The sequence below is a fragment of the Neopelma chrysocephalum genome, unplaced genomic scaffold (genome assembly GCF_003984885.1).
Source record: "Neopelma chrysocephalum unplaced genomic scaffold, ASM398488v2 Primary Assembly neopelma1_97116, whole genome shotgun sequence".
Taxonomy (NCBI): Eukaryota; Metazoa; Chordata; class Aves; order Passeriformes; family Pipridae; genus Neopelma; species Neopelma chrysocephalum.
Genome location: NW_020925758.1, coordinates 2,054,160 through 2,194,404, shown reverse-complemented (window position 1 = coordinate 2,194,404; position 140,245 = coordinate 2,054,160). Strand labels below are relative to the sequence as shown.

The window sequence follows — 140,245 nt, the reverse complement described above, 5'->3', positions numbered from 1 at the left end:
CATCTGCTATTACTAAAGAGCTCAGGAACTCTCTTTGAATTATTAAAAGAGAGTGGGTAGTTGCTGAATTTCTTTATTTTTTGCAAGTTTCGCAATATTAGGCGTGATTTGTCTGGTTTTTTAAAACCTTGTCTTCTGGAAGGAGGTGGGCATATCACCTTCCATTTAAACCAAGGATTTGAAATTTACTAGTTCTTGCGCTTCTAGAATAAAAATTAGGAAATAGGTCTCAGATGTATGCATAAAGTTCAGACTGAAAGCCAGCTGATTTCTTATCTTTTTAAAACATTTCATATTTTTAAGTTGGTCACACCCCAGTTTTTGAATGTTTGGTTTGAAATCCTGAAACTCTTTTTCCCTCTCTCTGCTAGTATTTCAGTGCGGATGGTTTTTAATCAGATGTTCGTGTTTTGGATGTTAAAAATGAGGCTTTATCTGTGCATAAAAAAGAACTAGTTTGTTTTAAAGTTAAATCACTTTTGGGGGCAAAATACCATTTGAAACTGCAGATTTTTTTAAGATGTTTATCAGCCCCCAGTACAGGAAAACACTTAAAAGATGGATATTGAGTTTCCTAAAGTGGGCATATTTTGCTAAGTCCTGATTATCCTATTGATTATTCCCCCCCAAAGCAGCATGAATATGCAGGATGCATGAATATTTTCAGTAAGGTTAGAATTTCTTCAGGACATACACAAGAACTTTGCATGTCTTAGAGCGAGTAATTAATTTCAAATACAGAGGGAGCCTCTGGAGCTCTGAAAGTCTGCTGGTTCACATCTGCCTATATTTTTTAAATGGATATATATATATATGTATATATATTTCTATCCAGAAGATATCAACAACTTACTGCTGTGGTCTTTATGTCTGCAGACAGTGCTTTCCAGCTGAAAGTACTGGTGGATGTTTAAGTTGTGATAGACCATCGATGCCACGGGCTTAACAGCGTTAGGAGTGAGGTGAAGACCTTTTGTCAGATAAGGTGTGCTCTGTGATGCACAGTTACTGTCCAGGAGTAACAAGGATGATGCAGAGACACGGGCAAATGGATGATTTTGGATGATGGGATCTGACAGTGCAGATGTAGTGAGAATTGTAGAGGACGCCAGCTGGGTGCAAGGCGCAGAGTCAGGAGAATGGGGTTATTTTCCTGGACCATCAGAACTCTGTGCTGGACAGTTCAGCCGCCCATTGAGACAGCGGAGTTGTCTGGGACAGCGTGGAATTTTTCTAGCTGCTGTTTGAAGAGCGCTCCGAGAGCTTCCTGGGGAAGGATTGCGGGATATCCGCTATTATGGGCGGCACGGCACGAAGAGGTAACCTGGCCGTGTCTGGTTTGGGTTTTTTTTACAACGAGGTCAAAGTGCACTTCTTTTTGAGGAGAATAAATTTGGAAACGTTAAAAACCCAAACGTTTAAAAATTCAAAACGTTTCAAAAATTCAAAATTCAAGCTCGTAAAGTGGCGGCACCGTGAGAGCCGACGTTGTGCCGGTGCACGGACTGGGGCCTCTGTTTGCCACAGCTCTGATTTTTGAGTCGTTTTGAGGTGTGTCTGATCACACACATCATCTCTGCTGTATCCCCCTTCCCCCCCGCCCTCCGTGGGTGGATGCTCACATCCCAGGTTAGGAAAGCCATAACAGTGTCTGTGCACCCGAGCTCATCGGGAAGAGCAGAGAGGCACCAGAGGATTTCGCTGGGGCGGCTGCAAACCAGCTGCAAACACTCCATCTCCTTTTCCAGCAGATGGATGAGGTAGTTTGATTTTTTCCGAGTAAACTTAAATAAATCTCTCTTAAAAAGAAAGCCTTTGTGTCCACTCCAGGGGCTGCCCAGCTTTCAGTGCTGTTCTAAACCCTGCTACAAGTTTGTGTGTAGACAAGGCCCAGGAGAGTTATGGTGGAGCTATTAGGAGGGGGAAGTGATTTTTTCCTTAGACTGATTAAAATTCTTTGGGCTTTCTGTTTGTTTGTTTTTAAACACCTATTTAGCTTTTAATTAACATTTAAGAGAAAGGAAGCTGGTTAAATATTCAATACCTCCTCCCTTTCAATTAAGGTAGAGCAGCACACAAGGCATGATGAGGCCTCTGGGAAGTACGGAAAAACGGAGAAGAGCAGGCTCCTGATTATCATTTTCAGGGGGACTGGAAAGGTGAAACCCATCTGATTATTGTTGCCATTAACAACAACAATGTTGAGACTATTTTTTTAACATCAGAAAGCCGTTTAAAAATGCCATTATTCTGCAAAACCATATATAACTGGGTTTTGCCTTTAAATACCTTCATGTTTCCAGTCCCATTCTTTACTTATCTCAGGAGTAAGGATGGAGGATTTTCTAATAAGCCTGTTTGTCAGCTTAGTAGGGAGGCTGCAGATGCTGGAGTAGTTGTTCTTCATGCTACATGCCCTTATTTTCATTTTGATGCAGCTTCTTCTGTCTCAGCGAGTCAGCAGCCTCAAATCATATGGCCCTGAAAGCTCAAACGAGCCAGTGGGAAGGACCTGTGTTGTCACCATGCTCTAGTGTCTTCCCCTTTTTCTTCCTCCCCCTTGAAAAATCCAGTTACCTTCTGTCTGTGAGCCTGTTATCCCTCAAAATTGCACATAAAACTTTCAGAAAAGAAAGCCTCGGCGGAAGAAATGGGTTGGAAACATACTGGTATTTATAATTCAGTAAATACCCTTCCTAAACTTAAATTCCTCCCTTTTGATGGTAGTGTACCCTAATTTATTTAATAAAATATTTATTTTGTTAGCAATCCAGTTTAAAACAGAATTGTGTTAGCTAAAAAAAAAAAAGACCCTTTTACATTGTGGAAGCTCCTCAAACCACTGCCCAAAGAGTGATATATTTTTAAGCTTGCTATTTCTTTTACTGCGGTGAGACAACTCTAGAAAATACTTCGTTTTTATTAAAAAAAAATTAAAAATTATTTTTTTTTATCACTATGTTACATAAACAGGTTTTTAAAATGGAATTGTTGGCACCAGATACCAGTTGTGTAAATGTAAATGCCTGAATGAGTGGTTGCTTTTTGGCTTTTTTTTTTAAGGAATGAAGAGAAAGCAAATGATAAAATGCATAGGTATTGGACAGGTTTCATATACTAAGACTTCAAGGTTTACTGGATATAAGATTGCATCGATTTTTAAAAACAGAAATAAATGTTTTGCAGAAAGATTTCTGACTGCATATATAACAGGACATTCCAATTCAACTTTGAAATTAGCCTATTGTGATGACACAATTATTTCTAAAGTGACTGTTGTCTGTTGTGTGGTGACCTCTTCAGTGCTATGGATTTTTATTTAAAAAATCCAAACAAACAAAACAACAAAAAACCAAGATGTTTTCTCCATGATTCTCTCTTCCAAATACATAAACACATGAGTAGCTTTATATAAATGTCTCTTGTGATTACTTATCAGTAGAGTTAATGATGTGTATTTACTGGCTGGACTAAAACAAGAATTAATCCAATTACTTCAATAATTGGTTATTTACCAAATATTCTCTTAATTATCGGGAGTCCATTTCTATTTCAGCTGTAAATAACAGAAAATCTCCCATCAATTTCAGCTAAAGTGGTATTTTCAATTTTAAAAGCAGTTTTTCATAGCTTTTTGTTCAAAACCCAGTTCATAGAAATCAGAGGAAAATTTCACAGTTCCAGAGGATAATGAAAATAACACCTTTTGTCAGAAGGTTTGATTTTTAAGTCAAACTGTCACCCAGGTGAACTCAACAGCAGGTGAAGATTTTTTTTTTATTTTAAATTTATTTTTTAAAGGAAAAAAAGCTGAAGGAAGTGGCGTGCATGTGTCTGGAAACAGTCAGATTCTCTTATCTAGAAAATTCTGTGCTACAATATGATCAAAAGTTAACTTGAGCAACCTAAGAGTGAAGTCCCTGAATTGGTTGACCTCAGAGCTGTATCTTTTAGATGCAAATACCACTAATGTCAATTTTATCTCAGCTGGATATAAATTATATCCAGTTACAGCATGCCCGTGCCACGGAGCTCTGGGAGATGATAAAGCTGAAGAGCTGACGAAGGCAAAAAAGGCAGGTGCAAAAAAAGGGATTCTGCCTGTGGATTTTGGAGCCGGGTCCTGCCCAGATGGACAGCACAGACTTCCCGTGGTGAGGAGGAGAGATGAGGCTGTGGAGAAGGCTCTTCCCTTTCTCAGCTTGCTCCTGGTTGTTCTCTGATAAAGAGCATCTTCCAAGAGGGGTTAGAGGGAAAGCAGGGACCAGTTTGGCAAGAAGAGCTGTCCTAGATGCTGAGGAGATACTGTCTGCAAGAGCCTGTGCTGTAGGCAGATACTTCAGTAAACGAGAAGAAAGCATGAGTTTGCAAAATACTTGTGCTACGCACACAGAGATAATGTAGATAAAGCTCAATCTTACTCTTTCTTTGTGTTCCCCCCCCCCCTTTTTTTTCCTCTGGATTCTCTGAAGCGGCTGCATAGTAAGGACAACACTGACAAAAAAAAAAAGGCACTATCAGTAAATCAATAACTTCTTTTCTTTCTCTGTTTTTTTAAGGAGAACACACACAAGAAACCAATTCACCTCATTCGCTGAAGAAGGATGTGGAAAACATGGGGAAAGGTAAAATAAATAAGGGCCTCTTACATTATAAAACTGCTCTTTGTTTTAATAGAATATGAGGGTAATAGGGAGCACTTTTGTTCTGCACCATATTTTAAGCTTGTCAAGTAACATATGAATAATATATGGACCTTTGGGTGGATATAATTGAGATTAATGCATATATATCAATCAATACATGACACTGTAATATAATACTTTAAAATAATATATTACATTGATTTATATTCATGGCTTTCTGCACAAAATCTATTGTAGGTCTATGCAACACTTTTTTTTTTCCTAATAAGCGCTAAAATATTTTGTCTTATAGTAATGAATTGCTCTGCAACTGTTCCTTCAAGAATTATTTACACAGACTATCAAACCCACTTTTCTTTTCTCTTTGTTAGAGGAGCTCCAGAAGGTTTTGTTTGAGCAGATCGACTTACGAAGGAGACTGGAACAGGAATTCCAGGTGTTGAAAGGAAACGCGTCTTTCCCAGTCTTCAGTAAGACACATCTCTGTGGTTTTGGTGTTGTGTGTGCGTGGCTGGTTGTTGTCAGGTCGATAAGATGGGAGAGGTATGTTCTCAGTTGTGTTGCCAGGATCTTTGGCTTAGTTCTGCTGAGGCAGGTTGGACGGGGCTCGGAGCAACCTGGTCTGGTGGAAGGTGTCCCTGCCTGGGCAGGGGGTTGGAATTAGATGGTCTTTGAGGTCCTTTCCAGCACAAACCACTCCCATGATTCTATGGTGGCACTTCTGGTGTGGTTTTGCAGGCTCCCCAGGCAGTCTTATAAAGCTGGGTGTCTGTTCTGGTGTATATTTTACTGGTTTTGGTAACACTGAATACAGGAAGGAGAAACACATCTTGGGTCTCTCGGGGTACAGTGATACTGGTCTTAACCAGCATCTTAGGGGCTTTTGAAGACAAGGTGCTTCATACCCATTTTCAGGTGGTTGTAGCTGATGCTGGAGAATTCATCTGGCCTGTGTTTAAGCATGAGAGATGCCTGTTTAGATTGTTCCCCCTGAGATGGGCTATTTGACATGGCCCTTGCACCGCAGCTGATGAGCGCAGTGCTGCTATCCCGGGGTGACAGAATGCACTGAGCACGTGTTAAATGAGACTAAATGGACACCTAGCAGGGTTCATGTGTTTAAAGTTTGAAGAAACTATGTTTTTCCCCTTCTTGTAGCATCAGATAGGCAAGTTCAGGGAAGCAAGGAAGTGCAAAGACTCTGGGAATGACTCTGTCTTCAGCCCAAATATTGACATATGTAGACAGCTCCATAAATAAAGAAGAGTCGCCTGACGTGATACAGATATTAATGAAAGGAGTATAACCTCATCCTTCAGAATAAATACAGTCATTACTTGGGTTTGGGAGTGAGGTAATTTTCAAATAATTTGTGTAGATCAAAACACTGCTGTGTGGTATTGGCGAAGTGGCACCTTGGAGTTCTGCCATTCAGGTCTCTTATTTATCCTTTTGTTCTTCTGCAGTAAAATTAATGCTCTGTCATTGCCATGTAAATAAACACTGCAATTAAACCACATGAAATACAATTCAAATAAAAGAAAAGAACACGTACGGCCGACCAAGGAAGTGGTGACTGCTGTATGCTGGCTTGAAAAATATGTGGTTTCAACGTACCACAAAGTAGTGGTCAATTTTCTTCAGGATTAAAATAGAAAACAGATAATGTGCTATAAACAATACCTACAAGTGACCGTAAAACCTATTTACAGATTTAGATTTACCAAAAAAACCCGCCCCTCCTCCACACGTAATAGAACAAGAAAAACGGTCTTTGTAAAGCAAATTAGTGTAAATCCATGGTAAGGGTGGTTTGCCCTCTACAGCAGTATGTGTTCTTGCGAAAGAGAGGGGTTCTGTTCCAGGCTCTTGATGCTGAACAGGGCTGTTGCTATAGGTCAAGTATTTAGAAACTACTTTGCCAGGTTTCCCAAGTTAGAAACTGCCTCTGGTGGTCTTGGGTAAAGAGGAGCTAGGGAGAGAAGGGTTTGGAGATCCAACTAAATGGAAGTTGAGGTAAAATTAAAATTGTATTGATGGATTTATCATGGCTTGGAAATTCCTGAGGCTGCAGGAGGGAGCGAAGAGCAGGCAGGTTACAGGTTTTTATATCCCAGTCTGGCTCCGTGCAGCACCAGGGTGAGCAGTCATGGAGACTGGAATTCTGTCCCATCCCTAAAGCCGCCAGGGACAGGAACACACTGCCAGGGTAATTCGCACTCCGATGGTTGTTGGTGGATCTCCCTGTGCTTTGAACTGTTCAGATGCATAAGAAGCCTTTGAATTTCAAGTCTTCTTGGTGTTTTTTTATATAGGGGAAAACTCATCCCTGTTTCAGCAGGGAGGAAACACATGAGATGTGAAAGGTAACACTATGTCTCTCTAGAAAGTGCTTCTGTCAGGTTACCTGGAGTTAACTCCAAAGTCACCTTTTGTTGGGTCTTGCACTTGGAACAGAGCACATTCAGGGTATTACACGTTAATGGTCATAAACCACTATCCACAGCAGGGCTGTGCATTCTTGTGTGTAAGTGGTGTTTGGTTTCAGAGTTTTCCTCATGGAAATCACTCTTAAATGAGAACTGAGCTCATTTGCAAGCTCTTGTAGCAGTGCTATGCTCCAAGCTTCTCTGTGGCTTCTTGTACCTGCTTGAAACGTGGACTGTGGTGTTTTATAAAACAGCAGACCTTGTCTTCTGCTGCTTGCACCTCTATGTTTCATGTTGCTGGTGTACCTGAGAGCCGCAGGTGAGGTTTTCCGTTGGCTGTAAGATCTCTCAAAGCAGAGATCACCTGAAGAAAATAATTAAAAAAAAACCCCAAAGATCAGATCACTTGTAGAAAAGCAGAGTGTTTGCTGTCCTGATAGAAATACAAGCACCTGTGCCTGGTGACAGGTTCTCCTGGAACCCTCCGCTGGTTTGTGCCGCTGGTGTCGGCTGCTCCGCATTTCATCCGTCTGCATTTAACAACCGTGGCAATAAAATGGTGGAGAAGTAGTCTGGGTACTTAAAGTATTTAATTTTGTGTTAAGAAAGCTATTTAAATATTCATATCTTTTCTCTGGGGTATTGCTTATGGCTTTGTCTGTAAGCATTCGGAGTCGGATTAATGCTGCCGGAAAAAAAAAATACACTATCCCTGCCATTAACACCCATTTCCACTGTGAGCTTGGACATTTGCCGTGCAGGACTGAGAAAGATTTCTGAGCTATTTGTTCTGAGAGGTGATGAGCCCGTAAAGAGGCAGTCAGGAGGAAAGCGTTGAGGAAAGATGGAAAATTTCTCCTTAAAGCCTACCCAGAGTGAAGCTGGAGGACCTCAATAGGAATTAGCACAGATTTATCAGCCTTCAGTGACCAGGGCAGGAGGGAATCACCTTTTTATACAACATGACTTTTCTGGGGGTAGGAAAAGAGGAATTGTAAACCTGCTTTATTTCTGTTGGCTTATTTTTATTATCAAGCTGGAGTAGTAGAGGGAATAAGCTGAAAAGTTCTGTGGGAATTTACTTGAAATATGAAGAACTGCATTTGGATGTTATCTTGTCCCTTTCTATGTGACAGTGCTGGACTCCTGATGGCTTCAGCCCACCAAAATTTCTCTTTCTTTGTTTCACCGCTCTTTTCCTGCCTCCTTGCCTTTTAACTAGCAACTTGACTCATCATTCAGAGAGGGCAAAATTCATGTGTGAGAGAGGAGGACAGAGCTCTGCCCACTTGTACTTTCTTCCAGCCTTGCTATGCCCACTCTTGATGGTGACAAATCCCCTTTTCCCTGCAGATGAGGGACATCCTTCCCCTCCACTGAGTCGTGCCACGGCTGCTCTCCTGCCTTCCTGCTCCTGTTTTTTTGGGGTTGGGAAGTGGTGCAGAGGCTGCACGGCCAGTCTGAGAGCGGGTGAGTTCCCAGCGTTGCAGCAGCACAGGTTATTTATAGGAGATGCACATTCTCACCTGGGCCCAGATCTTTCCATTGCAATTTAGGCAGTTCTGCCACTCACACTGCTGTGCTATCAAAGCATCCCAGTCCTTTAATCCATTAATCCTCCCAACCCACTTGGCAGGTGAAGCAGGGCTGTTATTCCTGCTTTGCTTGTAGTGAAAGGAGACATGGAGACACACACAGGAGTCCAGCAGAGCCAAGGCTTCCTGACTCCCAGGCTAGTGTCCCAGCAGCCAGCATGACTCTGTGACTCTTTTAATTGGTTAGCTGTAAATAAACCATTTTAGCCACCTTGGCCTTGCAGTTCCCTTCTCCAGGCTCTCCATGATGTTTTCCAGTGTCATTCACCTCACTGGTTCCGTGCTCCAGGACAGGCTTGTTTCCCGGATCGAAATGATACTGGTTGGAATGGGTTTTCTTTCCCCTTCCATTTAACAGTCCATCACTGCACCTCCAGATCTCCACCAAGGCAGCTCTTCAAGTTACTTGGTTCTTGTCAATAGTTTTGTTTATGTTTTTCTTTTTCCCACGCTCCAACAGCAAAGTTATTGAACACAGACCAGCAGTTAATCTTCCACCGAATGAAGTTTTGTCTGAAATGGTTACTTAGGAGGAAAATAAGGGAAGGAGGATCTACTGGAGCAGGAAGGCAGGACTGTGCTGTAACCCAGCTGTTCAAGGGTCTTTCTTTCAAAGACTTTTTCCCTTCTGAGTTCTGCGTCATTGTTTGTGGAGCTTTAGTCTGAGTTTTTTTCAAAGCCATAAGCACAGTGTTACACGCTACAAATCAAACTCTGCATCCTTGAACGCTTTCTCCTCTCACATGTTGGACATTGCTGTTGATGTCCAACAGATTTATGCCAAAGCAAGTTTTTGCTCCTCTCTTCAGTGTTGGTAGAAGTTTGAGTAATGACTGCAGAGTCTCTCCCATCAACAAAAATAACTGGGAATAAATGGTAGCAACAGAAACTTAGCAGCCTTGATTTGCTGATTGGGGAAGTGGCCAAATCTGATTTTTTCACAGTTTTTCTGTTGTCTGTAGTGTCTTCTAATACTTAAGTTTTTTTTTAGGCACACATTTTTATTGGCTGAAAGGCTTTGTGTAGTGCTTCGTGGTTCATCAGTGGTGACTGGGTTTGATATAATTTGATTTATATGAATTCTGCTGTGTGGTCTCTGTTTTAATTATTTCATCTGCTTTTTTTTGTCCCCCCTCACACAGATAATTTTCAAGATCAGATGAAGCGGGAACTGGCGTACAGAGAAGAAATGGTACAGCAGCTACAAATTGTAAGTCTGCCTTCTCCACTGAAAATGCTATGAGCTGCTGCTTTATGTTCTTTAAATGCACACCTCAAACTTTTCCTTTGTGAGCCATGCAGATGCACTATCACCGAACTCCTATTACCTTGTAGTTAGCAAGACCTAAGTGTGCAGTTCTCAGCTGGTTTAGAGCCTAATTACCTGGAGATTTACTTTCATACAGTAACCAGATGGGTCTTCATGTTTCAACTAAATGAAATGTGTTGACTCGACACCGAGAGGTGCTTCAGCAGGGAGGAATGGGAGCATTGAATCAGTAAACAGTTAAATGTTTCTACCTCATGTGAGCTGCCAAGGGGTGCATTTCAGCCCTCGGTAGGGAATATGTGTGAGCCCAGCTTCTCACCAGCAAATAAACCTTAGGATGTGTCTTTTTCACGTTTCAGACACTAGAAGAAGTGCTTAACTCAGCAGTAAAGGATCGAGTTGCCAAAACACAATTCAGTGCAGGCACACTTTACTGTTGGGTCTCTTGCTTGTTATTTTAAAACCAAGAGGGATTTTGCCTGTGTGTTAGTGCAACTCTAGATCATCGCATGCAACTGTGCTGTTTTGAAAACTTGACATACTTAATCCAGTGCCAGGAAGGCGGCTGGAGCATGGGAAGATGTTTCACGCTCAAACACTGATTAGTGGTTTTAAGAGCAGGGCATGGTAACAAACAGGAGGCTGTCAGCTAATACTTGCTTTGCTAGTGCTTTCTCCGTGATCAGTCTGACATTATTTAACAGCCCTTCGTTTCGAGGCAGCTCTGCCAAATATCCCCACTTCCCTGAATCAACCCTGTGCTCCAGCACCTTAAATTTTCCTTCTGCTTGTCGTGGGCCATGGTGCAGAGAAGGCATTGTCCAGCCTCCTGGTACTGTCATTTTCTAATTGATGGGTTAGGACATAAAAACAAAGCTGAAGGCCAGGATTGTCAAACCTGTGTGCCGGTGTTTGGACGCATTTAGGACTGGCCTTATTTTTAGAGCTGCCGAACATTCACGCGCCCTGTTCCTGCTGACTTGGGAGATTTCAATGAGAGATAGAGGGTGTTTGAAAGAGGTTGGTAATGGAGGAAACTCAAGTCCAGAACATCTCTGGATATTTTTTTTTTTTTTTTTGCTGCTGGTCTCCACTCTTTTCCTTTAATGTGTCCAACTCTTACCACGTCCCTCTTTGTCTGTCGATGCCAGGCAGGGAGTTTGGCTTGATCTGTGAATTTCACTGTCACAGAAGATGCCACCCTGAAAAGCACCCCTACTGCTTTGTATTTGAGGCAGGTGACCTGCCCAATTCCTGCTGTGAAGCACAGAGTTTACGGGGCCACCTCAGCCTTTATCTCTTGTGTCAGCTGAGCTTGGAGCCAACAAGCCTCCCCTTCCCAAAGAGAGAATGGCTCACCCCTGCCATTCACTTTGTGTCCCAAATGTGAAGTTGCTTCTGAAACTGGATATCCCAGACTTCCAGTGAGCCAGCTGTGGTCGGTTTTTTTCTGATTTTCTTGGGCAGGAAAAGAAATATGATCATGTAATTCACACCCTTTCCACTTACTGACGCACACTACGGAAAGACTAATAGTCATTTAATCATTAAGCAGAGCTGTCTGAATTTACTTAGAGGGAATAGTTTCAACATTTAATGCACTGCCCCAGCAATTCAGGACCTCTTCCCTCACTGTCCCTGCCTGAGTTTAATTATTACTAATAGGAATGTTGTCAAATCATCAGTAAGTCCTTATGCTCGTATTTGTGAGGCAGGTTGTGACACTGAGACAGATAAAATGATATTTGCATATGCAGAAGTGAGAGACTGCTGCAAATAACGAGTGTGTCTGTTTAAGACTGGTAAAGAAATCTTCAGCGATGTCTTGGTTGATAACTGAGATGGAGTCAGCACTTTCGAGGTGATAATCCCTGCAGTTACTTTAATTCATTCATGTGAATATATCTTGTATGTTTACGTCTAGAATTAAGATTAATGAACTGAATGTGGTAACGATAGAACTACTTTGGCCTTCTTGGGTTATGGCATGGATGAATTAAAGCTTTTGGTGCAGAATACAGGAGAAGCATGGCTACTTTTGATTTCTTCCTTTTTCTTTTTGTTTTGTTTATTGCTGTTATTTTTTTTTTAACCAGCGGCAGGTTGTTTTCTTTTGTACCTGAGATGCTGTACTGTTGCTTTAACAGAGCTTTAGCCTAATTTTCTTGTTAACATAGAAGTGCAAAGAGAAAAGCAGAAGTATTTAATGCATACTTAAATCCTAATTTTACTTAGACTTTCATGGATGTATACCTTTGCAGTATTGAACTCCAAATTTACTGGTATAATTAGCCACAGAACTTGGCTTAATTGCTTTTTAAAAATTATTTTACAAACAATGTAAATGCCCAGAGTCAGGGGGTTTTTTTGGCTCTTCTCACAGCTGAAGGATTATACAACTTAAATTAGTCCTTCCTGGATATCCCTGGAGGGATTTAACAGCTGTGTGGATGTGGCACTTGGGGCCATGGGTTAGTGGTGGCCTTGGCAGTGCTGGGGAAATGGTTGGACTTGATGACCTTATAGGGCTTTTCCAACCTAAACAATTCTGTGATTCCCTGATCCCTTGTAACTGTGATCACCAGAGGCAGGTTTTGCCAGAACGATGGTTTCACTGCCCCTGAACTGTAACCCCTCAAGCTGCCTAAACCACCTTTGCCGTGTTTGCTGCGTCAAAAACGTCTGGAACACAAGAGGCAGGAAAAAAAAATTAAGCAAATATAATCGCATCTGACAGCTTTCCAGCGCCAGCTCCCGCTGTAGCCTGAGTGTCGCACGGGAAGCGCTGGGTGAAGGTGGTGCCCCGTGCCCGGACGGTGCCGAACAGTGGCCGGTGATGCTTTTTCTCCCGGTTTTTTTTTGGGGGGGAATCCATCGCGGAGCCGCGGGGATGGATCGGAGGGGTCGGGCGCCCTCTGCCGCCCCCCGCCCGACACTGCACCCGCCGGCGGCCGCGCTCCCCGATCCTCGTCAAAAGCCTCGCTTAAAGCAGGGCTTAATCAGCGGGGGGTTATTTTAGTGCTCTGCCCTCTCCGGGGTTAAAGAATAGTAATATTTTGTGTCCTCCTGGAAGTTGGAAGTAAGGCTCAGATCATTGGGAAAGCGGGGTGGGTCCTGTCCTGGTACGTGTCCGGTGATGGGTGTTGAGTTCTTTGGGCACAGCCTGGCTTGGCAGGGTGCTGGGGCAGCAGGACGTTGTGTGGTCACCAGTTTTGCTGAGAAGCATAAAATGTTTCAGGTTGGAAGGGACCTGGATGTCTGGAGGTCGTCTAGTCCAACCTCCCTGCTCAAGCAGGATCCTCCCAGAGCACGTTACTCAGAATTGTTCTTGTTCACAGGCACACACACACACGTATAATAACAGGTAAAAGAGCGTTTCCAGGCAGCTTTTGAATATCTCCAGTGAGGAAGACTCCACTTCCAGTGCTCAGTCACCCTCATAGTGAAGAATTTCTTCCTGATGTGGAGGTGGAACTCCCTGTGTTTCAGAGAAAAGGATTTGATCAGAGTGTCTGGAGCAGCTACCAGAAAGTTTTGCAACCTGTTTGTGCCAAGCTCTCAGCACATCGGTGCCAGGGAACAACTGATTTCCGCTCATATTTAACTGGAAAATGGATCTCAGATCACTGAATTAATTTTTCTCTGCCTGCTCTTTCAAAGTGCTGTCTCCCAGGTTGGCTGAGCACAGTGCAGGCACTCAGAGGCCATGTATAAAATATGGGGTTTGCATATGAATCCTGTTGTGCCAGGGGAGGTTTAGAGTGGATATTAGGGAAAATTTCTTCACTGAAGGTGTTGTCAAGCCCTGGCACAAGTGGCCCGGGGCAGTGTTGGAGTCCCCATCCCTGGAGGGATTTAAAAGCCCTGTGGAAGTGGCACTTGGGGACATGGGTTAGTGATGGCCTTGGCAGTGCTGGGGAAATGGTTGGACTCGATGATCTTAGAGGGCTTTTCAGCCTAAAAGATTCTGTGATTTGGTGGATCATCTGGCTGTTGTCACTAAGCTGTACAAAAAGGGCCAGTGAGAAGGAATTGCTGCCAGTTCCAGGCAGGTAAATTCTCTCAGGTAAATTCTCTCATGACACACATTGTATGACCTTAGAAGAGCCTCGCCTGCCTTTAGAGTTGTCAGTTTCTGTCCAGTGTTTAGCAGAATTCATCTGCCAGGACAGCGCAGCACCTGAAGAAAGTACCGAGTCAGCTCCTACTTGAGACTCTGTATCTCTGTGATACTGTTTTCTGAGCAACTGTGTTAGTGGATCAAATTTTAAAGGCATGAACTTTCTTCCAAGCTGCCTGGTGAGAGAAGAAGATCAGAAGCAGCATTCCCAGCATGATGGTTTTTATCCTTTCATGTTTTCTTGAACCCTTCTCAAATGTTACCACAGAGAAGTAGAACACCAAGGAACAAATTTATGTCTCCTGAAAACAGAGTAGCTTTTCTTAATTTCCTATCAGAGGTCCCTTACAAGTAGTTTCTGGGTTCCCAGGAAGTGCTGACCTCAGTGGTGACCTGTCCATCAGGAAAAGCTCAGTTCATCACCCACTGTGGTTCAGAACATCAGGTAGTGACCAATACCACTAATTTTACATAGGGGTGAAAGATGGCAGTTTTTTGAGATTAGCTAGAAAATGTGAAATACTCAGGCAGTCCTTTGTCTTTCCAGATTAAATGGGAACTGTTGGTTTGGTTTTGTTTGGGGTATTTTAATTCCTTAACTGACTTGCTCCTTAGTAGCCTAACTTTGAGCTGATAATAATGTCAGAGCTCAGAACTGGATCCATCTGGAACTCTTCTATGTTTTATGGCTTTCTGCTCTAAGTGCTGCGTTGAATCAACTCTGTTCTTCAGAGTCAGGCAATAAAATAAATCAAGAACTATCCACCTGCAAAACTGATTTCCATCTCTGCACCATCTTTAAAGAATCACAGGGAATGTTTAAAAGAAGAAAAAATCCACCATTTGGTAATACTGGTAAATCTTCAGAGGTATGAGATCATGTTCCTCTGGGTGCCACTGTAATTAAAAAAAAAAAAACAAAAACAAACCACCAGAAAGTTTAATTCCTATTTTAAGTTGTACATGGAAAGTTGCTGCTTTGTACAACTAATTTATTCATTATACAGACAAGGAGTATCCCTATTTTTGCAGGCAGAGGCCTCGGTCTCTGCACAGCTGTCACTCCAGTTTCAAGAAGAGGAAATGTGAAATTGCAGTGCTTTATGGGCATTTCTGCTTTTTGTCCTCTCCTTGAAGGGGTCCAGCTGGAATGACTGACCTTGACAAGAGTGTCAGAGGCAAAGAGTTGTTCAGCAGAACGGCTCCTGGATTTCTTGAGCTGCATCTTGCGCTCGAGTGCCTGTTCACAGGCACACACATATAATGACAGGTAAAAGAGCATTTCTGGAACCGTGTGTCCTGCAGACTCTGAGGGAGATTTCATCACCTTGCTCTCCCAAACCAGAAATTCTAATTAACTTCTTCTTCTGTGCTTTAGCAGTTGGGATGATACTGCTGGTCTGTTTCTGTATGTTCTGTTATCCTCATTTGATTTTTGGTGGAGTTCTCTCCGGGTTTAGTGTTACGAATTGGAAATATGTCCTTTTGAAGGTAGAATACACATCCCTGAATGGGCACACAAAAGTGAGCTGACAAGTGCTATTTTCACCAGAATTCTATTTTATTTGCTACTGTTGCCCTTTTTTTTTTTTTTTTTTTAAGACAAGAGAGCAAAACTTTTGTCTTGACAATCCATTTGTGTATGCCTTGGTAGGACAGAGCTGGGCCTCCTTCTCCTGTAAATTCAAATGTTAGACAAAAGAAACGCCTTGCAGGGATATTAAAAATAGAAGCAATAGCTTCCTTTCCCTTAGAATCTGCAGAAAGTCTGATCAAAAATGGATGTGGACGTACAGAGAACCACAAGCACATCCTCTGCTATTGCCTGTGTGCAAAATCTTTTTTCTAAGCAAGAGAAGTCAGGGTAATGTGTCTTTGTGTACCTCACTTAAGATGGGGTGAAAAAGTGAGGGCTCCGAAAGAGGATGGTGTGCCAAAGCTCCTTTGGTGTCCAAGTGTCTGTAGCAGGGGTCAGACCTGCACTTTAGAAATGAATCAATCCCCAATCCCACCCAATTTCCTGCGCTTTCGTTCATGTTGTGGAGCAGACCCAGAGCTTGGGTCTGGATTCCTTCCATGGGAAACAGATGAGGATGTGTTCAAGGAATGCACATAGGAGTGTGCTCTACCTCCTAACAGGTGATCAGTACTCAGGACTAAACTGGAGTTGGCCTGTAGGAAGAAGGACCTAGTGTCCGTATTGCAGTTCCCTTGGGGTTGCTCTTCGGATCTGCCCTCATTGTGTCGTATCTCCTGTCAATGTGGGCTTAGTCATAAGAAACTGATTTCTTGCTGCTTGAATCCAAACTGCCTGCAATTTTGTTATTGCTGTGGGCCCCTTTGTTAAGGGCCACCCATTGGATCTCCATGCCCGTTTGAGTGCTGATCCCATCTTCATCACAACAGTCACCCTGTACGCACTGAAGGGGAGTAAATACTATTCCACCGCAGCACCAGAGCTGCCAAATGCTCTTACAATGACAAAAGTAGAAGATGACGCTGTAGGTGATTTAACTCACGAAGAAAGTAGTCATTTCCCTGTTGAACACCCACCTCTCCCAGTGACATTTATTTCCAGGAGAGCGGATAAACCAACGCACGTTAAAAAGGCGCCGATGCGCCAAATATAGCGGGGAAGTGGATTAAGAACAGTTAATTTCTGACAGAATGTACCCCGTTGTATTATCTAGGTCAGTACAGCCTGGGAGATGTCCTACATAACCGGCGGCCAAGCAAACCCAAGTTGCCTGTTGGCCGTGGTGAGTGGGAAAGAGGCAGAAAGCAGCGGGTGAGGCATCACAGGTCCCAGCTGGAATGTGCTGGTTATTTTTGTCGGTGGCTCCTTTTTGAATCTAAACCCTGGCCAGGGGTGATCAGGTAAACAGCTTCTTTGCACCGTCCTCCCTGCTGCAGTCTGGGGAGGAGCTTTCTGGCCTTTACAAGCACTGGGAGGCAGCTCTGTTAGCGGAGGGGAGGGCTCTGGTTTTTTGAGGAGATCTGGCTGCAAGCTTCCTGGTGGCTTTTAGCTTCTGCCAAGGGTAGGGGCTATAAGAGTAGTCAGCCAAAACGCCTGGATCCTTAGTCTTTTCCAGCCGTCAGTGGCTTGTGCACACACATTTCCCTTTTTCCAGGGCTGCATGGTGGAGGAAGCAGTGTGCCCCCCAGGAAAGGCTTCTGCTTTCATTCAGCCACAGGCACTCCTGCTTCCTTGTGCTGCTGCTTTCAATCAGATTGACCTCCTTCCCTGAGAAATGAAAGGGTTAGTTCTTGAGCTGCAGATGCTCCGTTCTTTCCCCTCATCCTGATCCTTCCCTGCTCTTTTCCTTATTGAGGTAGTCGGGGATGGATGTGTCTCTCACTGTCATTGCAGACACAATGTTTTACACCAACCCAGACACATGCTGAGCACAATTCACACAAACATCCTCACACACTGTGGGCATAATGCATTTAAAATCAAAACCAGGGATGTTCAAGAACGTATGGGATCAGTGGATATGGATGAAAATTCATGTGCTCTACCATGTCCTTAGGTGTGTGGGGCAGGTTGCTTGAACTCTGTGCTTTTGCCTCTGTTGCTTCTGCTGTTTGTGCAGGAGTAAGGCCTTACTCCTGACTTCAGGTGACATATTTGTCAGCTTGCAGTAACATATTTGACATTATTTGTGAGGGTATCCTGGAGATCCTGGCAGCAGAAGCAGGTCACCTCAGCGTGCAGCAGCACCTACGAGCGTAGGGACACTGATATTTTTTTATCCCAGCCTGAATTCCTCCAAAGGTCCTTCCAAAAGACATCATCAAAGAATTTGTAGTCACTTGGATTCCCAGCTATGGAGAAATCTCAGAGCAAATTAGTTTTGTTGCATTCTAAAGGCAAGGCATTGAAGAAGAGCAGCCCCGCACTGTATTCCCAGTGGCCAGTGAGCACATCATCCCACTTTGTTTCTAAATATAACTATGTTCCCTAGTATGCCTATGTTCTCTGTTTTTCTTTAATTATTTGTTCCACTTCAGTGGCTTCCCCTCAGATTGGTGCAAGTCAGAGATAACTATTATGAACTTCCTAATTATGGTGATATAAATACATGAAGTCTCATACTCCCAACCTGCTGTATCTTGGCTGTGCAGGGATCAGTGTGCATTGCCTGCTCTGTCACAGACAGCTGATTTTTTGTGATCTCTCAGGTGACTTTGCTCTTTGTCAGCAACTGAATAGAAACAAAGCATCAGAAGACATCTTTTACATTGAATTTTAAGATCTATCTGTTGTTTTATTTCAGGCCATTTTTTAGTTTCCTGAAGACTTCAAACTTTTTATTTAAGGCCTTGTTTCCTAAAATTCCTCACTGTTTCCAGGAAGGCAAATAAACCCTTTCATTTACAGGAGTCTCCAGGTTGGATATTGCATTAACCAAACCTTGGCTTAAAGCAGAATCTTTGTTTCTGTGTCTTTCCAGATTCCCTATGCAGCAAGTTTGATCAGGAAAGAAAAGCTCGGTGCACACCTCAGCAAAAGCTAAAGGTGAGCTTGTGCAAGAAGAAACTTTGTTCCACCTGACCTGGTTTTTGTTTGCAGCCATTGCCAGAATTAATGGGATCGTTCTGTTGTTTGATGTTACTGATTCTGGTGTCAGAGCCTTGTCTGTGGAGGTTTTTCGATACAAGCTGAAGCTGATAACTGACGTGGTGTGAGCTACGAGGCTTCACTGGAGTGGGAGATAGTGCTGAGAGTTGATCATTGGGTCCTGCAGTGACAGGACGAGGGGGAATGGCTTCAAACTGATGGAGAGTAGGTTTAGAGTAGATATTAGGAAGAAATTCTGTACTGTGAGGGTGGTGAGGCCCTGGCACAGGTTGCCCAGGGAAGCTGTGGCTGTCTCAACCCTGGAAGTGTCCAAGGCCAGGTTGGACGGGGCTTGGAGCAACCTGGGATATGGAAGGTGTCCCTGCCCATGGTGGGGGGTGGAATGAGATGGACATTAAGGTCCCTTCCAACCCAAAGCATTCAGTGATTCTATGGTTCTGATCACCTGAGCATGTGCTTTTCCTGACACTGGAAGTGTCATCAAGGTCATTTTACTTCCAGTGGAAGGAGGGAAATACCTTGGCATTCACAGTGTAGAAAAACGTTCACACGTGAACAGGTGGGAATGGGTTTTTCTACCCTTAATGGAACTCCTTTAGCTCCAGGAAAGAGCAGCATATTAGGATATTTTTGGATTTTTACAGGACCCCACTGACTATTGATCTGTAGTTCGGTGTGCTGCAGAAGGAAATTATCCTGCTGCTCATGTGCAGGGCCTTCCTAAACCCAACACTGCATTTTTCAGAACTGCTTATTAGAAGAATTCAGTTAGTAGAAACACCATCTCCATCAACAGTGGCCTGGGAGAGTCCAGTTTTGAGTGCTAAAGTCTTGACATTTAAATAAAGTCCCCCTTTTTCCTTTTTTTGAAAAAAAAAAAAAAACAACAAACCAAACCAAAACAAGAGGATTAGGGATTGGAGACAGAGGCAAAAAGCTGGTAGCCCTGCTACTGTGTTATGTCACAAAATCTGGCTTGTGGATTCACTGAAAAAATCCCCGAAGTAGTGGGATTAGAAAAAAAAAAGAGCTATTCAAACATAGAGATCTCAGCAATGCACAAAGCAGAGGTATTCAAGAGAAAGTCTGGGACATCTGAGAAGGGTTTGATAGTACAGATGAAGGAGGTTTGCCTGAGCTATGGAAGAAGCAGATACTTAAAAATAAAAACATTAGGGGTAAGTACAGAGTAACCAGATAACCAGTATCTGTGGCCTTGAGCTCTGCCTGCTGAGATAAGGAGATTAATCTAAGCATGGAGTTGGTCTGTTTTGGCCTCTTGTGCAGACTTTCTTATTGACTGCCAGCACTTTCTGGTTGAGCGTAGATTAATCTGAGTGCTGATTTAAAACAAATTCAGTGATATTAATACCCTGAATAAAACAGCACGCCTCCCCAGATGAGAAGCAGCAGGCCCTGCTCTCAGAGCCTTGTCCACAGCACTGGCTGTACAATAAAAGCCTGCCTGAGGATGGCAGCACCAGAGGAAAAGGCACCGTTTGTTCCCAGCATCAGGTTTCCATCAGCTGACAATCCCTGCAAGGAAAGAGGTGCTGGCACCACAGCAACGAGCATTTCCTGCCTGTCTGCCGAGAGTGTGAAGGATGGATGAGCTCCTCACGCTGCTTTTGTTTCCAGAGGCACACCATCCCTGCAGACAACAGGGATTTCTACAAGCAGGCCCCGGTGCTTTTGAAAGATTAGTTGTTACTTAACTGCTAAGCTAAATCAGCCAAGCAGAGAATCACAACTGTGTTGTTCAGGAGCGATTTCAGGCCCTCAAATGTGCCAAGCAGAAGAAAAGAGTCTCCTCAAGAAGAGACACATGAGCACATCCTTACCCACACAGTACACCCAGGGGGTGAAGATCCTCAGCCACTCAGTTCGTGCTCTGTGTTCCTCAGCTGCCCTTGCTGGGCCTTGTGCTCCTTTCCACAGCAGGTCTTGTTGTGTTTATTCACACTGCAGTCAGCTAAAACTTGCACTTCATCATTAATGTGGATATTTCCACAAGACCCTGCAGATACTCACTAGCAAACTCTCAAAGGATGCTCCTAGAGCAGGTGACCTATGTGTGTTGCTTTTTCAAGGGTTGCAAATAATTGTCATAATTCTGTGAGTATCTCAAGCTTGGACTTAATGTTAGTAACACTTTTTCTCTCTCTCTCTCTTTCTCTCTCTCTCTTTTTTTTTTTTTTTTAATTCCCAGAGGCACAAGAGTTTTTGCAGCTGTTACCTTATAAGTTATAACCCAGTCAGAAACCTGACTTGTATATAGACTGTGAAATGGAAGTGTTTGGGGATCTAAATAACAAAAAAAATCAGGTTCCTCTGAACCTAAGGACAAGTGACCTCATAGTATCATGGACAACCATGTCAAATAGAATGTAGCAGCCATTTATTAGTAAACACAAAACCACAAAAAAAAAAAATGCCTGTCCTTGATCTTTTTTTTTTTTTTTTTTGGGTGGTACCAAAGTTTAAGTCTTTGTGTTTTTAGAAGGACTGTTGAAGTTGATAGAGAAAATGCTTTTGACGAATCGTGCAGATAAGCTGTGAAAGGAACTGCTGGTCCTTTCAGCGCCACAGACACTTGACAACATCTGCCAGTTCATCTCTTGCTTTGGGATAGTGGTTGTTTTATGGAAAGAAGTGAACGTCTCACCAGATGGGCCAGAGCCAGATTTGGGTGGACGGATGGATGGATGGATGGATGGATAGAGCAGCGTTAGCCATACACAGTGCTTTTTAAAAGCAAACTGGAGATTCTCACACCCCTCTCCCTCGTCCCTTCCCTCCCCTGGTATTTTGCCTGCTGTACGAATTACGATTGTACTCCTCTGGAAATATTTTACAATTTAATATTGAGTGTAATTAAGAATATAATCACTGTTATCAAAAAAGGTATTTAACTCTGTTGTAGTTTCTTTATCATTCATGTGGATAAAAAGTCTATAATAAAAAAAAGAAAACTATGAGATAATAGTTGCGCTTCCCTGTAATTTAATGCTATGCTTACTCCACTAAAGCAAACAACTGGGAAATTTATCCCCAAGAATATCCTTGTATAAGTATTTTAATTCACAAATAATATGTTGAAGTATTTCATGATGGAAATTCTCTGCCTCTGGTTGTTTGGAAGTAGATTTAGTAGCATTTCAGGAAGTGCCTTGTGGATCCACAGAAATAAAGGGAGACGTGCCAAAGTTGACTTTTTAGACTGTGGGCATAGTCCTCCAGGTCTTTTCCTGGTGATGTGCAACACCCTGATTGCCAGGGCTTTCCTGAGTGAATTCATCTCCGTGCTAAAGGTCTCAGTCCCAGACACCAATCATCCCTGATCCAGAAGATCTCCCACACCACTACAGCTCCACCAGCATCCCAAAGTGGTTTTGGCCATCCTCAGCACCTGGATGTGTTGCAGAGTCGCTCTTTCAATATTCCCCTCGTTCCCAGCGAAGGCCTGGGAGATTAAACCATCAGGCTTTACAGCTCCTCGGTGCAGCCAGAAGATCTGGAAGCCAGGGGAGGAAGGGCAAAGCCTGTTTTTGTGCCCTTTCCCTGCATAGGCTCTGGTAGTAGGTGGGCTGACAGGACTCACTGAAGTGGCAGCATTATGGCCTTTGTAGGGTGGGAATAAAGCAACAAAAGCACCAGAAAAGCTGGACCAGGTCAGACCCAAAGTTCCATCCGTGCCAGTGCCCTGTTCCCAGTTACAGATGAAAGCAGACACTTTGTGAAAGCACACGAGCTGTGAGAGATATGTTCCCAGAATATTGTTTTAGTTACTCGTGATTTACTGCTCGTGGGTTTTTTGACCTAGACATGATGTCTTGTTTTTAATAACCTTCAATGGATTTTTTTCTTCCATGAACACGACCAGTGACTTTTTAAAACCTAGGCACACTTTTAGCAGCTTAGAGCATCCTGTGGCAATAAACTCCACAGCTTAAATACAGGTTGTGGGGGAAAAGAAAACCAGCTTCTGATGTTTTGAGCAGCCAAATTTAGCCTCATTTTGTGCCCTGGGCTCCTTGTACTGGATGAGACCAGTTGCCTGTTGACTGCTGGCAATCCCTGTCCACCTTTTGCATATCAGTCATGATTTCATAGGCATCTATGAAACTTTCAGGTTGTCTTTTTTCCAGGTTGAGTTGTAGTCATCCCTCCAACACTAGCAGTCCCACAGCTTTGTAGCCTTCACGAACCTTTTCCCAGTCACCTGCATCCTTTATGAGATGGAGAACCAGCTGCACAGAATATTCAGGATGCAGGATACTGTATAGATTATTGTACAGAGTTGACACAGTGCTGTTTTCCGTGATGAATGAGCCTGGCTGCAGTGTGGTGGTAAAATCTCTTACCACTGTAGATCAAAAATTTTGCCCAGACATAAAGCAATCCCGCTGCTCAATAAGAAATTACCGCCCTAATGGCTTCTGAGTGCCAGAGCTCCTGGATGTGGTCAGGCCTGCAGAGTAACCTGTTGTCCCTCACCATTGGAGAACCAGCCTGTTCAGGCCCAGGAGCAGACACAAAGCATCCCCAGCAGATTTATTTGTTTTCTGCTCCCAGCTCAGCAGTGTTCAGGCCATCATGTTCCCCAGAGACTTCCCACAGCAAGTAAGCAGCCTCTATACATGTTGTTGGAGTTGTGAAACTGTGTCTAATGCTCAGTTCACACACATGACAGATTGAATAAGCAACAAATACACTTCAAATTGAACATTCAAGCTTGAAATGTCCAATTTCCACTTGGTTATTTGCTCTCAGCTCCCCACTCAGGAAATGGAAACACCGCTTGCCTGGGTTGTAACTGATTCACAGGGCACAAACTGCAAATGCTGCAATGGAACGTGTATCTCAGAATCAAGCATGAATGAGATGTTTTGAGTTAAAAAAAATCATTCCTCACACTAATAATGTGATCCTAGAAAACAAACAAAGAGCAGATACCACCTAAACAAATCTACGTCGACAAATATCCAGGAAAGCTTTCTTATCACCAGTTGCTTTCTGTTTGCTTTCCTCTTGTGCCAAAGTTTGTGCACATTAAGGTGACAAGGATCCCATTAAACACTAGTGTTTCAGGGACTCAACCCTCAATGTTTCCACCAGCTGGCATCATAAAGAAAAGGGGAAAAAAAAGGATGCTGGAAGCTTTACCCAGTAGTTGGTATGGTTCTATATGCAGTACACACCCCCTAAGGGGGTGTTCCCCTGTATTTGAACTCGGCTATATCACTGCTATGGCCCTGGCAGGGTTGTGTTTGAGCCCACTGGAGTCCTGGGGAGCACTTCCCAGCATGGATGGGGAGTCAGCCCAGCCCTGCAGCTTCTCCCGAGGTGGTTTGGATGTGGCCACCCCGAGCTAAAAGGTGATGAATGTCTCGTTGGGTGGATGAAGCTCTTCAGTGCCACGTGGGAACGGCCCCAGCCACAGTTAATTTACTCACATGGAACAGCACACACTGTTGCTGCCCTTAACATAAAATGAGTGACATGTTAGCGTGGAAAATAAACATTCGGCTTCTCCGACGCATGACGTGCAGCTTGTCAACACCTTAAAGAAACCTACGTAGGTGACCAAACATCACTTCCACGGCTATTATCACATGAGAGGCAAAAGGTAATAGCTGTCTAACAGACCTTAGGTTTAGCCTTTTGTTCATCAAAATCCCCTGAGAACGGCAAAAACCCCAGCACAGGCCACACGCTGAGCTGTGATCTGAATTTTGGATTGGTGGGATTACTTTTTACCCCACAGAGTTGTTTCCATGAACTGCTCACAACATTTCCAAACTGGGCTCTGTCCCTGAGGTGTGGTGGTGCTTCTCCAGGACGTAGGACACACATTCTTTGCTTCTGAGACCCTTTAGCACAGTTATTTATGTTGGTGAAGAAGTGCACCAAGCAGCAGCATGAGGGTGTGTGCTCTCCTTTATTCCAGGGCATGGGAACACACCTTCTCTCAGGACCATAATTTTGGGTACCTTCAAGCCATCTCCCTCAATGACCTTGTCTACCTTTTCTTGACCTTATTCTGAAATGGCAGATGCGATCCACAGAATCCTAGAACAGTTTGGGTTGGAAGGGGCCTTAAAGCCCATCTCATTCCACCCCCTGCCATGCTCAGGGACACCTTCCACTAGACCAGGTTGCTCCAAGACCCATCCAACCTGACCTTGTGAGTCATGAACAAGCCATTGGAAGCAGACTGAGCATTTACTGCTCTTGAGATCGATCACACTGATGAATAAATGCCTTAATGATTAAAAAAAAAAGTTGGCTCTGCCAAAATAGGCCAATTAAAAGTAAAGATATAGAAGTTTTGTCTGAACTGTGTATGGTAAGCAGGTTAAGGCCCTGATAATTAATAGTAAAGAAAAAATGTGTAATTTTTTTTTTTATTACCGATGAATTCAATTCCTGAAGCCTTTTGTCTTCTGTGACAGATTAAAGCTCAGATTTCTTTAAGTTATTTTTCCTTTTCCACAACTTTCATGTAAAACCTCAAGGCAACTGTGCCAAAAGTTTTGTATAAATTCTGCAGTGTACAAAAGATAGCACCTCCTCATCAAACCTGTATTTTTTTAGGCCATATCAACAAGGAATTAACAAAAACAAAGTGTAGCATTTGCTGACCCTCTTGGATAACCAGTTTTACCCCACTGGCTTTTAGGGATGAATCACTCTGCTCAGCAAAACTGTTGGGAGAGCTCCTGTAGGACATCTTACTGTTTTCCTGTTATGTCCTGTAACTTTTTTCTTCCTCTGAAGGGTTTATCTATGGAGTTTATGCCTAGATGAGCATGGCAGGGGACTGAAACTAGATGATATTTAAGGTCCCCCTCCAACCCAAGTCATTCTGTGATTCTATGATCCTAAATGTACTTCAACACAATTTTATTTAACTGTCTTGGATTATTCAGTACAATTTTGAGAGGGCTTTTTATTTTGTTATATTAAGATTATGCTTGATACATACCCTCATCTATGAAATGTTTTATTTCCAAGCTCCTAGCCAAGAATTCACTAATAAATCCCAGAGCAGGTAAATAACCTACCATGGTACTAAAGCTCTGGCCTTGCATACAGCTTGTGCCTTGTGGTGTGCACCTCTGTGGCCTTGGACACACTTGGCTGGTTCCCCTGGTCTCAATGGGGCTGTTTTTATCTCTGCTGGCAGTTTGCAGTAGTGGACTGCACCCAATCCACGTGAGATAAGATGTTTCTGCAGGAAAAAGATGCCTCCTCCACCACAGCTCCCCGCTCTCTGATCTCAAGCTTCTCCAGAAAACCGAGTTTGAAGTGAGGTGGATATTGGGATTTAAAAAAAAAATTAATACGTATTAAATAAAAAAAAAATAAGAATATTCCCCTTCAGGAATATTCAGAGTATCCATTGCTTATTCCTTAATGTCTTTGAAACTTCAGTGAAAGTGAATTTCCATTTATACCAGAAATTTGTGGAGAAGAACACGTCCCAGTTTCTTCCATCACATCTTCACACTGGGCACATACAAGGGATGGAGATCTAACATATGGATGTTCAGTAGCTTGCAGGAGTGAGGCCTGCTCTGTATTTAGCAGCTTTTTCCCTTGGGACACGATCTGAATACCAGAGAAATCAGTAAAGAGATTCCCATTAACTCTGGTGACCTTTGGATCAGACTCAAAAATCACAAATGGTTTCCACGAAGCAATCTCAGTTTTGATTTGAACTTTCTCTTAGTTTGATAAAGAAGGAAAGCACCAGCACTTGTCAGAATACAAAGTCCTCCCTTCTCAGGAAGTCTTTTGTGGCATCTACAACACAGAAACTACTTTAACAGCACGCTTGTTCTGTCTTAAAGCCAAACAAAAGGCCATGATGCCCTGGAGGATGGAAGAAAAGGTACCTGCACACCAAGTGTTCTCCTCTGTGGGTGGCACAGAATGGATAGTTGATGTGTGGCTTAACAAAAAATATATCTGCAGGCCTGCTCTCTGCTGTTTGTCTCTGTGAAATCTGTTTAATGTAGTTAATTTGCTGTTTCCTTAAGCCACAGTCAAAAATTCACAGCTGTGGTCGTGCTCAGCGACTTGGACTGTGGACACCTTCCAAACAATCTCCAGGGGACTTGGAGAGGTGCTTTGGTCCTGTTTGGTCCTGTGACGTAAGAGGCGCTGAAGTTGTTGTGCAGTTATTTATCTAAGCACAGCAGAAAAACCTGTCAATCTCTATTGTTTTGAAACACCTGCCGATGTGGGGTTTATTAATGTTTTCTTAGTGCCTGTATTAACAAAAAAGGAGCCTCCACCCTAGAGCACCACTCCCTCTTTGAGCACAAAGCTTTGACCACAGCTTTTCACGAGAAAAGTTGGTGCAGTTGCCAGCTCAGCTTCGGTCTGGCGTAGGGAATGGGGGCTTTTGCAGAGCAAAACAAGGTTCAGACCTGTGGAGATGTGACTCCCCCATACTGAGGCATGGGAAAAGGTGGGTGCTGCAGGGGTAGATTGATGCTACCCTCCTGCCCGTGTTGCAGTGAAGCCAGGCTGCAAGAAACACCACGATGAACCACGCTTGAAACTCTGAACTGACTCTTTCCACTGGACAGCTCAACAACATCTCCTTAAATTCCCGCCTTGTTGCTTTTAGTGCAAAGAACCAGGTCAGGCTGTGCAACACCCAGAGAGCAAGGATGGGGCTCAGACTTGCCATAGTCAAAGATGATGGGGTTTCCTTGCCTGGAGAGCACCCAAATCCTGCCTTCTCCACCCAGCTTTCTGAAGGAGAAAGGGCCCAAAGGCACCCCTCCTGGGACATGGCATGTTCCTCCAGTGACTCCTGAGCACAAGCTACAGAGGCAGTTTTCCTGCAGGAGTTTATGCACATCAGAGGGTCCCGTGCCCAGCGGAAGCCCTGGCAGGCTCCTGGGTGGAGTCCAACTGTGCCTCCTGCTCCACCAGAAAGATTGTGAAAGGAATTGCTTAACAAAGGGATGGTGAGTAAACCCTCTGTTTGATCCACCTCCACACTTTATTGATTGTCCACACACGGAAGAGATTATCCTGCCCTAATAAAAACCTCGGAGAGAAGGAAGCAATCAACAGAGGCAAATGAAGTGAGCAATTAGCCTGAAACCCTTCAGAGCAGCTTTGCTTTCAGGCAAGGTCTGAGCAGCAGGATGCTGACACAGGGATCTCCAGCAGTCGCAAGGTAATCCAGAAATTTGTGATCTTATTCTAGTCTGTATTTTAATTACTGTAGTGTATTTCCTTGACTTTTTTCAAGCTCAAGGTTCTCCTTAGGACATCTTACTGATGTGACAAAAAGAGGTGGTATCTTGGGAGGCTGGAGGACTCTCTAGCAATCAAGTTGGTTTTCCATTCTCAGTATCCCTCTGCCCATTTTTCCCTGTGCCAGGGGAAATTTCACAAGATCCTGACACAGACGCTGGGCCAACATTTCAGTTTATTCACATGCATTAATGGGCAAGATGCAAAGCCTGGACCATTGGTATTTGCAGCCTGTAGCAACCTGGGGGCATTTCACAAAATTATGCTGCCTGGTTTTACCATCCAAGCTTTAGAAAAAGTAGGAGCTGCAGGTCACTCTGGCTCATGTTGATAGGCTGTAGTGATAGGATAAGTGGTGGTGGTTTTAAACTAAAATAGGGGAAAATCAGACTAGATAGAAGGAAGAAATAGTTTAGGATAAGAGTGGTGAGGCACTAGCACAGGTTGCCCAGGAAACTTGTGGATGCCTGGAGACATTCAAGGTCAGGTTGGATGGGGCTGGAGCAAGCTCCAGATTGGTCTAGTGGAAGATATCCCTGCAGGGGGGTTGGAACTAGATGACCTTTGGAGGTCTCATTCTGTGTGGAACTTTTAGACCTCAGAGCATATTGCCAGACAATTTATTCTTATATTTATTGACTGGATACATCCTGTGATTCCACATTTTCTTTCTATTCCAGAAAAGGAGCTAGAATAGAATATAATAATGTTTGGAAATATGTGTGTGCTTATGTGTATGTCTGTGATTGTGTGCCAGTATTCATACAGGGAATCTGACCTGAACACTTGCTTTTTACACATTATACTTTCCAATAATAAGGCATTAAGTTTTAAATGGAATATTAATCATAAAATCAAGAGTCAGGAGAGGTTCTTGAGACTCCCATACATGAAGAAGACTCTCTGACACATGTAAGACTCATAGTTAGCCTCAGTTTCACTTGAAATTCGGTTAATGATACACCTGTGCCCAAAGAAAGATTTACTCATCATTTTGAGAAACTTGGTGCTTGGATGAGGGTTTTGGTATTGCTGTGGTAAGGTAATGTTCTTTGCCACAAAGCAAGACATTGTTTTTTGGGTCCCTGTTATCTTTTCCATCTACTTGTTGACCATTCCTAGTTATTATATGGTGGCTGAGATTTTTTACAGCAGTTAAGCTGTCCCCTTCTGGAAGCAGTAAAAGACAAGGTGCAACCTCTGCTCCGTGTCCTGAGGCAAACTGGCTGGGAGTAGATAAAAGTGTCTGCTAGATATGCTGGAGTGTGATGCCAGCATTCTTGTCCATGCCAAGATTCCACCCCTGGAAATGTTCAATGCCAGGTTGGACGGAGCTTGGAGCAGCCTGGTCTAGTGGAGGTGTCCCTGCCCATGGCAGGGGGGTTGGAAATACGTGGGCTTTAAGATTCCAACCCAAACCATTTTAGGATTCTGTGATTCTATAAAGACTAGATGCCGTAGACAAACATCAAGTCAAGCTCATTGCCTTAAAAGAAAGATCCAGGTTTTTTGGGTCAGATTAACTTCTGCCTTTTGGATCTGTCCCTTAACCCACGCTGCTTTAATCTCCAGTCTGCAGTGATAGCAAAATCTGTCTTGTAAGTCAGTTGTAAAGATAATACCTGTTAAATATAGTGAAATGGTCAGATGTCCTAAAGGAATCTAAAATGAATGTGCTGGGTTTGAACATTAAACAGCATTCTGAATGTCTGTCTGCTTAATTTTTCAGGACGGCCTGTGCTGGTGGCGAAGGTTTCCACAACATGATGGTTTTTGAGGAAGAAGGTATTTTACTCTCCTGTCTGTTTCCATTGGAATCTTAAATAAGTTTGGCAATATTTTATTTGTGTGGTGACACTGCTGAGAGTGTTATCAAGTATGTAAGGCAGATACAGAGTGTTGAACGGGCTCAAAAGGAAAAGATGAATCAGCCATGGTAGAGCCATTTCTGTTGGGTTTTTAGGGTGGGAAGAATGGTGCAAATAAAAGGAGGTGTTGCAGCAGACAAGAGGAGGACAAGAGGAGGCAAAGCTAGATGGAAGATGTGAGAAAAATTTCACTCCTTTATGTTTGGAATTAAATCCAAGAGGAAAATTGGATGAAAGCAGATTGAAAAGGGTGAAAGTCGATGGAAAGTGCTGGCTAGAGAGGCAGTAAGATCCTGCTATGGCTTTACTGTGAACAGGTGGATAATATGTGGAATGACTTTGTGGTCTAACAGTGCAGGGCAGACTCTTCCACCCTGAGATCCATAGGGCTGCATTTCAGTGCCAGCCCTGAAAAGCAGCTTTGCTTTGTTCTTTGGTAGGTAAATACCCACAAGTTAGTAACTGAACTGGGAGACTTTTTTAACAAAAAGTAGTTCCCAGGAACACCCTCCTAACACAGAGCTGGCTACTCCATGGTTTGCAGCAGAAGGACCGTCAGCATTTGCAGCCTGTAACAACCTGGGGTCATTTCACAAAACGCTGCATTTCTTAAAGCTCTTTTTTGGCAAAACTAACCTCTGATTTCCATGTTCTTTCCAAGGTTCACCACCCTCCACTTATGCAATTGTCATGGTGTCTCTCAGTGGGAGCCTCTTGCTGCTGGTTGCCATCAGTGTAGCAATAAATGTTCTCCGGAGGTGAGTGTCAGGGAAGCAGGAGAGGACCCAGAGTCACCAAGGGAATGTGTGCAGGGATGAATTCCTGCATGAGCCAGGAGTGATCAGGGAGCCCATGGGAAGAGTCTGCCAAGCCCTAGTGCTTCCTGGGGTCTTCCCAGGCTCCTTCATCAGCAATAACAGTGGCTGGAGAATCACTGGGGTGGGTGCTTGCATGATATCAATTTATATCTGGTCCAAATTTTTCTCCTCATTCCCAGATTTTGCATATATTATATATATATATGTATATGTGTATGTGTGTGTGTATGTATTAGAATTCAATTAAGGCAAATTAAGAGACCCAAGCCCCTAATTCTCTCTACTGCCCACATTTTAATTTTTGTCAGTGAACCTGAAGCCACAAAAAGAGGGACATTCCTTGTGATTGTTGTTTCTCTAAGGAGAAAGTAAATTGTACGTTTTGAGAAGTCTCTTCAAAGCAAAATTTTGTTTAGTTTTAGTTTGAATGCATCTAGCCAAATTAAGGAGGGCAATGAGGTCATAAGATGTGTTTTTTTGAAGGGCAGAAGATTGAGGGGAGAGAAAAAAGGCCACCTCCATAATTAAATAAATCTGCTCTATCCCAGCTATCAGTTCTGTACTGTCATTAGTTACATCCTGTTATTAATTGGATTGGGTTCAAAATACCAGCAGCTCCTCATGCTGATAGGACACCCAACAGATTGTTTTTTCTCCATTTCTGTTGTGCCAGGCACTGCACATCAAATTATTCCTCAAAAAACCTCAGGACACCTGTGGTGGTGGAAGACGTTACCGTGACAAAGAACAGCTCTGAAAAGATCTCCACAGTGGATTTGGCTGGCCCAGTGCATGTAAATTACCTTCCTGACAAGCAAAATGCACCCCCAGCCAGAGTCTACCATCTCTGAAGAGACAATTTCCATTTTTGAGCTGCTGTTCTTCTTTGCTTCTCCTGCTAAAACACCCCCCGATTGCAGTGTCAGAGCAACGATGGTCCACAATTTCTCCAGTCTGCAGCTTTCTTCCGGAGAGAAAAGGGGATAAAGGGCTCAGGGATATGTGCTAGTGAGTGGATGGACTGACATGGTGCACTTCGTTTTCTCCACCATAGCGCTGGACTGTGAACTTGTACCACAAAAGTATTAGAAAATGCAGGAAAATGACATTTTTTTTGTAATGGAAGTGGAGAAAAAGCGTGGATACATGTACCTTATCTCTGTGATGTGTTGTGTTAAAAATTTACTGTAGAGATTTACAACTGCCCTTATTGTCTCTTCCTGTGGGATGAGTCATGGGAATAAAATACAGGGGGGGATTCCTGGTTATTTTTACAAAGATTTCCCAATCCCTCTGACTCACTGTGAATCCCATATGCTGCACAGGTGCCTAACCTTTTGCACATGGTTTCTGACTAACTGCAGGACTCTGTGGCTCTGCTAACATTATTGGACAGGCCGCAGTCTCTAAAGTCGAGGGAATGGCCTGAGGTTGTGTCAGAGCAGGGTCAGGTTGGATCTTAGGAAAAGGTTCTTCCCCTAGAGGCTGTTTGGGCACTGCCCAGGCTCCCCAGGGCAGTAGGCACAGCACCAAGGCTGACAGAGCTCCAGGAGCGTTTGGATGATCCTCTGGGGCACAGGGTGTGACCCTTAGGGATGGTCCTGTGCAGGGCTGAGGGTTGGACTCGATGATCCTTGTGGGTCCCTTCCAGCTCAGCATATTCTGTGATTCCCTGAAGTCACCAGGTCTGTGATTTGGTTTTTTACCCACCCACTTTTACAGCCTGATGGAGGATACCATCTATTAATCTTTAGTTAGTGCTGCAACTTCCCCATCACTGACGACCTCTGCCTCTGGCATGGCACCAGCTTGCTGGGAACAAGCCTGACTGTTCTCCCCATTCAGGTGGCAGATACAGGGATCAGGTTAGTCTGGGATCTGGCACCAAGAGGGATCAGTGTGCTCCCTGCGTCTGACCAGCCTTTTCCAACTTCATGCCCTTTGCTAACTGCTGTAACAGCCTATGAATTTCCTCCTCTTCCCAGCTTAGATGGGGCCAGTGGCTCATTGGGAAAGCTGCTGGTGGAGAGTTTGGCCCCAGCAGGACACACTGGGACACCAACACACTCATATCAGCTCCTGCATATGGTACTTGTCAAAAGAGGGACTTGGAGCAGGCACAGGAAGATGAGGCTGCCCTGCACAGAGCCACATGGGCATTTCACAGAACCTGAATGAAAATCTGTGCCACAGAGGCGGGTGGACTTTGATCACCACTGAAACTCCTCCGAGTTTGTCCTAAAAGGGCAATTTCAGTAATTTTTCTATTAGTAGAGGTGGAAGCCAGACCTGATTCCGAAGCTGCAGGCACATGTCGACCATCCCTGGTGGATGCTCAGCCACAGCAGGATCCTTTGAGATTACATGATCCTTTAGCCATGTTCCCATTCAAAACACTGCTACTGACACCGTTTCCCATTGTCCAATAGAAACACAAGTTTGGCAAACACCAACTCTGTGCCTGTGGGAATTTGAGCCATTTGGGTTTCCCTCTTTCCATACCTGTGTTGAGTGAGCCGCTCCTGCTGTCTGCTGCTGTAACACCAACCTCAGACATCCTGTCCCTTTGCTGTCTGTAATATCCCTGCTCCTTCTTCAAAAGGACAAAATCCAACCCCTATCAAAATTCAGGGAGCTGATTCCCCATCTTCTAAATCCCTCCCTAACACCTGCTGCTGCCTCAGCACCTACAAATCCTACCCGTCTGTCAGCAAGGAGGCTGGGCTAAGCACAGACTTCTAACTCTCTGACAAAGTCTATTTGTTTCCTTGCTGCCCTGCTGTCCATGCCCTGTCTGCTTTTGATATCCACTGTCTTCCAGCTGAGACATGGACTGGAAAATTCCTACACCTGTCACCTCTGTAAAATATCTGGTGCTCAGCATAATAGGATTTGGTTCTGGACTGGTGTATTCCAGCAAAAACACAACACAAACGGTGCCAATAATCATAGAACAAGGTAATGTCACAGAGTGGATCTTCAAGGGTCCCTTCCAACTCAAATCATTCCATGATTCTATGACAATACTGGAATAGTGATGATACCAAGATGAACAACAGCATGTGTGTGCGTTTGTGTGTCAGCACTAGGCAACAACTGACTTTTAAAGACTGTTACGGTTACAGAGTCAAGTACGATAAACTTAGGAAACAGCATCGATAAATTTGGGTGCAAATTCAAAATTTTGTATTTGTTTTCATTTTGTTCATCAATCCCCAGGCAGACCTTTTGTGTATGACGCTGTATAAATGTTCTCTCAAGGTACAAACCTTAGCAAAGCTGGCAGGCTGTGTTTTTGGAGGGGGCGGCTCCTCACTTCCCAAACAAGCAAGGGCAGAGATGATCCATAAGTCATGGACAAGACAAGGACCTTTCCTGTACATAGCTGCTGAAGGGTAAGAACCAGATGTAGGTTCTCTCAAATGTACAAAATCTTGTTGCATTCCCAGCTTTGGTGATCAAAACAATCATCTGGACATTAAATCAGCTACTCAATTTGTGCTTCCAAGAGGTGTGTTACATCAGTCGGGTACATCATTAACCTTTACAGCAGTTTGACAGTGCTGTGGGTGTGATGAGGAAGGGTTGACAAAGGCTTTAGTTTCACTGTAAAATGTAGCAATGGGATTTATTTATAGCACCTGACTGAGCCACAGAACCTAAATTTTTTCACATGCACAGGTTTTCTCGGTTAATGGAGTTACTCGCGGTAGAAGTTGGTAAGAAAGTTGCTGCCAACAAAACACATATCTTCACTTTCAGCTTGGGATGGTTTAGGCTGATTTCCAGCCTTTCCTGTGTCTCAAAAACACTCTTACTGAATATGTCTGGGTATGTAAAATATCTAAAGAAGGAAATCACTAAAGCTATTTCAGAAAATAAACTCAGAAGATGGTGGTAGCAAGGGTTGAAGTCTTCCTCTGGCCTGGTATTTGCTCACCAGGAACAAACCAGTGTAATCCTGAAAACTCACAAGGAACAAGTCCAGTTCTCTGCAGTGGACAGGGAGACCCGGTGAGATGTGCTCTGTCTGACAATACTGAATGATAAACTGAGAATAAAAAACACCAAGGTCTCCACAATACTTCACCAGACTGAAGTTCAATCCTTTGGCATCTGTAAGGTGGTTTAAAAATCTCCTTTATGGTGATTGACTGCACCCTGCAGATGACACCGCAGGAATTTACTGCACTGAAATGTAACACCTTAATGAAGGGGGGGGGGGAAACTCTTTCCTTTTAATGCAAGCAACTTTGTCTGGTTTTCCCTTCAACCACGTAACATGATGATTCAGAGATAAGACTCTGTGGTTGTTAAGTTGCCATGATGGATTTTACAAAGGGGAAAATCATGTCAAGTTTATGTAAGCTTGATAGCAGCTGCTCTTTGGAAATACATCTTAATTATGGGTAAAAATACTAAGCCATAACTTGTACAGTTATTGTAAAAACCTCATTATTTTTTTTTTCAGTGCCATAATTCTAAGCATTAGCTCTTCACTGAGGTTAGCATTTATTTATAGGTTGGATACTGCAAGGAGGTAGCCCAGGAAATGCTACTTGATGATAGTGGTTATTAGACAAGCCTGTTAGTGACCCCTCCCTATTTATCTGTATTTAATTATAGAATTACTGCCATAATGCCCTGAGTTGTATCTGGGAACAAAAGACAGCTTTATTTGTGAGACCATTATATGCCACCACTCACAACTTCTTAAAAAATGGTAATGGCCTTTGGGATGAAATCTTTTCAGCCCAATATTGACTTTCTCTGCATGTATGGAGTTTGGTAAAATTCAGCTTTTTTTTTTAATTATTTATGGATGGAAAAAGATGACTTGAATGATAAAAAACTGAACTTTTGGTTGAATTTTGGGGGGCCCTGGGCACCTAGAAATGGCACCATTAAAAACATTAAATGGACAGTTTTTAGGAGTTTTGCAGTTATACCAAATTTAAAAACCTAGATGAGAAATAAAGAAGTTAGGTTGGAACTTTTGAGCTTGCAAGTGCCAGTACACTCGGGTGTCCCCACTAGCTGCTGACATATGTGAAGTTAATCTGATGGATATGTTTGATTTTTGTTCTCTGTTCTATCTCTCTTATTTCATAGTAGTTAATTTTGGGGGTAAATTAAGTAACAAAATATGCTACAGCTCTGATGATGGGGTGCTTTCTCTTGCCTCCGGTTCCAGTTATTAAATTGTGATGTTATTTATTAGTGATGATTACTAAGATGCATAATATTATGCCACTAACTGTATACCAAAGTGAGTATTTCGGAAAAGAAAGATGAAGATAAGAAGCAGCTGAAGTGTGGGTTTGTTCAGGAGGTGTCTGAGCATCTATTGATTATATGCTTCCAACACTTAACTAATTGCTGAAGTATCAGATCATCTCATGTTTGCTGGTGAGTGGGTCTTAACGTGGAGATGTAATATTGATAAATGGTGAATAATTTGCCCAGATCAGAAATCTGTGGCAGAGCAAACAGTCGAGGTTGGGGTCTCTCCAGTCCACCACACTAAGCACAAAGTTATGATTTCTGTCGCAGTGAATGGGTCTAATAACTATCAAAGCATGGTGATTATGCAAATCATTGTACCCTGATTGAGTAATAAAAGCTATCAACCATCCGGAGTTAAGGGGTTTGTGTATTGTATGATTACTGAGAAATAAAATCAGAGTGATTATGCAAATCACCCCCTTCAGCCAATAGGACTGAGGGATGCAAGGGGGAAAAAAATGCCTATTTGTGCCTCAATAACAATATCCCTCAATACAGTATCCCTGAGCTCCAGTTGCTATTATTTTTGTTATTTGACTGCAGAACCGCCCAGAAGCCCCGATCAATCCAACATAAAAGATAATTGTTTTCTTCTGGATTTTGCATCATTTACACGTTGGACAAACGACATTTGGGATCTGGGCTGAGTTCCTGGTAGAACCCTTAGTCGGGGATTTAACGAAAATCAATATATATTGAGGAAATACAGGGGTGGGAGTGGAAGGGGAAATGCTGTCCGTAAGATTATATAAAAATATAAACCCACGTATTTTTGCATATGTTTTTGATTAATTCCACTGATACCAGCTTGAGGGGTGGCCACAGGGGCTGCCCCGCGCCGGGCAATGTCTCCCTGCCGGCTCCCACCGCCGGGAGACGCCACGTTACTGCGTTACTGGAGGAGGAGGAAAAGGAGAAGGAAGAGGAGGATGCGCCTTCCTCCCGCACCGAGACCGATGGCACTCGGTACGCGGAGAGCGGAGCTTCCCGCGGGTCACCGCCTGTGCCGGGATCCAGGGGCTTCGAGGGACCCAGGGGGTCCGAGGGATCCACGGATCCGAGGGATTCAAGAGCTCCAAGAGATCCACGGATCCGAGGGATTCAGGGGGCTCCGAGAGATCCATGGATCCGAGGGATTCAGGGAGCTCCGAGGGTTCCACGAGGCTCCAAGGGATCCATGGATCTGAGGGATTCAGGGGGTTCCGAGAGATCCACGGATCTGAGGGATTCAGGGAGCTCCGAGGGTTCCACGAGGCTCCAAGGGATCCATGGATCTGAGGGATCCACAGACCCGAAGGATCCACGGGGCTCCAAGGGGTCCACGGATCCGATGGACACCAAGGGCTCCAAAGGGATCCATGGGGCTCCGAGAGACCCACAGACTTGAGGGCCCCACGAGGCTCCAAGGGATCCATGGATCTGAGGGATCCGTGGACCCGAGGGACCCACAGACCTGAGTGTCCCAAGGACACGAGGGATCCACGGGGCTCTGAGGAATCCAGGGGGCTCCACGGGATTTACAGACCCGAGGCATTCAGGGGATTCCGAGGGACCCACGGGGTTCCGAAGGATCCACAGACTCAAGGGATCGACAGACCCAAGCGACCCATGGACATGAGGGACCCCCGGGGCTCTAAGGGATCCACAGATCCGAGTGATCCACAGGCCTGAGGAATCCACAGCTCTAAGGGATCCACAGGCCCGAGGAATCCACAGATCTGAGGGATCCACAGGGCTCCGAGGGACCCACAGGCCTGAGGGATCCACGAGGCTCCAAGGGGTCCATGGATCTGAGAAATCCATGGACCTAAGGGATCCACGGATCTGAGGGATCCAGGGGGCTCCCAGGGATTTACAGACCCAAAGGATTCAGAGGGTTCCAAGGGACCCAGGGGACTCCGAGGGATCCATGGATCCAAGGGACCCACAGAGCTCCGAGGTATCCACAGGGCTCCAAGAGACCCACAGACCCGAGGACCCACGAGGCTCCAAGGGATCCACGGATCCGAGGGATCCACAGGGCTGTGAAGGACCCAGAGAGCTCCGAGGGATCCACGCGGGTTCGAGAGACCCACAGACCCGAGGGACCCACGGGGCTCCAAGGGATCCACGGATCTGAGGAATAAACGGACGCGCGGGATCCAAGGGGCTTAAGGGGGGATTCCAGGGAGCTCCAAGGGGATTTACAGACCCGAGGGATTCAGGGGGCTCCGAGGAATCCACGGATCCAGGGGACGCTCCCAGGGATCCCCGGGGCGGTCCCAGCGCCCGGACGCGGCCGCCGTGAGGGGGAAGCCCCGCCCCCCCCGCCCTCGTGGGGCGAACCCCGCGCGCTGCCCGAGGCCACGCCCCTACACCACTCGGTGTGCGCAAGGCCACGCCCCCTTACAAAAGCCCCGCCCCCTCCGCTCGCGGGTGCCCTGAACGACGGCCCCCAAGCCCCGCCCCTCCCTAAGCCCCGCCCCCTCCCTAAGCCCCGCCTCCCGCCACGTCCCGCTCGGGCTTCGCTCCCGATCCCGATCCTAATCCCGGTCCCGCTCCGGCCCCGCCCCGCCGGGCAATGGCGTTCACGCTGTACTCGCTGCTGCAGGCCTCGCTGCTCATCGTGAACGCCGTGGCCGTGCTGCACGAGGAGCGCTTCCTGCGGCACGGTGAGCCGGGAGGGCCGCGCGGCCCGGGGGAGGGATCTGGGAATTCGTCCGGGATCTGGGGATGGGTTCCCGGCCGCTCCCGTCGTAGCTTTGTCTCTCTCTCTCTCTCTCTCTCTCTTTCTCTTTCTCTTTCTTTCTCTCTCTCTCTTTTATTTTTTTTTAATTTTTTTTCCTGTGATTGTGTGTTTTCCCTGCCCTTTCCCGCTGTTCCACGCCCGTCGGGATGTTTGGTGTCGTGCAAAGGTTTTCCTTCCTCTCACCGCGCCTGTTTTTTTGATGAGATGGCGCTTTTCGGCCCTCGGGGTCCTCAGGGTTGGGCATCCTTGTCCTTCAGCAGGAACCAAAGCTCTGCAAAACAGAGAAAATCCATCACAGATCTGCAAAGCCATGGAAAAAAAAAATCGATAATCTAATTCCCTGATCTGGAGAATCCTGACTTTTCTCCACGTCTTTTCTCCACGTTAGGCTGAGCTGGGATTTTTGGCAGGAGTGCAAAGGGTGATCTCCCGTTCCCCGGTTGGAATCACTACAAGGGATCTGCTCGGTGTGGGTTTGGGGTTTCCTTTTGCTTTCCTGATGAGCAGCAGCTGCGGGAAAAGGGGGATGTGGGGGCTAACGGGATGGGTGAAGTCACTTGTCGGCCTCGGGAGACTTGGGAATAGCTCCAAGCTCATCCAAGTGGGAAACAGCACCGGGCGAGGCAGGTGAGGGAGAAGACGCACCACCCTCGTCCTGGTGCCAGCGAGGGAGACAAGAAGGGGGGGGAGGAATCCCGCAAAAGTTGTCCCTGGAGAACAGGAACTCACAGGTTGGGCATTGGAACTGGAATACTGAGAGCTGCTCCGTGCTCCACTCATCCCCCGAATGGTAAGGGCTGTGCCCGGCAGGTCTCAGAAATCCCTGGACACATCCCTGATCCCGTAGCTGTGCCTCCCTGCGCAGGGTCGGGACTCCCTTGGAGGGCTTTGTAAACCTTCAGGACTTCGGTCCTGCTCGGAAAAGTTCCCAATTTTTTCCCAAAAGTTCTCTTTTTTTTTTTTTTTAATAGCAGTTACAAAGTCATCATCCTGACTTTGGAAGTTGTGCTGGCTGTTTTTCTGTCGTGTAGCTTCTTTCTCAGCGCTGAGGCTTCATCTCTTCACCCCCCTATGCAATGATTTGCTGTTTTATTTTCGGGCCTGTGAACAGACTGTGGTTGGTTTGAGTTAATTTTGGCAGGTGTCTTTTTGAAGCCCAAATGAATTCTGGTGTTTCTCTGGGCACTTGGGGAATAGTAGTGTGTTAAAAAGTTGAGGGTTTCCTTTACAGGAGCATGGATCTGCCATTGCTTAACATCAGGTTTAACAGTTTCCAGCCTATTCTATGAAAAGCTGATCATGAAATAAAGCTAATTGGTGGTTTGCCTTTCGGTGTTAGTGTAAACCGTATTCAGGATGGATTGTTCATTAAAATTACAGCATTTGTTTCATGGTTTTGGGCTTTTTTTCCTGAAGTGCTTATCTGTTTTTACGTGACACAGTTGGCTGGGGAACTGACCAAGGGATTGGAGGATTTGGAGAGGAACCAGGAATTAAAGCACAGCTAATGAACCTTATTCGATCAATACGAACTGTCATGAGAGGTAAGGGGACATTATTATTATTATTATTATTATTATTATTGTTGTTGTTGTTGTTGTTGTTGTTGTTATATTGTATTTGTTTGTTTGTTGTTACCATTCTGAGTTTTGTCTTCCCTTGGAGTTTGGGAGCTGGGGGGAAGCTCAGTGGTCAATCAAAGTGTGCAATTAGCTTCACCTTCTCTAAGTTCAGTTTTATGGCAAGTAACTGGAGAGGGAAATGTAATTTCAGGGATCCTGAAGTAAGCCAGGCTTTTGTGCCTCAGAAGATGGGAGGAAAATATGCTTTATTTGTAAGTTACTGATAGCTTTTTATTATAAAGCACAGCAAAAATTCCTTTTTTATGTGGTGATAGAGAAGAAGTAGCAAATCTTACCTCTCAGGCCCACCACTGAGGGAAAAACATTTATTCTAAATCATAGTAAAGCCAAGGACAGAAACTGACTTTGAGACGGTTTAATTTCATTTGGAGAAAGAGATATCTGGGTTAAAGTTAAAACAGAACTCAAGTCTCTGGATTAAAGTTAAAACAGGCCATAAAAAATATTTCTGCTCTTGCTTCCTACTAATTTTTAGTATCTTAGGCTTTAAGCCTGGCTCCTTCCACTAGTCCCGATTTTGTGTAGGAAAGTTTAAGTGTATTTTTTAATTTTTTGGTTGATTCTGCTCTTTCTCCCAAGGTATTCTCTGAAGATAATATGAAGTTCGGTCGTCTTGTGATGTGGAAAGGAAAGCTTTCACTATTAATGTTCTTTTCTTTTTCCTTCTGCAGTGCCATTAATAGCACTGAACTCCATTACAATCGTTCTCCTCCTTTTGTTTGGCTGAAGACACCTCGTGAAAATCCTCTGGACATCCAAAGAAGCCAGCTGCTGACCATCACTGCTCTGAGTTTTCTGGGATCCAGCACGGTTTAGCTCTCAATTCGACATCCAACTTAAAAATAATAAAGACACTATTTCTGTTCGTCGTATTTCCCAATGTTCCCTTTCAGTTTCATTAACCAAGATCACAGGGATCAATGCAACAATGCTGCAAATATGTTGGACTGTGACAAGTTCTGTTGCTGCCTGTTCGTAGTGTTGGTGTCATAGAATGTTGCAGTGACTGTTAATATAAGATGCAGTTTTTAAGTGTCTCGTTACTCAGGGATGAATTTCCTTCAGTACGCTTTCCAATTTGTTTTTAAATTGAGGAAAACAGCAACGTTTTGGTGTGGTTTTTTTTTTTTTCTTTTTTTTAATTTCAGTTACTACCACAGCACTATTTCATAGAATATGAACACGTTATCAAGAATTCAAGTTCACGTTATAGGGGATTGAAGTCCAGTTGTGATGTGGAGATAAAACCAGCTGGGTAAAGTTCTCATTCTGGCTCACATTGAAAGTTGAATTTTCCTGGTTTGATTGAGAACAGGATTTTTCTCTTCAGATCTCTTCAGTAGTTCATGCTGATGGTAAAGTCAGCATGTTGAAAATAGGTGCAATTGTTGTGCAAAATCAAAAAAAAAAAAAAAAAGAAAAAAACCCACCTGTATCTGAAGCTGGGCAACTCTGTATTAATTTAGCCCAGCAGGGGATATTAGTGATTAGCATTTGTTACTTTTCTGTCAAGAGTTATTATACTTTTTTAAATGTGTGTTAAACTTCCTCGTGGTGATTAGTGTGGTCGAAGTGGGGAAGCATTTGTATTCTGAGATTCCTGGGAAATGTGGGAGGAGGGGAATACCATGGGAGAGGGGAAATATGCTGCCCTTTTCAAATGTTTAATAATGGCCCATCTTCGCGAACGAAGATTTGGGGAAAGGTCTTTTTACCATTCCAGCCTGCGCAATGGATTTTTTAGGTGAGACACAGCCTGCGCTGAACTGAGCCCACCCTTTAATCCTAAGGTTCATCATTTTCAAATGTAGTTCCTAGTTAAAAACCCACGAATTTGCAGCCTCTTCTGTTACTGCTCCTTCCCCCACCCTCCATCTTCATTTGTTAAATTAACATCTTTGAAAGTGAAACTGTGGAAATGACTTTGCAGTTCTGTCTCAGAGAATATTGATAATTGCTTTGCTACAGGTTTCAGTTAGGCTGCTGAGTTAGGTCCGATTGAAGAAGCTCATTCTCATGTACCTTTTCAGAAAAGTTAGAATTCTTGTGTCTGTTTCTCTGCTAAAGTGTTTTACCTTAATTTTGATGAGGGGATGCCGAGGGAAACCTGGCAGTTTCATTACTTTAAAACAGCTTAGTTTATAATCTCTTCTCCTGACGCCTTGGTGACTAAAGCATACACTGTTGTATATGAAAATGAATCTGTAAAATGTGTAAATGCATTTAATGATCAGTTGCAGTGTTTTGGCAGAGTAAAATATATCCAGGAGGAGAGTTTTGTGTTGTTTCTCTTTTTTTTTTTAAAGTAATTTTTGTAAATAAATTCTGAATTTCTAAGTTAAGCACTCTCTTTCCTAACTCACTCTCCACCTGTGTACAGTGGGATTATCTCAAAACTCATCTTCATCCTGTTGCAGATATCAGAGTTACTGTTCTTACAGGAAATACTTATTTTTTTCCCTCATCCTTGTGAGAGAAGCATCTCTTCACTGTGAAGCTGTATTTTGGCATCATATCTTTGCTGTGAAGCTGTGTTTTGGTTTATGTAGCAAACCTAATGAGCCGCAGCAACATTGTCCTGAGGCAGAGTAGGATCTTTAAGTTCTGAAGTAGGTGGATCTGTTAGAAAGCATTTATTTAATATAATCTTTGTGTAATTCAGAGGTGAAGAGGGTACAGCCTATCTCAGCTTTTTCATATATCTGTCTTTCATGGAAAACGGGCAGCACGTATGTGGAACTGATAAAAAGTGGATCGAAATGATAAACCACTTTGTGTTGCTGTAAAATTTTGGGAAAGAAAAGCACTGGTTGATGTTCCCACTGTTGTTTCATTGGAGTGCTGAGTGATTTCAAGCACAGCTTGTGTATCATTTAATTTTTATATCTATTGACTTTTAAAATACTAAAATAAAAAAGCCAATACTAAATATTAGTAAACGGGTAAAAGCTGATTTCCCCCATCTTCTTGTCCTTCCAGGAGGGGTGAAGTTCCAGTGTGTGGCTCACAGCACGTGGGCAGATCCCTTCCAAGTTGGTGAGGCACGTGCAGGGAGAAGGAGCAGCGGATTCACGCAGCAGGAAATCCTGCATTCGAGGCAAAACTGGGACAAGTTTTACCTGAGAGATGCAAGATTGGAAGTGGGGCAGCTGAAGATCAGGTGTCCCAGGTAATGAGCAGGGGAGAGGACAAGGGAGTGCAGAAACAGCAAGGGAATAACCACACTGCTGTCTCCTGGCGTGGCTTCGAGCAGTTCTGGAACAGCTCTGCTGTGACTAAACAACCCTGGCCGGGGCTCGGGTTCTGTAAGGACCGGGAATATGCGAAATGAAGTTTCCCCCTGGCAAAAAGCTCCAAGGCCGCGCTCCAGGGGTCACCTCAAACCATGCAGAGCATCGTCGCTTGTACCTGGCATGGAAATCACTGGGTGCTTCGGGTGGGAAGGGACCTTAAAATCACCTGGTTCCATCCTCTTGCCAAGACAGGGTCACCTGGACCAGGTGACACAGGAACAGGTCCAGCTGGGTTTGGAATGTCCCCTCCGAGGGAGACTCCACAACATCCCTGGGCAGCCTGGAATGTCGATATAATCTTATCCGTGTACGAATATAATAAGTGGATTCGTTATTATGGATATAGTATGGATATAATTATATATATAATATTATATATATGTAATTAGAAGAATTTTTTCCTAATTTCCTATCTATCTATCTTAAAATGGTTATATTACGGATATAATGTATGTATATATGGATAGAATGTGTTATATATAATCATAATATCCATCTAAGGATATAATAAGTGGATTAGTTACTATGGATATAACTATATATAATATCTATAATTATATAATATATATGCTTAGAAGAATTTCTTCCATATATATGGAATATATAAAATATATAACAGCATATATATAAGTATATATAAAGCTTTTATTTATATATAAAACATAGAGTATCATATATGTGTTATTATGGTTATATTATAGATATATCCATGTATAAGCATAATAATATATTATTTTATATATTATATGCAATTGTATATAGTCATAATATCCATACATGGGTACATTATTATATGTAATATCCATATAGGATGAAATATATCCATAATATATGGGTTATAAAATATCCAAAACATATGGATTATGGATATATTAATAATATATGAATTATGGATGTCCATAGTGTATGGATATGGGTATAATTGTATCCATGTATGAGATAATGGATATAATTTATATAATTCATTATCACACCCATAGATATAATTTATATAATTTACTGTCATATCCACATATGATATGATTATAAACAGGACATCAGATAAAAAAGATAAGCATTGGATATAATAATACGGGTGTAATGGCCACAATTGATGTAATTAATGCAATTTATATAATTTATAAAAACATCCATATTGTGAGGCGGCCCGGGCCCTCAGGGCCCCGCGGGCTGCCCGCCGCGCTGCCTGTCGCGACTGCCAGGCGCCGACCGGCGACCCCACTCCCTGAGGGCCGAGGTCGGTGTTTATTTACAACAATAATAATCACATTATAATTTTTACACGCCGTGCCGGCGGCGGGCGGCCCCGGCGCTGGGCAGGGCGGCCGCGGCACCCGAGGGCCCCGCGGCGCGTCGGGCCGAGCGCGGCGGCGGCGGCGGGAGCAGGTCAGTGCGGCGGAGGGGGGGGGCAGGGACCGCGGCGCTCCCCCCCCTCCTCAGAGTGGGCGCGCCCGCCGCCCTCGGCCGCCAAAGCGCGGGAGGAACCATCCGCGGCAGGAAGAGGGGAGCCCGCCGCGCTCGGGACTCCCCCGGTGGCGAGTGGGCCGTCCCGTCTGCCCGTTGTGCGCTGGCGGGGAGAGGCGGTACCATCTCTTCGGGGGGGGGATGCGCAGGGGGGGTTGTGTGGAGCGGGAGGGCACGGCGGGGGCACACCTGTGCCGTCAGCATCCTCCCCACGTATATAATCAAATATATAATTATATAATATACCCCTCTTTCCCTTAGGTCGTGCCTTGTGTCCCTCGTGTCCTTGTCCCAGAGCTGGGCTGGGGGGTCCCTTTGTCCTGACCAGGTGAGTTTTCGTTGAGATGAGATTGTGAAAAACGAGGTTCTGGGGTGTTTTAAGACTTCCTTGGCCGGCCATGAGCGTTATCCTTGAAATTAGGCTGTGCTGAAAACTGGCTCTCCAGGTAACTTGCCTATTTTCTGGATAAATACCCTGGAGAACCCAATGGAGATCTAGGGTAAAAGATAGTAAAATAACAGTAATTAAAAATAAGGTCGCCATAAAAATTAATAAATATATTAATATTAATAATAATAATAATAATAGAAGAACAACAACAGAAATTATTTGTTCTTGAGGTGCCCCCTTTCCCCATGGAGCTGATGAGGCTCCTTTAGGCTTTCTTTTGCCAACTTTGTATCATAAATGTTTAACTTTGGCCCTTTGTAGCAACAGAGAATACTGTAAAATAGGCATTTTTATTTATTTTCTTACTGCAGAGAATCAGCAGGAAAAATGAACGTAGGGGCTCAAAGTTTTCTCTGTGTGTGTGTGTGTTGTAGCTGGGACATCAACTTCACACAATCATTGATTAAACTGTCTGCAAAGATGAAACTGAGGGAACTTTAAATTTATTGAGGCAGGTTCTAACCTGTGTGTGTTTTAGAAGTACAAACACGTCACATGTTGTCCGTAACCAAAACAGCTCAACATAAAAATCGTGATCCCTTGCTGGTGGTGACAGACCACAGATTCACGGAATGGTTTGGGTTGGAAGGGACCTTAAAACTCATCCAGTTCCAACCCCCTGCCATGGGCAGGGACATGTTCCACTATCCCAGGTTGCTCCAAGCCCCGTCCAACCTGCCCTTGGACACTTCCAGGGATCCAGGGGCAGCCACAGCTTCTCTGGGCAACCTGTGCCAGGGCCTCATCACCTTCACAGCCAGGAATTTCTTCCCAATATCCCATCTAACCCTGCCCTCTGTCAGTGGGAAGCCATTCCCCCTTGTCCTGTCCCTCCAGGCCCTTGTAAATAGTCTCTCTCCATGTTTCTTGTTGGTTCCCTCCAGGCACTGGAAGGGGCCACAGTTAGGTCATGCTGAAGCTCCTCTTCTCCAGGCTGAACAATCCCAGTTCCCTCAGCCTTTCCAATAGTTGTTATTGTCTAATGAACAGGAGTGTGTGTGTCTGCATTGGACATTTTCTAAGAAAATAGCTCAGCAGGACTTGCTTTTGGAGCAAAAGGCAGCACTTGCAGCTCACGTGAGGAGAAAGAGTTTTTTCTGAAGACTGGATTTTATCCAGGTGACTTGCTGTTTCCTTCCACAGTGCCTGTACCCTTCAAATGCTGGCTCTTATTATGGGCTGGGTCTCCTGTACCTTTTTTGTGTGACCCAGAAGCTCACTGTAAAAAAACCTGCCTGGCTGTCCCATCTGAGAGAACAGGGACCAGCCCTTTGGGGTGCTGGGTATCCATGAGCCCTGAGACCAGGTGGGAGCTGGGCTGGGGGGTCCCTTTGTCCTGACCAGGTGAATTTTCGTGGGGCTGTGATTATGAAAACTGAGGACCTGGAGTGGTTTTTATGGGACTTCCTTGCCAGGCCATGAGTGACATCCTTAAAATTAGGCTGTGCTGAAAACTGGCTCTACAGGCAACGTGCATATTTTCTAGATGAATACCCTTTGAATAGGAGAACCCATGGAGATCTAGGGTAAAAGATAATAAAATAACTGTAAATTGAAAATATAATAAAATAATAACTATGACTAATAATATTATTAATAATAATTGAAGGTAAAAGATAAAATAATAGTAGGTGATATTATATAATGATAATGATAAGAATAATAATAATAATAATAATAGAAGAAGAAGAAATAATTCTGGGGTGTCCTGTTCAGGGCCAGGAGTTGGACTCGATCATGCTGATGGGTGTAACAACCTGCAAGTTCCATCCTGTCACCACCAAACAGCCTCAAAGTCAGGGCTCCTGAGCCCTTGATCTTGCTGACAAAAATAAAAATTAACAGTATCCACTTCGGCGGAGCGTTTTGAGCTTTACAACCAGAGCAGTATGTATTTATTTTCACTTCAGCAGCGCTGTCGGGTGTAGGTGGGACTTGCTGAAATGTGCTTGCTGAGGCCTTGAACCAGCAATACCAGACCTAATGATCCTCTTCCCAACACTCTTGAGCTGCTCAGAGAATTTTTATTTTTTTTTTCCTTTTGACGCGCAAATAAAGGCACTTAAAAAAAAACAAACAGCACCTGATTTCCATATATAGAGTCTTTGGGAGAAAAAACCACCACTCCATCAATTATGTTGGCGGTTTTTTGTTTGGTTTTTTTTTTTGAACGCTGCCTCTTATTTCCCCCCAGTCTAGAGGGGCCCATTTAGTGCTGGGAGTAATGTTGTGAGTAATACCGGGCTTGGCACAAACGAGGCGCTTAACTGAGCTCCTTGTTTTTATTGCCCATTGTCTCTCAGCCAGTTTGTGGTTTCATTTGTTTTCCCGTGTCCCAGGGGAGGGGCGATGGCAGCGCGGCGGGCGCTCAAAGCCGTCCTGGTGGATCTCAATGGAACACTTCACGTGGAGGACTCGGCTGTGCCAGGCGCCCAGGAGGCTCTCAAAAGGCAAGTTTTACCTCTTTGTTTTTCTGTTTTGTTGTTTGGTTTTTTTTTTTAATTTCCTCTGGCAGGTTGTGTCAGTGCTGTTTGCACAATGTCTCTTCTCTAGGTGAGCCTGGAGCCTCTGCCTTTTTCACGCTGTTGTGGTGAGTGAAGACTTGGCCAAATTCTGCTTTTATTTACACCTGCATTAACACCAAGACAACTCAGAAAATTCAGCTTTCCTGAGTGGCTCTCTGTGTGTTTTCTAAGCCTTTTCCATGCAGAAAAAACTCAATATTCAAGGTGTTTCCACTGATTCACATAAGAGTACAGTCTTAGCCAAAGTGGAGAGTAGTTGTGTTCACCTGAATTACCACACTTACACTTCAGCTGAAGCTGTTCCTCGAGGCTTTGTGAAACTGCAGGAGCCTGATCCCGTGTCAGAGCCCTTAGATCTGTGCTAAGCTAAAATGGAATAGCAGAAAAGCTTGGCCTAGTGAGCAAAGCAAGTTCTGCAGAATTCTCATTCAGACAAGACTTTTCTGTATTATTATTATTTTTAAAGTTTCTTTCTTCTAGGTAAACAACCTGGTAATTTTTTGGTTTGAGAAACGTTTGATAATGCAGCTGATCATCTTTTGTAGGAATTTCAATATATTAATAAGGAAGAGAATTAAATACCTCTTGCTCTCGTGCTGAAAGGGTGCCTAAAGAAACTGAGGCATAGCAAAATGATTTATTCTGACCAAGTCAGTGGTGAAGTAGGATACACAATCCCAGGAGTATTTGTACTGTGATATGACACTGTTTTCCTGGAGAAGACATCCTGCAATGGATGAGGAAAAGCCACAAAGTGATGTATGCTGTTGTGGTGAATGAGGGAGGACACCTAAGATTCAGGTCTTTTTCCTTAAAGATTTGAAAAAAAAAAAAATTTCTCATACTCTTTTCTGCTAATCCATGTCACTGTCCTTCCTGAAGAGGAGCTGGAATGACTGGGATTGGAACAAATGGAGAGACGCCATTTTTAGGGTTTCTTCTCAGTATTGAGGTCCACAGGAAAAAATAGTATCAATTTTTATTTTAGTACCAGCCAGAGGACTGTTTTACCAGTTCATGCCTGTGCAGGGTCAGTGTATCTGACAGAAGAGAAGAAAGTGGCAGGTGCAAGCAAAGTCTCCAGCACTGACCAACTTTATTCTGATGTTCTCCATGGAGTCCTGATTCCAGTGTTTGTTCCTATAGCAACAGAGAAAGTGATGGTGGGGGAATAATTAAAGGGAATGCTGTTGAAACTGTTACTTAAAATTATTTGATTGTTTGGTAGCACGTACTGTCAGCGCAGGGCAATAACGTGGGTTTATGTGATCCTGGTGTTCCTCAGGAAGGGGAGAAATGGCTGCAAAAGCTGACATAAAACCACCATCAAGGTAACAGGCTCCTGGAGCATCCTACACCTCAGAGTGAGCCACAGCTGCTGGGAATTCGCCCACCACGTGGAGTTCAGTGTATTAATTTAGCAGCAAGCTTCTTCGGTTTGTTTGTTTCTGGTTCAGGGTGCCGTTGATAAAAAATGTGGGGCTGGTTTATTTGTTATCTAGTTTGAATTAAAAGGCTTTTCAAACTAGTTGTTGATCACAGATGTGTTTGCTACTGCTGTGAAGGTGGAGCTTGGAATCACCACTTTCTTCTGGAATTTTCGTGGGAGAAGGGGAACAGGAGTTGGGGGAAGACTTGGTTTTGCCCTGGTAGCTGTAATTCTTGCTCTCTGTTTCACGCTCCCCTCCAACCCACAGAAGTTCTCGTGTGGCACCAGCGCTCTGGTGTTTTCCTCTGCAGCCACAGATGGTACTTTTTTAGCCCCACAGAGAAGTACAAGTGTGCAAACAAAAGGATTGCTGGCCACTCTGGGTGTGCTGTTCCCCCACAGGCTGCGCAGTGCCCCCGTCACCATCCGGTTCGTGACCAACACGACCAAGGAGAGCAAGAGGGACCTGCTGGACAGGCTGACGAGGCTGGGCTTTGACATTGCAGAGAACGAGATCTTCACGTCCCTGACAGCAGCCAGGAACCTCCTGGAGCAGAAACACGTGCGGCCTCTGCTCCTGGTGGACGACAAGGCCCTGCCTGACTTCACAGGTGAGGGGATCACCGAACTGAAGGGGGGGAAATTAGGGAACAACTAAGGAAGCATAGTGCTCTCTGTCATGCACAGACCTGTCTTCTTTCTAAATTAAACAGCCTGAAGTGGTAGCTTCTTGAAGGAGCAGTGGAAATGGCAGCCGAGGCCTCCAAATAGAATCACAGAATATTCTGAGTTGGACCCTCAAAGATCATCAAGTCCAACCATTAAGTGAATGGCCCATACAGGAATCAGACCGACAACCTTGGTGGTGTTAGCACCATGCTCTAAACAACTGAGCTTATCTCAGAGTCATTTGGGTAAAACTCAGTACTTTCCATTAATTTCCAGTATAAAAAAATACTAGTAATAGTTAGCAGTAGGTTATTGGAGATTTATTACACCTACCAGTGCTGGTTTTTTTTATAGCGAGGATGTGTCAGGTTGTGCAATACCTGATTTCCAACAGAGGCTTTTCCTGTAAAGACATGAAAAAAGAGTGTGTAGGCCATGCAGGAGGCTGTTTCTCTCTTCACAGATTATTATTAAATGCGAAATCTCCATGTAGTTATTGTTGCTTATCTTGTATTGAACATCTGGGTCTCACCCCATGTACTTGGATACCTTCATTGGTGGCAGGAGGTTCGCCACCCTTACATCTCTAGATTATCGTTTCTAAAGACGTGGTTGAAACCTGCTTTGCTTTCAGATGTTCCCATTTCCCTCCCTCAGCAGTAAGGGAAGTAGAAGATGGTATGTTTTCATATGTCTGGCAGAGGCCTGAAGTTAGACCCACGTCATTGTTTCAAGAGTAGTGAAGATAAACGTGTTTTTAACACACTCAGAATTGAAAAAATGTATATTCAATTTTTCATTTAAAGTCTAGGCAGCAGAAATGTGGGTGGCTTATCACTGCTCCTTGCCCCTTGTCTTACAAAACTGAAATCCCTCTGGCTGCTTAATTTCAGTAGGTTCTAATCTTGCTAGGATCTGGAAATTTCCTGTTAAATTTTAGTGCCGTAGCCAGTAATCTCCGGATACATCAGTGTTAAGGGGAAGAGGCTGTGCGGGCCATGAGAGCAGTGAAACTCGATAATCTGCTCTGCCTAACATTGTATCCAGAGAAGTATGCCCCCAGCAATACTCTGTGTTTGTGTTCTCAGGAAGGCTTTCTTGGGTCAGAAACAGCAGAGACAGCAGCTCTGTCGCTGAAAGTGTTTAAATCAGTTTAATCTCTGTGGTTTTGGAGACCTTTCCATCAGTTTTGCAGTCATTGACGCTAATTTTGTAAAAGATGGCACAGACAGAGATGTCACTTGGGTACATTGGTGTTGCCTGGGTCTGGAGTGAATTGTTTTGTTTCTTTTTGCTACAAGGGGTTTGGCTCAAGTTCAGTGCTGCTCTTGAAACATTTAAGCACAGTGCAGAATGCTTCAAATTCCTGTTGTTGGCTGCTATTCCTGGCCAATCTCTCTACAAAGTTGGTCACGGATGAGTGTGATCCACTCTTGGTTAAAGGACCCAGATGCTTCTGGGTGGTGTCACAGATCCACAGGGCAACTCTGGTATGTTTGAAGGTGGAATAAAACCCACAGCAAGTGCAGGATGCAGCTGATGATGTGTCATTAATAAAACTATTTCTCCTGTTGATGCTGCTCTGCTTCCATTGCTGGCTCTGTTCAGAGGTGGCACTGACCTGCAAAAACAGTCCTGCTCCTCAGGAGCAGTGGAGGACAAAGGGGCTGTTCTCTAGGGGACTAAATCCACATTAAAAAAAAAGACCTTCCAGAAGAGCCCACACTAATCTTGAGTAACAACTTCTAGGCCATGCTGCAGTACCATGTTTGCTGTCATAACCAGACAGCAAATAAATAATTTGATAATGGAACAAGAGACAGATTTTAGACCCTCAGTGAAGTTTTCTGGGACAAAAGGGAATAGAAAAACTGGGTGAAATGTACTAGCCTTCCTGCTTTGCTTGTCTTACAAAGCAGATAAAAATATTTAGAGAGGGACTCTCAAATAACAGACTCAAATAACATTGTTCAGTTAAAAGAGGGATTTGTGTGGTCTGCTGCATTTCAGGGGAGGCAGTGAGACAATCATTCAACAGTTGTTTTTAAGACTGTTCAGCTCCAGAGCTGTGTTGATCGTGGAGGATTGCAGAGTCTGGATAGACCAACACCTTTTCCACAATGCTTTCTTCATTCTTAAAAAGCATAAAAACTAGTCTCTTAGATACTCTGCGTCTGAAAACACTCATTTTTGCTGTAAAGTGATTAAATGCACTTGCTGACTGTGTACTGCTAAGTGTGAATTAAACTCTGCTCGCTCAGGGTCATGTTCTGGTTTTCCAGGGATAGGCACTGATGACCCCAATGCAGTGGTGGTGGGACTGGCTCCTGAGCACTTCCACTACGAGATGATGAACAAGGCATTTCGGTAAGGCAGCCCCTCGTGGGTTTTTGGGTGGTGGTTGTCTTGTGCTGGACTCTAAACCTCTGCATGTGTGAGGAATTCCTTCTCCTGTGGGAAGAAGAGGGTGGTAGGAATATCACTGTTGTGCAGGGTGTGAGAGAGCCACTCATCTTGGTGGATTTGGGGCCGTCACCATGAGCTTCAGGCAGCCCAGAACCTCATTTTTACAGCTTTCAGTCTGTAAATAAACTGCAGAAGTACAGTCACCACTGTGACTGGGAGGGAGCAAAGTTAGCAATGCCTCAACAGGAAATACACAAAAGCAAGGATGTGGGGAAGCAAGCACAGAATCACAGAATCAGATAGGATAGAAAAGCCCTCCAAGACCATCAAGTTCCCTCTGTGCCCGATCCCCACCTTGTCCCCCAGCCCAGAGCACTGACTGCCACAGCCAGTCCTTCCTTGGACACCTCCAGGGATGGGGATCCACCACCTCTCTGGGCAGCCCCTTCCAAGGCCTGACCACCATTTCCAGGGAGAAATTCCTCCTCATGTCCAACCCGAACGTCCCCTGGCACAGCTTGAGGCCGTTTCCTCTTGTCCAAGAGGAGAGATAGCTTCCATGTTCAAAGCCCAGCCTTCAGATCCCAAATATTATAGGGAACAAAATCCAGTGTTAAGGGCAGATTATTCCTTACCTACATAATGCAGGATATCCAGCAATATCTTCTGAATCATCTTCTGTTCAGGAGTGGCCAGCACAACATGGGTGAGGAGAGATGAACTATGGAGCTGATCCATATCTTATTTTTAAAACTCTTTGTTTTGTCTGTAGGCTAAAGGGTAAATCAGACTAAATTTGCTTGTCATCATCCATGAGCCAGGCCTGCAGTAGTGTGTGCAGAGCCTTGTTTCCCTCTCTCTGGTTCTAGCTTGACACCACACCCTTGATTTTTAACTCCAAAAACCTTCAGCTTGAAGAGGCTTGAGTGTGAGCCTGTTGCTGAGTGTAGCCTGGGTGATGGATGTGATGGGTCCTTTCCACTCTTTGCTCAATGGGACGGTGGCTACCACACAGTTTTGCACCTTGAAATCTGGTAAAAACCCTGATCTCAAGCACTTTAATCTGTCCTTATAACCACAAAATCCGAAAAGGGAGTATGAATTACTGCTGACCAGTATCTTCCTTGGGGTAGGAGGCCAGTGCTGTGCTTATCTGCTGCCAATTATGTGTCATAACAACACATACTGACCCAAACTGCCTCTGCCTCAGTGCATGTTGCCAAAGGCATTGATTTTGGAGTTTTACAGTGCAGTCATGAGTGGACTCCAATTTCACAACTGCATGAGCTTAACCCATGGTGTGTCCCGGGGCTTACATCATTTCATTTATTGATACTCCTATCCTGAGTGTATTAGCTGTTGAATCATATCCATTTGCTGCCTGGGGACAGAGATCAGGGCATTTAAAACAAGAAACCAGTGATGGCATGGAGAGTCTCTTGAGGGTTCCAGGCTCCCAGGTTATGTGGGAATCCCCGTGGAACTGGCCCTGTGTGGGTGGGCGAGGTTGTCCCAGGCTGGATTTGGGATTTATGCATTAAGCATAGAATTGGATGCTGGCTCTGGTGACGGAAGGAAAGTGCTGAGGGCCAAATCCAGCCCCCTGCAGAGGGCACTGGGTGCAGCATGGCCTTGGTGCTCATGGGAGAGGTATGGGTGGGTGTGCTGCCTGAGCACCCCGTACCCAGCACTGCCTGGGTGGTGTGGCTGAGAGCTGGGCAAGGCTGAGTCCTTCAGCAGCTCTTGCCTTGTGCAGACACATTCCCAGCCACTCCTGGCTTGTCTGCCTGGAGGAAGATTTCATCCTCTGTGAGCCTGTCCTGGCTCTGCCTGGTGTTTTCCTGTGTTTCAGCTTTGCAGAGGCCCTAGGACTGGCTTTGTCTGATCTGTAACACCTCACTGACTTGTTCTGGGTGTTTTCCCCAGTCTTCTATTGAGGGTAAACTTTTGCTGGTGTCAGTTCTGTTTGGCCTGATGGTCACATTCTCTTCTTATTGAGTCTTATGCCATGTCTATATTCCTTCTCCTTTACTGCTCAGGTGATTGAGTCAGTTGGGATTTGCACTGCAAGTGGAATTGCACTGGGATTGCAAAACTTTGAAGGGAATCTGATTAAATGCAGGTATCTACAGTGCAGGTGCCTGGGCTCAGGAGGGAGGAGGAGGCACTTGTAAGGCATTTTTCCCCTAGTAGTGCTTAAAATAGGACAGTTGAACTGTGCTCTAGAAGTGCATTTTCCTCTGCACTGGCTGTGAAGAGCCCATGCTGACTAAATTACCTGGTAGGCAGCTATTCCACTGACACCCAACATTAGGTAAATCTAACCCAACATGAGTCCCCAAACGAGGTGCACAGAGTAAGGCCGTTCTCCAGGCACCATTTGAAATGACTGAGACTAAATTTCTCTTTTTGTGTACATGGGATTTTGATGCCACGCTTAAAAGAATTCTCTCAGGTGAGATCTTCCCTGCAAACTGCTGGATGTAGTGGTTGTGGTGCTGCTGTCAAATTAAATTTTTCTGTGTCCTAGAGGCATCCTCCCATCGTGAACAGTGTCTGGCTGCTCACAGATACACACACCAGCTCTCTTCTGTTTGAGCTTGCTTTGGAATGCATTGATTTAACAGAGGTGTTTTGTGATAATGAAGTGAAATGAAGTATTTTCATTTACCTACTGCTCAGAGTAGCCAGGCTGCTCTGCAAGCAGGCAGGAAGGAGCAGACCTCCTCCAGGGAGCATCCAGCTCATGTCAGCCAGCCTCAAGCAACAGGAGCACAGCAGGATTTTGTTTGTTTTCTTAAAGGCTTTTTTGTTTTGTTTTGTAAATCATGTGGGGTTAAGAGGGAAAGGAGGATAACAGCCCTGAGGATAACAGCCAGTGTTTCTCCTCTATCCCCCAGCTTTGCTCCTTACTCCTACCTGTTGTGATAAAGACTGGAATGACCTGCAGTACCTGGAGAAGGTGTAGCGTGGAAGGGGAAGCATTTGGCACTCTTTATATCAGCTTTTACAGATGCTGTCTGGAGGGCTCTTGTTGCACTGAAACGTGTGGAGGGGAGAACTGCAGTAACATGGCTGTGCTTGGTGGTCCAGGAGGGTTCCTGCAGTGCAGCAGCTACACAGGCTGCCCTTCCCTGCAGGACTGGGAGCTGCTGTGTCTGATGTGAGGAAAAGGAAGGAGCTCCAATCCAGCTTTGTTCCTGACAGGCTCAGTAATAGCACTGTTAACTGGGGAATTCAGTGGGACATGAATGCATCAAATAGCTTTGTGGGTTATGTAACTTGTTACTGTAATTCCTTCCATGTTACAATACAAAGTTAAGGTCAAATGATTTATCGTGTACCTGTAAGAAATTCTTCCCTGTGAGGGTGGTGAGGCCCTGGCACGGGTTACCCAGAGAAGCTGTGGCTGCCCCTGGATCCCTGGAAGTGGCCAAGGCTGGGTTGAATGGGGCTTGGAGCAACCTGGGATAGTGGAACATGTCTCTGCCCATGGCAAGGGGTGGAACTGGATGGGCTTAAGGTCCCTTCCCACCCAAACCTTTCTGTGAAAGCCATTGAGGCCTTCAGCTGTAAATATAACTTCTTTAATATTTTGTACTTTCTTCTTCATTCATTCTTTAGGTTGATTTTGGACGGGGCTCCTCTTATAGCAATCCATAAAGCCAGGTATTTCAAGAAGAAAGATGGGTTGTCTCTGGGACCTGGGCCTTTTGTGACAGGGCTGGAATACGCGACGGACACCAAAGCGACTGTGGTGGGGAAGCCAGAGAAAACCTTCTTCCTGGAAGCCCTGAGGGGAACTGGCTGTGCCCCAGAGGAGGCCGTCATGATTGGAGATGTACGTGGGGACCAACACCCTCATCACCCGCTCACTGACACAGTGCTCATCTCCACTGTGCACACTGCTTGCAAAGGGATGGTTCCACCCTTTGGAATCACCCCTTTGTGTGTCCAGAGAAGGGAATGGAGCTGGGGAAGGGTCTGGAGCAGCAGGAGCATCTGAGGGAGCTGGGGGGGCTCATCCTGGAGAAAAAGAGGGCTCAGGGGGGACCTTCTGGCTCTGCAACTCCCTGACAGGAGGGGGGAGCTGGGGAGGGGGTGTGTGTGTCAGGCTCTGCTGCCAGGGAACAAGGGACAGGAGAAGAGGAAACGGTCTCAAGTTGTGTCAGGGGAATTTTAGATTGGATATTGGGAAAATTTGCTCATGGAAAGGGTTGTCCGTCCCTGGCACAGCTGTCCAGGGCAGTGGTGGAGTCCCATCCCTGGAGGGATTTAAAAGCTGTGTGGATGTGGCACTTGGGGTTAGTGGTGGCCTTGGCAGTGCGGGGGGAATGGTTGGACTTGACAATCTTTGAGGTCATTCCCAGCCTAAACATTTCCATGAAAACTTACAGGACTTAATGGGTAATACCTGGGGTGAGTTCCCTTATTTCAGTCACTGTTTGACGGGGCAAAAAGCACTCAGCAAACCACTCCTGTGACAGTTTCACTGACACGCAGCTAAAAGATTTCAATTCCGCGTCGCTGCTTTTAAGTGATGTGCAAAGCAGAAATTGTTCTGGAAGTGTCTGTGCCCACCAACCAGTTGCTCTCTGTTCTGCCCCAGGACTGCAGGGATGATGTTGGTGGTGCCCAGGACGCGGGCATGCGTGGGATTTTGGTGAGGACGGGTAAGTAGTCCACGTATCAGTCATTTTGGGAGATGGTGGTGCTTTCAGTGATCTCACTCTGGATACTTGCAGCCCCTGGGCCCAGAGTGAAGGCACCCTGTGGCCAGCCCAGGTGCTTTGTAACAGCCCACCTAGGAATTACAGTGGTCACTACAAGCATAATTTTGCTTTGGATAAGAGAGGAACCTGAAGGGACTGACGGTGTTACTGATGGTACCGTGGACTGGGTGAGGCCTTTCTGAGGTGGTTGCTGCTCAAGCTACACTGTTATGTTGAACATGAAAGGAAGTAATCCTCCTGTTCCTCAGAAGAGTCTTCAGAGAGGCACTTTTCATCAGGAACTGTGGTGATAGAACAAGGAGTAACAGGTTCAAACTGAAAAAGATGAAATTCAGGTTAGAGATATGGGGAAGAAATTCTTGGCTGGGAGGGTGGAGAGGCCCTGGCACAGGTTGCCCACAGAAGCTGTGGCTGCCCCATCCCTGGAAGTGTTCAAGGCCAGGTTGGATAGGGTTTGGAGCGACCTGGGATAGTGGAAGGTGTCCCTGCCCATGGCAGGGGGTGGAACAAGATGAACATTAAGGTCCCTTCCAACCCAAACCGTTCTGGGATTCTGGGATTGTATAAAAGTGGAAATAACATTAATATTTCAAGAACCTTCAACATGGACGTATGAACAGTCAGTGAGAGAACAGTGCCAGTACTGCATTGTGAACCAGTGCATAAGTAACTGTAATTCAGAGCCAGAGCTGCCCCTGGAGGAATCTTCAGTGTATGTTTAGGGAAGCCTTGTGGGGTGTTTGTTGCAGGAGAACCTCAGATGGGCACTCCTCCTACCTGATTGGTACTGATTTGAGGAGGCTCTAATTTTCAGGGGGAAAAAAAAATAAAAAAGGATGCTCAGAGAAGCCTGGTAAATGGATCATTTTGTTAATCTGTTACAGGTAAATATCGACCGGCAGATGAAGACAAAATCAATCCGGCTCCCTACTTAACCTGTGAGAGTTTCCCAGAGGCAGTGGAACACATCCTAAAGAGTATGCTGTGAGAAAGGGAGTAGTTGGTTTGGAGAACCATCTGCTTCACATAATTTCCTTCATTCTTGCTTCAAAAATTAAGGTCCCAAGATCCGTCATTGCATGTGTGGCATCAGAAACCTGCCTGCGGTGTGAGGGGCAAAGGGTCCGAGTGGGGCCCAGCACAGTCACCACACACAGGGAGCGTGGCAGAGTTCTGCTCATCTTCAGTTTTCAGGAAATATCTGATGAAAAGCCCTGTCTGGGAAGTGTCACTTTCTGCAGAGTAAGTGAGACTTATTCTGAAAACATGCACTGAAAATACCAACAGTAACAGAGCCTTAGTTGGCCTGTAGTGATTTCACTGAGCTCTTACTTAAAGGTAGAGATTATGCACATTTAGAAGTGACTTTTAAATTAAAGTACCACTATTGCTTAATAATAACTACTGTGGCTGTCTTTCCTCTCAGTACAGCAGATCCTGTTCTTTGTTTTTCAAATTTTACATAAAATTAAAAACTGTCAGCATTTTACAGATGTTTTAATTAGATGCTGTTATTAAAAAGAATGATACAGAAACAAAACTCTGGTATTAAATGCCTCAGAGACTGTGACTTTTTAAAATTAGGCTTCAGCAGGGTCCTATTAGTGCTACAGTTGCAAAATTTCACTGTTGTTGGGGATTTTTTTGTTTCTTTTTAATGTTATGGGGAAAATCCTTCACGAGCCATGGGGACACATTCCAGTTTTTACAGTTGGTTAGCAGAGCTGTAAAATGAAATTTAATTCTGTATCATGCAATGCTTTTCCTATGCTCTACATCCCCCAATATGAACCAACTTTGTAATGATGGTAAATGGCTTTTCTGGTCCATTTGCAAACTGTAATAATCAAAGTCCTTTACAGTTGTTTTACAGTGCTCCTGAGTGTTAAATTATTAGATTGTAATTATGCATTACTGGAGTATTAACCTTATTGAAAATACAGTTTTGTGTTAATGAGCCATGCTCGTTCTTGTTAAACAAAATCATCGTGATGAATGAATTTCCTGACATGTGACAGCATCTCTCTGCAGCCTCACTTGGTGGGTGGCTACTACATTCAGATTTAATCTCTGTCACAGACAGAACATGTGGATGGATTTTGTAGATTTTGCAGTAGAAACCTAGAATCATTTAGGTTTGAAAAGCCCTTTTAAGATCATCAAGTCCAACCATTCCCCAGGACTGCCAAGGCCACGACTAACCCATGTCCCCTAGTGCCACATCCACATGGCTTTTAAATCCCTCCAGGGATGGGGATTCCACCACTGCCCTGGGCAGCCTGTGCAGAGCTGGACAGCCCTTTCAGTGAAGAAATTATTCCAAATATCCAACCTCAACCTCCCCTGGCACAACTTGAGGCTGTTTCCTCTCATGGTGTCACTTGTTACCTGGGAGCAGAGACCCCTCAGGAACAGAAGCCGCCTTTAGATACTGTCTGTGTGTCCTCACACACTGTCATGTACAGTTTGGGATAAATTCAGACATCTAGTTTTTGTGCCAGCAATTCTGAGCCTGTTTCTGCTTTGAGGATATAAGGGAGGTCTGTGGCCCACGGTCAGGGTCAGGTTCAGGAGGTGGGAGAGCTATAAGCAAAATCCTGTGAAGACATTTCCCATGGAGACTTTTGACATGTGACTGATGCTGGAACTAAAAGGGACTGTCAGTGCCTCAGAGGTCCTGGGATGTGCTGGAAAGCACTCACAACCCTGGTACTGGGAATGCAGATGCACACAAGAACAAGGAAAACACTGGGAGAACTGCAAAGAGGGAAAGTGTCTTGGCGAGGAAGAAGAGAAGGGCAGCGGTGAGACCTGAAAGAGTGACTTCTCAGAATTGCTGCTGCAAAGAGTGCAGGACACGTGGCAGTGCTGACTGCTCACCTGGCTGTGTGTGCAAGAACAGTGGCTGGTATTTAACACTGCACTGCAAAGACTCTGGAAAACTCCACTGGGTCCAGTGGAGGGTGACACAGGTGATAAAGGGAGTGGAGCATCTCGCTGAGGAGGAAAGGCTGTGAGGGAGCTGGGGCTGTTGAGCCTCGAGAAGAGACTCTGAGAGGGAACCTCACTAATGTCTGTCAGTGTCTGCAGGGTCAGAGGATGGACCAGGCTCTGCTCCGTGTGGCCCAGCAATAGGACGAGAGGAACAGGCACAATCTGACGCCCAGGAAATTCCACCTGAACATGAGGAAGAACTTTGCTGTGCAGTGATTGAGCACTGAACAGGTTGCCCAGAGAGGGTGGGATATCCCAGAACCATCTGGACACAATCCTGTGCCATGTGCTCTGGGATGGCCCTGCTGGAACAGGGAGGTGGGACCAGGTGACCCACTGTGGTCCCTTCCAACCTGAGCCATTTGGGATTCTGTGATTCTGTTTTATGGCTGGCTATGAACCAGTGGGTAACCACTAGTACAGTTTCTAGTTAATTAGTCTAAACCTGCTGATTTTCTACAGTCTCCCTCTTAATTCCTTGCCTTTTCCATCTTGGAAATGCTCCAAACCAACAAGAAAGTAACACACTTGACACATCAGCTGAAAACGAAGACAAACTAACCTCATCTACAAAGCCTTGCTAAGGCCCTGAGTTTCACTGAAAACCCCTGTTTCATGTTTCATTAAGAAGGGTGCAAGTCTCTGCTGGTACAGCTACACTGACTGTGATGCTCTAGTGAGTCTTGGGAATGGAGAATTACACTAATTGTCTAACTGTTCTTAAGCTTTCTGCTTCAGTTCTACCTCCAAACTGTATACAGTTGTCATGAATAAAGACTGAGAAGCAATCAATCTTTTAAGACTTCATGCATAAAATTAAGGCTGGAGGCCTTGTTGCATAGGAGCTGCCATTACATTCATTCCATGAAGAATGTTTTTTGAATGGTCATTAAAATGGTTAATAAAGAATAACCACGACTCTTTTACCCACCCTTAAATTTTGGAAGTAAAGATTTCCCTCTGACACTTGTCACTGCTTTCTCTTCCCTGAGACAACAGCATTTCCTTCCCCATCACCATCTGATCCTTTGGAGCAAGGACATGCCACTTTGGAAGTCTTGGGTGTGTTTTCCGTCAAACTGACTCAAATTCCCTCTGCCAAGCCATGTACTTCCGGCTTAGATTCTTTGCTGATGGCTTGGTGTGGGTGATCACATCCAGGAAATCAGCTGTTGTGATCGTGTCCAGTTGGATCACGGGCAGCTTACTGTTACCTAAAGAGAAGAGAACTGAATAAATACTGTTATCATTACCAAAAGACATTCTTTTATGTCCCTGCCTAATGCAACACTTAATATAGGGAAACAACAGAGTAAGTGCAGTGAGATGAAGAAAAAGTTGTATTTATGCAGAGAGCACAGATACTGACAGATTTAAAAGAAGGCCTGATTTTCAGAAATGTAAATGTTTTAGATTTGAAGAGTTTAGAACTTTTTCAGGCAGATATCAGAGCTCCACCTGCTGGGGTTAACATGATCGTTCCTAGAGTTACAGCAGGAGATCAGCATTTGCCAGTTGACATGCTCTGCTCAGAGCTGAGGTACCTGGCTGATGATTTTCAAGAGCATCAAATATTTTCCTCACTGGTCTCATGGCAGCTTCCTTGCACACGAGTTTTATGTCTGAGCCGGAGTATCCATCTGTTTCCTGTGATGGGATCAGAACAATGCATTACAGCTCACAAATCGGACAGGAATAGCATTTACAGGCATATATATTGTATATGTATTTACAGAAAATATTTGTGAAGTCTACTGCTGTCTGAAATACCTGTTTGTGTATGTATACCCACAGACACACACACACATATCTATTTTGCTGTGTATAATTTCCTCCTGAAGTTATGTTGCTTGTTCTTCTTTTGAATGCCCACAATACCTTGTAGGAGCAAGGAAAATACTGTGTGTTTTCTCTTTAAACCCCAATTTTCTGTAGGTCAAATAAAACCCACCTTTCTGTGTCCATCCCCGTCTTTCCTGTTAAAAAATAACTGTGTTTCCTTATTAGGATTTATAAACCCAAAACTGAGCAGTATTTCTCCATGAACACATGTAAAAGTCAACTGGGTAAACTGTAAAATATTTAGGCGTTGAGTCCTTGAGCAAACTGGTCTAAGTGAGTGGCATCTCTGCCCATGGCAGGGAGTTGGACCTAGATGATCTTTAAGGTCCCTTCCAACACAGAGCATTCCAGGATTCTGTGATTCTGTTTCCAAAGAGTTCAGGATGTGACAAAGGGCTAAATGAAGAGAGCCTGGGTATCCAGTGAATCTTTTCACTGTCAAATGCTCTTTTCTCCTGCAGCAGTGGAGCGGTGACAAACCTTCCCTACACAATTAACTGTTCATTACCCCGGTGAATTGGAAGTGCTCCCAGCTTGGTGAGAACAGTGATAAAATGTGCTGTTGCTGGAAGTCTCCCTGTATTTAAGGCTGAAAAGTTGGCCCAACAGAGAGGACCAGAATACACCATTTTGCAGGCAGAGCTGTGTGAAACCAGTGATTTCCACGTGCCTGTGAAACGCTCAGCGCCGTGTCCTGCCAGTCTCCCTTTGCAGCCTCAGACTGAGCTGAGGTCCTTCCCCAGCTCTGTGTGTCACAGCTGCCACACCAAAGTGCTGTCCCAACCCTTGTTCACAGTTCTGGCCCAGAAATGCCTCCAGCACCACGTAGGCACTGTCCCTGTCACAGTGCTTCCCACCTGGCTCAGCAGGCTGTAATCCAGATCCGTCCTCAGCTTCACACCCCCGCTGTTGCTCAGAGGGGGCAGCCAGTGCTGGATCATCACCTGCCGTGCCTCTTTACTGGGCAGGTCCACCAGAATCCTCTTCTCCAGCCTCCGCAGCATGGCAGAGTCCAACTCCCTGCAAGCAAAGGCGGAGAGGGATCATCTCAGTGTGTCTTGTTGTGGAGACCTGGCTTTGACAGCAAGGTCCTCGCTGCAGGGACTGGCATTTTTCAACCCCACCTGTAACTGTGCCAAAATGAAAAAAAAAGGGTTAATTATCCAGTGTATTCCTGTTCAGCATGTCAGTGATGCGCTGGCTTGTGACACTGAGGATTAGCAATAGCAATGAGAAGTTGCAGTTTCCATCCCTGGCTCTGGTGCTCATCTGCTGCGTGTCTCATCAGTAACAACCTCTCCCTTTCTCCCTCTGCTATTAAGGAGACAGTACAAATTGTCTGTCTGGGGCACTGTCAGGACTAATTAATTGCTACTTAGTAAGGGATGCTCAGTAGGTATAAAATCCAGACTGAAGGTCTTGGATGTGAGGCCATGTATTACGGCAGAACAAGACGCCGATCTGGGACTGCTCCTGCAATACAAATTATAAATAATACAGTCACAAAGCATATTGTCCTTATAAAAAGGATCTTGTAAAGGGTGGACAGGCTGGATAAATGTGTCAGTGAGCCAAAAACCATGGTTCTGTGAACATCAAAACTGATAAAAATGGTTTCCCTAAAAAAAAAAAAGATAAGAAAAAGCTTCTGCACCAGTCTTTCTCTACTGGCCCCATTCAGTCACAGACTCATTAGTCCAGTTTAAAATATAATTCAGTCCTCATACCTGCCAAGAAACTTTCATCTAGGGGAAACTCACTTCAACGTGCCTTGTGCAGACAGAAGAACAGGAGCCACAAGCACCATTTCCATCTGTGCTGGCTGAGCAGAAGGAACCAGCTGTTGGAAGGTTGTACCTGCAACCTGGGACTGTAGATACACTTAAATTAAACCTGCCCCTACCTTTCCCGATTCCCTGGGTGAAATATTTTTGCCAGAAAAGTCAACATTCAGGCGATGAATGGGGTTTCTTGTATGAAACTCCCTTTAATTTACAGGGAGCTCAAAGCCAGCTCAAGAGGGATCTGTAGCACACTTGACAGAGCTTGTTTCTGTCACATTCGGTGACTTGTCCTTCTTTTTTAAGAGCTAATGTTTTCTGTGGCATAGAACATGATAAAGGAACCCAAAAAGGGGCTCTCAAAACTCCATATAGGGGCTGGCTCTCATCTCAGCAGGAGCAGCAACGTCCCCCTCCCCAGAAAGGACACCTTGGTTTGGGAGATCTCGTTCCATGTGCACTGAACTAAGGGCAATGAACACAAAGATCAGAAAACCAGATCAATAGGAACCCAGAGGACAACAGGAGTTTGCTCAGATCCACCTCAGTACTTCTAATCAAGACCACAGGAGTAAATACCAGAATTTGTTAATCAATGGCTGTCAGTATATTGATATTATTATTGATATTTTTAGGCTGTTTCAGATGCTGTCCAACATCCAGTGCAATAGTACGGGGTCCCACCCAGAGAAGATAAAGAACCACACTCACCTGCTCACCTTCCAAGTGTATTTTTCAGCCCAACTTATCAAAATTGCTTTGCTTCGCTGGAAATTTGCTTATTTGGCTGGAAATAATTGCTCTGGCTGACCAACCCCTTTGCTGTTATTTACCCATATTAACATCCTCAGGCAAAAGTTCTCAGGGTTTACAGAGGGCAAAAGTTCTCAGGGTTTTGGAGGTGCCCACAGAGGTACCCTAAAAAGCACGTGTAGGCAAAGGACAACCACAGCCAGTCTCTGCAAATACCCTGAAAATCCTCCAAATGATGAAGTTTTCCATGACTCCTCCTGCTTCAGGTCCCCTCAAGATCACAGTTTCACGAGCTCTCTATCCATGTTCTGTAAACATGAAGTTGCTCTGTTTTGAGAAGCTGTGGCTGCCTCCGGATCCCTGGAATGTTCAAGGCCAGGTTGGATGGGGCTTGGAGCAACCTGGGATAGTGGAAGGTGTCCCAGCCCATGGCAGGGGGGTGAAATAAGATGAGCTTTAAGGTCCCTTCCAACCCACACCATTCTGTGATTCTATTTATCCAGAAAGGTTACAATGACCTGGCTTGTTGGCTAAAGAGCAAAAAAAAGAAATAATATTTTTGTTATCTTAAGTGTTTAGGTGGTTTGCTAAATTGTTTTTTTAGGCAAGGTTAAGTGACATTAACCAGAGTAGAATAACAAGCACTGAGCCAACCAAAATATTCTCTGCAACAACAGCCAATGAAAGTACTGAGAGGTGCTCATGAAAAGATACACAAAGTTCTACAGGACCCATAAGAGTCAGTGACTTTTCAGAACTCCCCCAGGTTAACATTAGGAGGCATCACAGGATCACAGAATGGTTTGTGTTGGAAGGGAAGAGTCTATCAGCCCAACCCAAAACTTCACCCACCCTGAGGGTGGGGAGGGAGGAGAAAGCAGCACTGCAATGGAAGTCGAATTAAAGGTGCTAATTTATTAGGAAACATTCACTCCGTGATTAAGGATCATTTTATCCCTTCACTAATGAGGCCTTTATTTTATTTAATTACATTGAATCATTTCAGCAAGTAATTTGTCAACAGAAATGCTTTGCTGATGAGTAGCCGAAAGCAGGGCCGGGCAGCAAGGACAGGCTAAAGAGGAAGATCAATAGCTGCAGTGCAGCTTAGGACAGCATAAAGAGCTTTGTTTAGGCTTCTTTTCATTCATCTAAAAGCAGCTTGGTACCAATTTTTTTCCATGATCAATAAACATCCAAGTTAAACAAATCTCCTGAAATCCAGCTTAACACCAAATGTTTGCAAGAGCACACCGCTGAGCTGTGAAGCCACAACCTCCTACGGTGGCACCAGGTATTTTGAAAGTTTGTTATTAAATATTCTGGTGGAGCTGAAGTCTGGGTCTGACAGTGGGACTAAATGTCACCTATTACTCACAAATTCAATCTGTAAATATACAGTTGAGATCTTAAGAGAGGTTCAATCCCTGCTGACCTCTCTGGAGGCAGATACTCCCAAATTCCTTGAGGCTAGTGAGCCCTATGATGGTGTAAGATGCTCATGACTTTCACTAGCTTTCCACCTCCCCTAAAACACCTTTCTAAGCACACATTCAGCAACTTCTTAAAGCATTTTCTCTGTGGTAGGGACATTTCTGCCAGACAACCTCATCAGTACGTTCATAAGTTGGATTTGCTCAAGAAAGAGCAAAATCCAACCTGCCCAAAAGAGAGAAAAGTCCAAAAGGAAGTTCTAAGCTCTCAGGTAAAACTTTCAGAAGTGAGAGCTGGCTTATCATAACATCTCAGCTGCCACCCACATATCAACACAGACTGCCTGCTTCCTTTTGGGGCAGTTCCCCCAAAATAGAAGTCTTGTAATTTTGGATCGACATTAAAAAAAATGCTGTGTCATTTTAGATGTTTCAGAGAAGCAATTTTGCAGAAATTAGCACTTCAGTATTATAAAATGATCCAAAATCAAATGTGTAAAACACTCAAAACTGAATTCTGTAATTTTTGCATGACTTCCCAGGAAGAGTTTATTGCTTGTGTAAGGCAGACACAGGTTAACAAGCCACATGCAGGAATCGCTCTGCATGGATAATTATCTCACAGGATTAATTTCAGTCCATGGAAAGGTGCACTGCACTGCTCAGAGCTTCTCCTTCTAAAAGGGCAATGATGCTGCGGTAACATAAACATTTGCAGTGTACTAGTAACAAACCATAAAGATACAAATTGATTACTAATGCATTAATTCTCTTTCAAACTTAACTGTACAGTTATTTCTTTTTTTGCATTTTCCTACATCACTGGAACATAATTAGAATTCCGCTCCGTTCCTTTCACGTAGATACTGAAACACAAAATGGGGTGGATTTTGTACTGATTTAAATTCATGAGTTTGTCCAAGGCATAAATCCCCCAAACCAACACACAGACTCAGCTATTGTGGCTATAAAAGCCTGCGATGGATCTGTACTCACACTGTTGGGTAGGAACCAGCCTAACTTGTACATCTAATTTCTACACAAATTTTAGGTGTCCACACAGCCATTCTCCTACTTAAAGAGCCCTAATGCTCTGGGCAAACCACAGACAGAGGGGCAGACGAAAGCCTCTGAATATGCTGCCATTTTGGCACTTGAATTGGGATCCACATCCTCCTGCTTCTCTGAAGGGCTGAGGCTTCTCAGCACCAACAGGCCAGGCTCACAGGCCACATGGGACTGATGGAAAATACCACCTCTGAGCCTCAGTTCTCAGGCACCAACATCACTTCTGTGGTTTAACTCACTTTTCCTGCTCCCTGGGCCTTTCAGCCAGGCCTGGCAAAAAGGGGACCAGCTGAGGAGAGGAATAAAACATTACCACAGACATTGTGAGAGAACATCAGGTGGTGTGCCATGACTGAGAGGTGCAATTGTGTGTTAAAAAAAATAAAATAAAATTTTTTAAAAAAAGAAAACAACAATGAAATGCACTAGGAGTCGAAGTACTCAAAAGCAAGATGGGGATACACACTCTTCGTCACTCAGACTCAGACACACCCAGCTCTGATCACAGCCCAGAGCTCTCCAGTCACAAAGAGAGGCTTTTCCAGCATTTCTCCTTATGGCAACCCCATAAAAATGAGACAAAAATCACTAATCATGAAAAACAATTTATGAATGAAGCCTGTGGTTTGTGAGTGCAGTGCCTCCTCTGGCTCCCAGCTGGTTTTGCGTGCCCTGCTCTGTGGCTGTCACATGGCAGAGCTGGGTGAGTGTCACCTCAACGAACAAAGTGCCTTTAATGTCAAATTTCAAGTATTGCCACCTGAAATGCTGCTGATCCACTGTTCACACAGGTCATTCCTGGGAACACCTTCCATTGGGCTACACCAAACGTTTCCCAGACTACGGCTTGAAGTTCCCTGGAAACAGGACTGCTACCTTCCCCTTTTCTGGCTCCTAGCTCATGCTCCTCTGCATTGGAGACGGGCATAGGCCCATTTAGGTCTGTGTGCCTTTAGGGATATGGGCACCCAGAAACACCTCAGTGCTGTGAGAATCAGCAGCTGCAAAAACATTGGCCAAGTTGGCCTCTCCCGAGCATCCAGAGCTGTTACAGCACAAATTTTATCTCCCTCCCTCACCCTCTCCTGCCTGCCTTGCTCCCAACACATATCCTGTCCAGTTTGAGAACCAACGTGATGAAATGCTCTAGTTCCAGTCTTAAATTGTTTATTCTTCTATACTAAATTATGTTAAGAAAACTAGGAATTGTGCCCCTCAACTTTTCAAAGGCCCATTTCATACCAATAAAATCCAACATTCCTATTTATGGAGTATCCTTCTAAGCACCAGATGTTTTAAGCACCTTAAAGTTCCAGGCTGAAACCCTTCTTAGCTTAAACATAGTAAATAACTTGCCTATAAATTCAAATACTCCATTTTAAATATTAGCAGCTGTAGGACCAGCATATGTTGACTTTATTATGGATTATTCTCATGTGACACAAATAGCAAGAATTGAAGAGTTTAAAAGTAAAAGCTCCAAATTAATCTTTAAATGCTTTAACCAAATATCAAGGCTTTTCCTGCAGAAGTCTAAATAAAATCTTTATCTGTGCTTAGAAGCTCATGAAAATGTATTCAAAATGTACTCTCTGGATCTCTTACCATGGCAGATTGGAAGCTGCTAAAACAAATACAAGATCATCAGATCGGGCCAAGCCATCCATCTGCACCAGTAATTCTGTTTTCATCCGCCGACTTCCTTCATGTTCACCACTACCAAGATTCAGAGAAATATTATTTGCTCAGTGCATTAAAGTAATCATCTTTATTTATAAGTGTCATTCACAGCAACTGAGCCCCTGTCACAGTTTTGCCCCAGTTCAAAGCATGATTAAGCTCCATTAGCTAACATCTAAGCATTAAAATCAAGCTTTCTAACGATTACTTAAATGGACTCTTTCCAGTGCATTAAAGTGAGGTGAATTCACCATTACTGAATCCAAAGAAAATATTTATTTTTATTTTTTTCCTTCATATTAATCTCCACTCAACGCTGACTTTTACTGGACAACAGCTAAGGCTTTGATTGATTGATTAACGGATCTATAGAAGGGAATTTTTACAATGTGATAGTTGCCATCTAAATAACTAACACATCTACCTATTCAGGGTGGCATTTTTCTGTGAGTGAATATTAAGGGGCCACAAAAAGACACACTAACTACTGAGTTCAGCATGTTGCAAAACGTTCTATCAAAATCAAACAAAAATATGCCTCAATGACACGAATTTAAAAATGGGGCAGAGACCACACAGAAAGGATCCTTCCTCAAAAAAAAAAAGGAGAACTTAAGCAAAGTCCTAAGAGTTCTGGCCCTGATTCAGGTAATCAATTTTGTAGAAAACCAGCTGGAACTCTTGGTTCCAGATGTGTAACTCTCGGAAACTCCTGGATCGAGCCCAGGGAAAACATCAAGGCCTTAGATGGCAAGAGCTGCACTTCAGGTTTAATGGCTTATTTCTGCAAAGACATCCACACATCAATGCCAAGTCAGTATTTAATAAGGATATGTAAAAATATATTTAGGAAGGCAAAATTTGGGTCATAATTAGTGTCTATTAACTGAGAATGATTACCAGCAATATCATTAAAATAGGGCATATTCTATCTATAAATGGTAAACAAAAAACATAATATAAAGTGACCACGTAATTCACTGGACATAAAATCCACTGTAATGGGTTACTAATGGTTATAACAATACTTTTACATTTCTCTTGCTCCTTTCCCATCCCTAACATTTTCAATCAATTTTTTAACTATAAACTGCCTATACCTTGGGTGAAAATAATAATATTCAACCATTCCTGCAACTGGAAGCCCTGACAATGCCACCCAAATCTGTCCCATTAATGAAAATGCCATTCCAGTGTGTACACTCCGTATTACTCTGCTATGCCTAAGATTGTCCAAAGTGTCAAAAAGTAATCTGATAATTCATCTGTTGTTTCCCCCACCGCTGCCTTTATTTCCACTCCAAATCCCTGATTTTAAAATACTGCACCAGTGGTTATAGACTCTGGCACCACCCTCCTTCTCAGACTCCTGCTGGCCCCGTAGCCTCTTGCTCATCCTCACACAACCTGCCTTTCACTCTTGCCTCTCTTCTGCGACTGAAACAACCCTACACCCCCACTCTTCAAATCCCCCAAAGTGGTCCCATCAGTTACCCAGGAGCAGTGCCTCTTTGACTCATCACTGACTCCAGCTCATCCAAGAAAATCGTGGAAGGAGCGTGGTACCGGGCGAGCTCAAACAACACCTGTTCAGAGAGGAGAGTAAACGTGAAGGATAAACTGACACAAAAAGGCATCAAGGACCACTGGCATGGAAGATAAATAACAGCACCCACATTCCAAGGGATGTCTGCTGGGAAAAACCTCTGGGTAGGCTGAGGGTCCCTGAATCCTCTCAAATTCTGAGAGGTTTGTAAAGGAGATATAAAGAACACAGCCTTGTAATCCTGTCTTTATGTGTAAATCTTTCTGGCTAAATCCTATCAGAGTACCCTGAGAATAATGGGATAAAAGAAAATGATCCATCAGAGGATTCTGGGAACTCCTAAATTGTTATCAGAGATTAAACATGTGCCTTTTGTTGTTGCTCCATTTGAGGTTTTTTTTTAAATAAGGATTTGAGAAAAAAACCCTACAAGTCGGCTGAACCATAATGAAAGAAATAGGACTGATTCTCTTGATAAGAATCAAGCAGTTATTTTGGGTTTTCTTCTGGTGAAAACAAGAACAAATTGCTTGACTAATCAAGATTAAAAAATGGACTATTAAGCTGACACAAAAAATGTGGATCTGCCCTTTGGAGAAAGAAGTTTCATCTATTTTTCCATAAACATAGAGAGGCCTGTATTAGCACTAAGACCATAATGCCAGTTCTTCTAGACTAAAGTGTTCTTTGAGTTTTTAAATAAGCATCACTAACAATACATATTAATCCAGCACTTTTTAATCTGAACACTTAAAAAAAGCAAATTTAAAAATATATGTATTATGCTCATCACTTCGAATATAAAACACAGGGTTTAAAGTATTTGCCTAGAGTCACAAGTAGACCATTACACATTTTACTAGAAATCTAAAAATACAAAATCACAGAAATACTGTGTAGAACTGAGGAAAACAGGATGAGTGGACATGCCTCCAAATGACCACAAAAACCACGTATCCTTCCCACAACTTCATAAAACTCCTGCACCAGCCTCGTGTGATCTTGGGATATAAATTCACACAATACTTTTCTTAGAGCTCTCCCGGTCCACAATCTTATTTCATTTTTTGATTTTGCCGAAAACTCAGCTAAGGGTAAAATGCCACAAATTCAATATAAATGCACGTGCTGCAGTGTGTTCACAAGAACCTTTTGGATAATGGTGTCGAAAAACAGACTGTCCCATCCCTACTGTTGCCAGAAAGGAAAAGTCCAGGAAGCTACTGAGACAGGTGTCAAGAGGATCAGTAACAGGAAGGGAATGTCAGAAGAAAAATGTGCCATTTTAAAGGCACAAGAAGGCAAGAAGAATAATTGTGCCGCAGACATTGCCAACATTTCAAGAAAGATTAACAATGCCCGGAATGCCACTTGCAGAGTACAATTTGTTATGGTTATTCATTCCCAAGAGCTTTGCATCCATCCAAAGTGTAGCCTTAGAGACCACAGAATCACAGATGAGCATAAAGGAAGGGCTTAAGGGCTTGTGGATTTCTTATATGGTGGATATTATGGAGAGATTCCGACGGGTATCATAGGGCAAGGATGCTACACCTGAACCCCTGAATTTTTCTGGACCGCAGCTGAGCCATGAACGCTTCTTACTAGTCTGTGTTAAAAAATACATTTACCTATTTACCATTAAACTACCTTCCTTAAAACATTAAATGTGCATTTGACTGTAAGACCTTTGTGACAAGAGAATTGTCAATTTTGTGCCATGAAGACTAAGAATAATAGGGAATTTGGTAACATTTTGTAGGAAGCCTAGGAGACAACACTTGCAAAAAGGATGTGAAGTGCTCTGAAGGGGTCACTAAGCAAACACTACTTTAGTTAGGAACTCTGCTTGTCTGTCTGTTCTTCATTGAGTCAAAGATCTTTGCTGCCTTCAGAACATCTGCTTCATCTTACATCACAAAGTTCAACAGCAAGAATCCATTTTGAGACTTGTGCAGAAGTGATGTTACTCCCATTTTGAGAACTAGGTATGAACAAAGCCATGTTTCGTCTAAGTCAGGGAAGGTTATGAGCACCAGAAGAACATTTGCTTTCCAGTTCTGTGTTAAAACCCAGTTCTTTAAGAGGGAACCTGATGTTTGTAAACTATAATGAATGAGAGAATAATTCTTACCCGGACAAGTTTTTCTGAATCACCTCTCCATTTGCTGACAATGGTGGATGCTGATATGTTGAAAAAGGTTGTATTGCATTCTGTGGCAACAGCCTTAGCAAGCAAAGTTTTTCCAGTACCTACAAACAACAGTGTTTGAGAAATCCACTCTCTAAAGGAAGACAATGCAAACATTTTAATAATTCCCCTCATCATACTACTAGTCAGGCAAAATTAGTAAAAAAGGCATAGTATGGTTGGAAGGGATCTTAAAGCTCATGTCATTCCACCCCACTGCCATGGGCAGGGACACCTTCCACTATCCCAGGTTGCTCCGAGCCCCATCCAGTCTGGCCCTGGACACTTCCAGGGATGGGGCAGCCACAGCTTCTCTGGGCAACCTGGGCCAGGGCTTCACCACCCTCACAGCCAGGAATTACTTCCCAGTATCCCACGTAACCAACCCTGCCCTCAGGCAGTGGGAAGTAATTCCCCTTCATCCTGTCCCTCCATCCCTGGTCCCTCTCCAGCTCTCCTGGAGCCCCTTTAGGCACTGGAAGGGGCTCTCAGGTCTCCCTGGAGCCTTCTCTTCTCCAGGTGAACACCCCCAGCTCTCCCAGCCTGGCTCCAGAGCAGGGGGGCTCCAGCCCTCGGAGCACGTTGTGGCCCTTCCAGATTGTCTGGGGAAACTCAGGTTATACAGCACCACAAATGCACTTCCCAAACTCTGAAGCAGAGCATGCTGAAATGGTCAGGTGCCTTCTGTGGCAAGTACATTTAAACATTCACAGGAACAAATGGAGTTCACTGCAGTGGCAGCCTCTGGATCCTGACTAAAGTAGTTCCTGTGCCCTGTGTCCCCTTCCAGCCACACTCCTGGTGCTTGTGTCAAAGTGGAGCAGAGGCAGCAGGGAAGCTGTGCTGACACACTCAGGAAAACACACAACTAACCCAGCAGACGGAAAAGTTTCCACCCATTCCCAAAACAACCCCTAAAAGCAGAAGAAGGAAAGGACATTTTCACTAAGGGTATGAGTCCATGACAGATTTATTCACATATCATAGGATCGGGTCATGCCAAACTTGATTAATATGGTCCAAGCTCAGTAAAAACAAGGGTATGAGTTTCGAGGCCTCTGAATTGTTAGTATAAGCACTGTTTCTGGAAGATTCAGGTGTAAAAATAGTCAAGGCTCACGAGAAAGGCCAGGTTTGAGTGTCAGAGATGGACATAATCATCCAACACTCTCTCCTTTTAATTCATATCACAGAACAGGTTCTTTTCTAACATATTTAATCTAATTAGCATCAATGATTTATCCATGGGACAAAACCAGAAACAATGATGAACAAAGAGATATGGTAATAAAGCTCTCCATACCTGGTGGTCCATAGAGCAATAATCCTTTCCAAGGGGACAGAATGCCAGTAAACAGCTCTGGGTACTGTGGAAACAGAAAAGTAATTCAGGGATTAAAAATGTATCATCTATAACAAACAGTGAGGAATTCTAGTCCCCACCTTCACTGCTCCTAACACATTCAGGAAACATATGAAATTCAAAGAGAGGCATAAAATCACACCAAAACAATGTAGTATGTATGATCTGAATACTGATAAAAATACTGTATTTACCATTTGAAATCTGTTTTAAGTGATTTTTTCAAATGCAACTGATTTCATATACTCTTCTGTAAGTCATTTCTCATGGAATTAATATAGGTCAAATCCAGCACTTCTTACATTGTCAAAGGTTCCAAAAATTTGACTTGACAAATTTTAATGTGCTAATTTTAATCCTGAAAGGTCATTTTTCTATAGGAAATGCAATTTCAGGTGGACCAAGAACAGGAATAGTTCTGACATGAAACAGGAACAGGAGTAGTTCTAACATGAACTGCTTACAAAAGCATGGAAATAGTAAGAACTCTAAAACAACACTGTAATTACAAGGAAAATGCTAAGGAGCCCAACATTGGTCTTCCTAAAATTATTTAGGACTTTACCTTTATGGGATAAACAACTGCTTCCTTGACCAGCCTTTTAGCTGCATCCAGTCCTATAATATCATCCCACTTCACGTTGGGTTTATGGAGATAAATGTCCTGGAACACACATCACATCTTGTTAGTAAAATTCCTTCTGCACTGGGATAATGACCTCTGGCAAAGTAAAAGGATCGACTCAGTGATAAAATAAAAGTGCTGTTAAGTGATACAAGCTGTATTATTTAACCCTATGTGCCAGGGACCTCCCAAGAGGAAAGCATACACAGCAATCATTTCCCTCAAGCTTCCCCTCCAACCCCCAGTTTCCCTGATGTATTCCTGCCAAATGTATACACTCTCAGATAAATTCTCTGTTAGTTTGGCTCAGTAATCAGCCAACATATGAAGACCTATCATGATATGAAGGGTCACCAACCCTAATATTTTGCCTCTGTTGCTGGCACATACGGGATGTTTAAAAAAACCCAGAAGTATAAGCAATAGTATTGACATGTTGGTTCAAATTTATATCCACAAGTGTACTTCAACAGGACTTTTAAATAATTCAAATTCCATCCTAGTCTTTGAGTTCAAACACCTTTTGACATTCTTTCTTCAGCTCTTCCCTCTTTTAATAGGAGCCACTGTGCAATGTGAAAATACTTTTGTTTTTTTTAAACTTGATGCTCAGATACTTTATTCCTGCACCGATTACTTATATTATTACTCATGTTATAAGTAACACTGAAAAATTGCTATTTACCCCACACTATGCAAGATTTTATAAGCTGCAAGAAAAGCTGTGAGAAACTCTGCAACAGGAGGAAAATTTTCCCCTATGCTTCTATCAAAAGATAGTCGGTAATTAGTGTATGCCCTGAAGCACTCACTAAATTAATTTCATTTAATTCATCAAACTTTCCAAATCTTCTATGAATCTTTCCATTTGCCTTAGAAATATTTTGTGGTTTTCTGTTCCAGAGGCTAATTGTTCTGCAAAAAGTATCATATCCTCAATACAGATACTAAAGATAAATTCTGCTCTCCAATAAAAACAGCCCCCGTAGACTGAAGAAGGATTATGTGCTTGTATCCAAGGGGAAAAGTTGATTTAATACAATTAGAAAAAATTATTTATATAGAGTAGATTGCACTTTCCCTTTCTATTAACAGCAAATTAAGATGAATCAGATTTCTGATATTAAGTAGAGGCTTCCATAACTGTTTCCAAATTAAATTAGATTGTGTTATGAAATAGATACTACATGCTCTTTATTTTTATTGATTTATACAGTGTCAATTACCACAGCAACTAGGAATATACCACAATGAAGCACAATGTAAAAAATATAACATAATGGAGGGAAAGCAACCGTATTGCTTTCTTGCTAATGCAGCAGCAGGAACATCACTATTTTAAAGGTTTACCATAAATTAAAGACCAGACAGGAACTGAAGTGAATGAGAATTTTCTTACTTTAAGGTTGGAAGTTTCTCAAGACTTCAATTCTACTAAACTTCAAATGCAAGAATTACAGACCAAGAATTTGGGCCATACACAGCTATGAAAAATCAGTCAGCAAAAGTATTCCAGACTTTTTAAACAGGTGATATAAGTATGTGGGAGCAACAGCTGATACCATTTCTGATGTCTCTATCCAGAAAGATTCACAACATTACCAAATACTGTGATACTATGAAGCCTTTTGAATGAGTGCTTCATCCAAAGGTGATGCATGCAAAGCTGCTTTGTAGCCACTGATCCCCAGCAGCCCAGGGACTGTTGGACTGCACCTTGACCCCTGAGTGAAATGAAATGGTGCTGACCACGTCGTGGAACCCTCCAGGTGTCAAAATTCCCATCCTGGAAGAATCCCCAGTCTGCCCTGGGATACGGTGCATCACTGATGCTGCTTGAGCAGCTCCTGCGCTGGGATGAGCCCGCAGCTGCAGAGCCTGCAGTCACAGCATCTCTCAGCTGCACCAGGTGAGAAGAGACAAGGAGGCCAGATCATGCAGCTGCACAAAGCAAAGCATGGGACCAGTACTAGGCCAGTGGCCTCGGGGCTGTCCCAGCCCTGGTGTGGCAGCAGGGCCAGGGCAGTGCCCTCCCTGTGCTGGCACTGCTGAGGCACCTCCAGTGCTGGGGCAGTTCTGGGCCCTCAGACAGGAGAGACATTGAGGGGCTGGAGTGTCTGCAGGGAAGGGAACGGAGCTGGGGAAGGGTCTGGAGCAGCAGGAGCAGCTGAGGGAGCTGGGGGGGCTCGTCCTGGAGAAAAGGAGGCTCAGGGGGGACCTTCTGGCTCTGCAACTCCCTGACAGGAGGGGGGAGCTGGGGGAGGTCGGGCTCTGCTCCCAGGGAACAAGGGACAGGATGAGAGGAAACGGCCTCAAGTTGCTCAAGGGGAGGTTTAGGTTGCACATCAGGGAAAATTTCTTCATGAAAAGCATTATCAAGTCTAGGAACAGGCTTCCCAGGGCAGTGTTGGAGTCCCCGTCCCTGGAGGGATTTAAAAGCCATGTGGATGTGGCACTTGAGGACATGGGTTAGTGGTGGCCTTGGCAGTGCTGGGGGTACGGATGGACTTGATGGTCTTAGAGGGCTTTTCCAACCTAAACAATTCCATTATTCTGTGATTCTAAACAATGCAGGAATATCAGGGTTTAATAATAATTTGTGTTTAGTAGATACATTCAGAATTCAGATACTGGTGTGACACTGCCACACTGCCACAAGCCCAATGCCTTGAATGGAAACTGCACCCACAGGGTTGACTCAGGTTTTTTCCCAGCATTACATCACAATTAAATAATACATCAGATGATAGTTAGTATTAACTAATATATTTAAATCTCTCTTTTCAGAGAAGAATTGTACTTTTTCTGTAGCAATAAGAACAAAGGGAAAAGCCACAACAGTCTCCATAGCATGATTAGATTACGTTCCCCATTACAAAGGAATGGTCTTCATTACTCCCATTGTTTATCAAAAAGAAACAACTTGTAAAGAAATAACTTGTTGGGAGTTGCATGAAAAGAAAATTAGCTTGCATATTCAAGAATAAGCACTCTCAGTGACAGTAAAAAGAAATAAACAGCATTCTCAGATGACAAAGATAACCAACATCTTGATGAACTAACATGGAGATTGATCTTACTTTGCTTATAACCATTGCAAGTTCCCTCATCTCACCAGTCATGCCAATAAAAGCACTAAGGGGTTTCAATAATCGTTCCTGAAAAAGAAAAACATAAGTTCTTGTCGGATTTAAAATATTTTTAGACAGACAAACTATTAAATACTTTTTGAAAAGCTGATACGTGGTGTAATATCAACTCTTACAGGTGTAGAAACATGGACAGTAATAAAGATTTTGAAGTAAGCCATTTTTGCAGTAGGGCAGACTGGCACCATGTGAGCTGGGTGCACTGTCTGAGAAGTCTGGCTTGTGTCAAGGAGTGATTACTGAAAATTTACCTCAGCCATCTAAACTCCGTTGCTGTCTCAGCTGAGGCGAATGCTAAAAACATACCACATTCAAAGGAACCAGAATTTCACCCTCAGAAGTTCCGTGGGTTTCTGCAATTATTATTTTTTTTCATCATAAGGTATCATTTCTATTTGTTGCTTACTTTTATGTTCAAAAAGTAAACAACTGTCAACAAATTAAGCCAGTATCAAGTATGACTGTCCTTTCAAGGAGGAAATATCCCTCTCAGAAATCTAAGCCCCTTTTTAGCACTTGGGAACAAAAACAACTTTGTTGCAGTATTTTGTTCTTTTCCTGGTTATGTAAAACTCATTTTATTATTACTGGATGGAAACATGAACAGAAACACTTACTGAGGGATCTGGATCACAATTAAGGCCGTTCAAGGCAATTTCATTTGGTGACATTCTGACAGCATCCTGGATCATCCCATGGAAGTCAATTACTTGGCCCTAAAGGAGAAAATAATGTTGTAATAGGCTCTTACCCACGATGGTAGCTCTACATTGGACCAAATTTTGTTTGCAGTTACATGGTTTCTTTACTTCATATACAGTCCTAATTATGGCAAAAAATAGATCACAAAATCTGTGGTAGCAACAGGAGTAGAACACATATCTCAGCCATTGAAGCAATTTAACTGCAGAGCCTCTTATAATCTCATTCAGGAATTCAAAATTTATCTTCAATTTTAGGTATTACCACTGGGTTTTAAAAACAAACATATTCTTCCTTCTTGAGTATGTCTGAAATAGTATTTAATGCAAACAGAGCTTCCTATGCAAAGAATTGTTACCCAAATCATAAAATTCACCCTTCAGCTGATTATACAGGAACATTTTATACAAAAATAGACTCAGAAAGCTAACATTTGATATTTTTGAAAACCTTTGTGTTTTTTAATCCATACATATTTCTATGATAAATCACATACCAGGTTTCCACCAACCTTTCTTGGGTGAGGGCTGTCTCCTCCAGGTTTGCTGATTGCTGAGATGCTTAAGCCAAAGTCAGATTGGTCCAGAGTAACTGCACTGTCACTATTCTAAAAAAACAAATAAATTTTTAAAAAGATATGTTGCCAAGTAGATGAATCGAAGACATTACATTATAGGTATCATCCCATCTCTTCATATTTGCCCAGATGAACTGTATCATTACATGGAAGTTCCAAGAGTAATCCCATACTTGTCAGACCAACACTACTTACATTTAGTTAGGCTTCATCTGACTGGTGACAGCAGTGAAAGCCACAGCTCTAGAGCTCAGCAGTCCAGTTATTACATGTACAGAGCAGAAAACTGCATTTTATACAGTGGTTAGAAGCAACATTTATGTACAGTAGAAATTACAGGCAAGTGTAAGGCACAGAACATCAACTCAGAGATGAAGAGTTATTACATATTCACATGAGCTATTGCTGTAAAATCCAAAGGGTAATGTTTTGGGTTTTTTAGGGGTAAGAACAGGTCAGAGATCAATTCCTCTTGGTGCAGAAATATAGACAAGCCCTTAAAAAAAGCTGTAACAGACAGAGTGCTTGCCCACCAACCTGCTATTCCTGGACCACCCACTGTAAGGGATGATAATAAAGTGGATTTCACAGTAATCTTAACAAAATGAGACTCCCAAAATTGAAAATTACAGGGCCAAATTCCTCCCCCAATCTCAAACACCTTATGCACTGTGAAGATGCATACAGCTCACACCAGGCTTTCTAATTAGATTTGTCTTGCTTTCTGGCACTAAAGCATGAATAGGCTGATATTAATGGGAAAACTCTGATTGCTTTCAGTGTAGGTTGGATTACATGGTTCCTTTTCCTCTAATTTTTGCCTGTGACTTGCCCCCCAACTCACAGCCAGAAAATATGTTCTCTTGAAATGTTTCAGCTATAATCCTTGAATTACATAATCAGTAAAGCCCATTAGTTGCACAGTTATTAATGGTGTGACTCCCATACATTTGCTGCCTACAGACTCTCGATATAAAATCACATTAATTTCAACTGTAATGCTACCAAGGTAAAACATATTTAAACCTGTCTGGGGCTCTCCTTGGCAGATGATTTAGGTTCTGTTGTGCTCCCGGAAGTTTTTGACACTGATTGTTGCACTGTCTGTTGCTTGAGCCTTGGTATATTTTGAGAAGAGCTTGCTGCTCTAGAATTAAAAAAAAAACAAAGCCACACAACATCTTTTTTTCCTTCCAAATACCAAAATATTAGAAGGCAAAGTTTTCAAATAAATCAGTTTTGGGCTAACCTTGCTCTCGCTGAAGTTATGGTATCAAATTCAATCACAGCAGAGTTCTATGCTTACTGTTTACAAACACCTCACCCCACCTTATCCACACTGCAGAAACTGCAAATTGTCTGCCTCTCCATTAAGGAAATAAGTCTCTATTTGCCTGTAACACATCACACAGTCAGCTGCATAGCCCTGGGCTTTAATATTCCTGCAGTATCACAACATTATTTTAACCAGGGTGCATATTGTTTTTACAGGAAAATTTTCTGCCCAGAAAAACACCCCACATGTTTCTCTTACCTTCTTGCTCTGCCCCCAGTTCGCAGCTGCTGTTTATTTTCTGCTGTGGTAAAATCAACATTGAAATAGAAAATAATTAAGGATAGAAAAAAAAAGGCAATTTGACTTTTTTTTCCTCCCTTCAAAAATATTTTTAAGCACACACTAGTGACATTGGAAATAACAATGCATAAGCAGGATCAGTGTGATTATAAGCACTGCAAGCTTGCAAAAACTTTTTGAAAACAAACTGATATTGGTGAGAGCAGTTTTGCTTCAAGTTTGCTCAAGTTCAGGCTCATTCAGTCTTTGGTTTCTCTGCTTACATTTTAAAACCAGTATCATGTTCACAGTAAAATGGGCACCACCAGAAATTAGATTAAGCACAATAATTTAATATATCACACAGAATGCTTATTTAATGCTAATAATTTTTTCACTGCTGAATTGGGAAATATGAATTTGCCTTACTCCTCTTCATAATAATCAAGTTCAACATAACAAGACAGAATAAAAGTCACATTGCAGTGGTGCTTATCAAACTATGCTATTTTTTGCGTTTATATAATTTGAAACAAATTCTGTCAAAGAAAAGGTTTTTGTCACAAAATGCCGAACTCGCAAAGCCCAGATGTGAACTCGTAAAGCCGAGGGTTTGTGCCCTTATCAGCACAACCCTGGTTGTTCCAAAACGTCTCCTATCAGTGTTCTCTGTACGACGCTCTTCCGTTCAAGATTCTCACACGCTTATATAAGATAATCCTTCCCAAACAGCTCTTTCCCTGAAAGAGCTTGGGAACATAGAGGTAGCAGAGCCCACAGATAAACCTGTAATCCTGTGGGTTTGTCTGTAATACTTCCAACTGGGACCCAGCATGGAAATGACCAAGTTAGTTCTGCAGGACTTGCCAAGAGTGTTGCAAAGAGTTTAGTAGGAAGGAGCACCACACCAAGCCTTTTGCTTAGATACACATATCTGACCATGGGCACAGTTTAGGGCACCTTGCAAACTACATGCAGGAGAGGAGGCTGCTTACACTTCAGGGAAAAAGGATGATGCCTCCCTGCTAGCACAGTCACAACTCTGAGCCTGGGTAATGGTGGAGTACTCCGAGTCTGAGTAGCTTTACTGACGAAAAAATGCATCCTGAGAGCTTTTAAATGTCCCAGAGTGGCTTTCTAGGAATTGTTTTTTCACTTAGATCATGGATTGAGCCTTGACTACCACTCAGTTTGACTAAGATGTGAAAGAATGCTTTGTAATATATTTTCACTCTTCATTCACGACAAATCCCTTTGGTTTTGTCCTGCAAGGCTGTTCCCTTTTGTATTAGCACCAGCTAATAGGTTCTAGATGTGCATATCATTTTCATGCAAATAATCACAGAATCCTTAGGTTGGAAAAGCCCTCCAAGGCCATCAAGTCCAACCACTCCCTCAGCACTGCCAAGGCCATCACTAACCCATGTCCCCAGGTGCCACATCCATATGGCTTTTAAATCCCTCCAGGGATGGGGATTCCAACACTGCCCTGGACAGCTGTGCCAGGGCTGGCTGGACAACCCTCTCCATGAAGAAATTTTACCAATATCTAATTCAAATCTGTGTCCTTCAAGCTCTTCATCACTGATTTTTACACAGTTGTTCTTATGGCTTCTGTAAGTTACATTTTGTGCTCAAGTGCAAAACCATTCAGGCTCTCAGGGTCATAACAATGCTCAAATTCTGACTTGCCTTATTCTGTATCATTCTTTTATACCTCAGACCTTACTAGTCTCTCTCCATGAGAAAAAATTGAATAAATATATCTATGACATAATGCTTTGTGCTTAGCTGATATTTTCCACTATCACAGCATTTTTTAAAAGACAGAAAAATGCCACTTTTTTGTTCCTCTACATAATGAGAGAATGGAGAGGAGAAGGGCTCAAAACCCCATCTCTCAATTCTTATGTCTTCTGTGCTAGAACTATAGGTCTGTAACTGTAAGGGTTGGAAATTTAAATGCTGACATACACAAAAAGGGCTGCTAACATAGCAGGTAAACATACATTTTAGGCTTTGGAAATAAAAGCTTTCTTTTTGGAACAGAACCACATACCAGTGTCCAGGACCTTTTTGGTAATTTTAGGATACTTTTGAAATTTTACAAAGTAATAGCTTTCATATTCCATCAAAATTGTCTCAAGATCAACGTTGTCACAAACTTCAAAGCCACGTAAACTTAATTTTGTCTCTTGTTCCAAAGCATTTGCAGCATCGACATATCTGGTAATTTAAAAAAAGGAACAAAGATCAAAAAACTGAGAGTCATTATCTTACTCTGATTTTTGAGAGAAAAAGCAAACAATGGCATTAGTAACTATATGGTATCTTTAAGTTGTCCACAAGTCTACTTATTATAAAAGTATAAACTCTACTTAAAAAAGCCTTTGCTGGTTGATCTAAAGTATTTTTTAATTATAGTCGACATTTTTGTTCCAGGAACTGAAACAATTTAGCAAAGTAAAATGCCAAGAATATATAACAGTAGTTTACCTCTTTCTCACATCAGCCCAAAGGCCCATACTATTCAACCACCCAACAGAAGGACACAGTACAGGAGGTCAGACACACACAGTCCCACAAAGTAGAGCCCTGTTATTTGAAAAACTTACCCTTCCTCCATTAAATAATGCAAAATTAGAATGAGGAGATTTTTCCGACGAGCTTCTGTTCGCATCTCCTCCTGTGAATTAAGACAGAACTCTAGATCAAATGTAATATTCTCTTTATTGCTGTAAACAGCATCTAAATGTAGCCTGTGGAAACAAACAAATTAAGACAACAGCATGTAAGAACTGTAAAACAACTCACTGTTAATAAACACAAGGAAAGTGGTTTTCAATCTAATTTTTCTTTCACATTATCAGGGCTACTGGATGGGTAGAAGCCTTTTCCTAGAGAAGACAAAATTACCTTGAGGTTGAACAAATAGCTTACTTCCCTTACTATGGCTATGGATCTCCAACATGTTCAGGCTGCTGCAGATTCCAGGGCAGGACTCTTGCAGACTTCAATGCCCAGTATCTCCAGGGGCTGTGCAAGGAAATCTAGTGCTCCAGCCTGCCTGTGTCCTTCCCTTGCAACTAGAAACCCGTTCTCTGAGTGCTTGGAGGAGGGGATGGAGAACAGGTCTGGGATTTGCATGGCTCTGCTACAAAGACCAGCTGTAACACTGCTGGCATCTCCTGTTTCATGGGCCTTGACATATAATCACAGCAAGTGAAACACAGACACTTGCAGAATTGTAGTGGATTGGGGTAACACCAAACTTGCATGATTTTAACACAGGAGTGACAAAAATCAGGTCTCAACACCCAGAAATTTCAACATGGATTCAGTCCCATGGATTCCTTGGCATAGGAAGTCACTCACAAACAGTTCAGCAATAAAAACGAAGTGTAAAACACCTCTGTCTTTATTCAGTGAAGCAACATCTGGGGGAGCACCACGTGCAATATCAAGTAGGGCAAAAGGGGCAGTGGAAACAGAAATCATGCCAGATGCTGCAACAAGGGCTAACTCCAATGAAACATGCTGTCTTTGCTGAGTGACTGCAGGGAAACCCTGAGATTTCAGGGTCATAACTGAAGTTGCTACATGGAAAGCTCAACAAATCAGCATGTTGACTCTGGCCTGCCTCACTGGGACTTGGAGCTGGGACCACAGGAAAAGTGGCCAAACCCATATTTAGGGAAATAAATTCTTTCTCTCGTAGGATGCTGGCATTCAGTATTGGAAGACAGAGTTCATGATCCTCATGGGTCCACTCCAGCTTGGGATATTCTGTGTATTCTACAATTCTATGATTACTTATGAGGACCCAGTGTGAGCTGAAAGAGTGGCACTTAGTGGATAGGGTAAGAGCAGCAATTTCTGTTGCTTGCACAGTACAGAAACATTCCTGATTACACTGCACAGTAATGCTACACAGGCTCCCACTTCCCCCCAGTTCCCCTCCCTCCTACTCCAACTGAACAGCACCTGCATCCACCCCCAAGAAAAGCCCAGCCCAAGTGTGAGACCTGCAGGTGACAGACCCAAAGATCTCCATCCCCTTCATGCTGCAAACAGAGCCCCGGCACCTGTGTCAATGACTTCTGCTGCTCTGCCTGTGCCTGGCACACAGACATGCCAAAGAATTACTGCTGGCCAAGGCTTATGTTCTCAAATCCCACAAGACGCCCAGAAGGAATATGAATACAAACAGGCAATTCCTCTATCCTTCACGGTTTCTTGGAAGGAAACATCATTATAGTAAACTGCTGATACTGGAGAATCATGTATTCCTAAAATCAAAGGTGCTTTTGTGTGATGCAAAACCAATTTACCTCTTTAACATGCTGCTCCTTTGCCAGATTAGATCTAACTACTCCCTTTGCTCTGTACTGTGGATATCACGTAGCATTCTGCTGATAATTTAAATACTTGAGATAGCACAGTCAGCTATTGTTTTATTTTAAAATAAAATCTGTCAGCCTGTAAAAAGTACTGGGTAGAGCAGGGAAAAGGTACAGCAAGTATTTCCTGGGATGTTTCCTTCAGTCGTGGGGCCACCTAGTGCCACGACTAAGAAAGGGCTGGGGCTTGCTCTTCACAACACTTCCTGCAGAGTGAAAGTGTATTTGCAATTCACATATTACTAAAAAGATTCACTGACTCTTCATTCCGCTTTTCTAGAAAGAAGAATAAAACTGGCTGGGGAAAACTGAGGAAACCATATCCCATTTCTAGCCTTTAGATACTTCGATACCATCTTGATAAACCTTTTCAGAGTCCATAAGGAAGCTACAATACTGTTTGCATTTCAGTGGTGGTACCAAGATAATTTTTCTGAACCATTCCGGTGAGAAAAGAAAACTGTGCAAATGCTTGATAGATTAGTACCACTTGAATGAAGCAGACTGGTTCCTGTGAGGTGCTGCAACAAGAAATGAACCAATTCTGAGAACTGTCATGAGGAAAGAGAAAACACTGACATCCTGGGATGAAAGGATCTTTTCCTTCTTAATTTTTGAGGTGCCAGTGCTCAGAAAACAGATTTTGAATTGTGGCCCTTTTACCATTTCTCCTGGAGGATCTGAATCTTCTGAAATATGGTTGGAGGTGCAAGATGGAAGCTGAGAATCCCAGTTGGACATTCTTCAAAATGCAACTGCTCCTGATGTTTTCTGCTGAGAAAGATTAACTGTTGTGTTTGCCCACATATCAAAGGGCAAGGTCACAGCTACCTCTGAATATTTAAAACACAGTATGCAAACACAGTAGCTGCCACAGAAGACAAACACATCAAGTGTTTCATGTAATAAACATGGATATTCTTGCCAAGAGAGGAATTGCCTCTGCCTGATGAACTGAGAGGGCTCACTATCCATGCTTGGAACTTCCCTTGAAAAGAGTTTGCATTCTGGCATGTCTTCTGCTGCTCTTCATCCCTCTGGGTTACTTCTGTTATCACTAAAGCATTTTATGTTCTAGTATAATTAGTGATACAGTGATTGGCAGCATCTCAACTACTGTGTGTAGAGACTTGTTTTGGGTATAGTATAACATTGTGCCTACGTATGAGACACTTACTTCAACCTTGACATAGTAATGTTCTGGTTGCACCGACCAAGAGAAGGAAAAGTGAACCTTTACATCCAAAAAGAGCCTCATCTAAAAATCAGCAGAGTTTAGACTGAGAGGTTAATTCTGCCTTTAACTCATGTTAAGAATGCAAACAACAACGGTTGATTTTGAGAAGTCAGATGTGTCCAAAGAAAACCAACTAAGCTGTTGATCAGTTGACCAATAGACAACGACTTGCATTAGGTTAGACCTGAAACACAGAACAGAGATATCTCTAGTCCAAGTTCTGAGAGGTTTCTATAAAAGAAAAATCAAGGACCTTACATTACGTTGCTGTTACCAGATCATGAATCTGGTGAGTCAGTGGTGCACAGACCACCTCTTTCTTGACCAATCCCTTTCCTGCCTTCACCAGTCCTGTTGTACCACATACTCTTGCCAGATGCCTGTGTCAGTGCCACCAGCAGCTTAGCTGTTCCCTTGAAACAGCTCTCTGCCCACCTTTGTCTGCTGTCCTGAACTCCAGTTTATCCTCCAGGGACTGACCCTCACTGCAAACATGTCCACAAAACATGGCCACAATACAGACAGACACTAACACTGCCCAGGGCTTCTGCTGTGCTCAGAGAGGAAATGGTAAATCTTAACACAGCACAAAAAAAAATAGGAGTGCTTACGAGTGCAAAGTTACTTAAAATTCAGTTTAGCTTTATAGCGATTTAGCCGTCCTGTTTAATTAGTATTTAGAATTGCATGTTGTTTATAGCCACTGGTATTTCAATAGATGTTTAAATGTTTAAAGTTTAATAAGCTTCCATTCTTAAAAGAACAAAAAAATGTATGTAATTAAATTTTCAATTACTATAGGGGATTTTGGGGTCCCTGAAATTAATAAAAGCTTAAGGCACTTAAATGTGATCTTATTTTAAAAACTAAATAGTTGAGCACTTAACTAATTAGCTCTAACACTTATAGTGCTATTTTATTTATTTCTAGCTTAACAAAAGAGCAGTACATACTCCTTTCTTAGAGTAATTTAAAATTAAACTCTAATAGAGTTGTGCATCTTTAAATGCAATTGTTTGTTTAGTCATTTCCACACCTTTTACTAAAATGCATTTACATTCTAAATCAACCAAGTCTCTTGTGTAATCCCATCAAATTAATGGGCCTACTAAAAGATTAATTTAACTCTATAATCTTTCATTATCTTTTGACCCTATATATTCTACATTAATATATTTGTTAGGATGGGGAAAAAAAAAGGGTTGTAGTGTAAGTCACGGTCTGGGGAGCTTGGGAATGAGAACTATACTGCTTTAGCATTGTGTCTGTGTACATCCAACTGGGGCAGTCAATAGGATGAGTTCAGAGGGATCTGTGGTCAGGAATACAGGCTGTCATCACACAGGGAAAGAATTTACCACGATACACATGCAGTTCCCTTCCCTCTTTGTCTTTAGGATTCCAGGGCGCTGCCAAGTACAGGGTTCCTCCGGACCACGCTGGCACCATGTGCCAGGATAGAGAGGCTTTATGGGCTCGCCCAGTTTTCCTCCCCCTTCCATCACCCTGTATCCCCACAGCTTTCCCTCCCCCTTATTGCTTTGGATATTTGCAGCCTTGACAGGCTTTTTAGAGGGCTGAATGTTCAGTTATTGTCTGGCTTGCTGACAGTACTTTTTGAGAAACATAAGCAGAGGAGGGAACTGGTGAGTTTTAAACAATGTATAACTTGGCTGCCACTGAATAGAATTTCCCAGGACAAAGAAAGAGCGCTTTGCCCTCTTCTCTCTTCCAAATTACACACGGCTGCTGCAAACAATAAGAGTTGGCAAAGTTTTTCAAGGATTACAACGAGCTTTCATAATTAAAGACATACAGCAAGCTCGCCACAGAACTTATGGCTGTCCTAGCAGTAGGATGCACCCGACACTGTTACATGTAAAATCAAGAGACATTTTACAATTTGAGTTTGGTGCACTGAAAAGAAAAACCTTCTGATTTCTCCCCCCCCACTGCAATGTTGTCTTTCATTAATTCATGCTCCAGTTTTAAGAGGCACTCACAGAGCACTATTATTTCCCTCTTTTAATAGGAACACTGCTGAAGGCAGGTTTTACACTGCCAAGACCTCACTAATTTGAAGTGATACATATTATGAACACATAAAAATGAATGGACACAAAGTATGGTGAATTATACACATTAAGGATGATGAATTTACAAATTAATTAACAATTAAAAATAAAGCATTGATCAATAAAGCATTAACTCTCCCACTCATTTGTAGGAATTTGCAAAGTCCTACTGCAGTTCACAATAATATTGTTTGTCAAGGGGCATTCACAAACCAAACACAGGAAATATTTTCCAATTAACACCAGTGAAATGCCTCACAAGACAAATTTATTTGACTGTAAGACTACACTGGGCAGCTGTGAACAGCTATATTGCAATGCATATAGGAATTTTTTTTTTTAAACGCTTTTCCCCAAAATTGCTAGAAAATAATAATTTCCATTCTGTAGAACAGATTACTGGGAAAATGCAGTACAGATAAGGGCAGGACTACGGAATTAGAAATCCCAGTAATTATTTAGTGCTACAAATTAAACATATAGCAGTCTAACTTAGAGATACTCCATTGGAATACTGGAATTCAGGAATCAGACAATAAGTAGCGAGGCTCCCTCCACAGAAGGGAGGCAAAACCTTAGAGCACGAATCAAAAAATCCTCTTGGCAGCTTCATTTCAAGTCACTAATTAAAAAAAGGGCTCCAACCTTCTGCTCCTCTGCGGAACACAAACAACTCCCTTCCACTCTGTACCCAAACTACAGATTGCTATCTTCAGATCCCTCCTGCCAAAAGGCTGTGGAGAAGCCAGCTCACAAAGCACACCAACCCAAACCCAGTGGTACAGCTGACGGAGCTTGAGTGCCAGGCCCTCATCCCACAGACGTTTCATCATTTAGTAGCCAACACCATCCTCGGGACCAAGGCCACTCAAATACCCACTGCTGAGGTTACAAATCAGACGCCTTTTCCTCCTCTTTTCCTCCTGTACCTCAGTGCTGTTTCAATACCACACCATAGGGCTCCATTCCCAGTGGCTGGAATTTGAATCCACTTCAGGGCTCAGAAAGAGACTGTGCAGGAGGATGCCATTCCTAGGAAATATATAACCTACTAATACTTCCTCAGGAGAGGTAGCAGAGGGGTAGGCACTGATCTCTTCTCTGTGGTGACCACTGACAGGACCCAGGGAATGCCTGAAGCTGTGCCAGGGAAGCTTTAGCTGGATCTCAGGAAAAGATTCCTCCCACAGAGGGTGGTTGGGAACTGAACAGGCTCCCCAGGGCAGTGGGCACAGCACCAAGGCTGCCAGAGCTCAAGGAGTGTTTGGACAACGCTGTCAGGGACAGGGTGGGATTGTTGGGGTGTCCTGGGCAGAACCTGATGACTCTTGGGGGTCTCTTCCAACTCAGGGTGTACTGTAATTCTGCAAGAGGTTGACATAACCTAAAGCTCAGTCTCAGTGTTCAGTATGATATAACTTTCCTAAAACTTTAATTAACGATAGCAGTTAGCTGGGTTCCTTTTTTTTTTCCTTACAGACTCTTGTCAGTTTGATCATTAAATCACTAAAGCTTTGAGTTTCTCTAGGTTAGCTCTGATGAGCTTCAGCAAACAAAGCTTGAGGGAGTTGAGGATTGGACATCTCGGTTTTTAAATTTATGATCCTTCTAAGACATGTTGGAGTAACCAGAAGATACAGAGGAGATTAACAAAGACATTACACCCTGAGAGTTAGAGACTCTCTGTCTAAAGAAGAATGATAAGAGAACCAAAGAATGTGGACCCAATTAGACAATAAAGGACAGAATACTAATTAAATGAAGAGAATTGTGTAACTTAGAACCAATTAATGTCACTTTCTTTGTTTGCTAAAATGTATAAATACGTGAAAAGTCTTGCAAGGGACTTATGTGGCTGGAATGATTCACTAGGTGTCTCTGGCCAGAATAAAGCAATGCCTGGCTCAACAACATTTAAAGGTGGTGTTGGAGGCTTTCACTTCTTCCCGACTATTTTCGGTGACAACAGAAACCCTCCCAAAACTCCTCTTTTTTGAGGAATCTTGTGCTTTCCAGGCACAGTGGGAACAGGGATTGGTGTATGCATGCACAGCACCCAACAGCACTATGGGAAAGGCTTTTAGCATCCCTGCAGTCGCCCGCACTCCGGTGTAATTTGACCAGCAGATGGAAGCAAAAGAACAGGCTACAAAATTTAGCTAAATCCTGCTGTTTCTGGGCTTTCTGGGGGAAGAATGGTTTGGGTTGAAAGGGATCTTTAAGGATCATGCAGTTCTAGCCCCCGGCTATGGGAAAGGACACTTTCCACTAGACCAGGTTGCTCCAAGGCCCGTCCAGCCTGGCCCTGGACACTTCCAGGAATGGGGCTGATGGGGTAGAGGCGCGGCGGGGCAGTACAGCCATGACCGATGGAAACAGGGGCCGGGGAAGGGAGGAGCATGGACTGTCCGCTTTCGCTGTGCCTGGTGCTCCGGGACCACGAACAGAGGGGCTGTGGGGGGGGTCCGTGCCCGTCCCTGCCCACCACGACTGGCCTCGGCCCCCCCCGCCATGACACCCCGCACTCCCCTGCGCATGCGCACTGCCGTTGCCACGGCAACGGCGACGCGCGGCCACCCGCCCTGCCGGATCTCACCGCTTCTCTCGCCTGGTAGGTGGTTCTGAGCACCTGGCAGGAGAGCTCCATGGCGGCGGGATATGCTGGCGGGAGTACCGCGGGGAATGCAGCCGGGAACGCCCGAGCCTGCAACCCGCCGGGCCCCGCGGGCGCCGCGCGGGACAGGCCCACCCTTCCTCCCCGCGCAGCCAATCGGAATGCCAGAAGTGAAAGACTGACAGGAGGGGCGACCAATCAAGAGTGAAGTAGAGTGAGGGAAAGGCGGGGCTAGCAGCGGCGCTGACCAATGGCGCTGGGCTCACCTGAGCGGCGGGGGTCTGAGGGGAGCGGGCTGAGGGGACGGAGGGATGCGGACGCACAACAGGCCAGACCAGCCCAAACCATCCCAGAACATGACAAACCAACCCAAAACAAGTGAAACCAACCCAAACCATGCCAAAATATGCCGAACCAAGGCAAACCAACCCAAAACAAGCCAAGCCAACCCAAAACATGACAAACCAACCCAAAACATCCCACAACATGCAAACCAAGCCAAAACAAACCATTCCAAGAACATTCCAAGCCAAGCCAAACCAGTGCAGCCCTGCCCACCTCAGTGTTAAGTACGCCAGGTTCACCTGACACAGCCGAGGTGTGTCCAACCAGACGCAGACTCCACTCAGTCCCTCACGTCAAGGATGCTGGCAAGTGTTAAAACGGAGACCAGCACTCCGAGGCACCGCAGGGCTGAGAGAAGGGCCCTCCTTGGAGCACAGCTCGGCTGCCTGGTTGCTGCAGCCTCCTGGGTTCAGGGTGTGAGTTTTTGGAGGGGTCAGTTGTGCCTGTTGGATACTGTCTGGCTTCAGTCCAGCTGGAGGAGAACCTATGATCCTGCAAGAGGTTGATGAAACCTAAGGCTCTGTCTCAAGACCTCTCCCAAAACTCGTCTTTTATGAGGAATCATGTGCTTTCCACTCACAGGGATTGGTATACGCATGCATAGCACCCAACAGCTTTGTGGGAAAGGCTTTTATCATCCCTATTCCCAAATCCAACAGCTGCCCAGTTTCACCAGCTGTTCTTGGACAGCATAACTACCAGGTTCTCACACCCATGCAATTCAACCTTGTCTAATGCAAGGTGTCCCTGCCCACTGAAGGGGGGGTTGAAATGAAATTTTGAAGGTCCATTCCAACCCAAACTGTTCTGGGATTCCATACCAATGCTTGCTTAGCATCTCATCCTCAAAAACATGTTTTCCAGACATCCAGACCTTCCTTCAAACATACTCCTTACTACCACTGTCAATATCCCCTTATTCTTGTGGTATCACTCTGTTCCCACTCAGGATGTTTCCCCTGCCCTTTTCTTAAACTGTCTCATTCCAGTATAGGCCAACACAGGCTTTGTGTTCCCTTGAGCTCCCTTCAATAAGTATCTCCAAGTGCACATACCTCTTACAACCCTTCCCTCCCTCCTTTCAGAATGTCTCAATCTCCAGGATGTCCTAATCGAAAATGTCCTGTCTGAGCTGTATCTTCACAGCTCAGATAGTTGTGCTGCAAATGTAATGTACTTTCACCCTGTTAAGCATCTAATTAAATATATATATCTTTTATTAAATCTGTCCCATAAAACATGGAGTTTTTTCAAAGTGGATCAGATTAATGTTCCTTCATCTAAGTCAGGTCCCCTCCTACCAGAATTTGCATTCAATCTTGTTTGCCTTAATGTGGTAGTAGAGTGGGTAATAAGTTTGGTTTTCCATTATTGGTTACTTCTGTTTTATGGCTTTGAAAGAGAGGTGAAGAGAATTACAGTTAGGATTCAAGCCATCCCAATAATGTTTCCAAGTTCATTACTGTTGGGAGAATAGTCTCAGTTTGAGGCTGTGCTCCACTGGAGAGAGTTTTCCACCACGACTGTTATAGGAGTAGTGGTATCTTAATATGGGTTTTTCTATTGTTTTGATGGATAAAGAGAGAGACTCTTCAAATCCTTGGAACAAAACTTGAGGGTAATTTTCACAAGAACTGTCCATGGAGGCAAATGGCCACCTAAAGCCAGCGAGGCTTTGTTCAAGACTTTGAAATCTAGGCATATGTTAGTAGACATAATTAAATAAAAACAATAATGTTCAAGTAAACAATCTTATAGCAAAATTTAAATATTTCCCTGTTGGGCTTATAACCAAAATATAGGTGTATCACTTAGGATGGGCAAGCAAAACACGTATTTAATCTGTGCTTTGACGGCTCTAGACCTCACAAAAGAGGGTTGTACGCACTGACCACCACTTAAACATTTTTGTCATCCACTTTTAGTGTTACCTTAAAGTAATATGTGTTACCTTAAAGTAAATTACTATGGGACAGGAGACATGAGGGAGAAGCCTAAGGCTGACCTTATAAAATTCTTTCCTTTACACATAGCACACACAGAACAAATCTACTTTCCAGCCAGTCACCCCAGACTCTCAGCCTTGTTTGCAGTGCACACTCCATTGTCTATTAGCAGCTGGTTCAGAAGCACAGGAGGAGTTTGAGGAGGTATAATGTAGATAAGAGTAATTGCTGCATGGCTGGGAACAGCTGTAGGCTGATGGTTTTGATTCATTTTGGCTGGGTTTTTTATTTTTTATTTTTAACTGTCTGCAGAGTTTGTGGAAGGCTGGGAGGGTTTGTTTGGATGCTCAGATGTCTTTCAGTAGTTAACACAGCTGGGGGAACAGACAGTGCTTGTGTTGACATACCATTCATAGTGCTAGAAAGATTACAAGAAAAAGTTGAAAACAGATGGATTGTTTTTCCCTAATAAGCCTCAGTTCAGGGGGCGGGATGCTTAGCACCTATAGGCTGCCTTCTTGCCCCAATCATAGCCTATTGGGGGAAAAAAAGAAATATAAAAAACTGCTGTGATAGCCTGTCAGGTGGGGTTGTGAGCTGAGTGCCTTGGCATGGCTAGTGTCGAGGAGAGCACCGAGGCCTGCCCTGAAGAGACAAAACGGGAACCTGCGGCACGTCTTCAGAGAAGAAGGAGGAAGGGAAACAGGAGGTATCGGAAGAGTCAGTGCAAGAAGCATCATCAGAACCCGGAAGGATGCCAGAGACTCGAGGTAGGTTTCTTAAAAGTTTGGAGGAAAGAGAAATGTTGGAATGGTTGAAATTTTGGTAAGATGACCTGGTAACTGGGGAGTGCAAGCCTAGAGTTGATGTGTGTGTGTGAGGAGTTTCGATAAAAGAACAGGATTTTTGAAGAAGTAGAGCAAAAGGGGAGACTGATTCTTGTTACTGTAAAAGCAGAAGAGGGAGATTTGAGAGAAATTTCTGTGTGGAGATAATGGAATAGGAGAGGATATGACTGTGGCCTATGCTTTTGTGAAGTAGGGACCTAAGAAAAAATGTGAGGAGGACCAGAAATATAGTTGTTTTATTTGGTGTTGGGGTGTGTGGTTTTTTTGGTTTTGTTTTGTTGTTGTTGTTTTTTTGGTTTTGTTTTGTTTGTTTGGGGGTTTTTTGAGGATATGGCTCCAGAGATGTGTAACAGAAAGGTTGCGAGGAAAAGGTGGAGGAAAACAAAATACAATGAAGGAACTCTAAGAAAAAAATTAGGATAAGCTACTATGTAAACTCTTATTCTCTTATGCATGTGAGGTGTTAATCCCCGTTATCCAGCGGATATCGAGGATGGAATTAATGGGAAGATTGAAAGATGTGGTTATGAAGTGAGAGGTGAATGTACATGAGAAAAGAAATGCCCGGCTCAGATGAGACCCTGAACATTGTTGTCTTTCCCAGTGTCCTTGCAGGAAGGAACCTGTGAGGGTGTGCAAAAAGGACAAGGAGAAAGCTTTGGTCTGGTTGTACTTTAATGATCTCAGAGAGCCTAACCTACAGCTTGCACCTTTAGTCTAGTATTGAATTGCAGGGAAAAACAAGCGTTTGATGGACTTGGGAGTTGAACTTGTACAACGGTGTGGCAGATAGCATGTTTTATTAGCCTGTGAATTCTTGGTTTTGACTAACAAAAGGGGCTTGAAGTTAATGAAGTCCATAAGTTTAAACCTTCAAGGAAATGGGTGTCCTACAACCAAGCACAGAACCAGTTTATGCAGAGAAGGACTAGATATCTGTGCCTATGGTTAAAAACTTTAGCAAGCTAAGGGTTTATTTTGGAGTAGCTGACAGTAAATAAAAAGGAAAGCCTGTTTCAGAAAGCTATTGCAAAATTACCATTAGTAATGGTAATTATTGAGTTTCCTGGTGTCCAGGTCTTGTAGTAGTATTAAGTATCCAGAGCTGGTGTGTACGGTAGAGATCAGTATCCTCTAGAAAAGCTCAGCTATTTGTTCCCAAAATTGTCTGCCAGCATCCCCCCCAGCAGAGCAGCCTGTACCCTTGGCAGGCTAGTTACTGTTGTAGTCACTGCTTTGAATCTGTCAATTGTGCTGAAACAGCTGCCTTTTGATTCATATGACCAAATATGTCTTGCATTTCAGACCTCCTTTCTCTTCCAGTGTCTCTTCATTTTCTTGTTGGGGTTGGTTTGGCTGCTTGCCTGTTTGTTGGCCAAGTCTTTGCTATTTTTTATTGCAATAAATTGGTTGTTTGGTTTAACGGCCCAGTTGCCAACGAAACTGAATATTGTGACTAGGTAATTATTGTGACTAGATAATGATCTCTGGCTGCTTTTGAAAACAATATTCTCAGCTGCACCTCGATGTTTATTTTTCTGTAAATGTCTCAACATTTCCCTTGCAGCGGGAAACCCATTATCCAGTTTTTGAAGCTTACTGCTGGTGACATTTTCCCTTCATTTTTTATTAATAAAATGTGCTGCATCATCATTATAACACAAATTATGTGCTCTTGATTGGAGGGATAAACTGAGAAAGCTGTAAAATCATAACCTTTCCATTTAATCCACTTCAATCGCAATACCAGGTTATTTTTTATTTATTATTTCTGTGATTTGCTGTTTTTCTTTTTCTTTTTGTAACAGAACAATTCTGTTGAAGAGCTGAGTGTTAATCCTGACGGGGAAGGAGCATTGCAGGTGTGTCCTTTTCTGGGCTCCTCAGTACCAGAAAGGCTGGAGAGAGTCCAGTGAAGGGCACAGAGATGATTACGAGTCTCCTCTGATGAGCAGAGAGTAACTGCAGGAGCTGCAACCTGTATAGTCTAGAAAACTGAGAGGGCATAATTAATGCACATAACCATCTCAAAGGTGGGTGTCAGAGCATGGTGCCAGACTCTCTTCAGTGGTGCTCAGCGACAGGATGTGGAGCAGTGGCCGTAAACTACAACACGGGAAGCTTCACCTCAACACGAGGAATAACTTCTTCTTCTTGAGGGCGGCAGAGCACTGGAACAGCTGCCCAGGGTGGGCGTGGAGTCTCCCTCTCTGGAGACATCCCAAACCCACCTGGATGCCTTCCTGTGTGACCTGCTCCTGGTGACCCTGCTTTGGCGGGCGGGAGGGTGTGGACTGGATGATCTCCAGAGGTCCCTTCCAACCTTAACAATTCAGTGATCCCACCGGGATCACGTCCACGACGGCTGGATTTCCTGCCGCCCCGCAGCTGCTGCAGGAGCCCCGCGGAGTCAGGGCCGGCACCGGCAGGTGTGTCTGCGCCACAGCGGGCCGATTTCCCTCGTGGTTCCCGGTGCGTCTGTGCCACGCCGGCCCTGTCTCCCCTCATGGCTGCCCGCTGTGTTTGCACCGCAGCGGGCCGGTTTCCCCTCAGGGTTCCCGGTACCGCAAAGGGCCGGTTTCCCCCCGGGTCCCCCCGCGTCCCTCCCTCTTCGCCGCCGGCCCGCCCTCCCCGTCACGTGCCGGGGGCGCGCACCGGGTGCACGATGATGGTGGCGGCGGCGTCCGGCGGCGGCGGGTAGAAAATGGCGGATTTCGAGGAGCTCCGGGTGAGGGGGGAAGGAGGGGGCGAGAGGCGGCGGCGGGACAAGATGTCGGCGCGGGGAGGGGGGGTGTCCGCGGCTTCCCCGGGGAGGGACGGAGGGAGCGGGGCCGCCCCGGCTTCCCCGGGGGGCGGCGGGGTCTGCCCGGGGGGACCCTCCCTCTCGGTGCCCGGTTCTCCATCTCCGCCGCGCGGGCTCTGCTGCTGCCGCCGCCGCCGCCGGGGGGGTTCTCCCCGCGCCTCCCGACATTTTAGAGCCGCCTCGGCCCTGCCGTGCGGCCCCCGGGTTCGCATGGCGCCTGCCGGGAGCCGAAGGGAAGGCGATGAATAACACCCGGATTGCTGAAAATGCTGATAGTTGTGGAATCTGTGGGGATCCGCGGACTGCTTTCCCACCGGGAGAGCTGTGCCTGCGGAGCGCGGTGTTGGCTTTTCAGACCTGTTTTATCGCTACTTCAGTGTCTTTCTTGTTGTGCTGTAGCAGATTTGTGTGTGTGTGTGTGACCTTTCATTTTTTAAGGTGTGTACACAAAAAGCTGACTGCACAGTTTATGTTTTTCCTCCCGTTTCCTGAGCAATCCGCGGGTATCTTTGTTCGGAAGGAGGAGGTTGTTCCTTCCGCAGCATCCACACCTGCAGAAGTGGAATTCTTCCTGGGAATTCCTCTGGCACGCCAACCCCCCCACCTTGTCCCCCCGACCTAGACTTTGCTACAGAAGGAGTAAAATCGGGTTAAATAGGAACCGCTGTGAGCTGGGCTTCAGTTGAGAGGAAGGTCTGAGGGCTGAGCTGATGTTGGTGCGACCAGAAGCGGGAAATGTGCTGCAATCGCCAGAGAATTTTCCTGCGCCGAGGCTTCTTCCAGCACTAACACGGCTGGGGTGCAGCTGAGGAGCTCGCTTGTAAAAATATAATGGGAAGAACTGAGTTTCTTTGTCTGAGGACAGCAGTGCTCTGTCTCAGTTTTAGGTTTAGGAATGGTTGGTTCATTTTTTCCTCAGGTAACCTTATGTTGTTTGTTTTTAATTTTTCCCTTTAAACTTGGTTGTGTTTTTGCTCGGTGTCCTCATTCATTCTCAACCCTCATTCCAAGGTGTCTCAAAGGATTTAGCTAACGCCCCAGTGTAAACTTTGTGGCAGAGGTGACCCTTCTTTTATCTCCTCCTCTTCAGGTTTAAGTTGGAGCTGTGATCCATGTTTCCCAGGGCACTGTGATGGATATCCATAAGTATTGATAGTCTCCTTCTGGGAATTAGATACCTAAATACCTTTGAAATAAACAGATAATTAATAGCAACTCACCTGAGTTGCTTGCCAGAAATAGTATAGGAGGTATGGAGGGGAAAGGGAACTGAGTTTCAGGCTGGCTGCAGGGCTGCCCTTTCATCACTCAAAAGAGAAGAGGTGCCACTAGTTAAAAAAAAAAATTGTCTGAAGACATGTTTTTGATGTTCCCATTCATCCTATTTGTAAACTGGAGTGCCTGTGGGATGAATCTGTTAGCCTGGAGCTTTTCTAAATGTTCAACATACGTTTGATAATAATTCATGACCTGTTTTGGGAAGGCTCTAGGTATTTTTTTGGAAGAGAATGTAGCAGTCTGCCTCATGCCTGCAAGGCCTTAGCTGCCTTTTTTTTTCCATAAAGAGGATACATCAGATACACCTACGGCTTAGTGCTTTGTAACAGTATTTCTGCTGATTAATCATGGTTGCTAAAGTTTAGTAATAAGAAACAACAAAACCTGAGAAACTTCATATGACCTTCAAGTGTGAATTTTAGGGGGAAAAATGTTTCTGGAATATAAAAGTGCTTGAATTATGTAGTCTGATTTCCTTCTTTAGAGTTCTGTCAAACTACTCTTTGTGTTCATGGAGAAACATTAAAACTAAAATAGCTTTGGTCTTCTGTGTTAAAAAGGCTTTTTTATTGGGCTGTGCAGCTGTAAAGAACTTCTCTTAAGAGAAAATTGATGGCATTTACACGACACAACTTGAATGTCTAATCTTAATTGAGTGATGTGAAAAGCATGTTAATAACTAGGCTGCAGTCTTCTGCAATATTGCTGGAACCTCAAAAGAAAATAACTTGGTAGGGTTTGTTGGAAGCAATACCTGCCTTGCACTGTAATTATAAATGCTCCAAAATGTGTGTTGTGTCCATAAAACTGTGTTGATGATAAGAGTGTCCACTTTGTCTGTAAATGGAGTAATAAGGTAAAATGCATATAGAATCATAGAAATGTTTGGGTTGGAAGGGACCTTCAAAGGCTATCCAGTTCCACTCCCTCTGCCACAGCAGGGACACTTTCCACTATCTCAGGTTGCTCCAAGCCCTGTCCAACCTGGCCTTGGACACTTCCAGGGATCCAGGGGCAGCCACAGCTTTTCTGGGTAACCTGTGCCAGGGCCTCACCACCCTTTCAGCCAAGAATTCCTTCCTGATATCCAATCTAACAGTGCCCTCTGGCAATGGGAAGCCATTCCCCTTGTCCTGAGTCCTTCTCCAGCTCTCTTGGAGCCTGTTTAGACACTGGAAGGGGCTCTAAGGTCTCCATAGAGCATCACCTGGCTGAGCAACATTCTCTACCCATGCTGTGTTTGTGCTTGGGATTGCCCCCAGCCAGGTGCAGCACCTTGAACTTGGCCTTGTTGAACTTCATGAGGTTTGCACATTCCCACCTCTTTTGTTTCAGATTTGTCAGGCAGAATTTGTTGATCAGATGAGGTGTGTTTTCATTTGCATGGTGGTTGTTGCCTTAAAGGGAACATAGAATCAGCTTTAGGGGGGAAATGTTGTAAAAGCCAGTGTTTAAATACTTCCAGTAAACCTTACCCTTGCAAGACTTATTTCAAAAGCCTGTGTAAGATTTTTGCCTTGATGGACAAAACTATGTGTATTTTTTTATGCTCCCAGGCACTTCTAATGTGGGTGTTAATTTAAAATTTTTCTGACCATGGTATTGAAGCCAGCCTGTGTCTTCTAATAAAATGAAATCCATTGTATAGTGAAGTGCTAGTTTTGTGGAATTTCCCTGTGAAATGTTAGCTGTTCTGAGGTGTGACTGACTGCACATTTCACCTTGATTAACTTGCAGGAATGCACAGAAGGCAGCAGGCAGGGTAATAGATGGTATTTTGCAATACATGCTGTTTCCTTAATCTGTGTAAGGGATTATTTTGCTCATTTGCATTCTGATTATGGAATCCAGAATCATACTTACTGCCTGCTTCTGAAATAAAGGAGCTGGAGTTGCTATCAAACTTCTGCAGCCATCTAGAGAAGCATGCAACATCAAGTTTTCAGTAAATTCATGAATATCAGTATTTTAACACAGTTCCTCTTTTATGTGTCATAACTGTAAAGCTATTATAGTGCTTCAAACCATTTTTTATGAATGCTGAAACACTTTTTCCTCACCCTGTTTGACTGAGAGTAAGGAAAACTAGAAGGGGAATGCCAGGTGGAAACTAAACTTCTCCAGCAGTTTGCAAACTCTGTGGAATTCTGTTTCCATCTCCTCTTGTATTATATTATTTTCCTGTTGAAAGAAGTTGCTGGGATGGAATTAAGGTGACATCTGCTGTTGGGCTCTTCAGAAGTTTAGGTGAGCCACTCAATGCCAAATGTGACTCTTTTCTCTGCCTCCTGTGTCTGTGGTGCATTTATTGACAGGGTGTTGGGGGGAATACCTGTTTCAAGGCTGCTGTGTTAGCTCTGATCAAAATATCTGCTTGATAGAAGCATGAGTATATCCAAACAGGCTGCCTGGAAATGTTGAAATTCGGTGTCTGAATTCGTGTCTCCTCAACAATGAAGAAAGGGTGTGCCTGATGAGAGTACTGCCACAGTATTTTTAGATGGCTGTTTTGATGTGCACAAATAATGTGGCCTTGAAAAGTCAGATCCTGGCTACTTATTCCTGTTATCTTATAATGGCATAAGAAACGACCATTGACAGCGGCTGGACACGAGCCCAGGTGTGCCCAGGGGGGCAGGAGGCCAATGGCCCCGGGGCTGTCCCAGCCCTGGTGTGGCAGCAGGGCCAGGGCAGTGCCCTCCCTGTGCTGGCCCTGCTGAGGCACCTCCAGTGCTGGGGCAGTTCTGGGCCCTCAGACAGGAGAGACATTGAGGGGCTGGAGCGTGTGCAGGGAAGGGAACGGAGCTGGGGAAGGGTCTGGAGCAGCAGGAGGGACTGAGGGAGCTGGGGGGGCTCATCCTGGAGAAAAGGAGGCTCAGGGGGGACCTTCTGGCTCTGCAACTCCCTGACAGGAGGGGGGAGCCCTGGCGGCAGTTGGGCTCTGCTGCCAGGGAACAAGGGACAGGAGGAGAGTGAATGGCCTCAAGTTGCATTGGGAGTGGTGACGGTGTTTAGATTGGATATCTGGGAAAATTTCTTCATGGAAACGAATGTCCAGCCCTGGCAGAGGCTGCCCAGGGCAGTGATGGAGTCCCCATCCTTGGAGGGATATAAACACTCTGTGGATGTGGCACTTGGGCACATGGGTTAGTGGTGGCCTTGGCAGTGCTGGGGAATGGTTGGACTCTGATCTTAGAGGGATTTTCCCACCTTAATGATTCTAAGTTAATGGTTCTAAGTTCAGTTTTCATCTGACACAATTTGGTGGTCTGTCTTACTATCAAAACAATTTTCACAATGTTAAGGGGGAGGGGATAGGGACCAAGCAGCCAGGGGCGTGGGGGAAGTTTTGAGTTTTTTGGTGACTGACTCCATGGTTGAGCCATAGTTGTGTTATAACTTCAGTTGAGATCAGATCTATGTTAGAACACATGGGTGTAAACTGTGTAGTAGGGATTAGGGAAGGCAAAGTCAAAACACCATAGTTCAATCCTCAAAGTCTTCCACAATTAACCTCGATAACCGAGTGAATAGTATTATTTTCTTTGAAGAGATCTTTGTGTCACATGTTGCCAGAATGTGATACGAAAAGGACAGGAAGATTTTTGTGACATTTGAAGAATCAATATTGTTGGCTAAACAGTCTGTGCCTATTGTATGATGTATATACACAGTATACAGTAAGATATAATGTGGCTTTTTAAAAACTCTGCCTTGCTGTGCCATCCTTTCAGCCGTGAAACCTGATGTGCCAGCCTCTGTTCATGCCTGCCTTTAACACTCTGTCCAAAATAAAGGGAGTTTCACAACAAACCATGCAGAAATTAAGAAATAAAGTAAGGAAGTGCTTAAAATGTGTTGGAAGACAGGTCATAATACCGATTCATCTGATTTTTTTGTTGTTGTTCTTTGCTTGTTCCTTGAAGTGAGCCAGTTACTTTGTGTTACAGAATGTGCTTCTGCCTGTGAGTTTAAGGTAGTGCTGCGTGAGTTGCATTAAGGTTTTGTTGCTATTGTTTCAGTGTGGAAACAAGTCTTTGAAATTATTAACTCAGCCAAACTCAACCTGCATCCTGGACGCTTTGTTTCTTCATTTTAAACCAGCTGTGCTCTTTTGTTTTGTGAGGGTGTGGGTAGTACCTAAGGTGTGATGATGGAAAGTAGATGCTTCATCATGCTCCTTAAAAAGGCCTCCTTGGGGCACTCTTGGCTCACCTGTGCTTATCTCTCTCTCTCTCTCCTCTCTAGAATATGGTATCAAGTTTTCGTGTTTCTGAACTGCAAGTGTTGCTGGGGTTTGCTGGACGTAACAAAAGTGGGCGCAAACATGACCTCCTGATGAGGGCTCTGCACTTAGTGAAGAGCGGCTGCAGCCCGGCAGTTCAGATCAAAATACGAGAACTCTATAGGCGTCGGTACCCCAGGACGATCGAGGGGCTGTCAGATTTATCGGCAATAAAACCCACGGCTTTCAACTTGGACAGTAGTTCCTCTCCTGTGGAGCCTGACCTGGCCGTTTCTGGCATTCACGCACTCCCTTCTACTTCGGTCACGCCTCAGTCTCCTTCCTCGCCTGTCAGGTCCGTGCTCCTCCAAGACACTAAGTCCCCCTTTGAGATGCAGCAGGCGTCCCCTCCAATCCCACCAGTTCATCCCGATGTCCAACTGAAAAGCTTACCTTTCTACGACGTGCTTGATGTGCTCATAAAACCCACGAGTCTAGGTAAGTGTTTACCACCTCTGCAGATGGCTTAATTCATTAAATAAGTGTTGCTGCTGACAGTACTGAGCCCAGACTTAAGTGGCTTTTTGCTCCTGGGGAGAAGTGGCAACACCTTTCCTTTTTCATCTTTACCCTTGCCCTCTCTGCACCACTTGTCCCCAGAGGTGCAAAGCTTCACGGAAAATAGTGTTCTCTTTTGTAAATGTAATATGATTAAAGACCTTTGTCTTTTGAATATTAAATAATAGAGCCACACAGTTTAGTTGGAAGGTACCTACAATGGTCATCCAACTACCTGTCCAAAAGTTGAAGAGTAATAGTTAAGGGCATTGTCCCAATGCCTTTTAAACACTGACAGGCTTGGGGCATCGCCCACCTCTCCAAAAAGCCTGTTTTGGTGTTTGATCACGCTCCTGGTAAATAAATGCTCCCTAATACTTTGTCTGAACCTGCACTTTTTGGCTAAAAGATTTGGACCTGAAAACTCTGCCTGTTACAGATGAGGAATAGTTCTGTAGGGGTCAATAAGAAAAGGATTTCATAGTCTCAGTAACTTACAAGTTGCAACAATGTAAAGAGAACAAGTTCATTTGTCTGTTTTACCCTTATCTCACTGCAACAATTCTGCAGGCTCTGACATCTGTCACTGAAAATACTTTGTGCTGGGATGTTCAGTGTTGAGCTCAGAGCGCTGAAGGTTTCTTAGGCTAAAGGTTGTTGCCATACTGGATGTTATAACGTGGAGTGGACCTTTGTCTTCCAAATAACTTGAAATCCAGTTTGTCTTCCTCAAGTGCCTCAGTCTTCTATGTTTAATTATTTGGAACTACATTTTCTATCTTGAAATTCAACGTGGCTTACCTTAAAAGGCAAAAAAAGTTCCCTAACCATTTAGTAACAAGCTATTTGCATCCTATTAAACATTTTATTTTTGAAACTGATTATAAAGCCTTTTAGTCTGTGACTTATGTTTCAGTGAGGCATGTACTGATCATTGGTCATACTCCAGTACCTAAAGCAGAAAACTTTACTAACAAATGTTATTTACAGTGCCTGTTGTCACTTCTCTATGTCTGTTGTGACACTCTGTTAGAGGAGGGTTTAATATCTACCTGGGTATTGGTGCAATGGCTATTTTGGTGTTGGACAGCTCTGACTTGTGCTGTCATTACCCTTGCAGAGATAACCTGTCAGTGCCACAATGTACTGGATGAGCAAGGAAATCAGATATGAGGAGTAATTGATATGCAAATAGCGGGCCCTTCAGATGTTATAGGGATATGGTAACATTGGCTGAGAATCATTCTAATCATGGACTCCTGTGCAAATTTGGCATCCTTTATTTTAATATTTTTATATTTATGTGGATAGCTTATGTTCCCAGTTAGTAAACCTTGGCAACTGGGACATGGAACAAACAGTTTTTGGGGTTTGGGAATTAAGGATTCAAATAACAAGTAGGTTGGAGAGTTCAGTCCACTTCACTGCAGCTCTTTTAAAAGGGATGAGTGTAGGTATTGTTTTGTACTAACATGGGAGCACAAGTGTAGGTGTGTGGTTTTAACCCCCACTTAATTAAATAGCAAAATATTTCTATGGTCTTCTTGACATGTACTCAAGCATTATTTTAAAATATCAAGTGCCTTCTGTGGCGTGTGTGTGCATATGTGCACAATGTAGCTGTTTGTAACTGAAGAACTTAATGTGTGTTTGCTCCACCTGGGGTCTATTTCAAGTTTGTCTTCTTTTTTTGTGTGTTTTTTCTGGGCATAGAGATATTATCTGCTCAATATTGCAGTGTCCAAGGCAGTCCAGCTCTTACAAGTATGCCTGGTTTGGTTGTTCTACTTTTGCATATGTCCTCCTTGCTGCTTATTTTAAATTGGACATGTCTAGTCTGCCCTTATTTCAGGTCAAGATTTCTAAGTTTTCAAGTTGAAAGAAAGTAGAAAAGTAACATGTGCATACTGTTGACCTTTAATACTAAAATCTTGCTGCTTCCCCTCACTGACAGACAAGTTGGACTCTGATGTCAAAGTTGTAGTTATTTATTTTTTTGCCGGATGCTACTGATGGGTAATTCCAGACACAAAGTCTAGCTGGCTTCTCTGGCACTAGGGGTTGTGGTCTCTCCCTCCCTCCCCAAAGGTTTAGTTATCTTTAGCTGTTTCTGAATTTCCCAGCTGCCCACTGATAACATCTAGTGCACGTTCTCTTCCTGTAGTACATCACAGGAGTTGTCAGCATCTCTGTGGCCCTCCTTATGTCAGGTATCCAGTGTAATATTTTGTGGTGTGTTTGTTTGAACCTTCCTCCCTTGGGAGAAAGGATTGTAACACAGTTTGCCAAGCTGCTTCAGTACTGAAGTGTAACATGATGTTAAACCATCTGAGTGTAGTTGAATGAGTGATTTGTTCCATTGCTTTCTTTGTGACAGTTACATGCAATTCAACCACAATTTGAGTATATTCAATGACTTATGCCTCGTTCCAGGAAAAACTCAATTGCAGATCCTGCTTTAATCAATGACTTTAATCACTGTGGTTCAACCTCTTTTGTGTTTCTCTTTTTCTAGTACAGAGCAGTATTCAGCGATTCCAAGAGAAGTTTTTTATCTTTGCTTTAACACCCCAGCAAGTCAGAGAAATCTGTATTTCCAGGTAAGAAATGAATGTGGCATAATGTAAGTACACTTCTGCAGAATTTCAGGAGAAAGTGTGTGGGTTTTCATTCCTTTTGTTCATCACGTGCTCTGAAGATGCAGAGTGATAATCCTCACTGAAGTTATGCTGAGTTTATCTGTCATGTTTTCAGGAACTACTGTGCATAAAATTTTTGTGCATTTGGGGTAAATCCTATCCCATTAAAGAGTTAACATTTACTGATTTTTAAATAATTGACACTATTCAGAGGGGTGGGAAGCTTCTCTTCCCTGCATGTTTCCTGTCTGCAGGAATGGAAAACTGCTTTTATCGTTTGTCTCAGGGTTCATGTTGTTGCAAGACCTATGGTGTAAACCAAAATAATTCATAGGTGCTTTTTCCTCTCTGGCATCATCAAACTTTATTGCTACTATAAACTCTTGATAGAGGATGCCGATCCTGAAGTCCTGCATAACTTGGCAGTAGCTAAACAGAAGTGTTGCTTGTAAGACTTGTTCATAGCTCAATAAAAGAAAAATGAGAGCAAAGTTTAGTGATGCTGGGGCAGGTGTGCCCAGTTCTATCTGCGTATGACTGGAATATGAGTCCTGCTGTCTTAATGGGTACTTCTCTTTTTTTCTTCTCTTTGTCACAGGGACTTCTTGCCTGGAGGCAGGAGAGATTACACAGTCCAAGTTCAGCTAAGGTACCTTTTCTGTAGTGTTCTCTGAAAACTTCTTAATTGGCTAATGTAACATAAGTGTGTGTGGGGACACTTGAAAATGATGCTTTCTCTTTTTTGTGTACACAGATTATGCCTAGCAGAGACAAGCTGCCCTCAAGAAGATAATTATCCTAATAGTTTGTGTATTAAAGTAAATGGGAAGCTTTTTCCATTACCGGTAAGTGTTTGTATCATTTGTGGCTTCTTGGTGGCTTATGGGGGGAGACATTGTGTTCCTCTGTAATGTTGGCTCTCTAAAATAGTCAAGCTGTTAGTCAAATAGTCAAATTCCTCTAATATTAGGCATGTGGTTTGTACATTTGCTGTGTGAGATAGCCATTACTGCTATTAATCATGTTACAGCCACTGCATGGGCTAATTGTGTTGTAGCCACCTATAGTGAACTTCATCTGTTGCAGTTAACATAACAGAATATGTCAGGAACAAACCAGTGTCTGCATGGAGAATCCTCCTCATAAGTCCTTAGACTGAGTTTATTTGAGGGTGGTAGTCCTTGCTGTGTGGGCAATCTGAGTTTGTGATAGGCTTAAGTTCTTCCTTGTCACAAGGGAACGGCATCACCTTCTTGTGTGATTGCCTTCTTGTGTACATTGCCATGCGTCTGTTCTGGGTAGACCAGAGTTAATTATGGGGATGAAAAACAGGCACTTCTTAGACTTTCAAGCATTTGCTGATACTGGGACAGAACAGTGTTGGCAGTCACACTTCACTGGTGTCTGATGTTGCAGTACATGGGCAGGGTCACCTGCTTGGATATATGCAGAAAGGGAAAAGCACTCTCGTTCTCGGAATACCTCTGGAATAGGCTTCTCTGTTCAAGAGAACAGAGAGAAACACACAACCCACTGGGAAGTAGTTCTGAAACCTATAGAAAATGGAAAAAGTCATAGTTACAGAGGTGTTTTTCAGCAGTGGGTTTGCAAAGATGCTGGTTGGCAGGAAAAAGTGTGAAACTTCTTTTTCGGAATGCTTGTAACCATCTTGGTGTGTCAGATGTGTTGTCCTGTACCCTCCCTCCTCCCTTATGCAGCCATGACTTTTTTTTTTTTTTGTCCTTCTATGCAGCTTAAATGAGACTCTTCAGCTTCTCTTCCTCCTACTTATGTCTTCAGGGTATAAGAGGGTTTCTTTCGTATGTTTTCTGGTCAGTACTTTTTGCAAGTGCTACTTAACGTTCTCTGTGATGACCTTGAACATTTTCTCCTTTCTTTGGCAGATTGTCTTAATTTCTTGCAGCAACCAACCAAAAAGAATTGGGTCTGTTGTCATCTTGTGGACATCAGTGTCTTGTTAATACAGTTTACAGTTTTTATAGGAGTTAACGTAGTTTACACGCTGCTGTGCTGTGTTGTGCTCTCCATTTTGTGTGTAACTTGTCACAGTCATGGCAGAAACTGTAGTCTTGGATTATTGCTTTGCTTTGGATCTAAATCCTGTAGATTCTTCCTGCATGTCACAAGATGATTCTTTCATCTGTTTAGCAGAACTTTAGGTGAGAAAGTGAAAAAAAACGCTGTTGTCTTGGCAACTTCCTTTCCCCTCCTCCTTCACTATGAGCTGAATGACAAATACAGTCTCAGTCTGAGTGCTTCTGCAGACATTTTTTAGTTGATGTGGTCACTGTCTGCATCCTCTCGTGGTTCCTTTCTGTTGCAAGAAGAGTGAGATAACCTCCCTGCCTCAAAGACTGGCATTGTCCATCTCAGTAGTGTTGGTGTTAGGTAATTAACGAGTGATACCAGTCTCTGGTGCCAACTTGCACAGTTCATAAGTGAGCACTGACCTGTCTTTTCTCTGGTATGGCAGTTCTTGCCTCTGCAGGTGTCTGTACCTTATTCTTGGTCATCTCCTTGGCTGCAGTCCTTACCAGAAGCTTCATGGAAATGCTGCCAGTGTGCCGATGCTGGTTCAGGTTGTGCCAGCTCATGTTAACACAGTGTTTCTTTGTACTCCTGCATCTGTGTCCTCCTCTTAGTGTTGGGTCTGAATTACAAGGAATAAATGTAGAGCTTGCCATGCTGGTAACAAGGATTTGATACATGTTGCACTTACAGCGAGGGCTTCTCCTGTTGACATCTCCTGTAGGGAAGTCAAAAGGTAAATTGCTTTTTGTCTCAGGGGACCTCCATGGACCACTGCAGGTCCCTTTCAAAGGCCAAAGTCCAGTGTGGCAGGGCAGGTTGGAAATAGCCAGATAGAAGAGCAGTCTTCTTTCTCTTGGTAAATTTCCTGGCTATAGCAGATGATACCTGCTTTGAATAATATGATTCTTGGAAGAAGCATGGAAGACTTAAGGTCCAAATAATGCTGGCAGTTGCTTGCCACTGGAGTTGGCAGCCTGACTGAACAGGCCATTCTGGTTGTGAAAGGCAAGCAGAGTGCTCTCAGCTCCTGGAGGATAGGAAGGGAAGGCTTCAAATTTGTTGTAGGAGTTTTAGGGTGAATCTGTTCTCAGGAAAAACGTCTGTGGAAGAAAACCTCAACAAAAGCTTCACTGAAATGAATCACATGCACTGCAGAGTCTGTCTCTAAAATAAGAAAAAAATTGGGAAATGTAAGAGAATTTGCATTCTTTTTCTTCTGAAAGCAGGGCAGCTTCACTGTAGGTTGGAGGCAGCAGGGTTATTTTAGCTGGTATGATATGGGTGGAAATACCCTCCTAAATATTGCAGGAATGGTGTATTCATCCACGTAAGCTCATTAGTAGAGAAAGGCCTACTACAACAAGGCAATAGGGATATATACTCTATAAATGGCTGCAGCTGTTTTGTCTGGTTAAAGAGATGGCAAATCATTCCATCTTTTAAATGTGAAATTGTCAGTAGTTCCCGTGAGTCTGCTGCCTCTGTGTTCTGGGGTAAAGCACACGTGGTGAGGTTCCTGGTCACTCATCTGTGGTGAGCACCACTAAAGGCAGTGATTATCCTATGGTATGCTGGTCTAGCAGGTGGAAGAGGCTGTTTTTATCTCTTTTTTTTTTTTTTTTTATTATTACTGTTTTTATTTTCAGACTTACCATGTTTCAAAGTGACTCCTTTCCCAAGCCCTAATCTGTGAATGCATGAGTTTCTCTGGGTAAAGAAATACATGTTTTTCCAGCATATTCTTTCTGGGAGCATTTCTTGTATAAAACAACACTGTCTTGAACTAAATGGAATCTGTCAGTCAGTTCTGTGCAAGACAGAGCTGCAGTCTCTTGTTGGCATCCTTCAGGTGTGGGATGAGTTTGAGGTGAGTTACTGAAGGCTGTCTGTGACCTCAGAGGAGAGATCCTCAGAGTTTCTGTTGCAGACTGGCTTGTTTTCATCGTGACAGATGCAGGGTGAGAGGAATAAGCTGCAAGGCTGATTGCATGGTGCAGAAGTTGGAATGAGATGGTCTCTAAGGTCCCTTCCAACCCAAACCACTCTGTGATTCTGTGATCTCTTAAATACAGCTGATATTCCAGGTACAGTCCTCCTTCGGGGGCCTTGGCAGAGGACAGGTGACACTTGTTGCTAATGGGGCCAGATGTAGTTCGTGCAAGGCAAAGCAGGTACTAAGGAGATGTGGGGCTTTTGGAACAAGACTTTGTTTCTTAGATAGAATCAGTGAAGTGTTTTCACTGTGTGAAACATTGAGTTAACTGTTCATGTCGTGCTGTGTTTGTCACTAAGGCTGTGTCCTTGTGATGTTCCACTCTCTCCCAGTGGGGTACAGGGCAAAAAGGATGAAGCATCAGTATAACCTTTTACTCTTCCAGTGAACTTACCTGGTCCGAAACTGTGTTCTCTTCCACCTTTTCAGCACTTCTGTAAAACCCTCTTAAAACAAAAAATGCCTTATAGTTGTGCTTAGCTTACAGTGTTAGGCTGTCAAAGACTGACATTTCTCAGAATAAATGTTGGATTTGGTCTCCAGCCTAGAGAGCCTCTAGGTTTACCTGCTTCCCACGGATCTGTTTAAAGCAAGTCTGTGTCAGCAGACTTGGTAACACATTAATTGTCCTTTCTTCCCGCAGGGATATGCTCCACCACCAAAAAATGGAATTGAACAGAAGCGACCTGGCCGTCCCTTGAATATCACATCTCTAGTTAGGCTGTCGTCAGCAGTGCCAAACCAGATTTCCATTTCCTGGGCTTCTGAAATTGGAAAGGTAATCTGCTTGTTCTGTAGGAGGTGGGAAGTTGTCTAAATAACCTCTTCTGGCATTCCTGTCCCCCTGCTGCCTGATGTGGCTGGCAGGGCACACACCAGTAAGTGTTTAGTGTTAGGTGGCTGAACTCACCATCAGTGCTAGGAAACAGAGTTTGCTCTAAAACTGTGGTAGTTTTCAGTAACACATATAAGATTCACATACAGATGGAAAGACTTCCTTATGGGATTCACATTAGAAAGCTTCCTTTAAGGGTTTGCCTGAAATGCATGTCAAAAATAGCGAATTCTTTTTGTGTAAATAGTAAATCCCCCTGTGGATTTATTAAGGAAAGAAAGGGAGAGTGCAAGGAATTTCTGACTTCATCCTAGGTTTAAATAATTGTTGCAACACCCTTTCAGCTCTTGGCAAGTCAAAAACTACTTGTTCCTTTGTCTCTGACTGGTTGTGTAAATTCTGAATTCAGTTACCAAAGTAGTTTGCTGCTTAAGTTTTTCTTCAAAATCAAATTCTGCGGACTGAAGGCACCACATGTTTTGAAGTGAGACTCCAGTATAAGCTTTTATATTAAAATTTTAAAAATAAATTGCAGAGAAAGCTAATGTTCAAAAAATAAATGAAAGGACAGTGCTGACATCAAAGGGTGATTTTTCTAAAACAGAAGTGGAGGGAAAGATCTAAGTTGTTGCTTCCCAATCAAAGCACAGAATCTTTAGATGACTCCAGTGCTGTGTGTGGTCTTGGCTCTTCTGCTGACTCCTACTTTCCCCCCTGTACTGCCAAAGCATATTCTCGTGGAAGCAGATGACTTGGAATGCTTGGACATCCTCCCTCTTGCCCTGAGAGGTGAAGTGAGTTCTTTGGTTTAAAGTTGGTGCCAGAACTTGCGTAGCAGCCGCTGCTTTTCATCCTCAAAGTGAGACCCTGGGGGACAGCGTGGGGTGTCAGCAGCTCATGTGGTGTTGGCATGGACTGGGTTGATAGTAAAGGGCTGCTGAGCAAAGGGGGCATAAACCCCTCAGAGCTGGGCAGACTTGAGTCTGTAGTGTTCTCTCTGTAGGTAACGGATGGTTGTTCTTTAAGAAAAAAACAAAAATCCTTGTTTCTTAGTGGTTTCACGTGCAATTAGATCAATTTATCTGCTTCTCTAGGTAAGAGCTGTTTTTCCTCTACATGGTAAAGGAAGAGCAGAGCTGTAGGTGTTGTCTAAAATGCCTGTGCAGTACCCAGGCAGTACAGGAGCCAGAGAAAGGTGGCTGGCAGAGAGTGGAAATAAAAGGTCACGGACTGTGCTCATTATACAGATGAAACCATTATTATCCTGCAGCAGTGGGGCTTGCAGACTTTTCATTAGTGACCTCAAAGAGGGAGTGAGCACTGAACAAAAGAAGCTGGCAAGTGGTGTGAGTTAGGGAGGAGTAGGAAATGCCAGGGAGCAGGGCCAGGCTCAGCGGAGTGAACACAGTGTAACAAGGCTGCACTTAGAAGTGCAGAACAAGCTAAAGAAAAGGTACAAAGAAACTGGGGCAGCTCTGTGCCATCTGAAGGTGTAGTGTTTGCACCATGAAGACCGTATATCTTCTGTCATGTGATCCTTTGAACTCCCCGCTGACACTGGCGAAAAGGGAAGGATTTAGGATACAAATGTAAGAAGTTCCTAAAGAGTGTGTGTATGAGATGTGTCATTATCTAATTGATCTTTTCAAGAAAAGAGCCAAGATTGTCTCTTGGTTGTGGAATTATTTTTCTTAGTTGTCATAACTGGAGTGGGACAATTGAATTTGATTGGCCAGAGGATTCTGACACAGTGTTGGTCTTCCACAAAATTGAACTTGTCTGTCAATGCTTTTAATAACAGTTAAGCAAAAAGTCAGGTTTTTGTTTTTACTGTATGCTACAGCTAGTGTAAATAGTGATCTGTTGACACAGTGGAAGTACTGTATGAAATCAACATTTCACCTTTAATCACTCTCTTTGTAGAGTTACTCCATGTCTGTGTATCTCGTCCGTCAGCTCACTTCAGCTATGCTTTTGCAGAGGTTAAAACTGAAAGGTATCAGAAACCCCGACCATTCCAGAGCACTAAGTAAGTCTCATTAGCTTGCCTGTCTGTACTTCTGGAGGGTGGTTGGTGTCTCTTTAAAGCTAAAACTGGTAATACAGAAGGGATTTGCACCATTTTGAGGTGAAAGTCCGGGCCCAGGTTGTCACAGGTTCCCTTTGCTGTTGCTGAGGCATCACACTTTTTTTAAGTGAGGGTCCCCTGTGCTGGTAGGGAGCACACCCAGAGATCCCATCTGAAATGTCCTTATGGGAATGCCATGAGCACCCCTTACTGTGCTGGGCTGTGAGGTGCAGGTAAATATCTTAAAATTCTCTTCACTCGTACCTTACTCATCAATAATTGTTTCATTTATCTCTTCACATGTTGGGTTGAGCTTGCTCTACTAACCATGTGTCTGTTAGTGCATCTGCAATCAAACAGCATCAGATAATGTTGTGATGCAGTTTGCCAATTGCTGATAAGTAGTGAAGCTGTTGTTTGATATTGCTACGAACTAGTTTCCTGGATGCCTAATTTTTTTAGATGACTGGAAGAAAGTACATGTACCAGTGAATCAAGATTAGCATTTGAAATAATGATATCTGTGTATAACTTCTTACTTTATTTTAATAGTTAAAGAAAAGCTAACTGCAGATCCTGATAGTGAGATTGCTACAACCAGTCTGCGAGTATCTCTGATGTGTCCTGTAAGTATGGCTGGAAGTTTACAGATACAGATTTGTATTTTCATCTGTAGTGCAGAATTTAGAATGCTTTAGAAACCTCACTGGCTTTATATTTTATATTAATGAGCCAATATAAAGTAGTGGGGAGGAGGCTGCATCTAAAGCACTTGGCTGTAGCAGCAGTCACCCAGCTGTGGTTTAGAACTGTGAATGCCTCAGTTGTGATGCACTGAGGCAAGTTGCTGCTTGTGCGTGTACAGTGATGTCTTTAGAGGGAGTAATTTTGTATATTGAGGTGTTGAGGCTAATGGGTCAGGCTGGTTTATAATTAAAGGATACAGTAAAAGTAAGTGAAATCCATACCTCCTCATTTTGGTGGCTGTACTTATACTGCAGCTACTATAGCAAACAAAAAGTTGATCATCTTGTAACAAGGTATTGCTGCCTTGGGGTTTCTGTTCCCAGGCAGAAATTGGTCATTCTGAGTCTTACTAGTATATGGAGCTTGGGAAAATGCCTGAATTTTTCAGTTAAAAGAAAATTGTGAAAGCAGGTACTTCAGTAAGTAGTTTATTAAAAATAGGATCCTAGAAATAACATGGTTGCAGGTCCGTTAGAAATGTTCCTGACTGTTTTCTGCTTTGGGAAGCCTTTGAATGTAGATTAATTGTTCCTTTAGGAGCATTGTACGTCCTGTGGTGGGGTGGATTTGTTGGCAGCACCCTTAGCCCAGGGCTCCTCTGTAGGAGCAAAGAGAGCTAGAGCTGTTTCACCCAGTGCCTCTGGATTCATTGTTAACCATCCAGGCCTGCTTCTGTCTTCATTTTTGACACTCTTTAAATGCATCTCCTGCAGCTGGGAAAAATGAGACTGACAATCCCCTGCCGGGCTGTGACTTGCACACACCTGCAATGTTTTGATGCTGCTCTTTATCTTCAAATGAATGAAAAGAAGCCTACCTGGATCTGCCCTGTCTGTGACAAAAAGGCAGCTTATGAGAGCCTAATACTAGATGGGTAAGAGACTGGCTTTGCAGATTACACAGTTACTTAAAAGTTTTCATTGTGTACTTGACAGCTACTTTTGTTCTTGAGGTTTAGCCATTTCATACTATTTTTTTGTCAAAATGCTTTAGGCTGGGACGTACTGTTAGACTCTGTTAATGTCTCCTCTCATGTAAAGAACTATGTGAGTTATCTCCTAACTGCATCATGAGACTCTTGAGCCTCAGTGTATTTCCTCTGGAGAAATCCAAATGTGACATCTAGGGATAGGTCTTCCTTTCACATGTCCCTATCTCTGGAAGCTGTTAACTTCAAAGTTTAACTCATAAAAAATTGCCAAGCTTGGTTCAAATGGTGATGATTTCTGCTTTTGTATGAAAATCTGTGAATTACAGTAATCTTGGAGTGAAATATGGATAGGTAATCTTTTCTGATATCTGCAAAGGCTGTAATTACAGGCTTTCAGGTAAGAAGGAACTAAGGAGAGAAAAGAGTGGGTGGAAGGTGATCATAATTATCTTTTCTACTGTGTCTCCTTTTCATTTAGAATAAAAATTTCACTTGGACTCAAAAGGGAAAATTTATTTTTCAGGCTCTTTATGGAAATCCTTAATGAATGTTCAGATGTGGATGAGATCAAATTCCAAGAGGATGGCTCCTGGTGCCCCATGAGGCCAAAGAAAGAAGCTGTGAAAGTCTCAAGTTCTCAGTGTACCAAAATTGAAAGTATGTGCATCTGGGTACTGATTGCAAACCAGCAAAAAGTCTTGGAGACTTAATTGTAGCTTGGATAATGTATGTGGGTATTGGTGTTTGTTTTGTGGAGGGCTTAGTACTTCTGACTGTCTTGTAATTTGAACTAAGAAAGAAAGAGTGCGTTTTTGGGCTTTGTCTTTGCTCTTTATAATAGCAGTTAAGAAAATGAAAAGGTTGCTTTTGCATCCCTTAACTGATAAGCGAAGACGAAAGTTTGTGCTTTAATATCCTCAGTGGGACACAGAATGATCACAGAACAGTTACTGGGCCATAACATTCTCTGTAGTGGCCAGGAAGGTGATCTGTAAAGCAGGATCTGAGTTCCTGGTTGTGTTGCAAATAGAAACTGCTGATGTCACCGGCCTTTAGAGAACAGTGCTTTATTTTCTTCTTCAGGTTCCACTGTTGTTAGCAAACCCTGTCCTGTGACAGTGGCCAGTGAGGTTAACAAGAAGAAAGTTGACGTTATCGACCTGACAACAGAAAGCTCTTCCGATGAAGAGGAAGATCCTCCTGCCAAAAGGAAGTGCATATTCATGTCTGAAATACAAGGGAGCCCAACCAAAGGGTTTGTCAATTTTAAAGTTAGTTGTTATTCTGTAATGTCTCAGATAAACTGATCTGTGGAGAAATTTCAGAGGAGAATTTCTAGGCCTCTCCTTGCAGAAGGTTGTATTGATACGGTAACTTTGTACAGGGAGAACACTGTTAAATAGTTTTACACCTCACAAAAGACTTGCACTGACTGTTGCTGTGTTTGCAGGGCTGTTTCTCCATAGAAAAGGAAGCTGACTAATCTAGTGGACAATGTTCCTATGAGAAAGTAGATTATGCCATGTGGAGGAGTTTTGTGCGTTCTTGCTAAGTTAGTGTCATCTTAAAGTGTGATCCTTTATCCTGCTGTTTGTTACACCCTTTATCTAATCTGCTGTGGTGCCCAGGGAGCGAGGCGGTGTGGTGTGTTTCATCCCAGGGAGGCATTTTGCTGTTTTGAATCGAGACAACCTTTTTCCTCCGTGTCTCTGATAAGCTCTGGAATGTCTCGAGTGCTGTTGTTGGCCGTGGTTATCAGTCAGTCCTGCACCTTGCTTGACACTGCAAACGACTTCCCAAGTCCTCTGGCAACTGCTCCATCTTTATAGTCAGGCCTGACTTCAGCGCCAGGCTTAACTTTACTGCTGTGCCACCTTTTCTCTGTCCTGATCTGTGCACCTGGGCTCAGGTACTCTTTGTGGCTTCCATACTGTTCTTGCTCGTGGCCCTTTTGGGCACTAGAGACCTACAGGGAGCGAGGGGCACTGGTCAGGCTTGCCAGCACTCGCTGCTCCAAGCTCAGCTTTTAGTCATGGCTCATCAGTTAGTGTTGCTGCATGCGTGTCTGTGTCTCTCTTATGTCTTGTACTAAAATAGTAGTAAATAACCCCAAACTCTGTCTGTTTTGCCAGAAGAAATGAGCAGGTGCTCTGTGTCTGTAGTTCACAAGAATGTGTGTGTGGGCTTAGGTGAGCAGAGTTGGTCATCTTCAACCACTTTCAGCAGCAATACTGAAATACTGTTGCTTTTTTGTGGGGATTGTGGAGGAATCCTTCTGCAAGAGACTCTATTTCTTATTTTTACAAGAAAAAATAGCTACAAATGCGTCTCCTAATGAGGTTTCAGGAGGCAGCAAGACTTTTTTCCATGCTCCTGTGTTTGAGGTGGCTACCTGCAACTGTAATTGTAGGAGGACTGAGTGTTCTTGTCTCTCTATGACCCATGTGTTTTCCTTGCTTTTTGGGTGTGGATATGGCGTTTTCATTCTTCAAATCCAAGTCAAAGCCAGGCTTTTGGGCAACAGCTTGTTTCCTGTAAACAGTGTTGTCTGCTGGTTTTGGCAAAACCGTGGGGTGTCTTATAGGTAGGTGAAGTGTGAGAGGTGCTTGAGAAGGGAGGGTCTGACATCCAAGTTTCTGACACCAGAAATAGCTTAAAGACAAGAGTCCAGGGAGGAAGACGTGAGTGTATAACACTCATGGCTGGAGGGAGTGATGTGGAGCAGCTGAGTGCAGGATTCTGTGTGTTTCCACCTGACTTGGAGTTTATGAACTACTTTATTCATGTGGCTGGTGCCTGAGCACCTGTGGTGGTGTCTGTAACAGTGTTGTGAAGAGGTCGGGCAGCAGGAGGAAAGGCAGTAAGGTTGGAGCTGGTTGCATGCTTCTGGAGAGCTGAACTTAGCTTGGACTCACTCTTTGAGTAAAGATGGGCTTGTATTTAATTGCCACATGTATAATCTGTGCTCTAGGGGCTGGATAATGGTCAGTCATGCCCTTGGCATGACAGGTTGGCATTGAGGAGGAGTTCTGAGGAGGAATCAGACTGAGCACTCCTGACTTTGGCAGTCTCCACATCCCTCTGGGGGTGCTCACAGACACCCTTTTCTGTCTTTGTCACCAATGACTCCAGCACTGTACTTTGTTTTAATGCCAGCTTGCTCTTATGTCACAGCTGCTGTTGAGAGCCAAGATACGGTCATGTTATTATGAAGACTGTTATGAAAGAGGAAATTAGAGTGGATACTTTGTAGTGAGTAGCCACGCTGGAGTTGTGTTGTAACCCAGTGACTTGTGAATGAGAGTGCACAGCAGTGCGTGGTTTCCCTTCTGCAACTAACGGCCAGGTTGTTTGTAATTTCCCATCCTGTCTGAAACAGGGTTCTCATGTACCAGCCATCCACTGCCAGAGTGCCCAGCGTGACGACGGTCGATGCTGTTGCTATTCCTCCTTCATTAACAGAGTACCCAGTACCATTCCATCACCCACCAATATCCAGTATTTCATCAGACTTGCCAGGTAGGTGCTGGATGTTTTTCGTGTGTGTTCTGACAGCATTATTAATTTAAGGGGGCGGGGGGGGGGGGGGGAAAAAGTGAAGAATTGATTAACGCTTTTGTTGTTTTTTTTTTCTAATGGAACAAGACTATATGCAGTATTGCTCTGATGTGATGTCTAGACAAGCCCAGTACAGGCTGTTTGCCCAGTTTCAGGTTGCATTTTGCAACAGCAGTGTGACAAACGTTGCTTTTGGGGTACAAATTGGCACTTGGGCACAGCAGCCAGAGACTGCTCTCGCTGTGCTCAGTCAGACTTTGTGTAAACATCCTGTGGTTATGCGCTGTAGAAGTGAGGGAGAGTAGTTGCTTGTTTAAGTTACTAGAGTTGCGAAGGTGCTGACTCATCCCAGCCCTTGGTATAGATACTCTGCTTGCTGATTGTAGTGGTGCTCTGTCTAGACTGTATGAAAAAGGTTAAGGTGAGCTACAATCTGTGAGCTGACCTCTATTGACTTTCTTTACCTAGACATACCCTAAATGCCTATGATGTATTCTTCAACACTGCTGCTAAATATCAGACAAAAGGTGGGGATACTGATTGTTTTCTATCCTGGCTCCTTGAAAAGAACACTTGTATATAGGGACTCTGGGGGTTCTCTTGGCCGGCTGTAACAAACCCAGAGCCCAGGAAGTGGTGACTTGTGGTGACAGGTGTCACTTTGGCCTCCTGTACTTCCCCTCTCCCTGCTCCATTGCCTGTTTCCATGCCTCCCCTGCAACATCTCTGGGTTTTTTCCTCTTCTTTCAGCACCAGTTTGGCAATGAGATGGATATCATTCCCCTTGTTTCTCTGTCCATTTTGGCTCCCTTACTGCTCCCTCCCTCCACTTCTCCCTTGTTATGAAATCAGTTGTCTTCTCAAATTGGCTAGGAGAGTAAGCTGAGAGAATGGAAGTCTAGAACTGTTGTCCATCTGTATCAACAGAAGTTCTAGAATGTGCATGAACAAAAGAAGCTGTCAATTCTGTAAATGCAGCTGAGCTTTAAATCTCCTTCAAAATTTCTCTCTAACGGAGAAGAGGAGGAGAGATGTCACTGGCCAGAACAGATGTGGAGGTGAGGGGAGAGGGAGGGAGTAAGTTGATCATTTCTTTCTGTTGACATAGCAAACACAAGGCCAATATTTAGAAACAAAACAAAAAATGTGGTAATTTCTCATTGGTTTCATAATTCTAAACATCTTGCCCTAAATGCTTACACGCTAATGGTGTTTAAGATGGACGCTAGTTGTCACTGCTCTTAGAGGATATACTTTTGAACTACTTGTAGTTTCCTCTTCTTCGTTCCTTTTATTTGTCTAGACACAAAACGGGGATGATATTAGAAATGTTTCCTTATTGGCTGCCCGTGGGTGGAGGAAGAGACCTGCTGCTTGTTTTTGGACTTGTGCATGTTGTGACTTTACTTCATTCCAGCATCTTTAATGTGATGACACTCTTCATGTCCCAGTTTGGCCAAGTCAGGTACAATATGCAGTGAAACTTGCATTATGAACCAACAGCTCCAAACGGCAACCTCCATCTAAGCAACCACATTGAACCACCCTGCAATATCCAGTGAATAATACATCATTGTCATCCTCATTCTTAAAAAGAGCCACTTGTACTAGATAACTTGTTTTGCTGCTGCCTGAAGTAGTCATTGAGAGTGGTGTCACAGTGGTATATTCCATTTAGAAGCTGTGTATCAATTGCAAAATCTGTTCTACAACCACAAAAAAAAAAATTCCTTAAATTTGTTGTGTGTGAATAAAAGAGAGACTTATCAATTTATTATCCTTCTTTTCCTCCTAGGTCTGGATTTTCTTTCGCTAATCCCAGTTGATTCACAGGTAAGTTTCTGAACCGCTGTGGCGTTAATTTCCAAGTCTGATTTTTGTGACATTCTGCTCCAATAATTATCAGGACGCTGTTGTCATCCAAACCATGTTTGCAGTCCACTTGCTTGGACCTAACCACAGACCAGGAAAATCTGTTTTCCCAGTGAGAGCCAGTAATGTAGGTGCACTAAGGAGGATTCAGTTTAGCCTTACTATGATAAATCCAGGCCTGGAAACTCGCTCCTTACTGGCAGTTTTCCTTTCTAAAGCAAGTACATGCTCAGCACTAACTTCAATACAGCCAGGGTGGTGAGGCCCTGGCACAGAGAAGCTGTGGCTTCCCCATCCCTGGAAGTGTCCAAGACCAGGTTGGACAGGGCTTGGAGCAACCTGGAATAGTGGAACGTGTCCGTGCCCATGGCAGGGCAGTGGAACAAGATGAGCTTTAAGGTCCCTTCCAACCCAAACCATTCTGGGATCCTTTGAAAAGCAGAAAGGGGAGGACAGTGGGGAAGTGCTTGTGTCTGCCATCCCTGCTTGCTTACTCTCTTTGCACAGCCCTGGTTCTTGCTGTGCACACCTTCATGGTTGTTCCACTAGAAACGTGTCTGGTGCTTGTTGTAGGGAAGATGTATCTTCAGAGAATACATTTCCCTCGTGCAGTTAGTCTCTTCACTCTTCATTGTTTGTTTCAAGCAGTACTGTCCTCCTATGTTTTTGGATAGTCTCACCTCAACCTTAACAAGCAACACGCCTGGCAGCATCATCACCTCAGCCAGCCACCAGGAGAGCAGCACGCTCGTTAGCTCCTCGGGCAGGGCCGAGCCCGAGGCCGGGGTGATAACCAGCAGCAGCAGCAACAGTGCTCCTGACGTCATCTCCCTGGACATCATCTCCCTGGACTGACACTCGGGGCAGCATGGGGACTCCCGCAGGCATTGCACAGAGCTGCAGCTCCTCCCTCTGGAACTCCAGCGTCATCACCCCGGAGGTCATCCTGGTTTTTATTTTGAAAGGATTTCCCTTCTGGAAAGTGGGGTAAATTTTGTTGATGCCAGGAGACAGAAGCGATAGGTTGGTTGGTTGATTGATTTGTTTGTTGTTTTTTTTTTTTTTTTCCCCTGCTCATTAAGTAGCTGGCGTAGAAAAGGCCCTTGGAGAACATGTGTTTTTGCTTTTGGTTTGTTCTGGGAACACTGCCTTTTTCTTGCTAGGTGGATTCCATAAATGTTTTCTAATTTGGTTGTAAAAAACAGCAATAATGTAAAAATTAATAAGGTTGTGTTTTTTTTTTTTAATAAATAAAGGAACTTAATCACTCTAGAACAACAACCTGGATAAAGGTGCAGAAGTGTATGAGTTAGTGAATTCTTAATATTTTCACTGGGGCCTGTAATAAACTTCATTAAGACAATGAAGCTTTGAAATAGCCATGATGTGTTGTTTGTCTTGTTCCCCACCTCCCCCTTACCTGGGGATATATAAGAAACCTCTGTAAATGGGATTGTTTGGGGGGGTTTTTTCCTAATTTCATGTCTTTCTCAAATGCAACAAGATCCTAGGCTGTGACTTCTTCCTCTTTTTGTTCTTTGGGCTGGGAAGGGGACAGACTATCTATGCAAACCCTACATCACACAGTCTCTGTGCTGTCATGTCGGAATCAGGACACATCCCCACCACCAAAAACTCCCAGCTATGCAGTTGAGAGTACAGTTGTTTCTGTGCCAGCTGTAAGGAGATAAAGTGGGAATTACTTTCTCAAGTGCAGATGTATTTGCAAGGATTTCTTGCTCATGGTTTCTGTCACTTCAGTAATTGCTGTATCCCACATGGGAATACTGCACTTGGACTGTGGGGGAGGCTTGGCTTTTTTGGAAGGCAGAAGCCATAGCTGCACAATGTCCCCACCTAATTGGAATTATGTGTTTAGGGCTCAATGATGCTTTGTCCCATGTTTCCTGGCCTCCTGATTGTTGCTTTTTTACTTTAAAGGGAACAATTTCCTCCTGTTTTACTCCTCCAAGTGTGCTGCTTTGTTCGTGTGTGTGCAGTGTCTGCCATACACCTGGGGATAACCTCAGCAGTACTGTATGTGGAAGAGGTTACAGTCTAGGAAAAACAAGTCATTTCCATAGAGCTGGAATAATGGTATTGTCTATGTATGCTGACATAGCAGCTTTTCCAAGTGGTGTGTTTCTGTTGAATAAATGTATTTGAGATTATTCCTTCCCTAATGTGAAGGTTTCACTTTTTTTCCTAATTTTATGTTCCTCTTTTGTTATTTCTTTAATTGGATGTCTGGTGCTTTTTGCTCTCCATTGCTGTTACAGTATTGAACGAAGTACATGGATGAGAAATATTGAAGCAGAATGTTTTGTAACTCTTGTTTGCCCTGTACTCCCACCTTTAATGCTGCATTACTGTTCCTTATTGCCTTTTTTGTATGATATTTCACAGCAGTCTTGAGTTCACATGTTGGTCTTAATAGTGCATCTAGTCTTTTTTCTTTTCCTTATCTGTTTAATTTTTTGTACCTGTTAAGGATCAGTTTTTAGCATGATTTATTTCCTATAAAACCATGCTTCTCAGGAAGTTTTTCCTGATGACCTGCAGCAGATCAGTGCTTTCTGCATCACCATTGCACAGTGACTTGACCTGTAAGTAGAGTGTGGAGAGGGGCTCCAGAATAAAGCATTTAAAACTGGTCTTTGTTGTCGAAGATGCCTTTTTTTTTTCTCTTCTCCAGACACCAGAGAATTTGTTGGGGTGGGTGGAGAGGGTGGATGGAGGGGGCTGCAACTGAGCTGAGGCCTGCACCTCTCAAGCCCTGCTAAGCAGGACTGTGTGGTAGCTAGATGAGGTTTTGCTTTATTTTTCCTTCAGCAAATTCCCAAATACATTCTTGTCTATCCAAGAACTTCTCACACAAGGAAAATCTCGGAGAAGAAGTTAGATGACATCTCACTACTTTGAGTGGACTATATCAAACATAACCTTCAAGCCAACTGCAGAAGGAGATAAAGGTGAGATAATTAAAGGTGCAGGTAACAGCATGCAGTGAAAGCCTTCCTACACCAACTGGCCTTCCCCACCCCCCCCCATCAGTTTGCTACAACTTTTTCTGCAATTCCTGGAAGTGAGCTGTCTGCTAAAATCCTAGTGACAGAAAGGCTCTACCTTCCTGAAGGCTCTCAGCCTGACCTGGCTTCTGATTTTCATACTCCAGGAGGTTCTGCACTTGTCGAGCAGCAGGAATTCGGGTGTGTCCTGAATGGGAAAATAGTGTGTCCAGTGGGACTAGGGCAGTGCCCTCCCTGTGCTGGCCCTGCTGAGGCACCTCCAGTGCTGGGGCAGTTCTGGGCCCTCAGACAGGAGAGACATTGAGGGGCTGGAGCGTGTGCAGGGAAGGGAACGGAGCTGGGGAAGGGTCTGGAGCAGCAGGAGCAGCTGAGGGAGCTGGGGGGGCTCATCCTGGAGAAAAGGAGGCTCAGGGGGGATCTTCTGGCTCTGCAACTCCCTGACAGGAGGGGGGAGCTGGACGTGGGGTCAGGCTCTGCTCCCAGGGAACAGTGACTGGATGTCCTGGTTCTGGCCAGGACAGGGTTAATTTTTCGTGTAGCCAGGAGGGACGCAGCCAGGACCTGGAGGTTATTCTGTACCACATCAGGTCCTTACTGCAAGTGGGGGGAAAGGGATTCTCTCCCAGTCGGGGTAGTGCCAGGTTGGGCTCCCCCCAGAGCATTTTGCATGTGAATCTCTTGTACCCTTTTGTTATTAGTATTGTTGCTGTTACCACTGGTTTTCCTATCTCATTGCCATTTCCAGTAAATTCTTATCTCAACCTGTGATCTTTGTGCCTCCAATTCTCCTCTCCAGCCACCCACAGGGGACTAAACTAGGACATGGGACAAGAGGAAAGGGCCTCAAGGTCTGCCAGGGGAGATTTAAATTTGATATTAGGGGAAAATTCTTCACAGGAAGTGTTGTTGGGCATTGGGAGGGCCTGTCCAGGGAGGTGGTGCAGTCCCCATCCCTGGAGGTGTCCAAGGAAGGACTGGAGATGTCACTCAGTGCTCTGGGCTGGGGACAAGGTAGGGGTTGGGCACAGGTTGGACTCTATGACCTTGGAGGTCTTTTCTAACCTAAATAACTCTGTGATTTCAATATTAGTGGGAATTTTCTGTATCTGCTTTAAATCTGGGTGGTGGATGATGGAAAGGTTACCCGGAACTTTCCAGCCTTTTGCCATCAGTCTCCAAGAGCAGGGAGGATTCCAGCTGGGAAATCAAAGAACCCATTTTCTGGCTGAGAGGACAGAACCTCAAAAAATTCAACAGGAATTCCTGCAAGAGCAGCAGGGGAGGGAGATGCTTCCTAGGTTGAAAACAACTGTGGATTAGGTAAAGACCACCATTACTCGTAGGTGACTGACTTTTTTAAATGTGGATTTTTGACATGGGTAGGGGTGATCACAAACAAGATACAGGCAACAACAACCACATAAATTGAATTAGGATGTAATTTTTATTTCTTTTGTTTAGTGGGTAATCATGCCATCACTACACTCCGTTAACAATGTGTGTGTGTGTTCAATGTGACCCTCTAAAAGCTTTTCCATTCCCTTCCTGATTTTATGAGGAAAAAATATCAGGACAAAACTGGGCAGTACATCACATGCTATGAAACAGAAGTGATTATAACTTATCTAGGAAGTTACCCACAGGTGGGACACCCTCCTGCAAGCCTTTGCTTTTGTGTGTTTCAGCCACAAGTTGCCAAGGGTGAGAATTTGCATCACGAGGATCTCCAGGCAAAATCTGCCAGTGATCAAAGACGCACTGGAAAAACCTGCCTGCCAGTGCTGTATCTCAAGTTGGCAGTAAAACCTAGTGGGAAGGAAAAAATTAAAATTAAAAAGGGATGAGCCAGCTACAGGGAAAAAAATAAAACTGGGTAATTGTGAGTTTCTGCATAGGCAAAGCCCTAAAACACTGTTCCTAACTGCAGATGGGAAACTACTACTTTACAGGTTATTCTTTCAAGGAGGTTAAAGGGAGGCCAGCTCCCAGCTGCAGAAAGATCTTGTGTGACCAAGTAAATTGGCAATAAAAAGGTAAACGAAATTCAATTTAGGTTGATAGAAAAGTATATGGGGAAAAATATGTTTCATGTGTCTCAGAAACTGACCTGATAAAACTTAAGATCTGTACTGCTTACCATAACTCCAAGAAGTGTTAGTTTAGTGTTCAGAAGTGAAGTGAGAAGTACCTATTAGGTAGTTCTTGTACCTAATAAGTGCTTGTACCTGTTAGGAAAGGAACAGGAAACAAAACATTATGTCCAGTGAAAGCCTGTCCCTTTATTATGTGGTTCCTTTATTATCAAAGCAGTTACTGCAGCAAAGGCTCCAGAAGGGGAACAGAGGTGACCAAAGCCCTGGGCTGGCCTCCATGCAAAGAACACACCTGAGCAGCTCAGACCCTTCAGCTTGGAAAAGGCAGCAGCGTAGTAGGAAGGACACAAAAGGCTAAAAATCAAACAACACGTAAAAAAACCCCCCAAATACTCAAAACCAGCCGCACAAACACACATATAAATTACTCTTCTAAGATGTTAAATGGCCAGTTTATACTTTAAAAGTCAACCATCTCTTATTTCATCACTGATTATTTAAGCAGTTACCACAGTCATGTGCTTTGGCAGAGAAGCACCCTCCAAAATAAAACACATTTCTTATAGTTTTACCATGTGAGAAGTTCCAATTTATGTCCTGATGTCACAGGCTACTCTTGAAGTGCATTTTTAAATGGGGAGGAGGGAAATGGGTCACACACACACTAACCCCTGGGCTCTGTACCACACTGAAAAGCTGAAGTTTCAGGGGCAGCATAAGAAGGATCACATTATAATTTTAAAGGTAGCTTTAAGATGAGCAGGAGGGTGTAATGCCATAGAAGCTACTCAGGCTGTCACTCTGTCCTCCCATTAAAGATTCAGATTGGTACTGAATTTTCTACCCTGCTGCTGCTGGTGACCAGTTCTTTCTTCCGAACTTGCTGCAAAGGAAAACCTTTACTTAAAATGATGGAAACCCAGCCTGGTGTACAAGGAAAAGTCGGAATGTGCAAAAGGTGCCACATTTTTCTGGCACCCTCTGCTGTCACCAAAGCCTAGGGGAGCTGGCTGCCAGGAAAAAGGGAGTAAACTATCTGTTCTGAACTGGAGATGCACAGGCATAACAGGCTGACAAGCACTCTGATAACAACCGTGCCCAAAAAAACCCTCACACTGGCTTAGACACGTTATCACTAAAGCTGCAAAACTCCCCTGCTTTGTCACAACGGGTCTCATGAAGCCACCAATGTGAAAAAATTCTCCATTTCGTTGTTTTGTCCTTACTTGCACAAACCTTTTTCAGCCCTGATGGCCAAGATGTTTTTTTAAACAACTGGTTTGGTAGATTTCCCACCCATCACCCAGCACTGCAGCTTGGATTTTATTTTTAAAGCAGATTTTAAAATCTTGCAATTGCTTTTAGGACAGTTAAGACAAACTGGTAAGTGAATAGCTGCACTTGTTGATAAATAAATACTTTTAGGATGGAGTATATTTTCCAGGCTTTTCATGGAAGAATTTAATGTACTAAGAAAAATCCATTTATTCAAAGGACAGAAGTTAATGTTTAAACGGTTCAAAAAGAGCTTGTTAAAAAAAAAAAAATCTTTGTTGCTCTTCGTGGTTTTCTGGGATATCCACTGTTTGTTATCCTGATTGTTTACAGTGACAGAAAGAAAGGAGGGGAGAAAAAAAAGCACTCAAATCACAACCTTTTCAATGGTACTGGTAATTCATAAAGAACAACATAATGGTGGTGTATTTTTGGCAGCCTCTGGTATTCTGGGAATGTGTTTTTTTACCCATAGCAGCTTCATCATCAGGTGGCCCCTCACAGAGAAGTTCCAAATTCCTGTCAGAATGGGTTCACACACAAGACACAGAAATCTTTCATCTAGTGAAATGCAGAATATGATATTCCAGGTAACAGACCATTCAGATTTGCTATATTCTGCTTCTGTCCCACCTCTGTCATGTTGTTCTTACTTCTTGTTTCTGGTCTCTACAGGAAGTATGGACCCACTTTAGAAGAAGGGTGTCTTTCCTAAAAGTTAACCTGCTAAACTAAAAGAAGTCTCCCCTTACACCCTTGCAATTAAATGAAGACAAAACAGTGTTTTACCCTAAAAACAGGATCCAGAACTAGTTGGCAGAATGTCCTTAGCAACTTCTTTCCCTGTGGGCTAGTGGCTGATTTGCTGAATTTTACAGCTGCTGGATCAAAATACCTAAAGGAGATGTTTATTTTTATTCAGCCAGTTTGAACTTGAGGAGTATCCATTTCTCCTGCAAATTTCCACTTAGTTATTTTAAAAAAGAACCCCAACAACTTTGCAAAGTTTCATATTTAAGCCAAGATTAAAATAGCAGAAGGTGGCTAATTTGAATATAGCCATAACTGTTAGAAGTTTGGGGAGGTAAAGGATGGCTTTTTGTTTGTTTAGGTTTTGGAGGTTTTTTACTATAAACACTTGACTTCAACATGCATTTTTCCAGGTTGGACAGGGCTTTGAGCAACCTGATCTACTGGAAGGTGTCTCTGCCACGGCAGGGAGTTGGAATGAGCTGATTTAAGGTCCCTTCCAAGCCAGACCAGTCTATTATTTTTAGGCTTTTACAGGGGACTAGGCCCTGTAAGCAATGCTGCTGTCAAGAATTCTCTTACTTCACCCTGTTATCTTTAACTGTCTTTTGAAGCCTTGCTAAAATACCATACAAAACGAATCCTGGAAGTATCCTATGAGCTAAGTGAGTCAGAGCAGGTTAATTTATTATAAGGCCTCAGAAGACCAGCAAATACATTGAGCTTTCACACAGGTATAAAGAATTCAGCTAATTGTGTACACATCTAATAGGAAATTTACTCCACCACACGTGAGATACAGTTTCAGGTCTATAAAAAGCACAGAAATACTCACTGGAATCAAAAGATTGTGTTTGCTCCACAATGTTGTGTCTGTGTAACTCAGTTCAGGAAAAGCATTTGTGCTCTGAAGCTGTAGGAGTGAACCTTCTCTCTCTGCTCTTATGGAGCAGGTTATCAGAGAAGGCTCTCACAGCACATCTGCTCAGCAAATGCCCCTCTCAGTGTCGTCCTTGAGCACTCAAATGTGTAAATATTTTTGTCATAAGAGTTACAGATTCCTGCCTCTAAGTGCCTGTGAAAGCTCAGTTTTGCAGACTGAGCAGGCACTGGTATGCACCACTGACATCCTCAGAGTGTCACTGTGGTATCTAAACACGGATCTGCAGCCATTCCACGTGTCTTGTAGTTCTCACTCATCACCCCAGGGGTTTTTCATCGTGTCTCCCTCTTTCTTTGAATGCTCAGCTGGAGCTTTGAAGCAAAAACCTCTCTTTGTTCCGTACAGTGGGAACGATTTTAGAAGAGGCTAAAATAAAAACTTCAGAAATACATTTGTAGAGCCCTACGTAGGATTTGGGGGATGATCACTTTGACAAGAGTATTAACTGAATTGTTAGTGAACTTCCTCTGGCAGTTAAAGTGGAGGTGTCTCATTCCTGCCAGACAGATAAGACTGACCTAAGAATGGCTGAGGTTCATGGAATCCAAGTATCAGAATTAAATCCTAAATGAGAGTCCATTATTTCATCAACTAGGTTAAGCTGCAATTTTAGTTGTAAAACAAGCCAGTACAGGACAATCACATTTGAACAAAGGGAAACAGGTCTAAAATCTGGCAAGAAGGTGTGTCTTGTAGCTGTTAGCTGAAAAAAATAGTATCTGAAGTGACCCAGTTCTGAAAATTTCTCACTCTAACAGCTGGACCACCATAGAAGACTTCTACTTGACTTTGCTTTTTTTATTTTATAATTCTCAGCTGCAATACAGGAAATACTGCTTGTCTTTCTATCAAACTATCCTTCCAGAGATATCCAGCACATTTTGATACAATTACTGGCAGAAAAACAGACACTTGCATCTTGGTATGGGAAAAGAGCAAACTAAATGCCTTATCAGTCAGGGACAGCAGAAAGGCCATGTTTCCTGTTGTGTGAGTGACACAGGCAGCAAAGTGAGGCACAGAAAGCCAATGTTCTGGCTTTAAAGACCCACAGCTTCCCTTCAGCAGTTTGCCCCAGGCAGATGTCTGACATCTGATGTTTGAATGACACTGAGAAACTGGCTTGAGGTGCACGCATTTTGTCAGAGCGAAAGCATCACTAGAGGATGATCTGATTTGTGATTTCTGTCCTCTCTCCCAGCTGCTTTCACTCCCCAGTTGGTTGGTCTGAAAAAACAACCCCAAAAGGAATAGTATGGAGCAGCGTGGGTGGAAGGGGATGGAAGAATGGCTCCTTCAGGTTGCAGGGATCTGAACTGCCATAAATATATGCCATTGTTTCCTGTCAGGGCTGGCAGTTTCCAAAACAGGACTTCAGCCACAGCAGAGCTTTAAAGTTTTCTTTTCAATAATATCACCCTTTGGTCCAGTTTCACCTTCTCCATGTGTGGGAATGATGACAGTGGCATCTTCCACAGTACACTGGTAAAGCTCCTCCAGCTCCAGCTGCAATTCCAGCACACCACGGTCCATTTTGTTCATCATCAGTAGTGGTTTGACATGTTCTGCAATGCCCTGCCCCCAAACAGTCTCTGTCTGTACACAAACCCCTTGATAAAATAGAAGCAAAGTTAGCACTTGCATTACATATGGGGAAGATCTCTAGGCTACTTGATAGAGTGGTGACTGGCAAACTCAAATTTGGAATTTAGTGGTATCAAAAGCATCATTCTCAGTTGCATCTGTTTTCTGATGGAAGGAGAAGAGAGACAGGCAGCTCCACTCTCCAGGATTTGACTAAAAAATTGACTTTATTTCCTCAGTTACTCTACATTCAGCCCAAAAGTTGGATATGGGGTGGATATAATGCCCTAAGATACAAGAAATGCCATGGCCTGAGGATGCATATCAGAATTCATATCATTAGAAGTTAAACTTTTGGAGAAACAAGCTTCTTCCATCGTGATTTTTCTTTTTCTTAAGAAGAAGAATATAAAATACGCTGAGTCTTTTCTAACTGAAAAGCAGTTTCTAATTGAAACTGTCAACCACAATGAAGGCACCATCAGTGACACAGAGAGCTGCTGTGACTTCAGAGAAGAAATTGACGTGTCCAGGGGAGTCAATTAAATTAATAAGAAAACCCAAACCACCCCTATATTGTTTGAGGGAGGTCAAGTCGCTGTCTGAGACTTTGCAATGCATAGAAATTGCCCTGTAAGAGAAGATAATAATAATAATAATAATTATTATTATTATTAATTATTATTATTATTATTATTATTTTTCATAATTTGCTGATTTTAAAAGTTGCATTGGTCAGGCAACTATACCTGCTCTGTTACTTATTACGTTAAGTACCAATGCTTAATGTGCTTCAAGGGAAAGCCCCAGAAAGGCTTCAATAGTTCAATTTCTAAAGTTCTCAGGACCTAAAATTCTGCTTTGCAGAATCCTTGTTCAAATCAACAACTTAAGATAGCAGTGGCAACACAAAATCACTGTAAGACACCTGCAGAGTAATGCTCCAAATCACTTTGAAACTTATTAAATTTGCAGTTGCAGACATCAAAAGCAGAAGTGATAGTAATGAGACACAACCCATCACAGTGGCTTTCTGTAAGAAATCCACTAAAAATTAAGGTTACTGCTAAGAAGGTTTCCAAAACCATCTTTCTCCATAATGAGAATCAGGACAAACTGTCACTGGGTCTCACCTAAAAGCCCTACTCCCAGATTGCCCTCTGAAAAGTGGGAGCTTCTGTTCTGCAGTGCCCAGCTTGAATCACATGTCAGCTTAAAAAAAAAAATCTGGCAAAATGCAAGGCTTTGAGAAAACCCTTTTTCTGTCTCCAGATTTTAAAGAAAACGAAAGGAAAAGAAGAAAGATATGAACAAAATCTTACGTAGACTCGGTTCTAGCTCTTCTTTTTGTGTGTCTGTGAATCAGGTTTCTCCAGCTGTGGCTGAAGCACATAGAGGAGTCTGACAAGGTTGATTTGGTCTGGTGTATTATGAAATTCACCTGGAAGTGGAAGGAAAAAAGTTTGGAAAATCAACCATTGCTTCCTCTAAAAGCGTACAGATGTCGATGTGAAATTTTAAACTTTTACTGAATTCACAATCTAAAGAGGAAACAAAGTTGTTCACACTTTTAAGCTTAGTATTACAAATGTCTGTCCACATTTTTGGCATGTTTGTGTAAGTGTGAGGAGTGGAGGCATGACTTAAAATACTGATTTCGTACCACAAAATGTTGACTACCACGATAGTGAAGAATCCACCTATGGAGACAGAACAGCTCATCCCTTCCAAATGTTTCTGGCTTCCAGAAAAGCCTGGCTCTTCTCCTTTCATAGCCAATATACCAGCTCTAGAAACTGGTGGCCCAGCTCAGGCTCGACCACTTCAAGGCCTCTTAAACCTCTTTAAAGAGTTTGATTAGCCAAGTGCAAAATTTTTAGAGCTCCTCTCGCAGATTATTTCACAGAAAGAAATAGTTCTTGTTTCCATAATTATTCTATCTCTTGCAGAAAAGAAAGAAAAAAAACCCCACAGAAATCTTGACCCCCCAGAGGTGCTGGTAATTGTCTATTAAGCACATGACACCTTAGCAAAAGCAGGTGAGATGTCACTAATCTCAGCCTGCCTCAATCTGTAATGAGTCACCTGTAAATCACAGGAGTGGCTATTCTTGTAGATCCCTTTTAATGCAGGAAGTGCTTCACAGGAACAGGGAAAAGGATAGAACTGGAAGGAAAAATAACAGGGAATAGTAAACAAGCAAACACAAAAATCACGTGCTACATCAGTAGTTCATACTTGTTCAAGCGAAGAAAAACAGACCTCAAGAAACACCTAAATGTGTTCCTAGTCTGCACTGGGGTTATAAATATCATAGAAATAAAATGAAATGTATTTCTACTGCTATAGTGGCAGAAGTTTCCAACACAGCCTGGGTGCTAATGGGCACGTCTGAACATAGGGAACCTGTCTTCACACAAGGATAAGATCTTACTTAAAAAAACAAACAAACAAAAAAACAACCCAGCCCAGCTCAACGTATACTTTTATGTAAGGAACAAAACAGGATTTTTTTTTTAAGAACAGACACACTACTGATATATGTATTATTGCATATTCTCATACTAACTTCAGATTCAACTTTTGCGTTATATGTTTTCTCAAAAATTGGTTCTCATTAAAAAAATGAACACTTCTTATTAAAGTAGCCAAGTTCTTTTTAGAGATGAGAAATACCTAAGCAGTAGCCTGCCCTCTTCACCCCAAAACGTATTATTTTCCTACTCTCTCCCACGTTTACAATTTTTTTCCTACTTCAAACTTTGCACAAATCAACCAACCCACCTGCCTTCTTTTGCTGATAAAGAAAATTTAGTACTAACAAGACAATTTTTAGTGTGTGGTTATGCTTTCATCAGTGACTCATCCCACATTAAGGTACTTCATTTCTGAATTTGATCCTTTGAGTTATTCTTCAGCTTAATGAGGAAAACAGTGATTTTTTTTCTAGAACTTTCTAGGGTGTCTCATTCACACAACATTTACATACATCTTCTGAGACCTTGAAATATTTCTTTGATCTCTTGCTTTTCCATTTAGAGAAAACAAAACCCCTGCCATTCTTTTCTACTTTTATAATTTTCCCACTTTTAAATTGTGCTGTGCTAAAACATTTAAAACCAATACTTACAATTAATACTACAATTAAGTATAATGCCAGAACTTGCTGTATACAGTTATTTCACAATGCAAATAAATAAGTGTTGAGAAGTATACCTACCTGCTCTTTGTTTTAGCTAATTGTACACTTTCTTAATGGTACAAGTGAAAATCACTTCTGATTGACATTTAACCTGCACAGATGCCACATTTTGAAATGAAACCTGTGTTTTTCCTGTTGTCTCCAAGTTTCCAATACATTTATACACACAGGCTACACTATTCTTTTATTTTGGGACAAAGGAGCAGAGATGACCACAGCTGTTTGTTTCTTGCTCATATTTTAAGCCTCCTACAGGTGTCCACTTACGTTAATTCTAAATGTAAAAGTTGTGGACATGTTACTCCAACAGGCCTGGATGTTCTCCAGTGGTAATAGTAATGTTCTACCAGACCTTCTGGTGGGAACTTCAGGATTATGTGTCAATAAATGCTATCTACTTACAAACATTTTATTTACCACTTCATTTACACAAATGCCAAAACAGACCTTGCTGCCCTGTAAGAGAGAAAGGCGCTGGTGTCTCAGTTTTTTTGGTCATAAATACAACTGAAAACACAAAGTCGGATTAAAAATTAACAGCAACTTTCATTTTAAGTGTTTTTCTTTAAGAGCTGTTACAGAATTTCTCTTCTGCTGTGACAGGCAGCAACCAGATCACAGGTATCTTGCTATAAGATGCTTTCTGCAGGGGTCTTAAGGTTGTCCATGTGCTCCTGGAGCGAGCCAGAATGAGTGAGCTCAAAGCAGTATTTGTAGAAGGGGGAGAAACATCACCCCTTTGTTGCAAACAGAACCTCACTTTCACCAAGAAAAGTTTCATGGCCTGTACAGGCAGAAAACGACCTTGCTCCTTTTAACTTGTGCATTACGTTATTTGGGTAGCCCATAGTGCAGTGATGTCTGTCCCTGGCTACCAATAATGCCTCCAGAGTAGACTCCTTCCTCTTCTGCAGGGCATCTCATTCTCTTAAAGATGTTAAACTTGTTGCTGCATTGAAGTGCACGCTTCACCTCAGAAATAAATACTCTGAAAACCAAAGAGAAATGAAAACTCTTACGGAAGCGGACGTGGGTGACTAGAATGTCTATCTCAGTAAAAAATAATTTTAATATAATGAAAGATTACAAGAATTTAAAAAAAAAAAAGAAGAAGAAAGAAAAGGAAAATGTTTTGATAGCATTAGTTATCAAGAAATGCAAATATGTACAAGCATCTGTTTATCACTGATTCACTAGAATATAACGAGATGCAAACCAGGTGAAACGTTACCAGAAGTGCAGTGATTTAAAATAATAGAATCACAGAATCACAAAATGGTTCAGGCTGGAAGGAACCTTAAAGATCATTTTGTTCCAATTTCCTGCCATGGGCAGGACACCTTCCACTAGACCAGGTTGCTCCAAGCCCTGTCCAACCTGGTCTTGGACACTTCCAGGGATGGGGCAGCCAAAGCTTCTCTGGGCAACCTGTTCAAAAATAATGGGGCAGGCTTGCTAAGGGGAAAAATAAATGAAAAGAGAAAACCAAAAGAACTACCCTGCAGTGTTTCTAACTTATTGATTTCCCTGAGAAAATGCTGATCTGATCCAGGTCAGACTGTGGGTCTCAGAGGTTTTTTCCAAGCTAATTGATTTTGTGATGCTGTGATTCTTCCTCAAGGTGAGGAAGTGCTTTGCAGCACTATATAATACACTCACACACACACACACACACACACACACACACACACACACACACACACGTAGCCTTTGCCTCATCGGGAGCAGTGTTTTTATCTCTTATTCTAAACACTGATGATCAGGGTTTAACCCCAAACCTTACACTTGAATTCATGGCACACATTTGTGGGCAAAATATACAGGAACGTTCAAGTCCGTGACCTGCGCTGACCAGGAGCACTCCCTTTTGCATACCTGCAAGAGGAGGACAGAGAGAACCAGAAACACTCTCCCTGGAACCCTTCTGATGAAAGAAAATGAGGGTGGGAGGGATAAAAACAAATAAATAAGCTCAGGGATGCGTTCAGGAACACCAGCGTTACTTCGTGCCGTCGTCTTCCTGGACCCCATTGGGGTCCCAGGGTACCAGGAGGGGATGGAGGGCACAGGGAGGCAGTGGCACCCTCACCTCAGGGATGGTGGTGCCCCAGGTTCATTCATTCTCCCGTGGCTGGGAACTCATGTTACTGCACAAGTTGGAGGAGTTGCACAGATGTGGAGACGCAGGAGAGCCCCGAGTGTGATCATCGCGCTAATCCCCCCTTGGTCCCTCAGGAGGAGAGGAGGGTTCCTCAGAGTAAAAGCAGACTGTGAATACCAGCTCCTGGTGAAGGAAACTGAGAGGGGTGAAGTCATTGTGTCCTGCAATGTGATGGGAGCTCTGTGTCTTCTCCCTTCCAGCTGCAGGGAAAGAGGAATATGAGTCTTACCCCAAAACACTGATTGAAAGCTTAGTTCTTTTCAGACATAGAATCACAGAATATCCTGAGTTGGAAAGGACCCACAAAGATCATCCAGTCCAACTCCTCTCCCTGAGAGCGTTGTCCAAATGCTCCCTGAGCTTTGGTAGGTTTGGGGCCAAGACCACTCTCCTGGGGAGTCTGTTCAGTGCCTGACCACCCTCTGGGGGAAGAAGCTTTTCTTGACATCGAAGCCAAACTTCTCCTGGCATAGCCCCATGCCAGCCACAGTGTTCACTGCTCTGCTCCAAGGACCAGCCCCACTGGGTTTTCCCTCTGAGGATGTGTAGTTTTGATTTCTTGCTTGGAGGAGGCTTGGTGCTGTAACCCCTCATTAGTTACCTTTAAAAATCAGTTAAATGACTGATCGGTTCCCTGTTGAAGTGCAAAGATGGCATCATGTCCCTTTAAAAATAACTCACTATCACGGAAGGCACTGAAGTAATAACAGCACTTCACATTTTTAATACAGACTTCCATCCGAAAACGTCTCTTAGAAATATTAGGTAATTAAATTGTCAAGCACAGAGTGAGTGTGCGAATGTCTCCACGGAAAAGCACCAGCTTCTGGGACCAAACTAAGGGATAATTTATACAGTAATACTTCCTAAGAACTGAAGGTCAGAAAAGATGAATATCAAATCAAGCATATTGTTATATATAAAGAATTATGGATGGAAATATGTATGTGTATATATATTTCTATATAACGCACTATGGCTGTATCAGCCATACAGATGGAATGGTCTTTTCTAGAACCCCTGCCAGCCTTAGGCGTGGAAAAATGCTGTCCTGTTACTTTCCAGAGGGCTTCTGCTCCATGGAAAACTCGCAGGATTTTCCTAAACTGGGTAAAGTTTAATACAATTAAGATAACAAAATGTTTAATTAAAAAAATACAATGTTTAAGATAACAAAATAGCAAGAGCAAGCACTCAGAGAGGGGTAAGAATGTGGGGACGTGGAAATTCTGGCCTGCAGGTTGTATTTTTTTTATTAAACAGCAATTTCAGTGGTCATAAATGTGCAAACAGGAGTTCAGAATTACATGTTTCCTCAGGGGCATTACTCATTTTATTAAAATGCAGGTAGTAGCTGCACCATGCTCCTCGAAGGAATACCATAACAGAGGAAAAGTTACATCTAAGAGCTCCAGATCTCCTTTGTCCAGACACTTCACAACCCCACGTTGAGCTGGCCACAAGCCCAATGTGTTTGCTGCCTGGTCAGTACCTGTATTCAAAACAAAATAATTTTTTTGACCAAAGTTCTTCTCTTGGTAAAGAAAGAAAAATGCTGCCTCTGTTCACCTCTTTTCCCTGAATAAGAGGAAATGTTCACCAGGTACGTCTCCGTCAAGCTTTTCCTACCCAAAGGCTCATTTTTCTTTAAGCATATCTTCCAGAGGTTGTGAAGTAGACGTGAAATAACTGCCTTTAAACAACCTGGTTGTGTCACAACAGAGGAAAAGTGCTGTTGTTTTGTTCTGAAGAGCTGAGCAGCACTTGCAGGGACTTGCTTATGCAGCCTGAATGTCAGCTCTGTGCACAGTTCTCTGTCTGCAAGGAGAGTTCTTTCTGAAGACTTGATGGCTGATGACAAAACCAGCTTTTCCTTGTGTCTACATGCAGGCAAATACACAATTTTAGGACCATTTTGCACAGCTGGTGCTCAGCCATGTTCCTCTGCATATAATTGAAAGTAAATTTATTTTCCTCTGTCTTTTTATTCCTTTAGAATTTATGCCAGTCTGTGCAGGAAAACAAACCTTACAGAACTGCTGAAAATTTTGCAAGTTAGCAGGTTGCCTGAAGAAACCACACAGTGTTTACTGGCATGCCATCTTCACGGGTATTTTATTCTTTATATGACCTCCTTTCCATTTAAAAGTGACAGCTCTTGCACAAAGTATCTTTCAGCTTATACACTACCTAGAAAAATCTTCTCTCAGGTGCTAACCATTCCTCTTCCCACATTTTTTTTTTCGCTAAAAGCACAGTCTTCTGTGTTTCTGGAGCAATTACTGTCCTTATTCTCTTGTCCACAGCACCACCTTCAGTCGTGGATGTGGAGAGTGTTGCACTGAACCCCTTCTGGTTTCATCTCCAGTAAAGAAACATTCAATATAATCACCTAAATTGTGTCTGAAGAATGAAAGGGCTGTGAGCCATTAAGCACACACTTTAAGGGCAGGATGGAAATACATTATTTTTGTACCCACTTTCTGTGTAGACTTTGTCTTTTTTTCATATGCCAGGATATGCCTGTGAGAATCAGAAATGATTTTGTGTAAGCGATGAATTGTTCTGTTTAGAGCACTGTAAATAAGAGCAGACTGGCAATTTTGGAGGATTGGAAAACTTCGAAAAGAGAAGGTTTGTTAAAGTGCAGCTGAGGCTTCATGAGAAGAAGTTGGTTCAGACTGTAGCCAGCATTGCACCACCATGGTAGTGAGGGCACAAAGAGCCAGAATCATTTTCATTAAAGATATATTGGAACAATTAAAAAAAAATCATGCTAGTTAATACCTGTGCGACAGGAGATGCCATTTCTCACTTCTCATTGTTTCCATGTAAGTGCTGCCTGAGATCTCAAGAAATCCAAGTGCCTCTGAGAAACTCAAGTCTGCCTTCAACTGCTTGTACATAGGATTTCCCCCTGAACAGTTCAAATTTGAACCCTGCCCAGATAAGAATGACACCACCTAAGCTAAAAACTTAGCTTGTTCTGTAAATCAAATGTATTGATTAAAATAATTTCTCATTTGCAGTATTAATACTGTTAAAACACTGCAGTTAATCTTGATAGATTTTATTTTTTTATTTTATTTATTTACCTATTTATTTTATTTACCAATTGCATTTCTTTAAACCTACCATTAACTACTCTGAGGGCCCCTCTGAAGACAGAAAGTTTATCCATGTTTCAGCAGATTGTCTATTTCGATCTGATTTCTAGCAAGGAGTAGAAAAATACTCCCAACTTTATTATTAAGCCACTCTACAACAAAATCTTTCCCTGTTGTAAAATACCTGATGGGGCAACTGTTTCTCTACAACTGGTGATTTCACTTACTAACAGAGCTCATCTCTGTAGATTTTTCATCAAGGAAGCAGTGGATCTCAAAATACTCAAAACCTTTACCTCAAAAATACTCAAAATATTCCTGTGAATCTTCTCCTTTACAGTATTCCTATACAAATAAAGGCCTGTGATGGATGTACTCACGGCAGCAAAAAGGAACTTGACCAACACAGTGTTAGAAAATCTGTGGAACTGATGCCAGTAAACCTTGTAAGGAGCAGAAAAGGCCTAAATTTTTTTGATTTTTAGGAGTGTGAAATGAAAATACCATTAGTAGTTAATCGTAGTTTTATGGTACAATAACTTCTGAATAATTTTGCTAACAGCTTTTGGAATTTTCCAGAGTGGCACTGAAGTTCCCTTAGTCTGTTGCCATGGGGTTTTTTTAACTTTGCATGCTCAAGCACCCTGCGGGTTTGAACCCTTGACTATCCCTATTATTTCTGCTCCTTCACTGGATGATGTGCAAGAGTATTCAGAATTAATACTAACACATAAAAATAGCGTGTATGATTTTCATAAGTGCTGTCTCAGTGCTGCCTTTATTCTGCTCTCCTTAAATCAATGAGGTTGCTGTTGTCATTGGAAATAGTTTGGCCCCAAGTGACTGTTTTTGAAAAGCTGTAAAAATGAGACCTAATCAAAGACCATCATGTGAGAATCTGAAATGGATTGTGTGACCATTTGTGGTAGTGAAACACACTAGTTTGTCTGCCCAAGCCAAAAGAATGAGTAGGTAACTCAATCAAGCTCGCTCAGAGTTTAGGACTGGACCCATAAATAAGGCATCTGACTTCACTGAGAAATGAATGACAGACATTACTGAAAAATTACATAATTTCTTCTCCAAAAGGTCCCTGCTTATGAATGAAATTAATAATGCTTCCTTACTTTGTCACAATTTGTTATTACAATATATTTTCTAATTATGTATGATTATTTTAAATTATAATATGAATGTAGAACTGGTTGCATTTTATCAAAGATTCAAAAAAGATTAGCTGTAGTGTTCATTCAATTCTGGCTGCAAAAAACAGAACGAAAAGGAAAGGAAAGCACAAGGAATTAAGGGTTTTTCTGCTTCAGGAAGGATGCAGGCAGATTTTCCGCAGTGAATTAAATTAAGGGCTACCACTCAGCTTTGTGGTAACTTTGGTACATTGAGAACATCTGCCAAATTGCATTGGAAAGGTCACATCTGTTTATCTGTGAGCAGGATGTGTTCTGAAACTGATTGAAGGAGACAGTGTGGGCCGAGGGGCAGCGGCTGTGGGTGCACCCTGAGCAGAGCCCAGGGAGGAGCAAACACGTTCCAAGGTGCTCCACCGGGAACAAGCAGCCCCCGGTGAACCCTTGGGTGCAGGGGTCTGGAGTATCCGAGGAATCTGTGGATCTTTATTACTCAGGAAATGAACAGATTAAGACTGAAAGCTCCCAGCTTGAACCAGGCCCAGCAAACACGTCCCCTCAATCCAGGGAAGACACTGAGGGGCTGGAGCGTGTGCAGGGAAGGGAACGGAGCTGGGGAAGGGGCTGGAGCAGCAGGAGCGGCTGAGGGAGCTGGGGGGGGCTCATCCTGGAGAAAAGGAGGCTCAGGGGGGACCTTCTGGCTCCTACAGCTCCCTGACAGGAGGGGGGAGCCAGGGGTAGTCGGGCTCTGCTGCCAGGGAACAAGAGACAGGACAAGAGGAAATGGCCTCAAGTTGCATCAGGGGAGGTTTAAATTGGACACGAGGAGGAATTTCTTCCTAGAAAGGGTGGTCAGGCATTGGAAGGGGCTGTCCAGGGAGGCGGTGGATCCCCATCCCTGGAGGTGCCCAAGGAAAGCCTGGACATGTCACTCAGTGCTCTGGGCTGGGGGACAAGTTGGGGGTCGGGCACTGGTTGGACTCGATGGTCTTGGAGATCCAACCTAATTGATTCTGTGATACATAGGTAAAAACACTGCTAGCACTTTCAAATCTAGGCTGGAGGAGCTGTCACTTGAAAGCCCAGTTGGATCAGCTGCCTGGGGCAATTAAACTCAATGCCTGGCTACAGCCTTCCAAGGCACATGTGCCCCTTTGAGGCACAAGGATAAGCTGCAATTTGGGGTGGCCAGAGGAAGGGCATCCTCACTAAAGGAGGACGGAACAACCCTCCACAATTGTCATATTAATCCAGGCTGGTGAAGCAAATCCAGAGTTTCACCATCTTCCCCTTATATCCAATGGTAGTATGGGGTGGTGAGGCTTGTAATAATCAACTGTTTTTATTTTTTGAAGTATAGCCCTCTTCAAGCAGAAGTGATCCAACATACCTCTCTTAAAGCTACTGTGAAAAAGGGCGAAAAGAATTACTGC

General features: G+C 43.5%; 5 protein-coding genes and 1 pseudogene across 23 annotated transcripts in view; 4 read left to right on the top strand and 2 right to left on the bottom strand.

The window, feature by feature from the left end:
* The window catches only part of SKOR2 (SKI family transcriptional corepressor 2), a 28,250-nt gene extending 6,351 nt beyond the window's left edge, over positions 1-21,899 (top strand). Inside the window, 5 exon segments of the mRNA XM_027671668.1 lie at positions 4,560-4,625; positions 5,018-5,116; positions 9,813-9,880; positions 18,518-18,582; positions 20,855-21,899. Of these exon segments, the coding sequence (XP_027527469.1) occupies positions 4,560-4,625; positions 5,018-5,116; positions 9,813-9,880; positions 18,518-18,580 (296 nt within the window). The 3' untranslated portion in view covers positions 18,581-18,582; positions 20,855-21,899.
* A 16,469-nt stretch (positions 21,900-38,368) lies between these two features.
* IER3IP1 (immediate early response 3 interacting protein 1) lies at positions 38,369-41,694 on the top strand. The gene is made up of 3 exons (XM_027671695.1): positions 38,369-38,550; positions 40,070-40,171; positions 40,942-41,694. The coding sequence occupies exons 1-3, from the start codon at positions 38,460-38,462 to the stop codon at positions 40,995-40,997; spliced, it is 249 nt and encodes an 82-aa protein (XP_027527496.1). The 5' UTR covers positions 38,369-38,459; the 3' UTR covers positions 40,998-41,694.
* A 3,221-nt stretch (positions 41,695-44,915) lies between these two features.
* HDHD2 (haloacid dehalogenase like hydrolase domain containing 2) lies at positions 44,916-59,199 on the top strand. 4 transcript variants are annotated; one of them, XM_027671692.1, is made up of 9 exons: positions 45,030-45,146; positions 45,289-45,355; positions 46,469-46,597; positions 47,818-47,928; positions 49,835-50,043; positions 52,384-52,468; positions 56,132-56,348; positions 57,117-57,180; positions 58,125-59,199. In XM_027671692.1, exons 4-9 carry the CDS (start codon positions 47,828-47,830, stop codon positions 58,226-58,228), a joined length of 780 nt encoding a protein of 259 aa, XP_027527493.1. In that variant the 5' UTR covers positions 45,030-45,146; positions 45,289-45,355; positions 46,469-46,597; positions 47,818-47,827; the 3' UTR covers positions 58,229-59,199. The 4 variants fall into 4 exon arrangements, with proteins under 4 accessions (XP_027527495.1, XP_027527493.1, XP_027527494.1 ...); XM_027671694.1 differs by lacking the exons at positions 45,030-45,146; positions 46,469-46,597 and adding an exon at positions 44,916-44,949; XM_027671693.1 differs by lacking the exon at positions 46,469-46,597.
* Positions 59,200-61,045: 1,846 nt separating this feature from the next.
* On the bottom strand, positions 61,046-92,247 carry KATNAL2 (katanin catalytic subunit A1 like 2). Of its 7 annotated transcripts, none has more exons than XM_027671689.1 (16): positions 92,226-92,247; positions 83,115-83,185; positions 82,559-82,725; positions 80,479-80,521; positions 79,971-80,091; positions 78,864-78,974; positions 78,283-78,381; positions 77,597-77,674; positions 74,457-74,555; positions 73,832-73,895; positions 72,472-72,590; positions 70,286-70,377; positions 68,717-68,827; positions 62,934-63,096; positions 61,779-61,881; positions 61,046-61,448 (listed from the first exon to the last, which is right to left on the bottom strand). In XM_027671689.1, the coding sequence occupies exons 2-16, from the start codon at positions 83,177-83,179 to the stop codon at positions 61,309-61,311; spliced, it is 1,575 nt and encodes a 524-aa protein (XP_027527490.1). In that variant the 5' UTR covers positions 83,180-83,185; positions 92,226-92,247; the 3' UTR covers positions 61,046-61,308. The 7 variants fall into 7 exon arrangements, with proteins under 7 accessions (XP_027527490.1, XP_027527484.1, XP_027527485.1 ...); XM_027671683.1 differs by lacking the exon at positions 92,226-92,247 and adding an exon at positions 90,808-90,975; XM_027671684.1 differs by lacking the exon at positions 92,226-92,247 and adding an exon at positions 90,808-90,975 and having other exon boundaries at positions 80,479-80,518.
* Positions 92,248-96,576: 4,329 nt separating this feature from the next.
* PIAS2 (protein inhibitor of activated STAT 2) lies at positions 96,577-122,178 on the top strand. 10 transcript variants are annotated; one of them, XR_003532286.1, is made up of 16 exons: positions 96,577-96,692; positions 102,294-102,768; positions 105,344-105,428; positions 106,066-106,116; positions 106,222-106,312; positions 110,156-110,290; positions 112,271-112,376; positions 112,968-113,041; positions 113,876-114,036; positions 114,617-114,750; positions 115,177-115,348; positions 117,473-117,612; positions 118,120-118,178; positions 118,955-119,116; positions 119,447-119,484; positions 120,172-120,251. XR_003532286.1 is itself a non-coding variant. In XM_027671682.1 (15 exons), exons 1-15 carry the CDS (start codon positions 96,669-96,671, stop codon positions 120,376-120,378), a joined length of 1,971 nt encoding a protein of 656 aa, XP_027527483.1. In that variant the 5' UTR covers positions 96,577-96,668; the 3' UTR covers positions 120,379-122,178. The 10 variants fall into 10 exon arrangements, 4 of the variants coding, with proteins under 4 accessions (XP_027527483.1, XP_027527480.1, XP_027527479.1 ...); XR_003532281.1 differs by lacking the exon at positions 118,120-118,178 and having other exon boundaries at positions 120,172-122,178; XR_003532285.1 differs by lacking the exon at positions 118,955-119,116 and having other exon boundaries at positions 120,198-120,272.
* Positions 122,179-128,987: 6,809 nt separating this feature from the next.
* On the bottom strand, positions 128,988-134,607 carry LOC113961373 (annotated as a pseudogene).
* Positions 134,608-140,245: the final 5,638 nt, after the last annotated feature.

Bases quoted from the DNA above. Each gene is read 5' to 3' on its own strand.
- PIAS2 (XM_027671682.1), top strand. From the start codon at position 96,669: ATGGCGGATTTCGAGGAGCTCCGG. The intron at 102,769-105,343 runs GTAAGTGTTTAC...CTCTTTTTCTAG, and splicing joins CATAAAACCCACGAGTCTAG to TACAGAGCAGTATTCAGCGA. The intron at 113,042-113,875 runs GTAAGTATGGCT...CATCTCCTGCAG, and splicing joins GAGTATCTCTGATGTGTCCT to CTGGGAAAAATGAGACTGAC.
- IER3IP1 (XM_027671695.1), top strand. From the start codon at position 38,460: ATGGCGTTCACGCTGTACTCGCTGCTGCAGGCCTCGCTGCTCATCGTG. The intron at 38,551-40,069 runs GTGAGCCGGGAG...TACGTGACACAG, and splicing joins GGAGCGCTTCCTGCGGCACG to TTGGCTGGGGAACTGACCAA. The intron at 40,172-40,941 runs GTAAGGGGACAT...TTCCTTCTGCAG, and splicing joins AATACGAACTGTCATGAGAG to TGCCATTAATAGCACTGAAC.
- HDHD2 (XM_027671694.1), top strand. From the start codon at position 47,828: ATGGCAGCGCGGCGGGCGCTCAAAGCCGTCCTGGTGGATCTCAATGGA. The intron at 50,044-52,383 runs GTGAGGGGATCA...CTGGTTTTCCAG, and splicing joins GGCCCTGCCTGACTTCACAG to GGATAGGCACTGATGACCCC. The intron at 57,181-58,124 runs GTAAGTAGTCCA...AATCTGTTACAG, and splicing joins TGGGATTTTGGTGAGGACGG to GTAAATATCGACCGGCAGAT.
- KATNAL2 (XM_027671683.1), bottom strand. From the start codon at position 90,858: ATGGAGCTCTCCTGCCAGGTGCTCAGAACCACCTACCAGGCGAGAGAA. The intron at 78,975-79,970 runs GTTTAAATATGT...TTGTTTTTTTAG, and splicing joins CCAAGGAGAGCCCCAGACAG to AATAGTGACAGTGCAGTTAC. The intron at 73,896-74,456 runs GTAAAGTCCTAA...CTGTTTCCACAG, and splicing joins CAGTTGTTTATCCCATAAAG to TACCCAGAGCTGTTTACTGG.